Source organism: Oryctolagus cuniculus, chromosome 7 (genome assembly GCF_964237555.1).
Source record: "Oryctolagus cuniculus chromosome 7, mOryCun1.1, whole genome shotgun sequence".
Classification (NCBI taxonomy): Eukaryota; Metazoa; Chordata; class Mammalia; order Lagomorpha; family Leporidae; genus Oryctolagus; species Oryctolagus cuniculus.
Window position 1 is genome coordinate 26,736,911 of NC_091438.1, and position 144,179 is coordinate 26,881,089.

General features: G+C 43.3%; 3 protein-coding genes and 1 pseudogene across 12 annotated transcripts in view; 3 read left to right on the forward strand and 1 right to left on the reverse strand.

Moving 5' to 3' along the window:
* Positions 1 to 7,889: 7,889 nt before the first annotated feature.
* On the reverse strand, positions 7,890 to 55,650 carry METTL13 (methyltransferase 13, eEF1A N-terminus and K55). Of its 7 annotated transcripts, XM_008264068.4 has the most exons (9): positions 25,215 to 25,673; positions 22,951 to 23,250; positions 22,491 to 22,740; positions 21,001 to 21,200; positions 19,465 to 19,660; positions 15,452 to 15,619; positions 13,894 to 14,112; positions 10,233 to 10,364; positions 7,890 to 8,263 (listed from the first exon to the last, which is right to left on the reverse strand). In XM_008264068.4, exons 1-9 carry the CDS (start codon positions 25,365 to 25,367, stop codon positions 7,989 to 7,991), a joined length of 1,893 nt encoding a protein of 630 aa, XP_008262290.1. In that variant the 5' UTR covers positions 25,368 to 25,673; the 3' UTR covers positions 7,890 to 7,988. The 7 variants fall into 7 exon arrangements, with proteins under 7 accessions (XP_008262290.1, XP_051714318.2, XP_051714319.1 ...); XM_051858358.2 differs by lacking the exon at positions 25,215 to 25,673 and adding an exon at positions 55,565 to 55,650 and having other exon boundaries at positions 22,491 to 23,250; XM_051858359.2 differs by lacking the exon at positions 25,215 to 25,673 and adding an exon at positions 55,021 to 55,139 and having other exon boundaries at positions 22,491 to 23,250.
* A 30-nt stretch (positions 55,651 to 55,680) lies between these two features.
* VAMP4 (vesicle associated membrane protein 4) lies at positions 55,681 to 100,605 on the forward strand. 3 transcript variants are annotated; one of them, XM_002715115.5, is made up of 8 exons: positions 55,681 to 55,901; positions 59,678 to 59,784; positions 68,774 to 68,820; positions 78,771 to 78,821; positions 91,384 to 91,484; positions 92,779 to 92,858; positions 96,625 to 96,676; positions 98,628 to 100,605. In XM_002715115.5, the coding sequence occupies exons 2-8, from the start codon at positions 59,719 to 59,721 to the stop codon at positions 98,654 to 98,656; spliced, it is 426 nt and encodes a 141-aa protein (XP_002715161.1). In that variant the 5' UTR covers positions 55,681 to 55,901; positions 59,678 to 59,718; the 3' UTR covers positions 98,657 to 100,605. The 3 variants fall into 3 exon arrangements, with proteins under 3 accessions (XP_002715161.1, XP_008262293.2, XP_017201177.1); XM_008264071.4 differs by having other exon boundaries at positions 98,120 to 99,348; XM_017345688.3 differs by lacking the exon at positions 92,779 to 92,858.
* On the forward strand, positions 81,052 to 81,727 carry LOC138850500 (BBSome-interacting protein 1-like; annotated as a pseudogene).
* Positions 100,606 to 141,315: 40,710 nt separating the features above from the next.
* MYOC (myocilin) overlaps positions 141,316 to 144,179 on the forward strand; it is a 12,141-nt gene continuing 9,277 nt past the window's right edge. The window contains exons 1-2 of one of the 2 annotated variants that reach the window (XM_070076635.1): positions 141,316 to 141,370; positions 142,802 to 144,179. The exon at positions 142,802 to 144,179 is cut by the window's right edge and continues 9 nt beyond it. In XM_070076635.1, coding sequence (XP_069932736.1) covers positions 143,627 to 144,179 — 553 coding nt within the window. In that variant the 5' untranslated portion in view covers positions 141,316 to 141,370; positions 142,802 to 143,626. 2 annotated transcript variants of the gene reach the window in all.

Sequence of the window (144,179 nt, forward strand, 5' to 3'; positions counted from 1 at the left end):
TAGAATACTACACAGTGGAAAAAAATGAAATCTGGGCCTTTGCAACAAAATGGATGATTTTAGAAAATATCACACTTAGTGAAATAAGCCAAAGAGACAAATACCATATCTTCTCCCTGATCCGTGAGAACTAACAGAGCATCTATAAGGAAACCTGAAAAAGTGAAACTGATGCTTTGAACATTTTGAAAAGCAATTACCTGAACAGCCCTTGTCATGACTGTTGAAGAACAGTTCTATTTTTCTTTTCTTTTTTCTTTTTTTCTTTCTGAATGCCATTGGTTCAAGTCTTTACCTAACAATAGAATTAATCGTGTGTGTAAAAAGTCAATTGAAAAATAGATCTTGGGAAGAAATAAGAGTGGGAATAAGAAAGGGAGGAGGAAGTTTGTAACTTTAAAGCTCTATAATTCTGCATATATGCCTATGGACTTACTTCTAAGTATATAGGCTAATCCTCCGCCTAGCGGCGCCAGCACACCGGGTTCTAGTCCCGGTTGGGGCACCAGATTCTGTCCCGGTTGCTCCTCTTCCAGTCCAGCTCTCTGCTGTGGCCCGGGAGTGCAGTGGAGGATGGCCCAAGTCCTTGGGCCCTGCACCCCATGGGAGACCAGGAGAAAGCACCTGGCTCCTGGCTTTGGATCAGTGAGGTGCGCCGGCCACAGCGTGCCAGCTGCAGCGGCCATTGGAGGGTGAACCAACGGCAAAGGAAGACCTTTCTCTCTGTCTCTCTCTCTCTCACTGTCCACTATGCCTGTCAAAAAGCAAACAAACAACAACAAAACCAAAAACTACACATTTTCATAGTACCGCTCATAGAGTAGGTCTTCAATAATGTCAGATTCTTTACAACTATGAACTAATTGGATCTTAATTCCTAATTAGGGGAATTCTTTTTCTCACCTGAAAAGTAGGAGTCATTTTTGGTTTTCAGTTTTTCTAAGGATGGCAGCTCCTTACACCAGCAGATTCTTTACCCTCTTCACCCCTAGTGCCAAAGTCATCATCTTCAGCAGCCTAGCCCCATGTGATGGCTTATCAGAATGCAAGGATCTTTGTATGTTCCCCAGCATTGTGTTTAGTGTATGGTTAGTGCCTGAGATAGGCTCAAAGAAGAAATGAGTACACAAAAAAAAGGAGTGACCTCCAGCTCCCCCACATAGGGATGGTCTCTCCTGAGCCTCAACAAGAGAGTATCTGATAAAGGTTTGTAGCACAAGGCTGGCGGCACTGCTTTGCCGGTGAGCAGAGGGTACATGCACCGTGAGGGCAAAGTTGGTGCAGGGCCGCCTGAAAACACTTCATGTGCTTTCAGCACTTACGAGCCCTGGATCCCAGGCACTGTCTTGGAGGATGATGAACCACAGCTCAGAACAGGAGGCAGAATCCTGCCGAGTTTTGTACAGGATCCAGTGAGGTTCAAAGAGGATGAGAGGTAATGCACCACTTTTCTGGCATTCTGAATGATTTGAAGTTCTGTGAGTAACAGGAGACAAAACCAAGGAAAGAAGAGGAGCAGTGACAACAGACAGGCCCCGAATGACGAGACTGAAGCCATGCCAAATTCTAGGAATAATAGGGATGGGCTGGTATGGGGCTTAGGACTAATTCTGCAAGCAGCAGCAAGAGGTTTAGGAAATGTGAATCAATAGTGTTAATATGACCTCATTGGTACTTGCAAGTGAGTGGAAATGAAGAAATTTGGGGTACCTCCATTGGGAAAAAGATCTCTTCCTGAGGAGTAAGCTGAAATACTAATCTCTAAAAAAAGATAGAAGTTGGAGCTGGCATTTCATGCTTCAGCTTAAGTCACTACTTGGGATGCCCGCATGCTATATCAATCAGAATGCCAGTTTGAGTCCTGGCTGCTCTGCTTCTGATCCAACACTCTACTAATGTGCATGTGATGGGAGGCAGCATGTGATGGCTCAAGTATTTGGGTCCCTGACACCCAAGTGGGAGATCTGGATAGAATGCTGGGTTCCTGGCCTCAGCCTGGCCCAATCCTGGCTGTTGTGGGCATCTGGGGAATGAAACAGTAGATAGATCTGTATCTGCCTCTCTGTCTCTCTCTGCCATTCAAATAACAATGAAAATAAAAATAGTTTTAAAAGAAAGTAAAAATTACCTTGTGAGCTTGTAACCACTCACACTATTGGCTTTTCTCTATTCATTATTTTTAGATATGTTGAAAGACAGATTACTCAAGGGTTCTTAGTATTTCCCTAAACACTTACCTTCAGACTAGCTCCAAAAAGCTCCTGTAGGTAATCAATCAGTTTGTTTCAATGATCTGAATGTGGTCCTTGGGAAAATCCCAAAGGGCTGGCTTTACTTATGAAGGAAGAAATGCTATACCACATTGCCTCGAAGCCTCAGGCCCAGATGGACTGATGTCTGCCGTGACTGGTAACACGGAGAGCCACTACAGCTGTGGGTCTTGTAACAGCACTACTTTCTTTTTTAAAATATTTATTTACTTATTTATTTGAGAGGTAGAGTTACCGACAGTGAGAAGGAAAGACAGAGAGGAAGGCCTTCCATCTGCTGATTCACTCCCCACAACGACCGGAGCTGGGCTGATCCAAATCCAGAACCCAGGAGCTTCAGCCGGGTCTCCCCCGCAGGTGCAGGAGCTCAAGCATTTGGACCAACTTCTGCTTTCCCAGGTCAATAGCAGAGAGCTGAATCAGAAGAAGGGCAGCCAGGACTAGAACCTGTGCCCATATGGGATGCTGGTGCCGCAGGTGGAGGATTAACCTACTGAGCCACAGTGCTGGCCCACACCACTACTTTCACACCAGTGCCTTCCCACAGCTGCTTCACTCCTTGAACTCACTGATCACTCTGCTCAGGCATCGCAACCATCCTCAGTCCCTTAGTCTTGATTTTATAGGAAGACACATAAGATTTTTAAGACCTTTATGTTACCAGGTTTGCCAACTCTTATGCCCAAAGGGAGATGATTGGCATGGTTAAGTGAAAAGAACTGAACTAGAAGCCAAGAGACATGGGTTCTAGGCCTGGCTCTGCCCTTTCTTGTAAGTAAATGACCTGGAGCCAGTCCCTTCTGTACTTACAACTCGTTCACCAGTCTTCCCTACCACGGCTGTGCTGTAGGAGCCCAGGGGAAGCAAAATTTAAGACTCACATTACCAGCCTGAGGTTGAAGGTAAGACTTAGATATGCCATGTGATAACCAGAAGATGGGTTGGGTGGCTAAACCTAAACAGATGATCCTTGGTAGGAAATTTTTCTTTTTTTCTGGTTCAAGTCCCGGCTGCTTGGCTTCCAACCCAATTTCCTGCTAATGCACCTGGGAGGGCAGCAGAAGATGGCCCAAATACTTGAGGCCCTGCACCCATGTGGTAGACCCCGATGGAGTCTTCCTGGCTCTGATCTGGCTCTGACCTGGCCCAGACCTGATTGCTGAGTGAACCAGCAGATGGACGACATCTCTCTTTCAAATAAAAATTTTTAAAAAATCTGATGCACAAGCTTCCTCTCCAAGTAATTAAATCGGAATCCCTGAGGATGGGATGCAGGCCTAGGTGCTTTTCAAAGCTTCCTAAGTATATTAGTTTCTTACAGCTGCTTTAACGAATCACCACAAACATTGGCTTAAAGCAACACAAATCCATTATCTTACAGTTCTGGAGTCCAGAAGCCCAAAATGGATCTCACTAGGGTAAAAATCAGTGTTGGCAGAGCTACACTCCCTATTGGAGGCACCAGGGCAAAATGGGTTTTTGTATCCTTTCCAGCTTCTAGAGGTGCTCCTGTTCTTTGACTCTTGACCTCCTTCTAGCTTCAAAGCCAGCAATGACAGATTGAATCTCTCATACTGCTTCACATTGTCACCGCCTTTTCTGTCTTCCTTCTACACTTAGAGCCTTGTGAGTGCCTTGTACCAATGTGAACAATCCAGGATAATCTCCCCATTTTAAAAATCAATTGATTGGGGTGGGCATTTGGCCTAGTGGCCTGGCCCAGCCTTAGCCACCTAAGGCATTTGGGGAGTAAATCAGTGGATGGGAACTCTGTCTCTCAAATTAATTAATGAATCTTCAAGTCTGCTGAGCAGGGACATCCCGTTCATCTGTTAGCTCTCTTTGCTGTGGAATGCAACACATTCACAAGGTTGTTGCACATCATTGGGGCCCCACTATGTGACTCCAATGTGCAGCCAAGGATTAGAACTACCATTCTCATTACAAGATGATGGTCTAGAGAAGGGACCCAGTTATCATGATGAGCTATGACAAGAGACCGGAGACACACACTAAAAACATGTGCTGAGAGAGGAAGGGCAAGAAGGTAGAGAAAGCAATGGTTGCCTTACCAGTCTTACATTGTTGCAGCATTTGGGGTGGTTGGGGGAGTTGTCTGGTGATTTATTCTCACTCAGCTCTCTGATAGTCCTGGGAAGTCAAACTGTACATTCTCCCAAGGAACAGCGAGACCATCCTCACTCAGCTGTAGCCATTACAGAGAATTGAGGCCATCTACACAATGAAACTTTTCACACTTTTATGATTGGTAACTATCAGCCTGCATCTTGCTTTCTGCTCACTCAGAGCCCAAGTGTGTGCCAGACTCCCAGTCTTTCTGTAGTTCTACAGGTCATTTCCCAGGGTAGAAGATGCACATTTCTGGGCACAGGTTGAATACGGCTTGAAGAGCTGTTCAGACGAGCCAACTTGTTTTTTTTGGTTTTTTTTTTTTTTAGATTTATTCATTCTAAAGGCAGGGTGACAGGAGAGACAGAGATCTTTCTTCCACTGGTCCACTTTCCAACAAATGCCTGGAACTTTCAGAGATGGGCCCCGAAGCCAAGAGCCAAGAACTCTATCTGGGTCTCCCATATGAAGGGAAGGAACCTAAGAACTTGAGCCAACATCTGCTGCCTCCCAGGCACATTAGTAGGAAGCTGGATGGGAAGCGGAGGCAAGACTCAATTCCAGACACTCTGATAGGAGATGCACGTATTTCAAGCAATGGCTTAACCCACTGCCATGATGCCTGCCTTGGCCAATCTTTTAAGGTCAATACACACAAACACATGCCACAGTGGGACAGCATTCCTGTAAGACCACGATTAGCTGAGAACAGCCACTGCCTTTAGATGAAACATTTATTCTCTGGTTTGCTTCAGGTTTCATCCTAATGTTTTTTTGCACCCAACTCACTCCACACATTTTTGTTGCTTGCCTCAATCAGTAGGCATTTAAGTTTGTAACTCTCCTCCATGCTTAAAGTTAGGAAAAATTGTCATAAAGTCCCATCAGCCTGACTTCAGTGACAAAAATAGCTCTGCAGTGGAAAAGATGGGACACAGACCACCGGCTTTGTGCACAGAAATTACTCAAACTGCTACGTGCCTGAAGGTAGCCGAGACTAGAGCTTCGGTAAACAACCAGAGCCACCAAGTGATCCAGTGAACATAAGGTTCTCTATTAGTACAAAGTCCCCCTATATAGAAACCAAGCTCAACTGTAACTTCTGCCCATTGGTCTTTCTTTAGCCCTCACAAGCACACATAACCAACTTCTCTTCTTTCATACCCAGGCTTTCAACAATTTTTAAGACAACTGTCAGGGCCATCATTGTGGCATACCAGGTTAAGTTACCACTGGTTCAAGTTCTGGCTGCTCCAATTTCTTTTTTTTTTTTTTTTTTTAAAGATTGTATTTATTTGAAAGACAGAGTTACATAGCAAGGTAGAGCCAGAGAGAGAGAGGGAGATAGAGAGAGAGGTCTTCCATCTGCTAGTTCACTCCCCAGATGGCCACAATGGCCAGAGCTAAGTTGATCCAAAGCCAGGAGCCAGGAGCTTCTTCCAGCTGTCCGCCATGGGTACAGGTGCCCAAGTACTTGGGCCGTATTCTACTGCTTTTCCAGGCCATAGCAGAGAGTTGGATCAGAAATGGAGCAGCCGGGACTTGAACTGGTACCCATATGGCATGACGGCACTGCAAGCCAGGGCTTTAACCCACTGTGCCATAGTACCAACCCCAGGCTGCTCCAATTTCGATCCATGTCCTTGTTAATGTGCCTGGGAGAGACATGGAAGACAGCCCAAGAACTTGGACTTGCATCCACGTGGGAGACTCAGAAGAAGCTCCTGATTCTTGGCTGTGGCCTGGCCCAGTGGTGTCTATTGTGGCCATTTGGGGAGTTAACCTATGGATAGACTATGTTTGCCTTCCCATCTCTCTAACTCTATCTTTCAAATAAATAAACTTTTTAAAAAACTGTCATTGCTCCTTGAGTGCATCCTTCTAGCTCCAGGGAGTCAACATATGAACATATTGAAATGGTCCTTGGACTGTTCCTCCTAAGACACAGTTGAGACTCTGTCATCATTCTGATTACTCCCTAGGTTGGCTGTGCCACCCAAGTGTGTGGCTTCCAACTATGCACAGCACTCAAGGGTGATATGATCAAGGATGGACAAATGATCCTCTTCGCAGATCTGGTGCCTCTACAACCCATCCTAACACTGCATGAACTGACAAGTTAAGAAACTAAAGGATCAGGGCCAGCACTGTGGCATAGCAGGTAAAGCCACCACCTGCAGTGCCAACATCACATAAGGGCACTGGTTCAAGACCTGGCTGCTCCACTTCCAATCTAGCTCTCTGCTATGGCCTGGGAAAGCAGTAGCAAATGGCCCAACTCCTTGGGCCCCTGCACTCACATGCAAAGACCCAGAGGAAGCTCCTGCCTTCGGGTAGGCACAGCTCCCTGTTGCAGCCAGTTGGGGAGTGAACCAGCAGATGAAGACCTCTCTCTCTCTCTCTGCCTTGTCTTCTCTGTGTAACTCAGACTTTCAAATAAATCTTTTTTTCAAAAAAAAAAAGAAACTAGAGGAGCTTCTAAGCTGAAGTCTAGGATACGGGGTACAGAGACATGACAAGGGAGGTAAGTTTCCCTTTACACAGTTCCAGCAGAAGCCCCTCCCCTGAAGAATAAGCACTGTGAATTTCTAATGGACAAGATCTGAAAATACAACACTTTTCCTCACTGCAATACCACTATTGCATAAGGATGACAACCTTACTTTGAAATATGTTTCACCTCCAGAGGTTAGAATCCATTTTAAGGACCCATGAAAAGATAAGCTGGGGTGAAGAACAGTTAAAATATCTATTTCCCATGGCACTCCTCATTAAGTCAGCCATGGCATAATTAGGATAAAATCCAATCTTGGAACCACTGGTTTAATAGTCATGATAAACGGAATTGATATTTCTGACTTAAGTGAAATTTGGGTTTAGATGTCATTTTGGCTTAACCATCCCTTATCTCAGATGAAGTGAGACAGTGTACGCAAACCACAGAGAAAGGTGCCTAGAACATGCTTTTATTGCTAATCTGTTTTCTGGCCATTCTTGGACATCTGTCCTTCTACCACAGCTCTTTATGCAGAGTCTGGCATGTAGGCAGCTGTCATCAGTCAATGCAGGGAGCAAATGAAGAACAAGACTTCTGGTCTGCAGCTCCCTGACAATGACAGTTGTGGGACCAGCCACCTTCATTCCCTCCACTAAGGACAGAACAAACAAATGGCTTAGGCTACAAAGTCTGGGTAGATAAGGAAACATGTTAAATAGCAGATTCCCCAAAATGGGGATGATAGTAGTGGCAGTGCCACCTGCAGGGAGTCAGCAGATGCTCTCAAATCTGTCTCACATGGATAGGGATCCTGTGTCTACCTTCTCTGGGCGCAGAGTGCCCTGCTGTCTCCCAGTCTCAAGGAGCCCTACTCAGTGTAGAAAGCAAAGCCCATGAACCCAGTGGCACTGAAGACGGAAAGGTACTTTCCCAGACCTCCCCAAGCCGGGGGTCACAAGGAGCCGAGTAAGAAATCAAGAAAAACACAAGGCTTAAAAACCACTGTGTGTTGTATTTCTTCAGTCCCTGGCAGGCCAGGAGTCCAGGGTCAGTCTGGGCAGGAAGCCGAGCAGAGTGCCTGGCCTCAATGATCATACAATCTTTACAGTCTTGAGCATATCTGACAGGATGTAAGTGTCATCCCAACCCCTCCCAGGCTTCCTGAGCACCCGTTCCAAGGCCTGCGCCATCTCCAGGAGCTCTGGCAGGGCAAGTTTCTGCTCAGGGTGCAGCTGACAGAACAGGATCTCATTCACTTCATCCTCAATTCGCCGGACATACAAGAGGGGGAACACAGCCTTGAGCCCAGCCAGCACGGAGTCCTTCAGTCCCATATCTCGGCACACGAGGTTAAGGATAAAGACACCTGTAGGGTGGGAAGGAATCAGAATGACAACAAATCAGAGGACATGTTGGAGACAAGGACTAGCTCTGAGAATGCTGATTCCTGTCCCAGGGAAGCTAAGAAAAGCAACTACAGCTGTGGGGAGCAACTAGGACTAGACTAAGTTACCGGAATTAAGACTTATTCTATGCATCTGCTCTCCCACAATATGGCGCTGGGAGAGGAGTAAACAACTTCTACACAGCTGCCTCCAGTTCGACCAATAACCTGCAGGAGCTGATCCTGCTCCTGATTGGAGGAGAGCAGCGTACTCGGCGTGTGGGTAGCAGAGTTGGGATTGGTGGAAGAGGACTATAAAGGAGGAGAGAGACAACATGCACCAGGAACATCTAAAGGGAACATCCGGATAACATCTGAGCAGCCGCCGAGAGAGCCAGCCGGCGGTGTGCTGCTCCCCCACGGAAGTGGGGAAAGTGGCAGGGGGAGCCGCCCTTCCACGGAGGTGGAAGGATCGGCAGCCAACCCGGGAAGGACCAGCAGCAAACCCGGGAAGGGCCGAGCAGACAAAAGAACAGCGCAGGGTCCTGTGTCGTTCCTCCACGAAGAGGGGGAGCGACATACAGCAGCAATGAATTTGCAAACACACAGCACACACAAGCAGAAAGACAAAAGCTGGGAACTATGTGAACCATAAGAAAATCTGAGCCTGGAGCGAGCATTTGGTTCAGCAGTTAAGTCACTAGTTATCTCTGAATTTGAATAAATGCCAGCTTTACTTTGAACTCCAGTCCAGGCTCCTGCTACTGTGCACTCTGGGAGTTGGCAGGAGATGGCTCAAGTGGTTGAGTCCCTGCCACCCATATGGGAGACCTGGAATGAGTTCCTGGCTATTGGCTTCAGCCTGGCCCAGCTGGCATTTTAGGGGTGAACCAGTAGACTGAAGATCTATCTTTCAAATACAATACAAACTTTAAAAAAAATTTAAATATTTTTTAAACACCTCAATCTTATTTCTTGCTTTTCTGTGCTACTAACACATTATTTTATCATTCTTCATACCTCACACTTCATTTTCCCAAAGAAAAATTTACCAGCTCCACAGGGACAGCATTCTTGACATCATAGAGTATTTATCAACCAAAGATAGGACCAAGGTTACCTCGGCTTGTGACAGTTGAGGTTCTAAATCAGTCCAGTTCACCAAATGAAAACATATACAGGGCTATGAACACAGGATGAAGAGCACCAGCTTTCAGGTGACAAGGACCTAGTTTGGAGCTCCAACTTTAACCTGTACCACCTTGGCAAATCTCTCAACCTCAGTCTCACCTGATGATGGACTGCTATGAAGATTCAGTAACACTGCCTGCTTCAAGGCATGTGGGCACCATTTGGATGACAGCTAGTGTCATCATGCTTGTGGAAGTGTGAACCACTGCAGCCACTTTGTCAAACTATGTGGCAGCATGTGAGAAAGTTGAAGATACCCAGCAACTGTGATCCAGCAGTTACAATCCTGTGCATATACCCAAGAGACCTGCTAACATACTTTACCCAAGGGCATGGTTAATGGTAGCATTACTTCTAATAGCCCCAAACAGGAAGCACCCCAAATACCAACATGGAATGGAGAAATGAGTTGCGGTATAGTCACACAATAACACACAGTAATAAAAATGAACAGCATGGATGAGCCTCACAAAACATGCAAAGAGAAAGCAAAGACACTTAAAGATACATTCTGTATGATTCAATTTATATAAAGAACAAAAACAGGCTAAACCAGGCTATGGTGAGGTTAGGATAGCAGTCCCCTGGGAAGAGGAGTTACTGCAAGAGGATAAGTGGACTTCCAGGGTCTAAAAACATTCTGTGTTTGGTGTTGCTAAATGGGTGAGCTGATTTGAGGAAACTGATGGGCTACACAGTGATGTGCATTTTTCATTAAAAAGAGTGTGTTTCAAGGGCCTTGCCCCCCTCCTCTCCATACCATCAGGAGCCAGGATGCTTTTGACCTTCTGCAGGAAAGGCTGGTCCACAAACGCTGCAGGTGGACAACTCATTCCCAGTGTTGGGTCTTTACTGTCGACATCAAACATGATGACATCGTAGCGGGGCCGAGCTGCAAGAGAGAAGCAAGCAAGTCCTCATCTTTGCAGGATGAAACGCCATCTCCATCCTTACACTCCACCTCCTCCGTGACCTGTGGTTGGCAGGAGGACTACGAGAGTAGGATAATAACATGGAGGAAGTGGGTTACCTGTAGGACACTGACATCACAGTCCAGCAGAACCCTTGTCATGGGTCTTCCTCCACATTTAAAAGCACCTTCCAAAGGCACACACTTAGGGGGGCCACTCTAGCATAAAGACCCCATTGGCTAATCCATCCATACCAGTGGTTTCCAACCCCGGCAGAACATCAGAGCCATGTTGGGAAGCTTCTAAATGCTGAGAATATGGTAGCTACACTCCTGACTAACCAGGAAGGGCCCCGGGTAATTCCATATACAGTCAGAGCAGTTGTCTGGGCTTTTAAGGGGCTGACCCAGCACGTGGTAACTTTAACTTAACTCTGCAAATGGCACAGGTTGCCTCACCAGAGAAAATGTTCTTAAATTCCAGTGACTATATCCTTTCCAGTTACTTGAACAATAGCTGGCTCAAGAAAGTCATGACCTCGTTTGCTAAATGGATGAGAAAGAACTGATGAAGAAGTGGATTTGCTCCTTTATAATATGAAGCAGTTTTTACAACGGACAGGGCTGCATGCAATGCCACTGGTATGTTTTCAGCACATTTGAAGATTATGTGAATGAGGATTTAAAGCTATAAGAATTCACTTAGGATTGCTGCATGGTTGTTTCTATTCATAGCACAGATCTGATTTTGAGACTTTGGCTCATTGACATTCACATTTGCAGCTTTGAGTTGCCAATAATCTCCACAGTTGTTGCACTTAGAGAAGATGGCGAGGCCATCAAAGCTGAGCTATAGAGAGTAAGAGCAGCAACACTGCTGTGGACCAAGTACTGCCATGTGCCTGGCACTGCTGGAAATGCATTACCTACATTAGCCTTAGCCTCAGAGAGAACCTGTACAACTCTTGATGTGTTTGTTAAATTCATTTTGCAACTAAAATTAAGGCAGCATCTGTTCCAACATCAAAATATTCGCCCAAGGGGTCGGCATTGTAGTATAGCAGGTGAAACCACTGCCTACAGTGTCGGCATCCCATATGGTCACCGGTTGGAGTCTCAGCTGCTCCACTTCTGATCCAGCTCTTTGCTATGGCCTGAGAAAGCAGTAGAAGACAGCCCAAGTCCTTGGGCCCCTGCACCCACATGGGAGACCCAGAAGAAACTCCTGGCTCCTGGCTTCGGATCAGCACAGTTCTGGCCATTGTGGCCATCACAGCCATCTGAGGAGTGAACCTACAGATGGAAGCTCTCTCTCTCTCTCTTTGCCTCTGCCTCTCTGTGACTCTGCCTTTCAAATAGATAAATAAATCTTTAAAGAAAAAAAAATTCATCCAAGGCATCCTGGTTTGCCACACCCTTCCTGGAAAGCACGCTAATCCAGTGATTAGCACTCTGAGGGAATGCAGGCTGAGCTCTCCTGCAGAATGGAACCAATCCAACTTCTCCCTGAGGGACGCAGGCTCCAGAAAGCACCAAAGCCACCAAGAGCCCATATATAAAGTTGCAGAGGATTAGGGGAGCAGTTTTTGCTAGTATTTTACAGATACTTAATACGCCTGTTATTCTAAGTCTACAGCACAATTTATTAAAGCAAAATGGAGCCTTAATTCCAGTAACAGAAGAGCTATTCAGAATTCCCACTGAGTAGCACATGTATCAGGATTTCCCAGTCTCAGCACTACTGACGTTTTGCTTCAGGTAATTCTTTGTCATCAGTGGCTGTGCTATGCACTGTACCATATTTAGTTGCTATGCTTGGCCTCTACTCACTAGATGCCAGTAACATGCCCTGGCTCCCTGCAGATTTGAGGCTGAGCACCACTCATCTACATAAACACTGTTTTGCTCCATTTCTGGCTTCACCTGCAGCTGAAGGATTTACAAGGAACACCTCCCAACATATATATCTCATTTTTTCTTCCCTTTTTCTTCATCCAGTCACAGACTCTATAGAGTCTTTGGGAAGGTGAGGAAGCGGCAATGTTGCAGGGTCTGAAAGGAGGTCCAACAGCCTGTCAACCCCTAAGAACAGAAACAGCCTGCTTTTTTTTGGACAGGCAGAGTGGACAGTGAGAGAGAAAGAGAGAAAGGTCTTCCTTCCATTGGTCCACCCCCCCAATGGCCGCTGCAGCTGGCACACTGCGGTTGGCGCACCGCGCTGATCCGAAGCCAGGAGCCAGGTGCTTCTCCTTGTCTCCCATGCAGGTGCAGGGCCCAAGGACTTGGGCTATCCTCCACTGCACTCCCGGGCCACAGCAGAGAGCTGAACTGGAAGAGGGGCAACCAGGATAGAATCTGGCCCCCTGACTGGGACTAGAACCCGGGTGCCGGCACCACAGGCAGAGGATTAGCCTATTGAGCCGCGGCGCCACCCAAAACAGTCTGCTTTATTTGTTGCTATCCCCTAGCACCTGGTGAGCACATAGCTGGCACTCTATACTTACTGAATAATAAATACAGAATGACATTAGGGCTCTAAGCCCTAATGTGACTGTATTTGGAGACAGGACTTTCAGGAGGTAATTACGGTTAAACAAGGTCATAAGCATGGGACCAAATACAATAACAATGTCTTCGTTTTAATGATTTTGTGACTTTTAAAATTCACTTTAAATGAGTGAAGTTGAACATCTCTTCATTTGATTGTTCTTTACAACCCTTACCTATTTTCCTGCTGGACTACGGTCTTTTTACTCTTTATTTGTTGAATTTTTTTAAGAATTTATTTATTTGAAAGGCAGAGTTACAGAAAGGCAGAGACAGAGACAGAGACAGAGAGAGAGAGACAGTTCTTTCATCCACTAGTTCACTCCGCAGTTGGCCTCAACAGCTGGAATTGTGCCTATCCGAAGCCAGGAGCAAGGAGCTTCTTCCAGGTCTCCCATGCAGGTGCAGGGGCCAAGAACTTGGTCCATCTTCTACCACTTGCCCAGGCCATAACAGAGAGCTGGATCAGAAGTGGAGCAGCCAGGACTCAAACTGGCACCCACATGGGATGCCGGCACCACAAGCAGTGGCTTTACCCATTACGCCACAGCGCTGGCCCCTATTTGTTGAATTCTTTATTTAGTAGAACCATTAAGTCTTTGACTATAATGCAAATTAAAATTATGTTATCTCAAAAAAATTGACAAAATAAAAAAAAATAAAGAAGCAACAACAGGGATGTTGGTCATTTCAACAGGAAGAACGGTCATCTGAAGACACAGTGAGAAGACGGCCATCTGCAAGCCAAGGAAAGAGGCCTCAGGAGAAACCAAACCTACTGGTGTTTTAGTTGTGGACTGCCAGCCTCCAGAACTGTGAAAAAGAAATTTACGTCATTTAAGCCACATGGACACAGCACAGACTGGAATGACACAGGTGCCACTTCTTAGAGATGAATTCTAACCTTGGATAGATTCCTCCCCCCTCCCAAGACCCTTCCACCCACCCCAATAACAAACAGTACCTTCACCTCCTCCTGCCAGGCTGCTGATATAGTCCAGGCCATCTGCAATATGGACCTTCATTCGGTCACTCTGGGAGAAGCCAAACCACTGGGTAGCCACTTCCAACATGGAGGGGTCGATCTCCACAGCATCAATGCAGGACTTCGGGAAGTGATCATGAACAAAGAGGGGGAGGCTGCCCCCTCCCAGACCTACGACCAACAATGCCAGCGGGGTCTCTGCAGTAAAAGAAGAGAGCATCACTTGGCCATCTGCTCACGGTAAAGTTTTGTACCAGCCTCATGGAGGGCAAAAAGGAAATCAGACTGTTGGCTCTGCTCAGGGATCCAAGACAGAGATCTGGCCTCCCTGTCTCCACCAGAATTTAGGAGACAACTGACATGGAAAACTCAAGTCTGGCCCCACAAAAACTAGATCCAGAGGATGAACCAACAAGTTATTTTTATGGTCTCTTAAAAATCCCAAAGCACTCACCTGTCTTGGTACCTAGAGTCTCTACTACAAGCATTATCAGACCCTCATCCTTTGAAAATGGAGGAACAATGGCCATGCAGTCTTGTTCACGACCATGAGGCAATCCAAGTGCAATGTCCCTTTCTTCGTTCTCAAAAGGCTATAACTGCATTCCCAGATACCTCAGCCAACAGAGGGCAACCCATCCAAGTTCCACAAACCACAGAAAATCAAGGTCCCAACCCTAGCCCTAAACACAGAGAAACTAGCAACCAGAGAGGGGCTCAATGAAAACAAGAAACGAAAGAATCACCAAAAGGAGACAGACCCCAGGATTAAATCTAAGAACTAAAATTCTAAGACACACATCAACATAGGCCAAAAGTGCAGGGTGTTTCAATAAGACATATGCAGGGACTTCAGGTGAAAACAATTATGAACTTAGACCGAAACATGAACACATCTGCTACTGTAGTCAGATCCAAACCTATTACTAGTGATAAGCTATGACTACACTAACTGTAAGAATTTTTTTTTTTTTTAGAAATTCAAGAAAAAATTCAATCTACTGCCCAAATAATGTATTACCGAAAACTCAGACATTATCTAAAGGCACTGGAGACATACTTAATATAGGTACCACCTACTTAACATGGGTATATACATATGTAAAAATTCATCAGGCTGAACAATCTAAAGTTTGTGTTCTTTACATACTTTGTCAAATATACATCTTAACTTTTAAAAATGAAGAAAACAGAATGTAGACAACAAAACTGCCCTCTGCTGGTTGGGGTCTCAGGGAAGGCAGTAACAGCCTTTTGAACTGAAACCCAGAAAAGGGGCACTGCACTTTGACCGCCTTGTGATCATGAATGAGACTGCTTGGGAACTGTCACTCCATTTTCTAAGGGCAATGGTCATTTCAAGATTACAAGCTAAGTTTGGGACAAAAGTTACTTGGATGCTCATTAACGCAGAACATGGCTGGGATGAAGAAAGATATTAATCTATGTGCATTCTTCAGTTTGTAATCACTGTTCTTTAACTACATCTGTGTTCTTACATGTTCCCGACTATGGAAGGCAGTGGCATCACTCTCACCTAGGAGCAGCTCTGGGTTTCTCAGCAGGGCAAGGCCAGCGATCATGGCTTTGTGGTGTTCACAGCACAGGTAACTCTTATCGATGGACTGTCCTGGGGCTGCAGGCAGATGCTCAGCAGTATCGGCAGGCCGCTGCTTCTTCCGGTCCTTTTTCCGTTTCTTCTGAGCTAAGAGAGAGACAACAGACTGGTAAAGTCCCAGGCTTCATACACCAGCCCTTGGACAGCAAGGACTACCAGCAGCAGTGTGCAGCTGGCCTGAACAGATTCCACAGACAACAGGAATTTCACAAATAGGTTGACATCATGTTAAGTAGCTTTAAATTGGCTGATGGGAATATTCATATAACAGAAACTGGAAAACACAAATCAAGGCTCCTCCATGCCCACCACCATGCACACGTTTTCATACCACGGAATCAGGAAAGGAGCCCTACAACCTCACCTCTGAAACAGGAGAAAAGTGGATTCATAAATTCTTTTTAGAGAATAAAGACACAAAATAACCAATTACTCCACTGTGTCAATTACTGTGCCAGGACATCCATTCTATTAAATCTTCTAACAACCCTATCGCCCCAGTACTTGGTACAAGAAAATAGAGAGAGCACTGGCTGTTAAGTGAGCACAGAATTAACAGGTGATGCAGACAGGATGGGAACCTGGGCCTGCTTGCCTCCAACATCTGTCATCTTTCTATGATGCCATCTAGACAATGCCACATGGCACGCTGAACAGAAAATCACAGCGTCCACAGAAAGGGGAATTCTTATAAAAGGTCCCTCTGCTTTCCCTCTACCCATGCCCTCAGCTGCTCTAGGAGAATAACTAAGCAGATAGCTGTGTCTTCTCCTAGAAACCAGCTGCATCCCATGGCAGCCTCAGGGACTGATATGTAGCAATGGGGTGCTTTTCAAGGACATGAAATAATTTTTTTAAAAATTTTTAATTATTTATTTGAAGGACAGAAACAGAGAGCTCCCATCCACTGATTCACTCCCTAAATGCCTATATACCCGGGGCTGGGCCAGGCCAAAGCCAGAAACCAGAAACCCAATCCAAGCCAGGTCTCCCACATAGGCAGGATCCAAGCACTTGAGCCATCATCTGCTGCCTCCCAGGTGCATTAGCAGGGAGCTGGACTGAAAGCAGAGGCCAGAACTCAAATCAGCACTCTGATATGGGATGCAAGCATTCCAAGCAGCAGCCTAACCTGCTGAGCCACAATGCCAGCTCCCCTAAGTCAACTTTTTTATGTGCTCCCTTTTTCCTCACAATGTTTCCATGATGGAGACCATTCCCGCCATGAAAGGCAAGGAATTTGACAATAACAAAAAAGTCCAAAACCCAAACGGAGGGGGGAAAAATGTTCTTTTAAAGTAATTTTGCCAAGGTTCCAATAAGATGAAACTGAACCAATTTACAGCCAGGGGGCCAAACAACAGGGCAGAGACCCAATAAACACAGGTGCCCTTGGGCAGGGGAAACTCCTAAAGAAAAACCATTCTGCTCAGAGTACTCGATCCTGGGCTCAGTGCAAATCTACAACCTCAAGAATCTGAATTCTCTTTCCACCTCTTTCCAAATGGCCTTGCTGTGAGGACGGCATGGTCATCAGGCAAAGCAAACCATGGGATATAGGACACCCAATTTCAGATTCCATCCCTGAAAAAGGGAAGTTGAAGTGCAAAGGGGAAGGAAAGGAGCACTCACTTTTTACTTGATGCATTTGTTGTTAAATTGATCACAATAAGTACTGCTTTACGACACATACATACCCAGTGGAGAAAACAAGTTAACAAATGACTGATGTTCCATCAGTCAGAGTTTCTGAGTGGCATCCTGGAGACCACCAAAGGAATCCTAGAGCTAGCCACTAGCTACATTGGTCATTTACATGTGAACGTAGGGACCGACACTGTGGCATAGCAGGTAAAGCCGCCGGCATCCCATATGGGCGCTGGTTCAAGTCCTGGCTGCTCCACTTCTGATCCAGCTCTCTGCTATGGCCTGGGAAAGCAGTAGAAGATGGCCCAAGTCCTTGAGCCCTGCACCCACGTGGAAGACCCGAAGGAAGCTCCTGGCTCCGAAGGATCAGCTGAGCTTCAGCCATTGTGGCCAACTGGGGAGTGAACCAGACCTCTCTCTCTCTCTCTCTGCCTCTCCTTCTCTCTGTGTAACTCTGATTTTCAAATAAATAAATAAATCCTTTAAAAATGTGAATGTAAATTAATTATAATTAAATTAAAAATTCAAGTGTTCATGGTGTATGCTGTGGCACAGCAGGTTAAACCGTTTCTTGATTCTATATTAGAGTCCCTGGGTTTGAATCCTGCCTCTGCTTCCAATCTAGCTTCCTGCTAATGCATACTAAGAGGCAGGAAGTGACAGCTCAAACACTTGGATCCCTTTCTGAGGAAGAGTTTTTGCTTTTCAAACTATTTGTTGAATCCTTTACTTAGCGTAGGGTTATTCTTAGATATATATAAAGCTAATTGAAAACAGATCTTTGTAAAAAAGAAAAGAACAGAATAGGAGAGGGAGGAGAAAGAAGGGTGGGAGTGCAGGTGGGAGGGAGGGTAGGGTGCGAAGAATCACTGCGTTCCTAAATTTGTATGTATGAAATGCATGAAGTTTGTATACTTTAAATAAAAGGTTTCTAGGTTAAAAAAAGAAGAAGAAGAGGAAGAAGAAAAAGAAAAAGAACTTGGATCCCTGCAACTGAAATGGAACACTGAGTTCCTGACTCCTGGCTTCAACCTAGTCCAGCCCCAGCTGTTGTGGAAATTTGGGCAGTGAACCAGCAGATGGAAGATTGTGTTCTAGTTCTCGTGCTCATTCTCATTCTCATTTTCTCTCTCTGTTTCAAGTACAAAAATAAAATCAACTTAAAAAAATAAAATCCAACAGCTGTATACGGCTAGTAACTACCCAACTGGAAGCTCGGATATTAAACACGTCCTTTATCACAGACAGCTCTATTGAACAGCACTGAAACTGACGGCCTCCAGCAACCTTAAAATACCCTGAAGGGGCAGGCATTTGGCAAAGCAGCTAAGATGCCACTTGGAATGCCCACATCGCATACCAGAGTTCCTGGGTTAAGTTCTAGCTCCGCTCCTGATTTCGTGTGCACCCTGAGAAGGCAGCAGATGATGGCTCAAGTAGCTGGGTCACTACCACTCATATGGGAGACTCAGATTGAGTTCTGGGCACCTTGCTTTGGTCTGACCCAGCCTCAACTGTTGCAGGCATTTGGGGAGTGAAATAGAGGATGGAAGATCTGTCACTCTGTCTCTCTAAGCTTTCTAATAAATAAACTTTTTTAGATTTTATTTATTTATTTCAGTTTCAGTCATTGAGAGGGTGAGATAGAGAGAAAGGTCTTCCATCCGCTGGTTCACTCCCTAAATGCCTGATCAGAAGCCAGGAGCTTCCTCCAAGTCTCCTACAAGGGTGCAAGGGCCCAGGTGTTTGGGCCATCTTCCACTGCTTTCCCAGGCCACACCAGAGAGCTGGATCTGAAGAGGAGCAGCCGGGACTCGAACTGGAGCCCATATGGGTTGCTGGCATCAGGGGCGGAGAATTAACCTACTGCACCACAGTGGCGGCCCCAATAAATAAACTTTTAAAGAGCCATCTGAAACAGGTGACAGTCACACCACAGAGGAGGGCAGGGCTCACCTGTAATATCCAGGGGCCACATCCTGTCAAACAGATGCCCTTTACACCACAGGCCTGAAAGCTGACTGCCACGTTTACTTGGTTTCACCACTGCTGCTCCTTAACATTTCAGAGCCACACTTTTGCTCAAGAACAGAACATGCACCCCCCTCTGCTCACTGCCACTCAGACTCTACCAGCCCAGATGGCAGGAAAGGGCAGCCCAGGCACATGCACCCAGCCATGTCTTCCTGCATCTTGGCCAAGCTTCCAGGTCTTTTTGACCACCACAAACCCAGAGTCCATACTATGTCAACTGGGGTCCCCGCACCATGCCCTTGATGCCTCACCTCTGTGAGACGCCTCCTTCAGCAATCTGGCTTCTGACTGAACCACGTTCCTGCTGCTGAGGAAGATCAGCCGCCGAAAGTATCGCCTGTCGTCCCCTTGCACGTCTTCAATAACATAGTCGCCACTCAAAGGGCTGCGGTCTTGGTGCTGGACAGTCCGTACCCCGATGTCCCCACCCACAGACAGAAAGGGCACCTGAAGGTACAGCCAGAGATGTGGTCAAACACCAGCTCCATTAAGAAATGCAAGAAAGGTGAATCCCTTCCCTTTGTGCATGTCAACGTAGGGACTCTCACACCAGGATTCTGGACAGCAAGAACTGCAAAGTTTCATCTTTCTATTAAAGGCCTTCTCTGGGAATTTTAATAAATCTCAACAAATGTGATTCACCTTTTGAAAATCAATGAACACACAGAGATCTCCCAAATCACTAACATGATATAGTTAGCTTTCCCAAGACAAATAGAAGCTTCTCGTCGGAAACCCCTAAAAGAACTTCATAGTCTTGGACAAGGAAAGCTGGAGAGAGCCCTCAGGAAAGGGCTGTAACTGTGCAAAGGAATCTGAACACAAGGACAGAGCCAGCAAATTTCGGGGGTGGTGGGGGACAACTACTCCCAATTTGGAGAAATTTCTCCCTACCACCAGCTGTTCTTGTCTCCACCCCCAATTTTTCTAAACCTTATGAGCAAAATACACTATTTCTCTAAATTTTCCACTCCACCATCATCTTTACAATCATTACTCCTTGAAGATCTAGTGGAATATTCAATAATTCCCAGGAACCCCTGACCTCGCAGGCACTGGTGACAAAAAGCCACAAAAGAAGCTCTCCAGAAGGCGTGGGCCTCCCTGAAATGACTCTCTTCTGAGGGACCCCCCACCAACCCAAAGAATGCCAGCAGGAATCAAACACACATTCACCTGTAAACACAAGTCTGCCCAGGGGGCAGAACCACAGGCTGGCGACCTGGGAGCCTAGGTTCTTCTTCTCCCAGATCTGCTATGATTGCCCCAAGCCTCTAGGAACTGGGCTTTCCCACCCATCCTGACTGTCCAGTCCTTGCAGTGACATCACCTGTCAATTACCCATGCAAGGCAGGTGGTGCCAATGGCTAATACTGACAACCTTCCCAGGGAAACACCAGACTAGCCATGCGAATACCCTGACAGTTGTGCTGAGCCGGTAGGGCCTTCTCCCAACACTGGCTTCAACAATGATAGTTCCAAGGAACAGGATGGCCCAGGAAAGTCTGTTCAAAAGGGGATTAGGAGAAAGGCACAGGCAGAGCAGTCTGCACCATGAAGAGCGCTTCCTTCAGGCCTCCAGACACAGCTGCCCTGTGGCTTTCACTCAGGACAACCACTCCCCTTCCTCTCACTGCCAGAGATGCTGAACTCTTAGCTGCTGACACTCCTCCAGGATTTGGCTAGGGTCACACACTCTGGTCCTGGCTCCTCCCAAGGTTCCCTCCACCTCCCTGGCTGCTAAGGACTTCAGAGACCCATGAGGGTTGCTCCCAAAGCTTCGTTACCTGCTGCTGTGCAGGCATCCCAGCTGGGGCCAGCTCCATGACTCTGGCAGACAGCTCAGCCTGGATGCTGTCCATGCCTTCGTACTGCTGACCTCGGTGAAGGGCCACTGTGACCAGTCTCCTGAAGCCTGCGCTGGCTGCCAGCTGCTTCCGGCCCTCCTCCATGCCGAAGAGCCACTCGGTCTCCCGGCCTTGGGGGACTGGAAAGAGGGACTTGATTACAGGGAGTCCTGGGAAGAGAGCTCAAGACCACAACCAATATGGCCCACATGGCAGGGAGCCAGCCTCACCCAGGACCAGCGTCCTTCCCCACCATGACCCACTGAGGGGCTATCAATTCCCTGGTGCATGAGCCAGGGCAACGCAGCCCGCCAGACCTGAGGCAGGCCAATGGATGGGTGAGCAGGCACAAGTCTGTACGGAGGGATGAGGGTGGTGGGCAGGCTTGAAGTGCAAGAACAAGAGCAACAATACCAATGCTTATTGCATGCCAGGCAGAATTCCAAGTAGCTCACAAATATAAACTCATGGATTCTTCACAGGTACTATTATTATCCCCAGTTGTATAAACAAGGAACTGAGGCCAGAAAATACATCCTTTGCCCAGGTTCACAAAGCTCGGAAATGGCAAAGCTGGGACACAAGCCCAGATGCCCTGCTCACATCCCTGCACTGTTTGCTCCCACAGGTGGACAGTCAAGTTTATGGAGTGCTTGGGAAAACGGTTCAGTCACCAGGAAACAAATTACCAACATGACCATAACACCTTGCTCTTGTCTAAAACTTTTTACTTTGGAAAGCATTTCCTCATACTATGACTTTTTGATCCTTATAAAGGCAAATCTATTGTCATTTACTCTTTTCAGTAATAACAGCTAATATTCATAAAGCATTTTTCATGTGCTAGGCACCATTTCTAAGAGTTTTTACACTTTTCACAACTATACAACCATTATGACCCCGTTTGACAGATGAAGAAACTAAGGCACAGGGGAAAAAAAGGAAGCTGTCCAATGTCACACTGCCAGGAAGTGACTGAGCCAAGACTGGGACCCAGACAGCCTGGTTCCAGGGCTCACTTGTCAAGCCACTATCCTGTACTGCCTCTCTGAATTCTGTGGAGAAGGAAGTGACTCCCAAGGCCCTGCAGCTCCTATCTTAGGCCTGCTAGTCCAGCACTGGTTCCATTACTCCATGCTGCAAAGTCACACCTCTGGAACGTATGATCTTGCTAGGTTTCTGTCTGTTCTCTTCTTCTCCCTACCAACCTCACTCATATTTCATCAAGCTTTTGCAATGCAAGATGAGAAGGAATCAGCCTCAAATCTAAGCAAGCAGTTGTTACTCTCCTTTCATCATGCCTTGGCTAGTCTAACTCTCTGGAAATACAAGCCCTTGCAAGATAAAAACAGCAAAGACATGCCCATCCACCAAAGTTCCAGCCCCAGCCCCAGCCCCTCCAGGGAAGAGAGGGAGCAATCCCAACTCACTGATGAAAATGGCAAAATGATTGTCCCTCGATGGTTTCACAGTGGGGCTGTCCACCACGTGGAGGGTGTAGCGTGGCTCCCCCGTGTCCCCATCGCACAAGTCCAGAGACACACTCCCCAGCCCGGCCTTGCGGCGCAGCTGGCTGCACAGCCAGGCATACTGCTGCCGCTCCCGCACCGCCTCCGCCAGCCGCTCGGCACTCTCCAGCCGGGTGGGCTTGCCCTGCTCCTGAGCACACAGCTCAAAGATCTGAAGGGCAGAGCCAGGGGTTGGCCTGAACTTGGTCATGATGAAGGCAAAGACAGGCAGGGGGAACCGAGGCTCTGCTTCCAACACCTGGTCCTGGCTGCTGGCCACTTGGTGCACCCTCACCATCCACCCCTCCCGAGAGAAGTGACCCACTGCTTTCTTCAGGATGTGAGCCTGAGCCAGGGAGATGCAGAGGTAGCGACCGCCCACCTGCAGGACACGGCCAACCTCAGCCAGCATCCTGTCCACCTGCTGCAGGGTCTTCTCCTCCTCATCTGTCAGGATAGCGTCCAGGGTGCCCTTGTCCAACACCACCTGGAATGATGCATTGGGAAACTCCATCTGCGTCATGTCCATCTTCAAGAAGCTCATCTGGGGCCGGCGCGTGGCATTGCGTTCCTTCATTTGCTTAATGACAACCTCACTGATGTCGATGTTCACGATATCCTTATAGCCCACGTCATATAGCTGCTCACTCAGCTCTGAGTTGCCACACCCAATCACCAGCACCTGGGGAGAAAAGCCACAAGTGAGATGGAGGTGATCCAGGCTAAGGAATGTGCTTCAGAGACTGCAAGGAATTCAGCCGGCCCTTGGCTACTGCATGTTTTCAGAAGGTGGAAATGCTATCGTTGGGGTCCGGTGCTATGGTGTAGCAGGTTAAAGCCCCGGTCTGTAGCGCACCGGCATCCCCTATGGACGCTGGTTCGAGTCCTGGCTGCTCCACTTCCAATCCAGCTCTCTGCTATGGCCTGGGATAGCAGTAAACGATGGCCCAAGTCCTTGGGCCCCTGCATCAGCATGGGAGACCTGGAAGAAGCTCCTGGCTCTGGATCAGCTCAGTTCTGGCCATTGCGGCCATTTGGGGAGTGAACCAGTGGGTGGAAGTCCTCTCTCTATGGCTCTAACTCTAATGTAACTCTTTCAAATAAATAAAATAAATTAAAAAAAAAAAAAAAGGGCCGGCACCGTGGCTCACTTGGCTAATCCTCCACCTGTGCTGCTGACACCCTGGGTTCTAGGTCCTGGTTGCTCCTCTTCCAGTCTAGCTCTCTGCTGCGGCCCGGAAGTGCAGAGGAGGATGGCCCAAGTGCTTGGGTCCCTGCACCTGCATGGGAGACCGGGAGGAAGCACCCGGCTCCTGGCTTCGGAATGGCGCGGCACCGGCCATGGTGGCCATTAGGGTAGTGAACCAATGGGAAGAAGACCTTTCTCTCTGTCTCTCTCTCTCTCACTGCCTAACTCTGCCTGTGAAAGACAGAAAGACAGAAAGAAAGGGAAGAAAGGAAGAAAGAAATGCTATCAGGAGGGAGCAAGATCCCAGAATTGACTCCAGACTCCATCCTGAAGCACTACAGGTTAGAGCAACTCTCACCAGTCAAAATCACACCGAGCTACAATCCGGGCAATAAGAGAATGGGCTTTGTGTTACAGAAGCAAACTAACCGTGCTTGTGCTTCCCGATGAGGCAAGCATTTAGGACTGGGAAATTAAGAGGAAGTCACAGAATCCAAACAGCAGTTAGAGCTGAAACCTCAAATTTCACTGTTGAAAACCTAGGGCTGGCAAAACCTTATTTTCTCAATCCACATATGCCTTTGGTTCCCCCAGACAATAAACTACATTTTGTGAGAATTCAAATCTTAATGCCTATCACAGTTCCACCTCGTGATATTTAGTTATTTTCTGAAGCCAAACTTAAACCACAAAGAAGCCTTCCTCTTTGTGCAGTGATCCCCCATTCATCCTCCAAAATTCTGCTCCATAAAGATATATACGCTTTTGAGCCAGACGGGCCTGAATTTAAACTTCCATGTGACCACTTCTACTCTCAGAGCCTCAATTTCCTCATCTGTAAAATGGACCCAGGGCCACTCACCAGGGCTTATGAAGAGAATTCAAACACTGTCGGTGCCTACACACAGCAGCCACCATAAGCTCGCATGGAATGCTTCCTCTATAGCTATTAAGGTGCCTTTGTTACCTTTCTTTTCCTTCTTCTGGTACAACCCCACCTCTACCAAACCTCCTACTATTGTACTTACCACTTTTCACTTGTGAATTGTGAGCAGGTTTGTCTTAACACCTGTGCAGCTAAAGGGCTGAGCACAGCGCCTGGACTCAATGCGCAGCCAACAACTATTTGATTAAATAGATTCATACAGAGAGGCCAAAACGTGCCGGCTATTCCACAGGGAGCCAGTAACAGGAAAGCACACTTTCAGGGGGCGACCTCTAAGTTGGACGACTAAAGAAGTCACTCTTCCAAGTAGGAACACTAACTACTAGGGGGCGGGAGGTCTGTTATCGGAGAGCATTTAAGAGAATACCTTAAAGTCGTCTTTTAGCCGATACCTGGCATGAAGTCCCGACAACGCGGATCCGATGGCTGTCACTGTCTGCCGGTGCGGGATTAGTGTCACCGGTTCCCACGGTCCCGGGCGCACACAGGGCTGCCAGGCCGCGCTCCTTACCTTCTCCCTGGGTTTGATGTATTTGTGCAGCACCCCGCAGAGTTCCAGGTAGGTCCCATACCACTCGAAAGCTTTCTTTCCTCGCTGCTGGAAGAACTTCTCCCAATAGTCAACGGAGCCAAACTCCCTGGAGCTTTTCGGTAAGAGATTCATGTTCCCCCGGGCCCGAGCTGCGTCTGCTAGCCGCTACGCCCAGTGGGACACCATCGAGGGGCTTACCCCGGCCCAGGCTCTGAGACGCCGCAGCGGGACCGCTATCCACGGATAAGGAGCCTCATGGATGTGCTCCCTCACTCGTCACCTTACTGGCAAAGGCACGAGCGGGCCCCTGAATCTGCCACACTGCACCTCTGCCTCCGCGCCAGCGCTCCCCTGCCCCACGTGGAGCCCCTCACTTTTTCCGAGCTAGGTTTTCAGAACGCAGGAACCATATCCGGGTGCGAGGCCTCGTGATTGGTCGGCACGCCAGACCACCCCGGCAACTCATTGGTTACCGCTGTTCGCACCTAGCGTCCCATTGGCTGCGGGGCGCTCGCCTCACGCGGGCGGCTCCGTCGCAGGCGCCGAGCGCTCTATTGACGTGAGGCGCGCCGGGGTCAGGGCGGAAGAGGCCGCGCGGCCGTGAGTCAGGCTCGCATCCGCGTGCCGCAAGGGGGCAGTCTTCGTTGATTTGGGCTGTGCCGCGCGGGCTCCGTGGGGTCTGGGTCCGTTCGGTCTCCAGGCCACACCGGGACTGAACGCGGGGCGTGGGAGCGCACTGAGGAGGGGGCTCGCAGCGGAAACCCTGTTCTTTGAAGCCAGTCGGTCGGTCGTGAAACAGAACCGCACCTGGTGTTATCGTCTATATCTCCCACTCGCCCCCTGCCCCGTCTGATTATGTCACTTGTGTAATTCAGATTTGAGTTGGAGGAAAATGTCACTTGCTGTACATCATCTGCACTAAAACCCAGGGTTCCACTATCAAAAGCTTCAGGAAGAGCGTAACAACTAGGAATTCAGGGGTCACTCCTTTCCCACTTCCGGCCCTCAAAGCTCAGGAGCAAAACTTAGGACTTACTTGGTGGTCAGCATCCTTGCGATACCATTCTGATGTCATCTGTAACTGCTTATTTCGTGTGTTTGATGAACGGACTGTACTGTGAAGGCTCATTTTAGGCTAGAACTCTGCAATTTCCTATAGGGGCTCCATCTTAAAGACTGCGTTTGGCACTGGGCCTTTCACAGACGGAAATCGCAGAAGGAATGTAAGGATTGCGGAGGGCAGAAACATTGAGCGTCGGTACTCAAGGCACAGATAGCCAGGTAGAACCTCTGTCCGTGGTTAAGTACACGGATTTCCAATTTTTCTATACCAAAATACACCTATAATTTAATTCCATTTTCCCCAAACGTTTGTAACTTTGTAGGTTAAAGAGTGAACTTAAGCCGGTTTAAAAGTGATTCTCCAGCGTGGCCTTCCTTAAATCACCTGGAGGCTTATTCAAACAGATTGCAGCGGCCCACCCCTAGTCCTGATTAGTTTCTAGCGATTCCCAGGTTTGGGTGATGGTGTTGGTCTAGGGACCACACTGTGAGAGCTACTGTTTCAACCTACTGTATAATTGAGATAAGTCAAAATGGATGTGACTTCTACTTCACAATTCTAGAAGGCTGATTTAAAAGCCCTCTACAAGTAATACATGCTCCCCTAGCTGAATTCACATTGTTTCCTCTCTAGCCAAGGAGAACCTGCAGGAGTCTCTGAGGCAGCCTCAGCTACTATATTATGCATAGTTCCTAATGGGTGAGACCTGGGTTCTTCAGAAAACGTTTTTGAGAGCTGAGGATGTTGCTTGTACTAGAAGCCCTACACTATAACGGAAGCAAAACACCATGGCTTTCCGCCCCCTGCCCCAATTCAATAAACACCTGAATTATCTAATATGAGCCAATCATGCTAAAAGCTAAGGATGCAGTGGCAAGCAAGGCAATCACATGACAGGCACATTAAACAATGTCAAAAGTAATCTGTAATAAGGGCTGTGATGAGTGCTGCAAAATAGAAACATAAGATTTCATGATATCCAATATGTTTGAGAGTCCTCCTGATGCAATGGGGAGAGAAGGCTACCCTGAGGAAGGGGTAAAAAGATTCTATAAAACTGACTGCTGGCCGGTGCCGCGGCTCAATAGGCTACTCCTCCACCTAGCGGCGCCGGCACACCGGGTTCTAGTCCCGGTCGGGGCGCCAGATTTTTTTTCTCGGTTGCCCCTCTTCCAGGCCAGCTCTCTGCTGTGGCCAGAGAGTGCAGTGGAGGATGGCCCAAGTGCTTGGGCCCTACACCCCATGGGAGACCAGGAGAAGCACCTGGCTCCTGCCTTTGGATCAGCGTGGTGCACTGGCCACAGCGCGCCAGCCGTGGCAGCCATTGGAGGGTGAACCAACGACAAAAAGGAAGACCTTTCTAAACTCTGTCTCTCTCACTATCCACTCTGCCTGTCAAAAAAAAAATTAAAAAAAAATTGACTGCTTTAGTAAATATTGCTTGTTCAGTACTATCAGCATGACACAGATAAAGAACCAAGAATCATAATGCACCCTCCGGAGGCCTCTGCAAGAACTTTTGCCGGCTTCTTTTCTCTCTGTTTCCATTGTCCTTTTTTAAGGGCATGGTGTTGGAAAACACAATAGATGCGATTTCTATCACTGCTCAGCTCCAGCACCTTACTCATGTCCTAGAAATAAAGTCACTACTTGCGGGTACGTTTCAGACTTTCTCCCATCTCTGTCTGTACCTGCCTCCATTCTTTGCACCCAAGACAGCAGTAACAACCAGAACACTTTAAGCTAGGACATGCTAGACGTTTTCCAGAATTGTGCAAATGGCTAACAGAAATATTTTAGATATATTGCAACACTAGACTCTGGTACAAATCTTTTAAAACATTTACTTGTTTGAAACATTTTTCTCTCAGTATTTAATTATGAAATATGATTAAAAGGTATATGTTATCATTAGTACAGTTAATTTTTTTTTTTTTTTGACAGGCAGAGTGGACAGAGAGAGAGAGACAGAGAGAGAGAAAGGTCTTCCTTTGCTGTTGGTTCACCCTCCAATGGCCGCCGCAGCCAGTGCGCTACGGCCGGCACACCGCGCTGATCCGATGGCAGGAGCCAGGTACTTCTCCTGGTCTCCCATGGGGTGCAGGGCCCAAGCACTTGGGCCATTCTCCACTGCCCTCCCTGGCCACAGCAGAGAGCTGGCCTGGAAGAGGGGCAACCGGGACAGAATCCGGTGCCCCGACCGGGACTAGAACCCGGTGTGCCAGTGCCGCAAGGCGGAGGATTAGCCTATTTGAGCCGCGGCGCTGGCCATACAGTTAATTTAAGCCAATTAGATGTTAAGATGATTTATATTTTATTAGGATTCCCAAAGTAGTTACCAATGATAAATGAAAATCTCTTAGGCCAAATAAACTTAGCAGAGCTTATTTGAGCAAAATAAAAGAAAAACAACTTGTGAATCAGGCAGCTCCCAGACCATAGCAGGTTCTGAGCACTCCAGTGAATGATGTCATATGACAGCCTTTATAGAAAAACAGGAGTGCCACATAGAAAACAACTGAACTGACTACAGCTCAAGACCACCAACCAGTCAGCTGGTTACAGCTTCACTAGTTAATTGCAGACAAGTTCCAGGGTTGGGGAATGTCTGGCCCACAAAATCATTTGGTCTGGCTATGCCAAGTCAACTGCAAGCAGGACTCGAAATTCAATAAATCTATAGCAGCTGATTTTTAAGCTAATGATTTTTTAAAGATGTATTTATTTATTTGAAAGAGCTACAGAGAGAAAGGGAGAGAAGGGAGTGGGGCAAGGTGTGTGTGGGGGACTGCTAATTTTTTCTGCAAGTGGCTGAAATGGCCAAGGATGGGCCAGGCCAAAGCTAGGAGCCAAGAACTCCATGTGGGTGGCAGAAGCCCAAGCACTTGAGCCATCTTCCACTGCTTTCCCAGACACGTTAGCAGGGAGCTGGACTGGAAGTGGAGCAGCTAGAACTTGAACCAGCCCCCATATGGAATGCTACCGTCACAGAGGGTAGCTTAGCCAGCTATGCTACAATGCTGGCCTCAAGCTGATAATCCTGTATGGCCTGTGAATTATGTTATAAATATCTAAATAGCCTTTGTCAGAAAAAAAGGTTCCCCACCCCTATCAGTTAACTGGCTGCAGGGCCTTCTGCAACCAAATCAGTTACTGCAATGAAACTCTGTATTGGCTTGGTGTGTTGGGCCCAGTGTAAGTCCCAACCCAAATCCATGGCTTCCCACAAATTGTACTTAACTCCAGTATATTTAATATGCAAAATGAGTTTAGATGAAACCATTCAAAGACTGTGGAATCTTTTTATAAATATCTAAATCCACACCTCTGGATATAGAATTCGCAACTAGTCTTAACTGAAATTATTCATAAGGCCTTTGGTAATACAACGTTCAATTAGTTAATTGTTGCTAAGATTAATTTCACAATAATGAATAGGAAATTAAAAGGATTCCTGAAAATTTAGGGGGAAGAGTATGGGAGAATGCATGTGGTAGGCAGAATAATGCTCCCCCCAAAATGATACTGTCCTTATCCCAAGAACCTGTGAATGTGTGAGGTTACATGGCAAAAGGGAAATAAGGCTATAGAGACAATTACATTTGCTAATTAGCTGATAGTAAAATAGATTAGCTTAGATCATCTAGGTGGGCCCAATGTAATCACAAGGGTTATTTAAAGTGGAAGAGGGTCATGGAAAGGGAAGAACCCGAGACAGGCATGAAAAGGACTTGGTCTGATATTGCTGGTTTTGGTGAAGGCGGAGGGAACCTGTGAGCCAAGGAAAGTGGGCAACCTTTACAAGCTGGAGAAGGAAATGAAACTGCTTCTCCTGAGGAATCTCCAGAAGGAACATAGTCCAGTAGACCCCTTGATTCTAGTGCTGTGAGACCTGTGTCAGGCTCCTGGCTTCTGGATCTGGGAGGCAATGACATTTACTGCTTGCACCACTAAGTTCTTGTTAATTTGTTATGGTCAAGGCTGGCGCTGTGGCACAGTGGGTAAAGCTACCACCTGCAGTGCCAGCATCCCATACAGGTGCTGATTTGGGTCCCGGCTGCTCCACTTCTGATCCAGCTCTCTGCTATGGCCTGGGAAAGCAGTAGAAAATGACCCAAGTCCTTGGGTTCCTGCACCTGAGTGGGAGACCTGGAAGAAGCTCCTGGATCCTGGCTTCAGATCTGTGCAGCTCCAGCTCTTGCAGCCATTTGGGGTGTGAACCAGCAGATGGAGGCTCTCTCTCTCTCTCCCTCTCTTTCTATCTCTCTGTCTCTGCCTCTCTGTAACTCTACCTTTCAAATTAATAAATTAATCTTTTAAAAATTGTTATGGTAGGCCTGCGCCGTGGCTCAATAGGCTAATCCTCCACCTAGCGGCGCCGGCACACCAGGTTCTAGTCCCGGTCGGGGCACCGGATTCTGTCCCGGTTGCCCCTCTTCCAGGCCAGCTCTCTGCTGTGGCCAGGGAGTGCAGTGGAGGATGGCCCAAGTGCTTGGGCCCTGCACCCGCATGGGAGACCAGGAAAAGCTCCTGGCTTCGGATCGGCGCACTGCAGCTGGCTGTGGCAGCCATTGGAGGGTGACCAACGGCAAAGGAAGACCTTTCTCTCTGTCTCTCTCTCTCTCACTGTCCATTCTGCCTGTCAAAAAAAAAATTGTTATGGTAACAACCGGAAACTGATACAGAACATAACAATGAGGAGTAGAGTAGGTGTAGTCTGTAGGAGGAGAGGTTATAGTGGGAGGAGAGTAGCAGTACATTGAATCCAAAACTGAGGTGGAGTGTAGTTTTGTTTTTTTGTTTGTTTGTTTTTTTGTTTTTTGTTTTTTGTTTTTTTTGACAGGCAGAGTTAGTGAGGGGTGAGAGAGAGACAGAGAGAAAGGTCTTCCTTTTTTCCATCAGTTCACCCCCAAAATGGCTGCTACGGCCAGGGCATGCGCCGATCCGAAGCCAGGAGCCAGGTGCTTCCTCCTGGTCTCCCATGCGGGTGCAGGGCCCAAGCACTTGGGCCATCCTCCACTGCCTTCCTGGGCCACAGCAGAGAGCTGGACTGGAAGAGGAGCAGCTTGGGACAGAACTGGCACCCCAACCAGGACTAGAACCTGGTGTGCCGGTGACGCAGGCGGAGGATTAGCCTAGTGAGCCGCGGTGCCGGCCAAAGGGCAGGTTTTGACAGGTGTTCTATTCCAAGCACTGAGCCGAAGCTTGTGGGGCCATAAGAAGCCAACAGAGACCCACGGTCATGACCACTGGGAAGAACTGATCTGGGGGTACTGTTGGGAAGGACTGAGCACTTGATGACTAAGAGACTGAGGGACTCAAGATGGTTCCCACATTGGCTTATGGGAGACTGAGGAAATAGTCTATAGAAAGAAATCAGGGAAGGAGAAAAAGATGCGATTTGTCCATCTGTGACTTGAAAGGAATTTAGAGACCATCACACTAGTAAAACCCAGAGCCAGAACTAAGCAGTCTCCCCACCCTGCGTGCCTGTCCCAAGACTCACACTCAACTCATCTGCTGCCAGTGGTATCCAGTTGGTGTTAGTGGTCCAAGACATGAAAATGCTTCATCACTGGGATATAAAACTGGGTAAAGGGAATCTCTCCTTGGTGTCCAGGGAGTGGCTCGTGAACTACTGGAAACTATTTCATACTGGAAATCTTCTTAGCACATGGGTTTGTTTTCTACATTTGAGAAGTTAAGAAATGAATGTTCTCCTGTGTCTTGGAATAATGGGAGGCAGGCAAAACCTCCTAGGGTAACATCATGCCATTTTACTGGCTGGGCATCAACATCTCCCTCAAGCTATTGTTAACCTAAGAAGAAATTCTCAAGCTGATATTGGATTCCTAAAATTGAGATAATCATAATACTATATTTTTAAGTTTATATAGTAGCATTTGTAATTTGCCAAGAGTTTTTCTCAGGTTTCATTAAAACCACAGGAAGGAAGTTCAAAGCTGGACAGCTAATTTTTACATTGGCAGATTGGAGCCCTTTGAGAAAAACATGTCAGCCTTGTATAAGATCAGCAAGTTTGTATGACCCTAGGAGATGCTTACACACTGGTCTCTCATACACACACACACACACACACACATATAATTGAGGCAAAACTCCAACTGATTGAAAATCAATGAAAAAGCCACATGACTAACTGAAAGAATTCAGCCACCTGGATGTCATATTTGAGCCCCAGGATTTTCTTTCTTCCTTTCTTTTTTTAAATATTTATTTTTTCATTTGAAAGGCAGACTTAGAGAGAGAAAGAGAGAGAGAGAGAGAGATCTTCCATCCGCTGGTTCATTCCCCAATTGACCACAATGGCTGGAGCTGCGCTGATCCAAAGGCAGGAGCCAGGAGCATCTTCCAGGTCTCCCAGTCAGGTGCAGGGACCCAAGGATTTGGGCCATCTTCCACTGCTTTCCCAGGCCATAGCAGAGAGCTGGATCGGAAGTGGAGCAGCCAGGGCTTGAAAACTGATGCCCAAATAGGATGCCAGCACTGCAGGCAGTGGCTTTACCCATACACCACAGCACTGGCCCCCAGGATTTTTTCTGCAGTTGTTTGTTACATTGTCACTGAGGACACTGGTAATTGCCTTGGTTTCTTGATACATACAGGTTGCAAGGCACTTACATCCACTTTTATGGGTGAGAGGGAAGCAAAGGGCACATACATGGTAGAGTGTTTTTGGGAGCAGTGGGCAATAACATCTTGAAAGCTGGGATGCCAGGATGTTGGGGGAATGGCGCCAAGGTCAAGGTCACAGGACCTTGCTGCCCTAGACCCACACATGAGGGGGCTCACAAGGCCTCCTTTTGGATCTCATCTTTGTTTTTTACAACCTGGATATGCGGAAAGATTACAACAGTAAATTGTAACAATGTTTTTCCTTAAGTCTATCCTAAACTTCAGTTCCTCTTTAAGAAAAAAAAAAGAAAAAAGAGCTTGTTTTTCTCTTAAACTCTAGCACTCAGCATTCTCACCCATAAGCCTCTCAGATGTCCTGTATTTTGAATACTGTCTCTTCTCAGTCCATAACAAAATATTTTTTCACCACCAAGAGAATGGATTTGAAAACAGCATTTGATAAATAAAATTCACTTAAGAGCCGCACCCAAGGCTTTTTTTTTTAACATTCAGATCCAGAGCCCTCAAAGTAACCAGCAAAACAGAATTCCCTTTAGTCCAACAAAGATATTATATGTTAATCCTCATCTAAAACTAAAATTGTTTTCTTTCCATGAGCTGTAAGAAAAGTCTTTTCTTACACAGAATCTGAAATTGTACCAAAATTTTTCACCATCCTTAATCTCTTCTTTGAATACTCTATCTTTGTCATCACTGCTCTGACACACACAGTAGAAAAAGTTTTTCCCAGTATGTGGGATTCTCATCCATGAAGCAGCTCTGGCATGAAGATTCAACAGAGAAATGTCCTCAGAGAATATGGTGTGGGTATTTCTGAAGATAACTGCCAGTACGGGGGATCTGTGGATAAAAACTATGCAGCACAGAGGTTGAGAAAAATGAGATCTGGAATCAAAGATCTACTGCTCTCTCAGTGGTGAATTTGGTCAAATTTGTTGATGTCAATCAAATATTTAGCCTCCTCTGCTTTCTCTCTTGAGCATCACAATTCACTTACATTTGGCATCCAAAGTAATTTTTAAAATTGAGGTATAATATAATTATTATGTTACAAAAAAAAAACACAACATAAATTTCATCATTTAAAAGCCTAGCTGGTTAAGATGCCCTCATCCCATATCAGAGTACCTAGGTTCAATTACTGGCTCTGGCCCTTCTTCCAGCTTCCTATTAGTGAAAATCCTGCGAAGAATTGGTGATGGCTCAGGTAACTGGGTTCCTTCTACCCACATAGAAGATCTGCTTTCCCAGCTCCTAGCTCTGGCCCCAACCATTGTAGGTATTTGGGGAGTAAATCAGTAGATGGGAAAGTGCTCTCTCGCTCTCTCTCTCTCTCTCTCATCCACCCTTTGGCACTGAAGAAACTAGAGATACCATGTGCAAAAAGAATGAGGTTGGATCCTTCCCTTATTTTTTTTTTCTTCCCTTATACCATATAAGAAAAGTAACTCAAATAGGATTAAGGATATAAAACTATAAAACTCCTAGAAGAACCATAGAGAGGGGACCAGTGCTATGGCACAACAGGTTAAAGCCCTGGCCTGGATGCCAGTTCAAGTCCCGGCTGCTCTACTTCCAATCCAGCTTCCGGCTAGTGTGCCTGGGAAAGCAGCAGAGGATGGCCCAAGTTCTTGGGTCCCCTGCATCCTCATGGGAGACACGGAGAGAGCTCTTGGCTCCTGGCTTCAGATCAGCTCAGCTCTGGCCGTTGTGGCCATTTTGGGAGTGCACCAGCAGATGGAAGACCTCTCTCCCTGTGTCTCTGTCTCTACCTCTCTCTGTAACTGTCTTTCAAATAGATAAAGTAAATCTTAAAAAAAAAAAAACTATAGAAACACTCATGACATTAAATTTGGTCATGAATTCTTAGATATGACACTAAAAGTATAGGCAACAAAAACAAAATTAGGCAAATCAGACTACATCAAACTGAAAAACTCGGGCACATCAAAGGAAACAGAGTGCAAATGCAAATTACAGAATGGGAGAAAACATCTGCAGATCATGCATCTAATAAGTGGTTAATATCCATTGTAAGGTCGTCACAAAACACACCAAACACCGGAGTAAGGGAAAGGGTTTATTGGGGAAAACCCAGCAGGCCAGAGGGAAGGGGCGAGGAAGGAAAAAGAGAGCAGGTGTCCGGGAAGGAAAAAGAGAGCAGGTGTCCGGGAAGCGGGTCTAATATCCCTTTTCCAGGGGGCGGGCAGGGAAGTAGGAATAGCAAATCCCATTAGGTTGGGGGTGGAGCTTGACACCAGTGGTTGGGCCATGTGGCTACCTGGCTTTCAGCAATGGCGGTGGGGCTAGGGCCTAGGATGTAGATCAGGGTGTAGATCGCGCCATAGATAAGACTTCGCCATTTTCCTAACATCCATAATATATAAATAAGTCAACAACCAAATCCATTTTAACAATGAATATGATGGCAAGGGGCAGGGTGTGTTGGACCCAGCAGTTAAGATGTCCCTTGGGACACCCATATCCATATTGTATCTGAGTTCTAGTCCTAGCTCTTTCTCAATTGCTGCTTCCCACTAAGATGCACTCCAGGAGGCAACAGAAGATGGCTGAAGAGACTGGATCCCTGCCACACATGGGAGAGGCCTAGATTGAGTTCCAGGCTCCTGGCTTTGACTGGCCTAGCCCCAGCTGATGCAGGCATCTGGAGGGAGTAAACTAGTGAGTGGGAGATCTCTCTCTCTCTTTCTCTCTGGGTGTGAGTGGATGGCTGCCTTTCAAATAAAACTGCTAAAATAAAAAATGAACAAAGGACTTGAAAAGGCATGTCTTCAATGAAGATTTACAAATGAACAATAGCATATGAAAACAGGCTCAACATCATTAATCATTAAAGAAATGTAAATGGAAACTACAATGAGATATCACCCCATTCCATTAGGATGGCCACTATCAACAGACAACAAAGGAAATAAGAAGTGTGTTGAAGTTGTGGAGAAAGTAGAATCCTTGTGTACTGTTGGGTGCCATGACACACTAGGTTAATCCTCCATCTGTGGCGCTGGCATCCCATATGGGTGCTGGTTCTAGTCCCGGTTGCTCCTCTTCTAGTCCAGCTCTCTGCTGTGGCCTGGGATAGCAGTAAAAGATGGCCCAAGTCCTTGGGCCCCTGTACCCGCATGGGAGACCAGGAAAAAGCCCCTGGCTCCTGGCTTCAGATCGGTGCAACTCCAGCTGTTGCGGCCATTTGGGGAGTGAACCAACGGAAGGAAGACCTTTCTCTCTGTCTCTCTCATTGTCTGTAACTCTACCTGTCAAATACATAAATAAAAAATCTTAAAAAAAAAAAGGAATATAAAATGGTACAGTTACTATGGAAAACAATATGAAAGTCCCTCAGAAAATTAAAAATAGAGCTACCACATGATCCAGCCCTTACTTCTGGGTGTGTAACAAAAAGAAATGGAAACAGAATTTTGAAGAGATATTTAGATTATAGAAGGAAATCCTGTTACATGCTACAACATGGGTGAACCTTGAGGATGTAATGACAAGTGAAATAAGCCAGTCACAAAAAGACAAGATTGGCAGGATTCTAAAGTAGTTAACCTCAGAGACAAAAAAGTGAAACTACAGTTGCCAGGAGTTAGGGGGAGTGGGAAATGAGGAACTGTTTTCCAGTAGGTATTGAGTTTCAGTTTTGCAAGACAAGAAAGTTCTAGAGAGCTATTGCACAACAATGTGAATATAGTTAACACCACAACACTACCAAACACTTTAAAGGGGTGAAGAGGGTAAGTTATGTGATTTTTAAACCACAATTTTAGAAACTAATTTTTTTTTTTTTTACATGTCAAACTCATTCCTGACTAGTGGCCTTTGCTCTTGGTATCCTTTCTGCCTGGAACATTCTTTCCCTTGTTTTTTGCATGATTGGTTCCTTTTCATACTTCTAGTTCCAGCCTAAATATTCCATCCTCAGAGTGATCTCCCTTGACAACTCTGTTTTGTTTTTTTTTTAAATAGGTCCCCCTTAAGCTCCAGTCACTTGTTTGTTCTTTTCAAAACACTCACAATTTCTAATTATATAATTTCTTTTTGTCTGTATTTCCATCTAGAATATAAAGTTTACAAGGACAATAACTGTGCCTGTATTTTAAATCATACACCTAGCTTAGTAATGGGTACATAATAGCTATCCAACCTATTATTCTCCCATGTAAACCAGGAAGAATAATTTCTGCTTCCTGGGCTTGCCATGAGAATTAGTGTATGCACAGGGCTGGCTACACCATAGGAGCACAATGATTAGTCTAGGGGAGGGTATTTTGGTTGTCTCAGGTGACCACGAGGTACCAATCCTCTCCAGAGACTCTCGGAACCATGCAGGGACACTAGGCAGGACAAAATTATCTACACATAAGCAAGCCGAATGCCTGCCTTCTAGTCAGCAAGTGCAACCTTGCCAACAACTAGGATCTTTCATGCCTACCACGTGGTTGGTAGGTCTTTGCTCAGAACCGCCCAGGACCCTGTGTGCTTTCCACATCTCATAATAAAGAACGAAATACTAAAAGCAGGAGTCTCAAATCTGGGGAAATTTGAGGGGCCATGGATAGAATTCTGAGGGTCTAAAAACTTGGATGAGAAAAAGATGGTATCATTGTTGTCACTAACCACTAATAGAAATATAGCATTTCTTTGTATTATAAATGCAGCCCCCTCAAAAACAAAATGAAAAGCCTAGTAGTACCTGTGGCTTTGTTATCAGTGGGAATCACTAAGATTTTTATATACAATTGTAGATATCTTAAAATATTTTATGCTTATTACTAGTTCAAAAATATGGTAAATGTTAGACTTGCCACTAGATTTTGTTTAGTAAGTTAGCATATATCTTAACATATTAACAAATTTTTCTTCAAATTATTTGGTAATAGTATTTCAATATAACTGGGTTACTTTGTAATTCTGTGCATTTTTTACACTTGATCTTAGCCAAAGGCCGAGAAGCGATTTTTTCTGTGCATTTTTGACGCATTGTGAAATGTTCTTAAGTCTACAGACTCACCAGATTGCCAAAGGGGTTCTTGGTATATGTATTAACTATACACAGTGACTATCATATAACAGGAGTTCCATAAATGATTCTTCATGGTCATAATTTATTGTCCTATGTTTGGTTCCTATCTTGAATTTGTGTTCATGTAAAGAACAAACCAGAAAGGTCAGTTTGGAGCTTAGGGAAAACTTGACTACCACACTTTATTTATTTATTTATTTATTTATTTATTTATTTATTTATTTTGACAGGTAGAGTTAGACAGTGAGAGAAAGAGAGACAGAGAGAAAGGTCTTCCTTTCCGTTGGTTCACCCCCCAAATAGCCGCTACGGCCGCGCACTGCGCTGATCTGAAGCCAGGAGCCAGGTGCTTCCTCCTGGTCTCCCTACGCAGGTGCAGGGCCCAAGTACCTGGCCGATCCTCCACTGCCCTCCCGGGCCACAGCAGAGAGATGGTCTGGAAGAGGGGCTACCGGGACAGAATCCGGTGCCCCAACCGGGACTAGAACCCGGTGTGCCGGCGCTTCAGGCAGAGGATTAGCTAAGTGAGCCATGGTGCTGACCACATACTTTATTTTTTTTAATGGGACTGGTGCCATGTGGGTGAAGGAATGTATGAGCAGGAATCTCCCTAACACTAGGGTCCAGTAACAGAGACACCAAGTGTCCCTAATATTTCACACCTTCCCTCTGACATCAGACTTTATTTATTTATTTTTTTGAAAGGTAGAGTTACAGAGATGCAGAGGAGGGGGAGGGGGAGAGAGAGAGAGAGTGAGTTATCCATCTACTGGTTCGCTCCTCAAATGGCTACAATGGCCGGAGCTGGGCCAAGCTGAAACCAGGAGCCAGGAGTTTCTTCTGGGTCTCCCATGTGGGTGCAGGGGCCCAAGCACCTGGGTCATCTTCCACTGCTTTCCCAGGCCATAGCAGAGAGCTGGATAGGAAGAGGAGCAGCTAGAACTCGAACTGGCACCCACTGGCACCCATAGGAATGCCACCACTACAGTTTTACCTGCTAGGCCAAAACGCCAGTCCCTGACTACTATACTTTTTTTTTTTTTACAGGCAGAGTGGACAGTGAGAGAGAGAGAGAAACAGAGAGAAAGGTCTTCCTTTCCGTTGGTTCACCCTCCAATGGCCGCTGCGGCGGGCACGCTGCAGCCGGCTCACCTCGCTGATCCGATGGCAGGAGCCAGGTACTTCTCCTGGTCTCCCATGGGGTGCAGGGCCCAAGCACTTGGGCCATCCTCCACTGCACTCCCTGGCCACAGCAGAGAGCTGGCCTGGAAGAGGGGTAACCGGGACAGAATCCGGCGCCCGGACCAAGACTAGAACCCGGTGTGCCGGCGCCGCAAGGCGGAGGATTAGCCTAGTGACCCGCGGCGCCGGCGACTACTATACTTTAAAAAAAAAAATCTTGTTAGGGAAAGACTTAATTGTGTCACTTCTATCTTTCATCCTCTGGAGAGTCTGGAAAGTCCTTTTTAAAGTATTTTGCTGACATCATTGTTTCTTCCAGATAACCACTTATATATCACTTGTGACCACAGGACCTAAAGCAGGAGATGGTAATGGAGCCTCTGTGATTTATAATGTCATTTTAACTCAGAGAAGTGTGACTATTATTCTGAAACAGACTTTTCATGGGATTTAGTTTAGATTTTGAAATGAAAGCCAGGGGCCAGCGCTGTGGCATAGAGGGTAAAGCTGCTGCCTGCAGCGCCAGCATCCCATATGGGCACCAGTTCAAGTCCTGGCTGCTCCACTTCCAATCCAGCTCTCTGCTATGGCCTCAGAAAGCAGTAGAAGATGGCCCAAGTCCTTAGACCCCTGCACCTGCTTGGGAGACCCAGAAGAAGCTCCTGGCTCCTCGCTTCGGATCAGCTCAACTCCAGCCGTTGAGGCCAATTGGGGAGTGAACCAGCGGATGGAAGACCTTTCTCTCTCTCTCTGCCTCTCCTTCTCTTTGTAACTCTGCCTTTCAAATAAATAAATAAATATTTAAAAAAAAGAAAAAAGAAATGATCCTCAGAAGAGGATATGGAATTTCCATTGTTTAAAACAAAGGGACGGCTGGCGCTGCGGCTCACTAGGCTAATCCCGCCAGCACACCGGGTTCTAGTCCCGGTCCGGGCGCCGGATTCTGTCCCAGTTGCCCCTCTTCCAGGTCAGCTCTCTGCTGTGGCCAGGGAGTGCAGTGGAGGATGGCCCAAGTGCTTGGGCCCTGCACCCCATGGGAGACCAGGAGAAGCACCTGGCTCCTGCCATCGGATCAGCGCAGTGCGCCGGCTGCAGCACGCCGGCTGCGGCGGCCATTGGAGGGTGAACCAACGGAAAGGAAGACCTTTGTCTCTGTCTCTCTCTCTCACTGTCCACTCTGCCTGTCAAAAAAATAAAAATAAAAAAAATAAAACAAAGGGAAGGCCGGCGCTGCGGCTCAATAGGCTAATCCTCCGCCTGCAGCGCCAGCACACCGGGTTCTAGCCCCCGTTGGGGCACCGGATTCTGTCCCGGTAGCCCCTCTTCCAGACCATCTCTCTGCTGTGGCCCGGGAGTGCAGTGGAGGATGGCCCAAGTACTTGGGCCCTGCACCTGCATGGGAGACCAGGAGAAGCACCTGGCTCCTGGCTTCGGATCAGCACGGTGTGCCAGCCGCAGCGCGCGGGCCGTGGGGACCATTGGAGGGTGAAACAATGGCAAAAAGGAAGACCTTTCTCTCTCTCTCTCTCTCTCTCTCTCTCGCTCACTATCCACTCTGCCTGACAAAAAATAAATAAAAATAAAAATAAAAATAAAAAAAAAGGGAAAACACGAGGGCATTGTCAATGCTAATAAAGGGAGACCGCAATGACAAATGTGTATGTATCGTGAATGAAAATCATTATGATTAAAAAGCCTATCCATGTATATGTAGAAATATCATATACAGAGAGACCCTGCTTGTCTCCTCACCAGCGCAGAATCTTATGGCAAAAGGTGAGCTGGGCCAGTACTTCTGATTAGATGGTGCTGATCGCATGCGCTTCTGTTGTCTGAAGAAGCTGGGATATTCTCCCTCTCATCAGAACCCATTTTAAGTAATGTTGAGCCATGACCATCCACAAGTATTTGGGAACAGGTAAGCAACTCTCCTTTTCTTTTTTTAGTTATTTATTTATTTGAAAGGCAGAGTTACAGAGAGGCAGAGGCACAGAGAAAGAGAGCGAGGGCGAGAGTGAGAGAATCTTCCATCTGCTGGTTCACTCCCCAAATGGACGCGACAGCTGGAACTGGGCCAGACTGAAGCCAGGAGCCAGGAGCTTCTTCTGGGTCTCTCACGTGGATGCAGGAGCCCAAGCGCTTGGGCTATCCTCCATTGCTTCCCCAGTTGTGTTGGCAGGAAGCTGGATCTGAAGTGGAGCAGCTGGGGAACCGGTGCCTAAATAGGATGCTGGCATTGCAGGCAGCAGCTTTACCTGCTACGTCACAGTTGACGGCCCCAGCAATTCTCCATTTCAAAACCTCTCTCTCCCATTGATCTGTGTAGTCATTGGCAAATAAGCTTTTCTCTTCATACTACTTTGAGAGATTTGAATTTATTTCCATGTTCATGTACGTTGGAACAGACTGATGCGGATTACTTTTCCAAGGACAAACAGATGGGCCATTGCAGCCATTTGGGAAAAGAACCAATGGACAGAAGACCTCTCCCTTTGCCTCTGCCTCTCTCTGTGTGTAACTCTTTCAAATAAAATTAAAAAACAAAACAAAACAGAAAAGCCAGGTGAGTACTAAAAACATCTCTATGAACCAAGGAGAAAGCTACTGAAGTGATAAGACTGGAAAGGCCAAGACTCCAGGGGAGGAACTGAACACAGGTAAGCTGACCATCTCTAGTGGGTTTGGTGCTGGGGACACTTGGAGATCTGTGCACAAGGCAAGATGCTGGGCTTTGCCTGGGCCAACGACCATTGTTAGAGGCAAAAAAAAAAAAAAAAAAAAAAAAAAAAAGGAGTAGATCTGAGTTTTTATAGGGTTGGAGACAGGAGGAGGAACGGAAGAACTAAGCCTGACTCAAATGGCTTTTTCCTCAAAACATTTGCCAAGTTCTGAAGCTATTTAGTGTAGAAGACAAAGATCTTTACATTCACCTCTTTTTTAGAGGTGTTTTGCTTCACAGAGGAGAAAGAGAATCTTCTTGGGAAAACAATAGTATTGCATGGATGCTCTTACACTCAGTATTTTATACTCAATTTTAAAACAAGATTTATGTATTTATTTGAAAGGCAGAGAGAGACAGAGAGGTCTTCCATCCGCTGGTTTACTACCCAGATGTCCACAACGGCTGGAGGGAGCTGTGGCGATCTGAAGCCAGGAGCCAGGAGCTTCTTCCAGGTTTCCCATATGGGTGCAGGGGCCCAAGGACTTGGGCCATCTTCTATTGCTTTCCCAGGTCATAGCAGAGAGCTGGATCAGAAGTGGAGCAGCCAGGACTCAAACTAGCACCCATATGGGATGCTGGCACTGTAGGAGGTGGCTTTACCTACTATGCCACAGTACTGTCCTCTTGTACTCAATTTTTAATACTCAATTATTTTATACTTAATATTCATTATTGAAGGATTATAAAAATTATTAGGCATCCCAAGAAACAGAGCCACATGGACGAAAACCATGGAAGAAATAGAACAGAAACTAGCCCACAGGTAATTCAGATATTAGATGAAGAGACAAGGACATTTAAAAATTTTTTAATTTTAATTTTTAGGTTTTTTAAAGATTTTATTTATTTATTTATTTGAGAGGTAGAGTTTCAGACAGTGAGAGGGAGAGACAGAGACAAAAGTCTTCCTTCCCTTGGTTCACTCCCCAGATGACCGCAATGGCCAGAGATGTGCCAAACCAAAGCCAGGAGCCAGGTGCTTCTTCCTGGTCTCCCATGCAGGTGCAGGGGCCCAAGCACTTGGGTCATCTTCTTCTGCTTTCCCAGGCCATAGCAGAGAGCTGGATCGGAAGAGGGGCAACCAGGACTAGAACCGGCACCCATAGGGGATGCCAGCACTGCAGGCAGGTGATTAACCTATTGCACCACAGCACTGGCCCCCAATTTTTAGTTTTTAACAAACTTAATGTGCTTTGTAAATACAATTCTAAGGATATAATGAGATTCCCTTCCTCCTTCCCACCCTCCTCTCCTTTTTCTTTTTTAGTTTTTGAGATAACATTTTAAATTTGCATTACAGTAAAAAGGCTAATACTTCCACTGAATCATAAGTTTAACAAGTAAAAAGCAAAAAGACCCTAGCTTAGTGGGAATATAGACAACAGCTATAAACAATAATTGGATGGGAAAATGACCATTTCACCTATATATATAGTAAATTTTGAAGTACACAGATCATTAAAATTATAGCTATCCTACTATAGTTAAGACTATAAATTAACCATTGGTTTGACAAAGGTATATAACAAAGTTTTACTGTTAGAGTTAAATTGCTCTTGCCACCCCAAAAACGCTCCAAGAGACCTTCTCTCATGCAATTAACAAAGGGTAAGGTTTACTGATGATCCGACATGTCGGGGCCCCCGTCCCAGTACAGGCGAGCGGCCTTGAATAGTCTTGGGTTGGGGTTTTTATACACATTTAAACAAAGAAAATCAATCATTGCATAGATCAGACAGAGGTATAGAGTAAACAATTGATACAAGTTAAGTGATTTTACAACCAGTTGATTTATGAATACAGGGAGTACAGGATATCGAGTAAGGGCCTGATTAGACCTCAGAGAACCATATGGCCTATACAGGGAGTATCAAAAAGCCTCCTATTGCCAAAAGGGAGGGCCACACAACAAACATAACAAGGTTGCAGGAACTGCCTTGATGATACCTAGGAATGCAGCTGAATGGCGATAAGGGACACATGGTGGGGTCAGGGGTCCAGGAGGCAAAGAGATATATGGTGACTTCTTCTATCTCACTTAGGTGAAACTAAGGTTACGCTCACATTGGGGTAATTTACTGACTAATTAACTTTATAGAGAATGGCTATGCAGAGCAAGTCTAACGAGGTCAGGAAAGTTCACCAGAGGAGGTTGGGGGGGGAGTGGCTTTTAACTTTTTAACCCTTCATTACAAAACTATATTTGTACCAATTCTGATACATACATACATTTTTGTTTGTTTGTTTTTTAAGTTTTAGCTCCCACATATAAGGGAAAACATGCAGTACTTGTCTTTCTGTGTCTAGCTTATTTCATTCAACATGATGTCCTCCAGTTGCATCCATTTTGCTGCAAGTGGTAGAATTCCTTTTTTTTTTTTTTTAGCTGAATCATATTCCATTGTGTATACAGACCACATTTTCATTGTCCATTCATCTGATGATGGACACCTTGGTTGAATCCAAATTTTGGCTATTGTGAACAGGGCCGATATAAACATGGTGGTACAGGTATCTCCTTGATACATGTTATTCAAGTCTTTTGGGTCTACACCCAGTAGTGGGATTGCTGGATCAGATGGCAAATCTATTTCTAGTTTTTTTTTTTTTTTTTTTTTTTTAAGAAATCTCCACTGTTTTCCACAGTGGCTGCACTAATTCACATTCCCACCAACAGTGTATGAGTGTTTGCCTTCTTCCACATCCTAACCAGCATTTGCTACTCTGTGTTTTGGATTTTTGCTATTCTGACAAAATGAGGTGATATCTCACTGTGGTTTTGATTTGCATTTCCTTAGACAAGGACCTTTATTAAAATATTCCAGAAAAACAGATGAAAAGATGAAGAATTTCACCAGAGAATTAGAATCTACTTTAAAACAAAGTGGAAACTCTGCAACCTAAAAAATATAGTAACTGAAAGAGTAGCCTGGGAATTTAGAGGCAACAGCAGCCGCCTAACAGATGGGGAAATGTCGCTGTCCATGTGGATGCTGACCGTGACTCAGCACATGCCTCAGTTGCATCTGCTTGGAGCCTTGGGTCAGTGCCAGAGCCCTGAGATCTAAAGCAGGACATATGTACACATTAAAAAATAGAAGGAACTTCTAAAACATAAAGTTAGTCCAATAGCCGGAGGGCTGGTGCTGTGCCTTAGTGGGCTAAGCCTCCACCTGCGGTGCTGGCATCCCATATGTACACCGGTTTGTGTCCTGGCTTCTCCCTTTCCTCTCTGCTTATGGCCTGGGAAAGCAGTAGAAGATGGCTCAAGTGGTTGGGCCCCTGCACCCATGTGGGAGACCCGGAAGAAACTCCTGGCTCCTGGCTTCAAATCGGCCCAACTCCGGCCATTGCAGCCATCTTGGGAGTGAACCAGCAGCTGGAAGACTGTTCTTGTCTCTCCCACTCTGTCTGTAATTCTGCCTCTCAAGTAGATAAATAAATCTTTTGAAAAAAGAAAAAACAGCTGGAAATTTGCTATTGTTTTATTTACAAAAGATGGGTGGGGTCGGGGTGGGTAGCAAAACAATTTTTAAAAGGCTTTCTTTGAAATTCTTCCAGTGGAGTGGCTGTCACTGAGCTTGAGCTCAGGCAGATTTCCTGTGGTTAATCTCAGGTTCCCTGGACTTCAATAACAGTAAAGCACGGTTTATAAGCTAATGTCACGAATTCAGAGTCACAGAAGATACTAGGAAGTTTTCTGGCTGAATAATTCCCTTTTTTTTAAAAAAAAGGAGGTTATTTACATAAAACAACAAAAAACAGCTAAAAGGAAAATTAGTTTATTATTAATAATCAAAAATAGACAAGCAATCTAAATATAGGAGAAAATTGGAATATGACATGGCAAGCCATGGATGATTTGAAAAGTTGTTTTCCAGTTAACACTTAAAAATAATATTTAACTTATGTATATCTTATGGATACAACACAAAGAGAAAACTACCCCAAAGGAAAGAGAATATGAAATTAAAATGCAACTTCAGACAAGCTGATAAGCCAGAATCACTATATGGAATCCCAACACAAATATCTATTTAAAGACAATGGTATTGACTGAGGTTTAAAGTAATCAAACTACCTCTGTTTCCTTTCATTTCTTTGATTTATTTTTGCAAGTCACAGATTTTCATTGTGCATATTCTTACTCCCCCTTCTTTTGTCTTGAAATGCCAAAAGAAAATCAATGTAAACAGGCCAAACTTTAGCTAAGCAATCCATAACAATAATAATAAAACAGTGCAGAGAGGAGAAATATATCTATAAAAATGGGAAAGTTCTATATTGCCCTATCAGGTGACCAAAGAAGCATGCAAATATTTGACTAAGAGCTTGTGATATTCTTAGAAGACAATAAAGAGGCAGGGATTGTTTTCCTCCTTTTGCTGCCTGAGAAATGAAGCCAGTGTTGAAAAAGTGACTTTGTAAAGGTCAGTAACAAAGTACTTCTAGAATTCTGATGCCCCAAGAATGCTAACACTCCTTCTCTTGATTTCATTGTCATTATTTCCTTATTTCTCTTATCTTTTCTGTTCATTTTAAAGCAAACTTTTTAAAAATTAGTGTCAAGTTAACAAACATTTACCATACAGGATATAAAGGAGGCTAAGACAGTGGTGTCTTTGATTCAAAGGAGCAGTTAAAAATCATGATCCTGGCTTGGATCCTCACAGCTGCTGAACCATCCTTTTGTTCACCAAGTTGCTAAGCTTATTTGCTAAGGCAACTGTTCCAAGCCTCCTTTTTTCAAGGCTTCCAGATCCAACACTGTTCCAAGTCTTCAAAAAGACCTTGCTTGCCTTTTCTACTGAGCATTTTGAAGCTATCTTTTGAGTTCCTTCTCTTCTCTCTTTTCCATTTCAAAGTCTTTTATCATCAGTAGCTTCTTTCTCTTAGAAGAATCATCTCTCCAAACCCTAATCCTGCCCCCTCGCCATTGTTTCTGTTTTGGTTTGCATTTTCAGTCTCCCTCACATGCTGGTCTCTTCTCTTCACCAGTAAATAAAATTTGGTTATTTCTGCTGGTATCTTTAATCTGCTACTTTCTCAAGCTATGAAATGTTGTGCCTTTTCCCTCACAATCTTTTATTTAAAGGTTGTTTTATTTATTTATTTGAAAGACAGAGTTAGCAGAGAGGCAGAGAGAGAGAGAGATCTTCTATCCACTGGTTCATTCCCTAAATGGGCACAATGGCCGGAGCTGGGCAGATCAGAAGCTAGGGACCAGAAGCTTCTTCCTGGTCTTCCATGTGGGTAGCAGGGCCCCAAGGACTTGGATCATACTCTGCTGATTTCCCAGGTGCACTAGCAGGGAGATGGATTGGAAGTAGAGCAGCCTGGACTTGAACTGGCATCCATATGGGATGTTGGCATTGCAGGCAGCAGCTTTACCCACTACGCTACAAGGCTGGCCCCACAATTAAATTTCTTGAAGGAGGAATCTGCAATTCCACTAAAAGTTAAACTCTTACTGTAAGTCTTCCATTTCCATAATGTTATTACATCACTTCTTTAAGATTAATAATATTTTGAGTCAATAAATCTAATGGCTCTCTCTAGTCTTTGTTCCTACTCTCTCCAAATAATCTGAAGTTGATGCTAATGAACACTCATTTCTTATTTTCTTCTGCATGACCCTTCCATTCACTATTTATATATATATATATATATTTTTTTTTTTTCTTTTGACAGGCAGAGTTAGACAGTGAGAGAGAGAGACAGAGACAGAGAGAAAGGTCTTCCTTTTTCTGTTGGTTCACCCGCCAAGTGGCGGCTAGCGCGTTGCAGCTGGCGTGCTGCGCTGATCCGAAGCCAGGAACCAGGTGCTTCCTCCTGGTCTCCCATGGGGTGCAGGGCCCAAGCACTTGGGCCATCCTCCACTGCACTCCCAGGCCACAGCAGAGAGCTGGACTGGAAGAGGAGCAATCGGGACTAGAATCCCGGGTGCCGGCTCCCAGGTGCCGTTGCCGCAGGTGGAAGATTAGCCTTGTGAGCCCCGAGGCGCCGGCCTTCCATTCACTATTCTCTACCACTCTGACCATTGTCTTTCTCAGTAACTGCTTTTCTTCCTCTGGCTCCAAATGCAGATATTCTGATTTCTGCCCTTTTCCCTGCACACACTCTTTCTTGGATTTCTCTTTATAGATATGATAGCTGAAGATTCCTATGCTCTAAGAATGCTAAGCACTTTCTCAAAAAAAAAAAAAAAAGTGCATATGTAAAGAAAATGTCAGACTTCATCATCTTGTTTTCTCTCTCCCAGAGGGATCACTTAGTTTCAAGAGGCAGGAGGACAAATAAGTCAGGGCTGTTTTAGCAATGGCTGCATTCCTCTGTCAGACTGCAGACTGCCTGACTCCCGCAACTGCAGATTCTGTCTTATTCCTTGCCTGTTCGTGTCTAGGAATAGTAATGGCTTCCTCCTATTGCTGGATCCAAGGCATAGCAGCAGCCCTACATGATTCCATTTGGTTTTCATTTATTATTAGAGGTAAACAAATAATTCAGTTTTGATATTACAGATTGCCCCAGGCAATTCTATTTATATTCATACAGTCATTCCTCAGGATCCATGGGGGACTGATCTCAGAACTCCTGAGGATACCAAAATCTGTGGACACTCAAGTCCCTTGTAAAAGATTACCTGAATACAGCTTACACACATCCTGTCATCTATTTTAAACCATCTCCAGATCATTTATGCTACTAATACAATGTAAATGCTATGGAAGTAGTTGGCACATTGTATTGTTTAGGTAGTAATAACAAGGGAAAAAGATCATACATGTTCTGTATAGATGCAATTATTTCAAATATTTTCCCTCTGCATTTGGTTTAAACCATGCAGATACAGAGGGCTTGTATATGGAAAAATACACACACGAGCATTGTTCAGTTGATTGAATAATTGATCTCACTCAATTTCAAAAGTTGCTGAGTTTTGAGTTTCTGTGTAAGATTGTAAGTTCCTGTATACTATTTAGTATCTTTGTATCCCTAGACTTCCACAGGATACATGTCACTCCTATCTGACAAATGAATTGGCATACCTACATCTACATACATGCAACTAACTCTCAAGATTAATATTACCATCTTCAGCAAGAAATTCAAATTTATTATCTTCAGCCAACTAAAGTCCCCTGATGCAAACAATATCATCACAAGACAGTAAACATGACAGGCATCTCACCTGTATAACGCATTAAGAATAAACTTCCTAATTTCTATTTTCAGAGCAAAGCATGTGGCCCATTTATATGAGATATCTATCTCACCTTAATTTAAGCTTAGAGTTCTGCAATATTTGGTTCTGTACCCAGCTTTACCATCCTCTAACCCTGGACAAATTATAATGTCATCTCACAACCTTGGTTTCCAAATGGATAAAATGAGGAAAATGATACTTAATATCAGAGGGTAGTCGTGCAGAAATAACATAAGCTAATCATTAAGTACAATGCTTTAAAAAGTAAGCATTTAAGGCCGGCGCCGCGACTCACTAGGTTAATCCTCCGCCTGCGGCGCTGGCACATGGGGTTCTTTCCCAGTTAGGGCACCAGATTCTGTCCCGGTTGCCCCTCTTCCAGGCCAGCTCTCTGCTGTGGCCAGGGAGTGCAGTGGAGGATGGCCCAAGTCTTTGGGCCCTGCACCCCATGGGAGACCAGGAGAAGCACCTGGCTCCTGCCTTTGGATCAGCGTGGTGTGCTGGCCGCAGCACACCGGCCGCGGCGGCCACCAGAGGGTGAACCAATGGCAAAGGAAGACCTTTCTCTCTGTTTCTCTCTCTCTCTCACTGTCCACTCTGCCTTTCAAAAAAAAAAAAAGTAAGCATTTAATACATGATAGTCATTTTTAACTTTCAGAAAAGCAGTAAAAGAAATTAATAACACAATTAGAGCATATTACTCCAGAGTTTTCTCCAAAGTAGGAAGAAATTTCTCCAAGATACAATTCTTATAACATGTTATCATATTAATAAATAGACAGGAGAGAAATAAAGTACTTCTATGAATTCACCTCATAATATTACAGCTAAAGTTTCATGAGGAAGGCATTGGGACATTTCCATTTTATTACACAGATTTGTAAAAAAAATTAAACTATGCTTAAACTTGTCTTTAAATACCAGACTATAGGAGCAGGTGTTAAGCCTAGTGGTTAAGATACCTATGTCCCATACTGGAGTACCTGGGTTCAATTCCTGGCTATGGCTCTTGATTCCAGCTTTCTGTCAATGCAATCCCAGAGAGACAGTGGTCATAGCTCAAGAAATGGGGTTCCTGATACCCATGTGGGAGACCTGGATTGGATTCCTGGCTCCTGGCTTCAGCCCCGACCGTAACTGTTGTGGCATTTGGGGAAGTGAACCAGTGGGTTCTCTCTCTCTCTCCCTCTTTCTCCCTCTTTACTCCTTGACTCTCAAATAAGTAAAAAAGTTTTAAAAACTAGATTCCATTTAATCCACTTGCTCTGTTATTCATTACTTTTAAAGTGTATTCACTGATACCACAAAGGACATAACTGATACCACTGGCAAACCTTTGAAAATGGATGCTTTGTTAGAAAACAGTATTATATTTATGTATCAGTGTTAAATTTTCTGAGACTGACTATTGAATTTTAGTATGAAGAGAAAGTTTTTGTTCTCAGGAAATACCAACTGAAGTCTTTATGGATAAAGAGGCATGATACATGCAACTAACTCTCACATAATTGGGGGTGGAGTATGATATATTTAGATAGAAAATACAGCCAACAAAGTGCAATGTTAATAAGCCATGTAAACCCTCCAGACCTCTGCTGTGGGGAAAAAAGGAGGGCTGCTTTATTCACACGGTGAGTCATGAAATCCACTTTTAAGGATTGAGGTCAGCATTTAAAAAATTAACAATCAGTGACACTGAATAAAGTATTTACAAGAGTTCTTTGTACTTATTCTTTGGTGACTTTGTTTCAAAATCAAAACTAAAATTAAAAATCACAAAACAAAAACATAAACTGATACCATCTTCACATAATACCCAGGCCCTCTGAGTAGGAGAGGCTAACGGTTGGCTCTAAGATACCTGTGCATTTCTCCTCTACGTTAGTTGAGCATGTCAATTTAGATTTGCCCCTACAGTATTAATGCCTATTACACTTAGAGAATCTAGTTAAACATTTAAAGTAATGAAATACAAATTGAAAGTTTGGGGGCCGGCGCTGTGGCGTAGCTGGTAAAGCCGCCGCCTGAAGCGCCGGCATCCCATATGGGCGCCGGTTCGAGTCCTGGCTGCTCCACTTCTGATCCAGCTCTCTATGGCCTGGGAAAGCAGAAGAAGATGGCCCAAGTGCTTGGCCCCTGCTCCCTTGTAGGAGACCCGGCAGAAGCTCCTGGCTTTGGATCAGCTCAGCTCTAGAGTGAACCAGCAGAATGGAAGACCTCTCTGTCTCTTTCAAGTAAATAAATATAAAACATTAAAAAAAAAAAGAAAGAAAGTGATTGTTTCTATCTAGGAAAACTAAACTAATAAAGGTAAGCAACAAAAATAACTGTGTAACTAGGCATGGGTATGACAGATCTCTAAAATCTGGGGCAAAGACTGCATAAACTCTAGACAGACTTAGCACTTTATTTTTTTTTTTTTTCAATTTTTTTATTTATTTGAAAGAGTTACAGAGAGAGGTAAAGACAGAGAGAGAGGTCTTCCATCCAATGGTTCACTCCCCAGATGGCTGCAACGGCTGGAGCTGTGCCAATCCAAAGGCAGGAGGCAGGAGCCTCTTCCAGGTCTCCCATGTGGGTGCAGGGGCCCAAGGACTTAGGCCATCTTCTACGGCTATTCCAGGCCATAGCAAGGAGCTGAACTGGAAGAGGAGCAGCCGGGACTTGAACTGGTGCCCACGTGGGATGCTGACGCTTCAGGCCAGGGCTTTAACCTGCTGCACCACAGCACCGGCCCCAGACTTGGGAAAGAGAGTGAGCCTGTATCATGGTATTGTTTTGTGTTAATGGAAAAAGTGATACAGGTGGTACAAAGCACCACACGTGAGGGAAAGGTTTTCCTCTGGATTAGTCTGCTAGGGATAACATACCAAATGACAACAGGCTGGGTGAGAATGCAACTTATTTTCTCAGTTCTGAGGCTCAAAGTCCCCTCTCCCTAGACTGTAAACATCACTGTGCTTTCGTGTGCCCATGCACTCAGGCACTCAGGCACCAGGCCTATTGGATTAGGGTTTTACTCTCACAACATGAGCCTTAGTCACCACTGTTCTAAAGGCCCTGCCACACTTAGTCACATTGTGGGTTAGGGATTCAACATACGAACTTTAAGGGGACACAATTCAGTTCGTCACACTTTCCATGCCAGGCTCCTAGTTCTCTTAGTGTGTAAGATACTTAAGTGTTTCTGTACACTGCATTTCTCACCTTAAATAGCACATCACAGAAATACCCCCATGTTGGCGGGTGTAGATTTATGTAGTTCATTATAGGGGCTTATGACTATCCCCATGAATGGATATACCATGAGTTATTTCAGCAATTTTCTATTGTTGGACAGTTAAAGGCTTTTATTTTTTTTAAATTTTTTTTCTGAGTCTTGCTATTATAAAAATCATGTAAAGAATATAGAACACTGCCGGCGCTGTGGCATAGCAGGTAAAGTAGCTGCCTGCAATGCTGGCGCTGGTTCGAGTCCCAGCTGCTCCACTTCTGATCCAACTCTTTGCTATGGCCTGGGAAGGCAGTAGAAGATGGCTCAAGTCCTTGGGCCCCTGCACCCACATGGAAGACCTAGAAGAAGCTGCTGGCTCCTGGTTTCAGATCGGTGCAGCTCCGGCTGTTGTAGCCCACTGGGGAGTGAACCAACAGATGGAAGACCTCTCTCTGTGTGTGATTCTTTCAAATAAATAAATCTTTTTTAAAAAAGAATATAGAACATTTATATACAGCTTGACTGTTGATGGGATAAATTTTAGAAGTGGAGCTATTAGAACCAAGCAACTTCATATAAAATGTAGACACACACTATTACTCTGAACTTGAAAAAACTTTGCATGAATTTGTACTGTCATTATCAGTACAAATTCATCATTAACAGCGTTAGGAATACCGTTTCTCCCACTTGACCCCATACCACCATGCACATGCAACACTATATTATCCAACTTTTCAAGCTTTGTCATTGAGCTAACACAAAGGATCAAATCGTCAAACCAAACTCAAACAGATCCTACCTCTTACCCAGTATCAAACTATACCAATAACTTCAAGAATACGAACAATCAAAAGGTAGAAAGGGCAGATCCAGGACTCAGTGCTACTTCCTAGGAGCTTTCTTCCTGTTTCAGATATGTCTTGGCAAAGGGTAAGATGTGCTAAGTAAGGTGTGCAGTCACCCTACTCCTACTTACACAGGAGACAACTCAGTTACAAAACATCTCCATTTTATGCCAAGTTACAAAACTTACATGGTATTTTCCCAGGAGTCAATCCCCTGAAATCTACAGATCCCTGATGTGTTTACCATTAGCAATCCTAGCCCAGAGAAATTCCACTGGTATGGACTTTCCTGCTAATAAATATCAAGTTTATTTGCCAGAAGGTTTGTCATTATCGTATATATATGAATTTCACATTTGTTTGCTTGGTAGCAGTATTTCCCTATGGTGAGAATGGACTGCAGATCTGTTTAACTCCTCCTTTCCTAGTCACTGATACATGAAGAGTGGTATTTTATCTGTTTATTTTGATTCACATTTTTGAGTGACGGTTGAAATTTGCTCACATGCTTGTATTTGATTTGCACTTCTGCCTCATGACAGACAAGAGCAACAAAACGTTGAAAGCTGTTAAGTAGCTGAATCAAGTTGCACACCTGAGAAATAGATTCTAATCAGGTCATGGAACAACCTGATTTACACAGCTAAAGTTCACGTAAGGTTCAGGAACTGGAAGTGCCAGGTAATCCTGGAAAAGAGCATGAAGTGGGCTAACAGGAGGAATTACAGAAAATATGTTTAAGAATTGATCAGATGCTCATATTCCCATCCCTATCCCAGCCAAAGCCCAGAGATTTAGTCTTGGCAGAGGGCAACACATAGGTTCTCTAGTTACAATGACACTGGGGCCCTTTAGGGGTGAAGGTCTTACGTTGAAAAAGAGTTGGAGACTAGCTTTTGGGCCAGCAGTTAAGACACCACATCCCATATCTGAGTGCCTGGGTTCGAGGTCCCCATCACATTTCTGACCCTAGCTTCCTACTAATGCATGTCACTGGAGACAGCAGGTGATGGCTTAACCACGTAGGTGCCTACCACCCACATGGGAGTTCTGGATTGAATTTTCAGCTCCTGACTTTGACCTGGTCCAGCCCTGGCTAGTGTAGGAATTTGCAGATGGAACCAGCAGATGGAAGATCTCTCTCTGCCTTTCAAATAAATAAAAGGAATTTTTTTAAATGTGAAGAAAAAGTGAAGAATTACCGTCTCCATAACTGGAGTTCATGAGAAAGAAAACAGGGGAGGAAATAATATAATTCAGGTTGGCTGGAGTCCTGACTCTAAATTCAGTGTTATTTATCATCTTTCAGGTTTACTGGCATATTGGATTCATGGTAACTGTAAAACGACATTTTCTAAGTTTTCACACATGTTAGGGAAATCAAAGGGACTTTGTTCAAGTGATTAAAGGTGAAGTTTGTATTTTCCCTCCCGTAAGCAATCATACCAAAAAGACTGGCAGATCCTTTTGGTTAAAAGACTAAGAGGCCAACGCAGTGGCGCAGTAGCTTGAGCCACCACTTAGGATGCTGACCACCTGTATCAGAGCACTGGTTGGAGCTTCCTAGCTGACTCCCAGCTAACTTACATAGGAAAGCAGCAGAAAATGGCCCAAGTACTTGGGCCCTGCCACCCACGTGAGAGACCAGGAAAGAGAACCCAGCCCCTGACTTCGGGCTAGACCAGACCTGGCTGTTAGAGCCATTTGGGGAGTGAACCTGTACAAGGAAGCTCTCTTTCTCTGTGTCTCTTCCTCTGTCTCTGACATTCTTACTTACAAGTCAAAGCATTTTTTAAAAATCTAAAAAAAAAAAAAAAAAAAAACTAAGAAAAAGAATAGATTACTCACAAATAGTACAGACACAAAATCACTTCAGAGAAGAACTAATTTCTGGGTTATCCGTGGAGGCTGGGACAGAAACTACAAGAGGCTTCCATTCCAGATGGACCACTTTTGTCCTCATCAGTAGCGAACTCCAGCTCTTGAGGGAGCCCAACCCCACTGCTCGCAGTCTGTGAACATAGCAAACTAAATCAGAATCTGAGTAGTGCCCGGGCACCAGTAGTTTCACAAGCCTTCCGGATACGGCAACTCCAGGGGCAAGCCTTAGCGGCGCCTTTTCAATTAGTGCATTAAGTCAACCACACAGAAACAGCAGCAGCATGTAAGAGCGTGTCTACTTCCTCCTCTCCCTGCGTGTCCCTTGGTCCTCTAAGCCACCTTCCTCTTCCCATTCGACTTCCTCAGCCTGGGGACGGATCTCGCACAAGCACCACCTAAAGGTCTTACCGACCCCAGTCACGAAGCTCCGAGCCCCACCCTAAGCTACTTCTCAGCGGCTCCGACACCGCTCCCCTCGCGCCCACCACGCACGCCTGATGCGCGCCAGCACCTCGAGAACCACTGTTCCTCCTCAAAACACAGCATAGCTTGGGTATCCAGATCTCAGACGGCTGGAAGGCCAGAGGTTCTTCGGGGTTAGACGCAGCGGGCGGAATCGACTCCCTCGGCGATCGCCGCGCCCTGGGCTGCCCCCTCCGCCTGCAGCCAGGCCGCGGAGCGCCGATCGGCTCGATGAGCGGGGGCGCAGCTGCGGCGCAGCGGCCGACGCCGGGTCCGCGCCCACTGTCTCCCCCTCCCAGCCTTTTCCCTCGGCTTCCCGCTCCTTCCCCCGCCCGCCCAGCGCCGCCCGCTCGGGAGAGCTGCCGGGAGCTCCCCGGGAGCCTCAGGTACTGGCGCCGGCCTCTTCCCGGCGGGAGGGGCTGGTGTGAGGAGGCAGGAAAGGAAGACGACGCCCCTGCCCCACGGCCCCCCAACGTCCGGGTCGGGCTAGGCGGGCAGGGGTCTAGGGGCCGGGGGCCGAGGAGCCCTGAGAGGGAAGGGGTTGGGGCCGGGGTCGGTGACGGGGTGTGCGGATGGGGGGCGGTTGTGGAGACTGGAGGTGAGGGGTGCGCTGGGGAGATGGGAAGAGAAGGGTGCGTGGATGAGGAAGATTTGTTCAGAGCGGGAGGTAGCTGGGGTGAGTGGGTGTCAGGGGCAGGATGGGCCCGAGTTAGCAGACGTGGGGGTCCGTGGCCTGGTGCGATCGCTGGAGTAAGGGGAGCTGCCTGTTGGAGGCTATGGAAATGGTGCTTTAAGGAAGGGCTGGGGCGAAAACACCAGCCCGTGTACGTTTCTAACCCCGGAAGGCGGGGGTCGGGCAGTACACTTGACAGGTTGTATGAATAACATCTCCAGTGTGTCCAGCCAAGTCTCTATTTCTGAGAGAGGGCAACCAAAGCTGCTGAGAGATGGGAAAGAGAAGTCAGAAAGGGATTGGAGGCTGGGAAAAGGAAGGCTGCTCAAATTCCAGCTTTTGTGAACTGAAAAACATAAATGGTGTGTGTGTGTGTTTGGTTTTCTTTGGAAAGCAAAAAGTCAGCATTTATTAAGCAGCAGATTAGAAGGTTATTACATATAAAGCCACGGAATAGAGAACACACTACAAAAATGCGTACATGAGGTTTTTTACCTGTGATGATGATGTAAGAAGTATAAAGTGTTGTGACATTTTTAAAGTGAATTGTGGAGTGGTGCCTGTCCTCAGTGTGGCAATACATAATGGTGGCTGCCTCATTTACATACAAACACCTAAATTCACAGGTATTTTTGTAGGAGAAATCTTAGGCAGAATATGTACGAATCCAATAGCTGAGCGTGGTTTATTTCTACTAGTTTGATACAAATATCTGTTGCCTTGTGACTCCTCAAGCATAGCTAATTAATCTTCCTTCTGGCTTTTCTGTTTGTCAGACATGATTTCTTGACTTTGTGAGGTTGATTCTTGGAGAATGGGACCTCGAAGGGGGTTTGCTCATCATTAAGATCTTATCTTTAGGTCTCATAAAGGCATTTTACAAGTCTTGCTTTGGGGCTGCTGAGGCAGCCTCTTTGTAGGGTTTAAAATATAAACAAACACATGAGAAAAGCTCAAGTTTCTCAGTTATTTGCTTTGTCATCTGTTTTTCCATGCATTCTGCAACATTCCTGCATGGATGAATTATTTGGAAATTGAAATATGGGGAATAAATGGACAGGACGTATGTGACAAAAACTGTGAATTGAAGAACTCTGGAACTGTTACTTAGGTGGCAACACTGGTTTATGTGACAAGTGGTTGAGTTTCTAACTTGGAAACATTTCTTTTCAGTATTTTTTTTATAGGAAGCTGGCTCAAAATATTTATTACCTTTATTAGGTCTTTGAACCTATACCCTGGTCCTTTTTCTTTCTTCAGTGCCCAACATTAGCTAACAAACTAATGCCTAACAATACCTAATTTAAAGATCTTAAATTCTTATGAAGAGGGAACAGGGCTCCTGGATTATCATGGGAAAATGTGTTTTCCAGGACAGAAATGTGTAACCTAATTGAGTAAATATTGGAGCTAATTATGGGGGCAGGCATTTAGCATAGTGGTTAAGACACTGGTTAAGATGCTTGCATCCCACATTTGAGTGCCTGAGTTCCATTCCTGGCTCCAGCTCCTGGTGTCAACTTCTTGCTAATGCACACTCTGGGAGGCAGCAGAGATGGCTGAAATGATTGGGTTCCTGCCACACATGTGGGAGACGTGGATTGAGTTTCAGGCTCCTGGCATCAGCTGGTAGGGGACCATCGTGGACATTTTGTGAGCAAGTAGCTGGGAACATGTTCTCTCTCTCTCTGTCTCCCTTCCTCCCTCCCTCTCAAATAAGCAAAGAAAGCTGATAATGCACAGCTGTCGAGCAATTTAGGTTTATGTCTCTGCTATTTCAATGACTGAAATGACAAACACTGTTATTTGTATTTACTAAGCCTTATTTTTTCTCTCAGTTTCTTAGTGCCTACTTCAAAAGAGTATCAAAGATTAAAAGAGAAAAATGCATGTGTATGGCTGAGTGCAAGGTGCAGCCCATAGTAAATAACATTCAGTACATCTTAGCTATTCTGAATTGCTGTATATTCACCCATCAAGTTCAAAATGCTGAAAATTCATATTTGCATAGGACAGCTTTTTCTGCCAGAAAATTTTAATTATATTGCATACTCAAGCATATTCCTAGAAAGTTACTATGCATGTTAACATGTAAGGGGCTGAGATGGTTCTGTAGCAAAGACTGGAGCTACTTACCTCAGTTCTGATATAAGGAAAACAAACACAGCTTTTTTTTTTTTTTTTTTTTTTTTTTTTTTTTTTTTTTTTTACTGTCTCATGACACAGAACACTTTTGTGACCCTAGAATTGGGGGGGGGGGGGGCAAACAATTCTTTCATAGATTATCTGGTGGACACCAGCTGGGTGTCCTTGAATTCAGTTTAGTTCTGGCACTGTCTACCTGGAGATAGCATCAGACCCCACAGATTGAGAGCCCAGCCCACAAGGCTGCCCCCACTTCAGAGGCCGATCTCAAGTCCCATGTTGTTTTACATGTGCTTCTGATCTACCAACTGTAAATCAAGGTGGCCATAATCCTCCCCTTGGGTTCAGTGAATTTGGTCGAGTGGCTCATAGAATTTAGGGAAACACATTTCCAGCTTATAAAAGATATTACAAAGGATACCAAAGAACAACAGATGGAATGGAAGACACGCTCAGGGCAAGATATAGGAGGAAGTGTGTGGAGCTTGCATGCCTGCTCCAGGCCTGCCACCCTCCAGGAATCGCTGTATGTTTCACTGTCCTGAAGCTCTCACAGACATGGGCCTGTTGAGATTTTGTGGAGGCCTCATTAGTAGGCTTGATTGATTACATCATCACTGACCACTGGAGATCATCCCAACCTTCAGCTGTCTCCCTAGATAGTATAGGTTGGAGCTGAGAAGTCCTAATCATGGCTTTGTCTTTCCTAAACCTGCCACATCCTAAGGTACCCATGATTTGCTAGGCACCAGTCATTTTGTAGCATACAAAAGGCACTGTTAACACTCTGGCAGATGCCAAGTGCTTTAGGAACTGTATGTCAGGGAACAGGGTTGAGACCAAATATAAAATATATGTTTATGTGTATGCACACATAAGTCCTAACATCACACCAGCACTTACAAGCATCACTTTTCGTGGAGCACCAATGGTACACCATAATTTGCAGAATATTTCTGTATGTATTATCTTATTTGACCTTCCCAACTCCATGCCAGAAATCACTATATTACAGATGAGGAAACTGCACCATTGCTTAAACAACCAAATAAAAGTGAGAGAACTAGAAGTGTACTATCATCTTCTGACCCTAAAGCATTTAATGACTCATTTTCAGAGGGCTGCCTCATAGTTTTCCCCTCTGTTTGTTCTTTCATTTTATACAAGCCTTAATTCATTTATTCCCTACACGTGTTCTCTTAGGGCAGTTACATTTATTTGCTCATAGAGGCCTGAGACACTGGAGTGGAGCAAGTGAGAGGGGTGTGGTTGAAGTTAGAAAAATGAAGGAGGCCCCCTTATTCCAGGTGTCTCAACTCTGATGACATTTATTTTCTCTTTAAGGTGGTGAATACTTGCTCTGGTGGGAAGTAGAAGAGTAAAATATGCCTCCCAAGTTCAAGCGCCACCTAAATGATGATGATGTCACTGGTTCTGTGAAAAGTGAAAGGGTAAGTTCACAGTCTTAAGTTCAGAAAGGAATGATTCCAAATACATTCATTCCCTTTGTAAATAATAGAAAAAAACTAATGTTTATGGTCACTATAGGGACAGAGAAGAGGTGATCCTTTTCCTGTCCATCGTAAAGGGTCGTGGCTGACACCCCTATTACAGAAGACAGGTTAACAGGAGGAAAGCATAACAAATTTATCTGATCTTAGTTCAGTATGACTTGAGAGTCTTCATATTGGGGATCTAAAGATCCCAGGTGAACTACCCATTTGACGCTTAGGTTCTGTGAAGCATGTACGGCTATGTAGAAATATGATTGGGTACAAAAGGTGTGATCTAATAGAAATAGACTGGGGAGCAGGGAGACCCAGCTGGGCATATGTATTCAGATTCTCCTTTCCTTGCCTCCAGGTGTGAAGCAGGACCCTTTCTGGAAAGGGGGTCAGGTGACCTGCATTCAAACAAGATAGAGAACTTGTTCGTGGCTAACTTATACAGAAAAGTGGAGGGAAATTTAGAGTAATACTGTTTTATGATGACTTTGGGGTATGGAGATTCTGGTTTCTATGACTCACTTTGTGGAAGAAGAAGTCTAGTTTCTGTGGCTTGCCTGAGGGAGAGGGGTGAGAGATGGTGGGGTGGGAATGGAAGGTGATAGTGAGGGAGGGTTCATGAGATCAGAAGCTTTGCTCCTGAGGCCTTCACTTTGGGGTTTTCTGAGCCAATACTGCATTCTAATCTTGCTTGTTTTCTTCATAGTAAACATGTTAAAAAGTTGGTATGATTTATATTTGCAACTCAGTTATGCTCAAATCCTTATGCTCACAGCTTCTTTCTAGTTTTTCAAAGGAAATACGCAGTATCTTATTCAGACCTCTGGAGCCAAATGTATTTGGCATTCAGAACTTTTCAGATCTTAAGTGCATATTATGTAGTATCTTTTTATAGTCAGGACCAGTACTTCCAAACGTATTACTATTAATGATTACCTAACTAAATATATACATAAAGTATATCAACAAATCAGCTAATGTCATTTCAGATCAAGCTTTCTTTCAAATGAGTTCTGATACCATACTTAACAACCTTTTGGTTTTCAGAACTTTTTCAGATTTTGCAATTGCAGATAAAGGATTCTGTACCTACAATCATCTCAGGTCCAGAGTACCTTTAATATAATGCTTCAAATCCCAGTTCATTCCAAAATCCTCTATACAAATAAGTACAGGTTTATAATTATGCAGCATTTTTGAAGACAACATTTGATGTGAATACTATAGATATGTTGCTTTTAGGAAAAGTACTCCATAGATAGTGAGGGAAAGAACTACTATTCTTATTTTTATCCAGCAACCTGAAATCCTTCCTCACTTCTTTTCTCCTTACGATTCTTTCATTTACTGATTCATTCAACAGATGTTTGTTTATTTACTTTGGAAGTTTGCTCTTGTTGCCTATTTTCAACAAATGTTTATTAACTACTTACTGTGTGCTAGGAATTGTGTTATAAACTGCAGAACATGGTCTGTGCCCTTAAAGAGGTTTTAGTTTATTTGACTCTATTTTACATGCTCTTTTTTTTTTTACACAATCTCACGACCTCATATCTGTTCTGTCCAATATATGATGATTTAGAAGTATTTTAGTACAAGAAACATTTGTCGTTCCCTTATTCTCTTTCTGAATTTTTAAAAATTTGATGAGTAGAATCCATCAAAAGACTAATTGTTCATTAGCTTTTTGGTGAAATAAGAGTTATGGATAAAGTTCAAAATATAAAGTATACAGACTCAAGCAGTTCCACTGCTGAGACTGTGACTTTTATTCTCTTTATATCATGAGTTGATTACAATTTATGGTAAAAATTGGATGTTGGATATCAGAAGTGAACAAAACTGCAAGGTTGGTTCTAATAATCTGTAAATTATTTTTAAAAACTTTTAAAAAGTTTTATTCCTATTTCCTATTATATTTTTTGTAACAGCCTTATTGTGATGTAATTCTCATACCATACAATTCATCTGTTTAAAGTATATGATTTAGTGGGCTTTAGTATATTCACAATGATGTGCGACCATCACTGCAATCAATTGTAGGACCTTTTCATTGTCCCTGAGAGAAATTCTGTACCTGTTAGCAGTCATCTACCATTCCCCTCGTCCCCTCCACCCTAGGCAACCACAACTCTATAGATTTATATATTTTGGGCATTATATATAAATGGAGTCATATGCTATGTCGCCCTTTTATGACCAGCTTCTTTAACTTAGCATGATGTTTTTAGTATTCATCAGTGTTGTATGTATCAATAATTTATTTCTTTTTACCACAGAATAGTATTTAATTGTATGAGTATAGCAGGTTTTATTGAGCCATTCATCAGTTGATGGATTTGTGGATTTTTTCCATGTTTTGACTATTATGAATACTGCTCCTATGAATATTAGCATAAGTTTTTTTGTTTGAATGCATATTTAATTTCTCTTGGGTATAAACCTAGAAGTGGAATTACTAGGTATTAATAGTAAGTCTGGGCCGGCGCTGTGGCTCAGTAGGCTAATCCTCCACCTAGCAGCGCTGGCACACCGGGTTCTAGACCCGGTCGGGGCGCCGGATTCTGTCCCGGTTGCCCCTCTTCCAGGCCAGCTCTCTGCTGTGGCCCCGGAAGGCAGTGGAGGATGGCCCAGGTTCTTGGGCCCTGCACCCCATGGGAGACCAGGAGAAGCACCTGGCTCCTGCCATCGGATCAGTGAGGTACGCCTGCCGCAGCGGCCATTGGAGGATGAACCAACGGCAAAAAGGAAGACTTTTCTCTCTGTCTCTCTCTCTCACTGTCCACTCTGCCTGTCAAAAATAAAAAAAAAATTTAAAGCTTTATTTATTTATTTAAAAAGCAGAATTAGAGGGGCTGGCACTGAGGCGCAGCAGGTTAATGCCCTGGCCTGAAAGCACCGGCATCCCATATGGCCGCCGGTTCAAGACCTGGCTGCTCCACTTCCGATCCAGCTCTCTGCTATGGCCTGGGAAAGCGGTAGAAGATGGCCCAAGTCCTTGGGCCCCTGCATCCTCGTGGGAGACCCGGAAGAAGCTCCTGGCTCCTGGCTTGGGATCGGCGCAGCTCCAGCCATTGCAGCCAATTGGGGAGTGAACCAGCAGATGGAAGACCTCTCTCTCTGCCTCTCCTTCTCTCTCTGTTTAACTCTGACTCTAAAATAAATAAATAAATCTTAAAAAAAAAAAAAAAAGAAAATCAGAATTAGAGAGAGAGAGATCTTCCATCTGCTGGACCAGGCCTAAGCCAGGAGCCTGGAACTTCATCAGGATCTCCGACGTGGATGCAGGGACCCATGTACTTAGGCTATCCTCTGCTGCTTTCCCAGACACATTACCAGGGAGCTGGATTGGAAGTGGAGCAGCTAGGACTCCAGTATGAGCTCATATGGAATGCTGGCCTTGCAGTTGGAGGTTTAACCCTCTTTGCACAGTGGTGCCCCCTGGAACTTTTTATGTAGGACTTTTGAGGTTGTGTATTGTTTAAGAATAACCTAGCCATTGTAAGGATTTAATACTTAGATATCTTCAGCTTCTTATTTAATAAATAAATGTACCTAAAGCCATATTTTCCTTTAACAACAGCTATGGGCATACCCTACAGATTTTGATCTGTAATGATCCCAGTGTCTTGTTTCTGAATCACCTGTTCAACTGCCATGTACATTTTAGCCTAAGAGTTACTTAAGAGATTGTCTTAACATTTCCTTTTGTTATTTGTTTTTTTTTTAACTTTTATTTAATGAATATAAATTTCCAAAGTACAGCTTATGGATTACAATGGCTTCCCCCCTATAACGTCCTTCCCACCCGCAACCCTCCCGTTTCCCACTCCCTCTCCCCTTCCATTCACATGAGGATTCATTTTTGATTCTCTTTATATACAGATCAGTTTAGCATACATTAAGTAAAGATTTCAACAGTTTGCTCCCACACAAACATAAAGTGAAAAATAATAGATGATTTTTTAAATGATGATGAAATCAGATCAGACCTATTGTCATGTTTAATCCCAGTGAGAGTCAAGTTGGGAATTGATAATTTCTTCTTCTTCTTTTTTTTTTTTTTTTTACAGAAGATCAGTTTAGTATACATTAAGTAAAGATTTCAACAGTTTGCACCCCCATAGAAACACAAAGTGAAATATACTGTTTGAGTACTCGTTATAGCATTAAGTCTCAATGTACAGCACATTAAGGACAGAGATCCTACATGAGGAGTAAGTGCACAGTGACTCCTGTTGTTGACTTTACAAATTGATACTCCTGTTTATGGCATCAGTAATCTCCCTATGCACCAGTCATGAGTTTCCAAGGCTATGGAAGCCCCTTGAGTTCTCCGACTCTTATCTTGTTTAGACAAGGTCATAGTCAAAGTGGAGGTTCTCTCCTCCCTTCAGAGAAAGGTAGCTCCTTCTTTGAAGACCTGTTCTTTCCACTGGGATCTCACTCACAGAGATCTTTCAGTTAGGTGTTTGTTTGTTTGTTTGTTGCCAGAGTGTCTTGGCTTTCCATGCCTGAAATACTCTCATGGGCTTTTCAGCCAGATTGGAATGCCTTTAGGGCTGATTCTGAGGCCAGAGTGCTGTTTAGGACATCCGCCATTCTATGAGTCTGCTGAGTATCTCGCTTCCCATGTTGGATCACTCTCCCCTTTATTTATTCTATCTGTTAGTATTAGCAGGTACTACACTTGTTTATGTGCTCCCTTTGACTCTTAGTCCTTTCATTAAGAGTGGGAATAAGAGAGAGAAGAGATGTACAATTTGGGACATGCTCAAGCTGACTTGCCCCAAATGGTAGAGTTAGAAACATACCAGGGGACTCCAATTTAATCACATCAAGGTGGCATGTACCAATGCCATCTCACTAGTCCAAGTGATCAATTTCAGTTCACAATTGATCATAATGAAAGGACTAAGAGTCAAAGGGAGCACATAAACAAGTCTAGTACCTGTTATTTGTTTTAACTTAGCGTTATGGTCAGAGAATGTAACCTAAGTGATTCTGGTTTTTTTTTTTTTTTTGCAACTTAATTGAATTTCCTTTGTGACTGATTATTTGTGTTTTGTATACTTGAAAATAAAATTTGCTATTCGAATTCAAAGTTCTAGAAATTTTTGTCTGTGGTTTCTATATCTTTGTAGAATATATTAAATCTTCCCTATGATTTTGAATGTACCCCTTTTTTTCATTTAAGCAACTTTTGTTTATATGCTTTGAAGCAATAATATTAGGTATGTAAACATTCATTACTGTTAAATTTTGTGGATTACATTTTTTATCGTTGTGAGAACTTCTAATTTGAGAACTTTGATTATTTAATGCTTTTTCCTAAAATTCCCCTTTATATTGTTGCCTCTAACATTCTTTTTGTTAAAATTTGCTCATGAGGCCAGCACCGCGGCTCACTAGGCTAATCCTCCACCTGTGGTGCTGGCACACTGGGTTCTAGTCCTGGTTGGGGTGCCGGTTCTGTCCCAGTTGCTCCTCTTCCAGTCCAGCTCTCTGCTGTGGCCCGGGAGGGCAGTGGAGGATGGGCCAGGTGTTTGGGCCCTGTACCCACATGGGAGACCAGGAGGAAGCACCTGGCTCCTGGCTTTGGATCAGCGCAGCGCTGGCCATAGTAGCCATTTGGGGGTGAACCAACGGAAGGAAGACGACCTTTCTCTCTCTCTCTGTCTCTCTCTCTCACTAACTCTGCCTGTCCAAAAAAAATTTGCTGATGTATTGTTTCCACATCATTTCCTGCCCCTCCCCCAATGATTTGACATCTGTGTTAGGAGAATTTCTTGCAAGCAGATATTGGCTGGAATTTTTTGAACCATAGCGTTATATAGTTTTTGTTTTTAGGAAAGGATACTCAGACCATTTGCATTTGTTATTACTAATGTTAGTTATTAGTGATCACCAGTGTATTTGCACTTTTCTATGCTAGTTGATCCCTCTGCTGACAATGAATGTTCTCCATGATCTCTGACTGAGTCTTGGTTATCGTTTGGATCTCAGCTCACATTTCACTTCTTCAGAGTGATTTTCCATGGCATCTAATCTTTGTGGTCACCCTGAGTCTTACTGTCCCACCCCTGTTTTACTTCTCTGCATAGCATATGTCACAATCATATTGTTCTGTGAGAGCTCAGACTTTGTTTTATTCAAAGTCGATGCTTGGTACTTAGAACAGTGTTCAGCCTACAGATGCTCAAAAATATTTGTTAAATGACTACGAAAACATCTTTCTTTCACTCTTTTACTCTTCATGTTATATATTAAATACTACAAATAAATATAATGAGCTTCAGGGCCGGCGCCGCGGCTCTCTAGGCTAATCCTCTGCCTGCAGCACTGGCACCCCGGGTTCTAGTCCCAGTCGGGGAACTGGATTCTTTCCCGGTTGCTCCTCTTCCAGGCCAGCTCTCTGCCGTGGCCCAGGAAGGCAGTGGAGCATGGCCCAGGTGCTTGGGCCCTGCACCTGCATGGGATACCAGGAGAAGCACCTGGCTCCTGGCTTCGGATCAGCGCAGTGCGCCGGCCGCAACGCGCCAGCCGTAGCAGCCACTTGGGGGGTGAACCAACGGAAAAAGGAAGACCTTTCTCTCTGTCTCTCTTTCTCTCACTAACTCTGCCTGTCAAAAAATAAAAAATATAATGAGCTTCATTCTATTCTATGTTCCCTTATACCCATACTAGGTTGATTATTTTTCCTCATCTCCCTCCTAGCCCCTGAAACCACCAGTCAATTTAGAAATTTTATTCTCTTTCTCCCTCCTGCTTTTGTTATTAACTTTGTATCTTAACAGTAATGTTTAAATCTATGCTCATTCCATATACCAAAAACTGTGCCCCTCCGTTGTTTTACTTTTTAATTCTAGCCGTCTTCCCCCTTCCTCCATTCCACCCCTCACCAAGATGAACATGTTAACATCCTTTCACTTCCTCACTTCTCTCTTCCTTCACCCAATTTCTAGGCTTTATTAAAAAAAAGCTTTATGCTCTTTTTAAGCTTTTCCTTTTATTATGGCTTTTCTTTTTCAGTAGCTTTAACTTTCATTCACAAGCACATGGTCATTAAACATTTAGGCTTGACCACACGTATTAGACTTACTGGTTTTGTCAGTCTCCCTCTTAAGGTATTTAGTATGATTGAGTAACTTACTGAGAAATGGTATGAGAGTAGCACATTGGTTTCCTATTGCTACTTTAACCAATGGCCACAAATTTAAGACAATGCACAGAGGCTAACGCTGTGGTACAGTGGGTTAAGGCCCTGGCCTGAAGCGCCAGCATCCCATATGGGTGCTGGTTCTAGTCCTGACAGTTCCTCTTCCAATCCAGCTCTCTGCTATGGCCTGGAAAGCAGTAGAAGATGGCCCAAGTCCTTGGACCCCTGCACCCATTTGGGAGACCCGGAAGAAGCCCCTGGCTCCTGGCTTTAGATCAGCGCAGCTCCAGTCATTGCGGCCATCTGGGGAGTGAACCTACAGATGGAAGACCTCTCTCTCTCTCTGTCTCTACCTCTCTCTGTAACTCTTTCAAATAAATAAAATAAATCTTAAAAAAAAAAAAGAAGCACACACACAACAACACACATCTATTACCCTATGGTTCAGGTGAAAATTAGTCCAAAATGAGCTTTTAAGGCTTAAATGAAGAAATCCTCAGGGCTGTATTCCTTGTGAAGGCCCTTGAGAGAAAGCTGCTTCCTTCTGTTTTCTTATTCCTAGAGGCTGCCTGCCTTTCTTTCTTTCTTTCAAGATTTTATTTATTTACTTGAAAGAGTTACATAGAGGAGAGGCAGAGAGAGGGGGGGGGGGTCTTCCATCCAATGGTTTAGTCCCCAATTTGCTGCAACAGCCAGAGCTGTGCCCATCTGAAGCCAGGAGCCAGGAGCGTCTTCCAGGTCTCCCACGTGGGTGCAGGGGCCCAAGGACTTGGGCATCTTCTACTGCTTTCCCAGGCCATAGCAGAGAGCTGGATGGGAAGTGGAGCAGCCGGGTCTCGAACTGGCACCATATGAGATGCAGGTGCTTCAGGCCAGGGCGTTAACCTGCTGTGCCACAGCGCCGGCCCCAACTTGCCTTTCTCCAGCCCCGACCTGCCTTTCTTTCCTAGTCTCTTTCCTCTGTCTTCAAAGCCAACAGTGCAACATCCAGTCTCTCCTCCCTGCCTCCTACCTCCCTCCAGAAAGAACACTGTGGTTATGTTAAACCTGTGTGAATAACCCATAATCATCTTCCCCTCTCAAGATTCTGAGTCACGTGTGAAGTGCTTTTTTACCATGCAAGGTAACACATCCATGAGTCAGTGATTAGACCTGGACGTTTGTAGGGGGTCATTATTCCACCTGTGATACACTGTCTGTGTCTGAATAGGTATGTGTCTGATATTATTTAGTATCCTTTGGGAAAATTATTTCTTTTCCTCTTGGAGAGAGGTTGAGATGAAACTGTTGGTTTTCGGGAAGGGAAGATTGTTACATCTTATAAGGTAAAAATACAAAGTTGCTTTTGTTTGGAACTTCTAATTTGTATAGAAGGCTCTTTATGGATGACCTGTAAATTATTAAGCCTTTGTCTTTCAGCTCTAAACCTACCCTTCTGTACTCTCCTTTCTGATGTTGCAGTTGGACTCCATAAAATATTTTTGCCATATGGCTGCCTATTAAGTTTTGCCAGTAGATGGAGATTGAGACACAGAGGGAAGAAGAGACTTGCTCCTTCCTGATTGACGACAATCCCTTACACCCAGCCCAGCTTCCATGACCTTGGCTCAGTTACAGGACACAAATGTTCTAGATCTTTTTGCTCCCACTGAAGCATATCTGGAAGTTTGGGAGTTGAGAAAGTTCATCACTGTAGAACTTGTTTCATTGCTTCTTTTTGGCATTTTGTAAGTCCTCTAAATTTGAAAACTCAAGTCTTTTTCTTTTTTATAACAGAGAAATCTTTTGGAAGATGATTCAGATGAAGAAGAGGACTTTTTTCTGTAAGTTTTTAAAAACAACTCTATTGAGGTGTAATTGACATGTAATAAAATGTGTATTTTAAAGTATACAATATGAATTTTGACATACATATTTACTATATTCTTGTGGAGATCACCAGAATCAAATAATGAATCAGATCTCACACCAAAATTTTCCACATACCTCTCAATAATCTGTCACTCTCTGAGTCCATAGGCAGCCACTGATCTGCTTTCTTTCACTGTGGTTTGTATGTCTAGAATTGTATGTAAATGAAATAATTCAGTATACTTATTATGCTGCCTTCATTCATTCAGCATGATTATTTTGAGAGTCATTCATGTATAAATAGTTGGTTTTTGTTGTTGTTGTTTTAACAATTTATTTATTTATTTGAAAGGCAGAGTTACCTTGAGAGAGGGAGGCAGAGAGATCTTCCATCTACTGGTTCACTCCCCAAACGGACGCAAAGGCCAGGGCTGGGCAAAGCCAAAGCCAGGAGCCTGGAACTGCATTTGGGTTCCCCACATGGGTGGCAGGGGCCCAAAGACTCAGACCATCTTCTGCTGCTTTCCTAGGTCCTTTAGCAGGAAGATGGAAAAATGGAGCAGTTGAGTCTTGAACCAGCACTCATATGGCATGCCAGCATCAATGCGGGTAGCTTAACCTGATGAATCACAACACTGGCCCTCAGTAGTTGGTTTTTTAAAATATCTGAGTATTCCATCCTATAAATCTAGTAAAACTGATTTACTCATTCACTTTTATGTGGAAATTTTAGCTTTTTCTAGTTTTAGGCTGTTACAGAGAAAGCTTCTATAAACATTGTATGCGGGTTTTTTTATGGTCAGATACTTTTATTTCTCTTGAATAAATATCTAGGAGTGGAATGACTGGTATAAATTGACAACTGTTTTCCAAAGTGGCTGTATGATTTTGTATTCTCCCCAGTATTCTGAGAGTTCCAGCGTTCCAAATCTTTACCAAGACTATATATGGTCAGTCTCATTTTGGCCCTTCTACTGGGTGTATCTAGTGGTGTTGTTGTGGTTTTAGTTTGCATTCCCCTCATGACACATGATGTTGAGTGTGTTTTTAGTGTGATTATTTTCCACCCTCATACCTTTTTTTGGTGTTAGTATGTGTTTGGATCTTTTGCACATTTTAAAATTTGCTTTCTTATTGAGTTGTAAAAGTTTTTTAGTATGTTTAAAAATATGTTACTTGTCAGATAATGTGATTTGAAAATAGCTACATAGCCTTTAACCAAATCTGTAACAACCTTTTCTTTTTTTTTAAATATTTATTTATTTGAAAGTCAGAGTTACGCAGACAGAGACAGAGAGAGAGAGGTCCATTATCCACTGGTTCACCCCCCAGTTGGCCACAACAGACGGAGCTGTGCTGATCCGAAGCCAGGAACCAGAAATTTCTTCCAGGTCTCCCATACAGGTGCAGGGGCCCAAGGACTTGGGCCATCTTCTACTGCTTTCCCAAGCCATAGCAGAGAACGGGATCAGAAGTGGAGTAGCTGGGACCAGAACCGGCACCCATATGGGATGCTGGCACTGCAGGCCTTGGCTTTACCTGCTATGCCACAGTGCCGGCCCCTGTAACAACCTTTTCATTTTATAATTGCATCTTTTGAAAATTAAAGTTTTTATTTTGATGAAATCAATTTATTGATTTCTTTTTGCTTTTTGTATAATATTTAAAAACCTCTTACAAACTAGTAAGAGTTTCACCTATGAGGGTACTTCAGAAACTTTGTGGAAAATGGATGTTATTATTGGATTTCAAAATATTTTAGGCCTATTTATTACTTATGCCATTTTTTAAGTAAGGTTCTTGTATATGGGTAAGATAAAGTTGAAGTATTTTTGTTCTTGTTGGTTGCATTGGGTCAGCCAATTCTTTCTTTACCATTTGATGAAAAGATTCTCCTTTTTCTATTAAATCACTTTGTCACCTTGTCAAAAATTAATTCACTTGATCAATTCTTTGCAGTTATGGCTTGCAATTAGGTCTCTCATAAAGGTCTAGATTTATAATTGTAAAGCTGGGAAAGACAATATTGTTGAAGGAATTTTCTCTGGGGATTGGTTGTCTGAAAGGATATACTTGTTTTCTTAAATGTTCCATATTTGGGAGAGGTTGATTTTTGTTTTTAAACTTATTTTTTCCTACTTAAAAGGCAGGGAGAGAAAGAGAAAGAAAGATACCTTCATCTGTTCATTCATTTCCCACATGTCCATGACAGCCAGGGCTGAACCATGCCAAAGCCTAGGGCCCAGCACTCCATCCATATCTTCTGTGTGGAAGGCAGCGCCCTAAGCACTTGAGCCATCATCTGCTGCCTCCCAGGATGCATTAGCAGGAAGCTGGATGAGAAGCAGAGATGTAGGGACTCACTAGCACCTTGATATGGGAAGCCAGCATCACAAATGACAGCTTAACCCACTGTGCCACAACACCTGCCCCATGTTTTGTTTTTGTTTTGATTTTCCTAGAGGTTTCTTTTTTAAAATTTAAAAAATTTAATTTTTAATTAGTTTTTAACAGATTCAATGTGATTTGTAGATACACTTTTTTTAAGGAAAGCATTCTTTTTTAATATTTTATTATTATATTTTTAATATTTTATTATTTATTTATTTGAGAGGCAGAGTTACAGAGAGAAAGAACTTCTATCTGCTGGTTCACTCCCCAGATGGCTACAATGGCTGGAGCTGGGCCATTCTGAAGCCAGGAGCTTCTTTGGGGTCTCCCACGTGGGTTCAGGGGCCCAAACACTTGGGCCATTTTCCACTGCTATCCCAGGCCATAGCAGAGAGCTGGATTGGAAGAGGAACAGCCAGGACACGAACTGGTGCCATATGGGATGCCGGAGCCTGCTGTGCTAAGCCTTGGCCCCAGAGGTGCACTTCTTAGAATATAATGATTAAGAATGGGAAAGGAAGAGGGTGGAGAAAGAAGGGCAGGATTATGGGTGGGAGGGAAGTAGGGGGGAAGAATACTCATGTTCCGAAATCTATATATATATTAAATGCATGAAGTTGTATTCCTTATACAAAATAAAATAATTTAAAAAAATAATGATATTCCCTTCCTCCCCTTCCCTCCCCCACCCAGTCTCCCTCCTACCTTCCTTCCTGCTCCTTTTTTTTTTTTTAGTTTTGAGATAATATTTTAAATTTACATTACCCATTACCATAGAAAGGCTTAATACTTCTTTGAATCAGAAGTTTAACAAGTAAAAAGCAAAAAGACCCTAGTTTATTGTGAATATAGACAGTGGCTATAAATAATAGTTGAATGGAAAAATGACCATTTAAAAGAGTTGTAGAGAGAGGGGGAGAGAGAGAGAGAGAGAGAGAGAGAGAGAGAGAGAGAATCCGCTGTTTCCAAATGGCTGCAATGCCAGGCTGATCCAGGCCAAAGCCTGGAGCCAGGACTTTTATCCAGGTCTCCCACATGGGTAACAGGGGCCCAAGTACCTGGGCCATCTTCTGCTGCTTTTTTTCAGGTCAGTACCAGGGAACTGGATTGGAAGTGGAGAGGCCAGGACTTGACCCAGTGCCCATATGAAGTACTGGCGTCTTAAGTAGCAACTTTACCTACTGCACTACAATGCCACCCTGCCCCACTTGTTTTTTTTTTTAATTGAAAAGCATTTTATAAAAATTAATTGAAGGGCAGGCATTTAACCTAGTAATTAAAATGCTGGTTAAGACTACTTTTCTCGTATCAGAGTGCATGGGTTCTTTACATGGCTCCAGCTTCTGCCTCTAGCTTCCTGCTAATGCAAACCCTGCAGATAGCAGTGATGAAAAAAATTGGGTTTCTGCCACCTTGTGGGAGACCTGAATTGAGCTCCTGGCACTGGCCTGAGCCCCGCCCCACATATTACAAGCATCTGGGGACTGAACCAGTGAATGAGAGCGTGCTCTCTCTCTGTTTCTCTGCCTCTCAAATCATTAAAAAATTAAAAATTAAAGAATTAATTGAAACCCATGAAACAGCAAGAAGAGCTTATAGGTTAGGAAGCAAATCCAAGAGGTGGGCATTGTGGCACAGACTGTTAAACTGCTTCTTGGGATGTCTGCATCCCATATTGGAGTGCCTGGAATTGAATACTGCCTCTGCTTCCAATTCAGCTTCCTGGTAATGTGCTTGGGAGGCAGCAGATGATGGCTTGAGTACTTGAGTCCCTGCCAGCCACGTGGGAGACCTGAATAGGCTGGCTTTGGCATGGTCCAGCCTGACTGTGGCAGGCATTTAAGGAATGAACTAGGGGATAAAATATCTCTTGCTGTCTGTTTCCTTCTCTATCTCTGTTTCACTCTGCCCTCCAAACAAGTAAAAATGAACAAATAAACATTTTTTAAGAAAAAAAAAACAATATTCCAATAATAGGAAATAGTATCATTTAGGGAGATAATTTTTTTTTTTTTTATTTTTGATAGGCAGAGTGGACAGTGAGAGAGAGAGACAGAGAGAGAAAGGTCTTCCTTTGCCGTTGGTTCACCCTCCAATGGCCGCCGCTGCAGCCGGCGCACCGCGCTGATCCGATGGCAGGAGCCAGGATCCAGGTGCTTTTCCTGGTCTCCCATGGTGCAGGGCCCAAGCACCTGGGCCATCCTCCACTGCACTCCCTGGCAATAGCAGAGAGCTGGCCTGGAAGAGGGGCAACCGGGACAGAATCCGGCGCCCCGACCAGGACTAGAACCCGGTATGCCGGCGCCGCAAGGTGGAGGATTAGCCTATTGAGCCACGGTGCCGGCTTAGGGAGATAATTTTCTATAAGTGACAAGATTTCAGTAGAGTCAGAAAGCTAACTGCCTACATTGCCACTTATAGTGAGAGGACTTAGACTAGGGCAGTCATTACCTGTCACAGGAGGTTAGGAGCAACCATTTGGCATAGCAGTTAAGATGCTGCTTGCAACACCCCCATCCCATAATAGAGTGCCAGGGTTCTCACTTCCTGCTAATATGCACCCTGGCAGGCAGGAGGTGATGGCTCAAGTGGTTTGGTTCCTGCCTCCCATGTAGGGGACCTGGATTGAGTTCTTGGCTCCTGGCTTTGGCCTGACCCAAGCCCAGTTGTTGCAGGCACTTAAGGAGTGAACCAGGAATGTCACATATATAAAAATAAATAAAATTTTAAAAGAAGAGAAACTAATTTTAAAAGAAGGCTAGATGTTTTGGGTTAATATATATGATTACCTGAATATGAGCTATATTTTTGAGAAACATTAACTGTTCAGACCAACAATGTGCCACTGAAGTCAGTTCACTCCCAAATAATGCTATTCATCTTACACAGAGTATGAAAACCAAACAGGCACACCTGTTTAAACTGCAACTTCCACACACAGTGGTTCTATTTGTGTGGTTAAAAAAGGGACAAACCAAATGAATTTTTTGAAATAAAATTTTTAAAAATTGACAGTCACGTTCATAGTAAGAATGTTCATAATCAGCAAAAGGTAGAAACAACCCCAAGTGTCCATCAGCAGATGAATAGATAAAACAGAATGTGTAACATACATTAATGGAATGTTGTTCAGCCTTTAAAAAGAAGGAAATCTGACACATCCTGCAGCATGGATAGATCTTGAAAGCAAAGAAGCCAAACACAAAAGGGAAAGCATTGCCTGGTTCCACTTATACGAGATACCTGGAGAGTCAAATTTACGTGAAATGGTGGTTTCTGGGGACTATACGATAGCTTAATAAGGAGTTAACATTTAATACCTACAGAGTTTGGGAAGATGAAAATTTTCTGGAGGAGGGTGGTGGTGATGGTTGCAGAATGATGTGAATGTATATAATGCCCCAGATCTCTACCTACACTTACCAGTGGTTAAAATCCTAAGTTTTCTGCCTTGCAGCGCCTGCACACCAGGTTCTAGTCCTGGTCGGGGCACCGGATTCTGTCCCGGTTGCCCCTCTTCCAGGCCAGCTCTCTGCTGTGACCAGGGAGTGCAGTGGAGGATGGCCCAAGTACTTGGGCCCTGCACCCCATGGGAGACCAGGATAAGTATCTGGCTCCTGCCATCGGATCAGCGCGGTGGGCCGGCCGCAGCGTGCCAGCCGCAGTGGCCATTGGAGGGTGGACCAATGGCAAAAAGGAAGACCTTTGTCTCTGTCTCTCTCTCTCACTGTCCACTCTGCCTGTCAAAAAAAAAAAAAATCGTAAGTTTTCTGTTACATGTATTTACCACAGTAAAAAAAAAGCAAACATAGTAATAACGATGACCATCTATGTATCACTCTGTTTCTGGGTTCTGTTCACTTCCATTGATCTCTATGGATCTTTTATATCACTACTACTCCGTCTTGATTACTATGAGCTTACAATAAGTCACAAGGTAGCATAGTGTATGTCTTTTTTTTTTTTTTCCAAAGATTTATTTATTTATTTGAAAGTCAGAGTTACCCAGAGAAAGAAGGCGAGGCAGAGAGAGAGAGAAAGAGAGATCTTCCAACCACTGGTTCACTCCCGAATTGGCCACAACAGCTGTAGCTGTACCAATCCGAAGCCAGGAGCCAGGAGTTTCTTACAGGTCTCCCACACTGGTGCAGGGGCCCAAGGACTTGGACCATCTTGTACTGCTTCCCTAGGCCATAGCAGAGAGCTGGATTGGAAGTAGAGCAGCTGGGACTCGAGCTGGCACCCATATGAGATGTTGCACTGCAGGCAGTAGCTTTACCCGCTACGACACAGTGCCAACCCCATGTATGTCCTTCAACTTTGCACTTGCTTTTCAAAATTGTTGGCTATTGGAGGTTCTAAGAATTTTCATATAAATTTTGAAATCATCTTGTCAGTTTCTACAAAAAAAAGTTTTCTGGAGTTTTGGTTGAGATTGCATTGAATCTATAGATAAATTTGTAGAGAATTAACATCTTAACTCTGTTAGGTTTTCTGAGCAGTGAACATGAGATACCTTTTTACTTATTTAGGTGTTTAATTTTTTTAGCAGTGTATAATAGTTTTCAGTGTCCAGATCTTACATACTTTTTGTCAAATTTATTCTTAAGCTTAAGCATTTCATACTTTCTTATGCTACTAAAAGTAGCATTTAAAAAATTTTTAATTTCTTATTGGTTGATGGTATAAAGAGATACAACTGATTTTTATAAATTAACCTTGTATCTTGCAAGCTTTCTAAACTTTACTCGTTTTAGTAGTAGTTTTTTAGATACCATTGAATTTTCCACATAAACAGTTATATCATCTGCATATAAAGACACTTTTATATTTTTCCTTATGTATTATTCTTATTTTTTTCTCTTACTTTAATGCTCTGACTGGAACCTCCAGTACAATAGTGAACAGAAGTGGTGAGAGAAATTATTCTTGCTTTGTTTCTAATCTTCCCTAGGGGAAAACATTTATTCTTTCATCATTAAGTTTGATTTTCATGGTAAGTTTTTTGTACATGCCTTTTCTCAGGCAAAGAAAGTAAACTTCTCCTATTTGCTTGGAGTTTTTATCATTAATTGACTTCGGGTTTTGTCAAATGTTTATTCTGCATCTCTTGAAAAGATCAGTTTTTTTGGGGGGGTCATGTAGTGAATTATATTGATTTATTTTGAAATTTTAGAGCAATTTTGTATTCTTGAGATAAATGCTGCTTAGTCATTAATCTTTCAAAACCTTGTTGGAATCAATTTGCTGAGATTTTAGTAAGAATTTTTGCATCTTTGTTCATGAGAGGTGTTGGTTGTTTTATAGTTACATTTCTTCTTCTTATGTCTTTGATTTTCATTACAGATTAGTACTGGGCCCATAATATAAGTTGGGAAATATGGTTCTTCATTTTCTTAGAAGGGTTTTTATAGAATTGGTATTATTTCTTCATTAAAATGTTTGGTGGAATGTGCTATTTAATTGTAGATTTTCATTGTAGGATTTAAATCTTTAAAAATAATTTTAGACTTATGAAAGGGTGGCATACATAATGTCGAGTTCCTTTTAACCCTTCACTTAGCTCCCCTTAATAAGTCTTCCATAACTATGGTACCTTCGTCTATGGAGATGTGCCCCCTTCTTTCTCTTCCACCATTAATAATTTGTGTCTTTCCTTTTTTCCTGATCTGGCTAGAAGGTTATCAGTTGTTAAATTTCAAAGAATCAGCTATTTTCCTATAACTATTTTAAAGTCTTTAGTTATTTAATAGGTGGAACAAATGTGTCTTTTAAAAAAATTATAGGTGAGAAAGTTTTAATCTAATAATTTCCAGATATTTATTTATCTTGGTAGTTTCATTTAATCAGTGCTTCTCATTGCTTTTCTATTAACTAGTTATTTTAAATTATTACCTTGTTTTTAGGAATGGCCTCTGGTTCATAATGTTAATTTTTTAATGAAATTCAGTGTTCAGCCAGCGCCGGGGCTCACTAGGCTAATCCTCCGCCTGTGGCGCCGGCACACCAGGTTCTAGTCCCGGTCGGGGCGCTGGATTCTGTCCCGGTTGCCCCTCTTCCAGGCCAGGTCTCTGCTGTGGCCTGGAAGTGCAGTGGAGGATGGCCCAGGTTCTTGGGCCCTGCACCTGCGTGGGAGACCAGGAGAAGCACCTGGCTCCTGCCTTCGGATAGGCGTGGTGCGCCGGCCGCGGCAGCCATTGGAGGGTGAACCAATGGCAAAAGGAAGAACTTTCTCTCTGTCTCTCTCTCTCTCTCACTGTCCACTCTGCCTGTCAAAAAAATTTTTTTAAAAATTTAAAAAAAAAGAAATTCAGTGTTCAACTATTTTATAATGGAATACTGGGTACAATACTCCAAGGCTTGTTTGGAACCTTAAAGACTTTAAGGGAAAAGCTTAGAAGAGTTAAGGCAAGATGATATATTTATAAGTTATGTTTGATAAGTTTCAGTAGGCAGTTTATTTCTTTCTCCAAAAATGTTTTTCTTATCAATAATTCCTTTGGAAATTGCCATATGTCTAAGAAATTTTAATGACTTAATTTCTTTTGAGTTTTGTGGTTTATACCTTATTTTGTATCTTCAGAAGAAAGATAATTACTTAAATTATCAAAATTTGGGGCTGGTGTTATGGTTCAGCGGGTTAAGCCATCGTCTGAGACATGTCCCGTAGTGCCAGTTCAAGTTCCAGCTGCTCTGCTTCTAATGCAGCTCCCTGCTAATCACTTGAGGAAGCAGCATAGAATGACCCAAGTACTTGGCCTTCACCACCCATCTTGGACACCAGGATAGAGTTCCTGGCTTCTGGCTTCAGCCTGACCCAGCCCCACCCATTGCAGCTCTTTGGAGAATGAACAGTGGATGGAAAAACCCCTTTTTCTCTCTGTTTCTCCTCTCTGTAACTCTGCCTTTCAAATAAGTAAATAAATCTTTTTTAAAATACAAAAGTTTATGTTTTGAGAATGTTAAAATGGATTGGTTAAGGTGATGTAAGGAGATAATAATTTGAGAAATGTTATTTCCTTAGACTCTTGTTGCATTTCCTCTTTGCTATGCTGGAAAATTTAAGATAAGTAACCAAAATAAGCATACTTAAAATTGTTTAGTATTTTGAACGAATTTTCTATTCATCTATTTCAATTAGTCAGCATTTCATCATAACCTAAATTCAAGGTGAATGGAACTTTTAGTTCTACAGTCAATCATAAAGGTATTAATATTAATTTGCAATTTAGTTGTTACAGTGTTTCAGAGTTTAATGATTAGAACAAACTGTATAACTGTAGATTACGTAAATTCTGTTTCTCTGAAAGTTTTAACATCCTGAGGAACAGAGTTAGTTGTAGCCAATAAGCACTAGTGAAGTAAAGACATGCTTACACATTCAGTTCCACCAATACCAGTGAAATGTGGTTGCTTTTGATAAATAACTGATCCATGTTTAGAAGTCACACACATGTGGATAGGTGTTTTCTGTTATTTGTTTGTTTTTAATGCTATCGTTACTAATATGTACTTGCTATTTTGTTTTCAGAAGGGGACCATCTGGACCAAGATTTGGACCTAGAAATGATAAAATTAAGCAGTAAGTTCCTAGGACATTCATTTGTTTAAATGATTATCATATTTCTCTGTGGACCAGAGGTTGGCAAACCATAGCCTGTGGGCCAAATCTGGCTACAGCCTCTTCTTGTAAAGAAATTCTATTAGAACATAGCCATGTATATTTGTTTTCATGTATCTATTGCTACTTTCAACCTATAAAGACAGAGTGTAGAAGTTGCGATGGACATCTGTGACAGAGTTGTGATAGAGATTTTATGACTCACAATGTCTAAAATATCTTCTGTCTAGTCCTATACTGAAAAAAATGTTGATACCAAAGGTAGACTAACTATACTGGATATAGAAACCTACTTCTTTTTGTTTTTTTCAAAGCTACCTCTGAAGCTACCTAAGGAAATGTAGGATTGCTGTTTTTTTCTTAATTTGATGACCTTATTTCAAACCTATTTAGCATAAGGTCTATTTTGGTTTTAATCTATAGCTTGATTCCCATTTTAAGAATGAAAAGAAAAGATAATACATTTTAATATTTTGATGTAAGGCATATTTTTGATTTCCAGAATTTTTTGTATTTACTACTGATATTTTCATGTTTATTACTGATCCTAATTCATGCATGGATCTAAGTTTTATGGCTAATTAATCTTCAGTTTAAAACCTTTTTCCTGTATGTTATTTGATGATGATGATGGGTAATATGCTGTACTGAATGTGTCTAATGTTGGAAAGATAGAGGTTCTGACAGGAAAAGACAGGAATTGACTGAGCAGTGAATCACTGAGGAAAGGCCCTGGAACTGACCGAGGTGTAAAGACTATGGAAGGTGAACAGGACAGGCTCACAGCCCTAGGAAGGGTCATAGTCACTACCCTATTCCTGGGTGGGAAGGGTACGGTGGTAGTTGTCTAGTTACAGCTGAGATACTTGGGCTTTAGTCAGGCAGCTGTTGCTATAAAACAGTGTGTCCATACTTAGGCTAATCTCAATTAACAGACGATTTGGTTGGAGTTCAAGGTGAGGTGTTTTAGTGTTCTGTTGCTATATAACATGTTACTATGAACTAATGAGCTCAAACAACACATATTTATCATCTCACAGTTACTGTGGATCGGGAGTTCAGGCACTTGTTAGGTGTGTTTTCTGCTCAAGACTCATGAGCCTTCAATGAAGGTGATAAGAAAGTCTCCAAAGGAAATAGGAAGGTGAGCCACTCATTCTCTCATCTTCCTGGTGGATTACAAGGCATACTGCTAAGACAGATGAGCTGTGGTGCAAGCCTAATGGAATACGTGGATACTTAGATGAGCACCAAATGCTAATGGTTAAGCCAATTAGAATGACTTTTTTTGTTGTTTTTTTAAGATTTACTTATTTGAAAAGCAGTGTGACAGGGAGGGAGAGACAGCAACAGAGACAGAGAGATGGAGAAAAAGAGAGATCTTCCAACTGTTGTTTCAATCCCCAAATGGCCACAACAGCCAGGTCTGGACCAGGCTAAAGCCAGAAGCCAGAAACTCCATCCTGGTCTCCCACATAGCTAGCAGGGGCCCAAATACTTGGGCTACCACCTACTGCCTCCCAGAGTGCATATTAGCAGGAAACTGGAATTGGGTCTGAATCCAGAACTCAACCCCAGGCACTCTGAATTCAGATGTCCTAAGAAACAGCTTAATTGATACACCAAACATCAGCCCCAAAATGATAGTTCTTAGTCTAGAATTGAAGGCAGGCCAGATTTAGTTAGAAGATGGTCACTCAGGGGCCAGCACTTTGGCATAGCCGGTAAAGCCGCCGCCTACAGTGCTGACATCCCATATGGGTGCCAGTTCGAGTCCCTGCTGCTCCACTTTGTATCCAGCTTTCTGCTTTGGCCTGGGAAAGCAGTAGAAGATGCTCAAGTGCTTCACCCACTTGAGAAACCCAAAAGAAGCTCCTGGCTCCTAGCATCAGATCAGCACAGTTCCAGCCATTATGGCTATCTGGGGAGTGAACCAGCAGATGGAAGACCTCTCTCTCTCTCTCTCTCTCCATTTCTCTCTCTCTCTCTCTCTCTCTCCTTCTGCCTCTCTGCAACTCTGCCTTACAAATGAATAAATAAATCTTTTAAAAAATAAAATAAATGAAAAATAAAAATAAACCAAGATGATCAGTTGCTGGGCAACAGCTGAGCTGTCTGGGAAGGGATGCATCTGTATGTAGGCCCTAAGAGGCACCACAAGTGACCAGCGATTCTGTGTTGGGCACATTAATTTATACTTGGGACTGCAAATCCAGTTTCCTGGCCCTTTGTTTGTTGAGACGTCTGGCCACTTACCTAAGTGGGTAAGTTTAGGGTTCCAAAAATGCCTCTTTGCCTGGAAGTTGCATTTGGCACTTCCAAATAGGGTCATGGCAGAAGGGTGGGAAGGCTGCCTGCACCCCAGGAGATGCCTGTTCTGGACCCAAGTTGCCAAGTCAGATCCTTCTGAAGGCTTGAGGCGAGAATGCTCAGTCATCTTGGTAATACCCGATCAGATGCCAGAAGCTGAAGGACAAAGACTGGAACTTTGAGGAAAAACCTGTATCCAACCATTCAAGTATGGAAGAAGTGAAGTTAATGTTCTGGAAAGTTCTTCCCAAACAAGGGCAGTTGTCTGTGGAACATGTAATCACAGTGGTGCTATGTAAACCCAAACTTTTGCCCTTAAAATCTTGACTCTGGAAAAACTCGAGAAAATGCAGCAAGCAGCACAGGATACAGTTCGCCAACAAGAAATGGCAGAGAAACAACGGCAAATAACACACTAATAACCTACCACTTTAGGGAATACCCACCCTAGCTTACCTACTATTTAATAGTAACTAGAAAATAAAATGGATCTGTATGCTGAAAGAAATATTTGTTAGTAAAACTGGTATTCATAGAAATACAAAAATACCCAAGATTGAGAAGACCTGTACTGGTGAATTTAAACACTGATTTGTATTGAACACTTAATGCTGAAGCAAATTTATGTGTTTTTTTTACTTAAACTATGTTTTTAACATTGCAAATCATAATTCACCATTCCTGTTGGCTATCAGTTTTATAAGGTACCATTCTTAGCATAAGTGATTAAATGCAACTTTTTATACAGAGGATAATCTCAGGCTTTTACATTACCCACATTGCAGTAAAATTTACTTGAGAATAATTTGAGTTTTTTTTAACCAATTTTGTGTGCTGCATCATGTTTATACCATGTTGCCTGACCAGTAGTGAACAGTAATAATGACTAATAATGACAAAACTATTTCTTCAATAAATTTGACTTTCAAGAAACCCTTACCTATTCTGTAATCAACTAAAGCTCTTAATTGTACTAATTTTAAGGACTTAAAAATTACATGACTACTTTTATTACTCAGGTATCAAACATAATTAAAATCTGAAAATGGTTATTGTAATTATCTATATAAGCCTAAAATAATATGGTTTTGAAAGAGCCCATGTTAGAAACATGAACATTAAATTTGGAGTTTTAATTCTAGTAGACTGTAACCTCAACCTCTAATAGGTATATTACTAATAATATCTTTGTAAATTATTAATGTAACTCTTGTTTGGTTTGTTGTGGTCAATAGTCAGTTTAAATTAGCACAGACCTTTAGATCTTGCCAAATAATTAAGCTCTACTGAAGTCAGAATTGCATTAATTCTTTAGAAAACTGTTATTGATGGTAGGTAGTATTTTCTCAGACACTGAGTGAATGTAAAGCTTTGAGTCTGTGGAGAATAATTTTTTTATTTGACAGACAGAGCTATAGACAGTGAGAGAGACAGAGAGAAAGGTCTTCCTTCCGTTGGTTTAGTCCCCAAATGGCTGCTATGGCTGGCACTATGCCGATCCGAAGCCAGGAGCCAGTTGCTTCTTCTTGGTCTCCCACGTGGGTGCAGGGACCCAAGCACTTGGGCCATCCTCTACTCTGGCCACAGCAGAGAGCTGGACTGGAAGAGGAGCAACCGAGACAAAAACCTGGCGCCCATATGGGATGCTGGTGCCGCAGGCAGAAGATTAACCAAGTGAGCCATGGCGTTGGCCCCCAAGAATAATGTTTTTTATAACACTAATCATTTTGATAATATAATTTAAGAATGATCAAAACTATTATGTATCTTATAGAAACTTTTCATTAAGTTTTAGATCAGATCAGTAAACAAGATAGTCAAGCATGTATGCATTTTCCTCAGTATAATCTTTTTTTTTAAAAAAAGATTTATTTTATTTATTTGAAAGAGTTACAGAGAGAGGTAGAGACAGAGAGAGAGGTCTTCCACCTGCTGGTTCACTCCCCAGATAGCTGCAATGGCCAGAACTGTGCAGATCCGAAGCCAGGAGCTTCTTTCAGTTCTCCCATGTGGGTGCAGGGGCCCAAGGACTTGGGCCATCTTCTAGTGCTTTCCCAGGCCATAGCAGAGAGCTGGATTGGAAGAGGAGCAGCTGGGACTAGAACTGGAGCCCATATGGGATGCCGGCGCTTAAGGCCAGGGCTTTAACCCGCTGTGCCACAGCACCAGCCACACCTCAGTGTAATCTTAAAAGATTTACAGTTGTACTTTCAATTTAAAAGTTTACAAAGATTATTTTTTTAAATAAAAGTTTTCTAGGAGCACAGCTTAAATTCACCAAATTAAAATGTGCTTCCTTACATGATTTAAAATGTGTTGTGTGAAATTAAAAAGTTGTTTAAAAGACCTAAAATAAATGTACTCTCAAAAAGAAAAGATCAGTCAACAAACATACAAATTAAACCTTGATGGTCCAGCCTCATAAATGTTTATTTAACCAAGGCACGACTCAATAGTGTGCCTAAGATAGTAGAGCACAACTTTTCTTTTTTTTTTTTTTTTTAAAGATTTATTTATTTATTTGAAAGTCAGAGTTACACAGAGAGAGGAGAGGCAGAGAGAGAGAGAGGTCTTCCATCCGATGTTTCACTCTCCAATTGGCCGCAACGGCCGGAGCTACGCCGATCTGAAGCCAGGAGCTTCTTCTGGATTTCCCATGTGGGTGCAGGGACTGAAGGACTTGAGCCATCTTCTACTGCTTTACCAGGCCGCATCAGAGTGTAACAGCTGGGACTTGATCCTGCACCCTTATGGGATGCTGGCACTTCAGGCCAGGGCATTAACCTACTGCGCCACAGCGCTGGCCCCATGGAGAGCACAATTTGATGTACAGCTCACCCAAGGACAAATCTTAGCATCACTTCAGTACCCAAAATTGTCAATTTCATTAACTAATGTGTGTTATCAATGCATAATTTATAATACAGGGTATTTCTTGACTGCATAGATGAGTAACAATTGTGCTTTTTAAGATTTGATTGACCACTAATTACTAATGATGATAACAGGTTAATTCCGCAAAGAAATCCAACATCACCTTTTAGGAGATTTTTGGGGGGAGAGATTTTAAATATTCACATGCCTGTATAAAATTTATGATTCTCTTTGTCATGTTTACTTTTAAATTAAATAATAGCATTTTAAATGCCACTTTGGTGACTTGTAGACATTGTTTATCAGGTTAGGGAATCTCCTGACTGTAGCCTTGGTCTAACCAGCTTAACTCTTGTAAGGCCAACAGGAAATGTTTCCTGAGGTAACTGCAGTCTATATGTGTAGTTGCAGAAGTGGAACCTAACTTTAAATTGCTGCTTTTATCAGCAGTACCTTGAAAGGCCACAAGATGGGGATGTTAACTATGAAAATATTTTTTTGCATAAAATAAGGAATAAATGTGTGTGGTAGAGAATTTTCTTTCCTTAATGGACAATTACTAGTATTTATCAAGTACCTGCTAAGCGTTAGGCACTATGCTAAGTGTTTGAAAAACATTATCACATTTAATTCTCACATATGAGATAAGAGATTATCATCTCTGCTATTTTCTTTTAAAAATATTTATTTTATTTATTTGAAAGGCAGAGTTACAGAGAGAGAAGGAGAGACAGAAAGAGAGGTGTTCCATCTGCTGGTTCACTCCCCATATGGCCTTCCTTTGCTGCTTTCCCAGGTGCATCAGCAAGGAGCTGGATCAGAAGTAGAGCATCTGGGAATCTAACCAGCACCCATATGGGATGCTGGCATAGTTGGTGGCGGCTTTACCGCTACACCACAATGCCAGAACCTATCCTCTCTGTTTTAAAGATGAGAAAATACGAGGTTAGAGGAGGCTTGCAAAATGACTTCTAAAGTCATATACGTACTGATGAAGCTGGATCTCTCCCTTCCAGATGTCCTCCCTTACTTTAAGCTGTTATCATCAATTGTATGTGATGAAAAATAGCAACCTATCTGGAAATCTCAAGATTGGACCTTGATAAATAAAAGCTCTGCTTACGTTTTATGGTTAAATGGAGAACTTGACACTCACCGCTTTGTATCTCTTTCTCAAATATCCAGGCATGCTCCGTGGGATTGATACCAAATTGTTCAGTTGTCCATAAATTATTTATTGAATGTTCCAAGCACTGTTGTAGGTACTGGGCTTACAAAAGAGAACAAAATACTCAAGAAGCTTGCATTGGTCAAGCTTATGTTCTAGAGGGGAGAGGCAGAAAATAGAATGATGGTATAAAGCAGGCTGTTTTCATAGCTGTAAGTTTAATGCTCATTCCTTGAGCATTTGAATGTAAATTCCATGAGGACGAGAATTATTGTCTCTTTTTTTAAAAAAAATTATTTATTTATTTAAAAGGCAGAGAGAGAGAGAGAGAGAGAAGAGAACGTGAGCACTCTTCCACTCATTGGTTCACTCCCCATTGGCAGCAACTGCCAAGGCTAGGCAAGACAGAAGGCATGAGCCAGGAATTCTGTCCTGATCTTGCATGTGGTTGGCAGGAGCCCAATACTTGGGCCATCAACTGCTGTCTTTCCCCAGGTATATTAGCAGGAAGCTGAATCAGAAGCAGTGTAACCAGGACTGGAACAGGCACTCTGGTATGGGATGCCAGCATCACAAGTGGTGGCTTGGTTAACCCACTGTGCACAGTGTCAGCCCCTGTTGTCTGTTTTGTTCCTTGTTTGCTTAGTGCCTGAAATAGTGCTCATTATTTGTTGAGAAAATTGATGAACTGCATAAATATTTGTGCCATTGTTCTTAAAGAGACTAAGCATTGCTAGCTGTATTCTGAGTTAATAAGAGTTACAACAAAATGTCTTAGGAATTCAGGGACACTTTCAGATCTGTTTGGGTAGAAGAGAATTCTGCATGTCCCTGTTGGTTGAACTTTATTTTATGTGTTTTGGTGGAATAATGTGTAGGAAGCACAGAACTCTGGGAAGCTATGCTGAATACTGAAGTCTATGTGTGAGTAATCAGTAGGTGTACACAATACTTTTAATATGGAAAGGAGTTGACTATCATGAAGCATAGTAATTGCTTCTTGAATCTGAAGGTATTTCTTCTGAACCCACCAACATCTAAGTTGGTCTTTATTTTGTTTTTTTGTTTTTTAAGGATTTATTTATGTATTTGAAAGTCAGAGTTACAGAGGGGGGAGGAAGGGAGGGAGGGAGGGAGAGAAGGGGGGAGAGAAAGAGAAGTCCTCCATCTGTTGATTCATTCCCCAAATGGCCTCAACAGCTGGGGATGGGCCAGGCCCAAGTCAGGACCAGGAGCTTCATCCGAGGCCCCAGCGTGGGTTCAGGGGCCCATGTAGTTGGTCCATCTTCTGCTCTCCCAGGCACATTAGCAGAGGGCTGGATCAGAAATGGAGCAGCCAGGACTCAAACTGGTGCCCGTATGGGATGCCAGTGGTGCATGCCATGGCTTTAACCAGCTGTGCCACAGCACCGGACCCCAAATGTTGCAGGCATCTGAGGAGTGAACCAGTGGATGAAAGATCTCTAGCTCTCTGTGTCTGTGTCATTCTGCCTTTCAAATAAATAAAGAAACTTTGAAGCACACTTTTTGAAGAAAAAGTGGTAGGGAAAGATTAGAACTTTTTCAAAATTACAGGTGACTGGGGCTGGCATTGTAGTGCAGCAGGTTAAGCCACTGCTTGTGATGCTGGCATCCTATATTGGAGTGCCAGTGTGAGTCCTGGCTGCTCTACTTCCAATCTAGCTCCCTGCTAAAGTACCTGGGAAAGCAATGGAAGTTGGCCTAAGTGCTTGGGCCCCACCACCTCATGGCAGATCCAGATAGAATTTATTGTTCCTGTCTTTAGCCTGGGCAGATCTGGCTATTGCTGCTTTTTGTGGAGTGTTGGGGAGTGAATGAACAGATGGAAGATCTCAATCTCTCTCAATCTCAATCTCTCTCTTTCTCTGCATTTTAAATATGTCTTTTTTTTATAAAAAAAAAAAAAGCTCCCTAGTAATAACTGATGTACTTTTCCCTTTGCCAGCTAGAAGCACAATTGCATATCCTCATTTATTTGAAAACTTCTATATGTTTAATAATGAGTTGCTAGTAATCTAATGTGCTTTGAACACTGAATTTCCACTAAGAGACTACTGGAACTCATAGAAGAGTTTGGTAAAGTAGCAGGATATAAAATCAATGCATAAAAATCAACAGCCTTTGTATACACAGGCAATGCCACAGCTGAGGAAGAACTTCTAAGATCAATTCCATTCACAATAGCTACAAAAACAATCAAATACCTTGGAATAAACTTAACCAAGGACGTTAAAGATCTCTACGATGAAAATTACAAAACCTTAAAGAAAGAAATAGAAGAGGATACCAAAAAATGGAAAAATCTTCCATGCTCATGGATTGGAAGTATCAATATCATCAAAATGTCCATTCTCCCAAAAGCAATTTATACATTCAACGCAATACCAATCAAGATACCGAAGACCTTCTTCTCAGATCTGGAAAAAATGGTGCTGAAATTCATATGGAGACACAGGAGACCTTGAATAGCTAAAGCAATCTTGTACAACAAAAACAAAGCCGGAGGCATCACAATATCAGATTTCAGGACATACTACAGGGCAGTTGTAATCAAAACAGCATGGTACTGGTACAGAAACAGATGGATAGACCAATGCAACAGAATTCAAACACCAGAAATCAATCCAAACATCTACAGCCTACTTATATTTGATCAAGGATCCAAAATCAATCCCTGGAGCAAGGACAGTCTATTCAATAAATGGTGCTGGGAAAATTGGATTTCCACGAGCAGAATCATGAAACAAGACCCCTACCTTTCACCTTACACAAAAATTCACTCAACATGGATTAAAGACTTAAATCTACGACCTGACACCATCAGATTATTAGAGAGCATTGGAAAAACCCTGCAAGATATAGGTACTGGCAAAGACTTCTTGGAAAAGACCCTGGAGGCACAGGCAGTCAAAGCCAAAATTAACATTTGGGATTGCATCAAATTGAGAAGTTTCTGTACTGCAAAAGAAACAGTCAGGAGAGTGAAGAGGCAACCGACAGAATGGGAAAAAATATTTGCAAACTATGCAACAGATAAAGGGTTGATAACCAGAATCTACAAAGAAATCAAGAAACTGCACAACATCAAAACAAACAACCCACTTAAGAGATGGGCCAAGGACCTCAATAGACATTTTTCAAAAGAGGAAATCCAAAGGGCCAACAGACACATGAAAAAATGTTCAAGATCACTAGCAATCAGGGAAATGCAAATCAAAACCACAATGAGGTTTCACCTCACCCCGGTTAGAATGGCTCACATGCAGAAATCTACCAACAACAGATGCTGGCGAGGATGCGGGGAAGAAGGGACACTAACCCACTGTTGGTGGGAATGCAGACTGGTAAAGCCACTATGGAAGTCAGTCTGGAGATTCCTCAGAAACCTGAATACAACCCTACCATACAACCCAGCCATCCCACTCCTTGGAATTTACCCAAAGGAAATTAAATTGGTAAACAAAAAAGCCATCTGCACATTAATGCTTATTGCAGCTCAATTCACAATAGCTAAGACCTGGAACCAACCCAAATGCCCATCAACAGTAGACTGGATAAAGAAATTATGGGACATGTACTCTATAGAATACTATACAGCAGTCAAAAACAATGAAACCCGGTCATTTGCAACAAGATGGAGGAATCTGGAAAACAGCATGATGAGTGACCTAAGCCAGTCCCAAAGGGACAAATATCATATGTTCTCCCTGATCGGCTACAAATAACTGAGCACCAAAGGGGAAACCTGTTGAAGTGAAATGGACACTATGAGAAACTGACTTGATCAGCTCTTGTCCTGACTGTTGATGTACAATGTAATACTTTATCCATTTCAGTATTATTTTTTTGTTCTAGTACTATTGGTTGAACTCTGTAGTTAACACACAATTATTCTTAGGTGTTTAAATTTTAACTGAAAAGTGATCCCTGTTAGGAATTTGGAAAACATTATGCTGAGTGAAACAAGCCAGTCCCAAAGGGACAAATATCATATGTTCTCCCTGATCGGTGACAACTAACCGAGCACCAAAAAGGAAACCTGTTAAAGTGAAATGAACACTATGAGAAACGGTGACTTTATCAGCCCTTGCCCTGACTGTTGATGAACAACTTAATACGTTATCCCTCTTAGTATTTTTTTTTGTTTGTTCTACTTAATACTTTTGGTTGAATACTGTAATCAATACCCAGTTATTCTTAAGTGTTGAAACTTAACTGAAAAGTGATCGCTGTTAAATATAAGAGTAGGAATAAGAGAGGGAAGAGATGTGCAATTTGGGACATGCTCAAGCTGACTTGCCCCAAACGGTAGAGTTAGAAACATACCAGGGGATTCCTGTTCAATCCCATCAAGGTGGCATGTACCAATGCCATCTCACTAGTCCAAGTGATCAATTTCTGTTCACAGTTGATCATAATGATAGGACTAAGAGCCAAAGGGATCACATAAACAAGACTAGTGTCTGCAAATACTAACTGCTAGAATTAAAAAGGGAGAGAACCATACAACATGGGAAGTGGGATACATAGCAGACTCATAGAATGGCAGATGTCCTAAACAGCACTCTGGCCTCAGAATTAGCCCTTAAGGCATGCGGATCCGGCTGAAAAGCCTATGAGAGTATTTCAGGCATGGAAAGCCAAGACACTCTTGCAAAAAAAAAAAAAAAAAAAAAAAAAAAGGACCTAAATGAAAGATCTCTGCGAGTGAGATCCCAGTGGAAAGAACGGGTCATCAAAGAAGGAGGTACCTTTCTCTGAAGGGAGGAGAGAACTTCCACTCTGACTATGACCTTCTTTCTCTAAATATGATCAGAGTCAGTGAACTCAAAAGGCTTTCATAGCCTTGGCAGCTCATGACAAGAGCCTAGGGTGATTACTGATGCCATAAACAAGAGTGTCAATTTGTTAAGTCAACAACAGGAGTCACTGTGCACTTACTCCTCATGTAGGATCTCTGTCCTTAATGTGCTGTACATTATGATTTAATGCTATAACTAGTACTCAAACAGTATTTTATACTCTGTGTTTCTGTGTGGGTGCAAACTGTTGAAATCTTTACTTAATATATACTAAACTGATCTTCTGTATATAAAGAGAATTGAAAATGAATCTTGATGTGAATGGAAGGGGAGAGGGAGTGGGAAATGGGAGGGTTGCGGGTGAGAGGGAAGTTATTGGGGGGGAAGCCATTGTAATCCATAAGCTGTACTTTGGAAATTTATATTCATTAAATAAAAGTTAAAAAAAGAGCAAATAAAATATTAATTAAGACAAAAAAAAGAACTGTGATGCACTTTATTTCTTATTTTAAATATTTCATTGTCATGTTTACTCATAAAGAAATTTAAAACATTTTTTTGTCTTGTGGCTGGAGCAACAGAGGAAAACTAGACACTTAAAATATTTAAACATTTCTGTTTTGGCGTGCTCTGAATGAAAGTTGCTAGCTAAGTATCAGTTTTTAATTTTTAAGTTTTGGCTAAACCTTCATTGCCCACACCATAACCTAATTTAACAGAGGAAAACATTTTTATTTGGAAGGACAACAAAAACATTTTCCTCTTTGCTTCCTGGTTGGTACTTCAGTATATTCCTGGGTGTTCCTCGTTGTCTTGAGCCCTGTTTGTTTTAGAGAAAAGTGACAAGTCGTGAAGAGTTATTCTCATTGAGCATCAGTGTCTCCTGGATTATGCCTTCCATTTCCATTTTGGAAACTAGATTTTTTCCATAAGCTTCTAACACACCTAGACAAACTACTTTGTTAGCCTTTGTGTGTGAAGTCTACAGCAAAAGTCAGTATGGCTTTACATGCTCCCTGGAGAGCCCACTGATGAGCAAATGAAACTGATAATTTAGGTTTAAGCTGTTGGACTGAATTCTGCAGTTGTTGAACATTCTGACGGTACATTTAATTTGATTATGAGTTACATTACTGGTCAGAAGCAGAACAATAAATAAACTGTCTCTGAGTTATATCACAGTGTCTGTAAGTATCTGAGTATCAAGCCCACAAATGGAAGAAAATTGCTACAAAGCTTTAAACTGAAGTTTTATAGTTTAATAGTTTGTTATTCTCTATCCTGTCTAATGAAAACTTAAAAATTATAAACATTCTCAAAGAATAATTTTTATCTTTTTTTAAACTAGTGTTCAGAATCAGGTGGATGAAGTTATTGATGTCATGCAAGAAAATATTACAAAGGTAATTGAAAGAGGGGAGAGACTAGATGAACTACAAGACAAATCAGGTACACAAACTTCATATATTTCTTGATATTATTAATCTATGTTTCTGCTAGTTTATATCTTCTCCCACTTGTGTAGCCAATGTTTAGGGATCTTGGCTTGAGATTGGCATTTGACTCCATTTATTTTGAATCAGTTAACTGTGTTCTTTAATTGGTCAGTTGAGAATGGAATATTTTATAAATACCTGTTGAGTGAAGAGTAAAGCTATTTTTCCTTTGCTCTGTTATTTTGATATGCTTTGAGTTTCTCATGGCATAAAAATCTTAAGGCATAAAAATCTAATAACTTTTTCCCAACCCTTATTTTAAACTTCAGTGATTTTTTTAAAGATTTATTTTTTACTTGAGAGTCAGAGTTACACAGAGAGAGGAGAGGCAGAGAGAGAGAGAGAGAGAGAGGTGTCTTCCATCTGATGGTTCACTCCCCAGTTTGCTGCAACAGCCGGAACTGCGCCTATCCGAAGCCAGGAGCCAGGAGCTTCTTCCAGGTTTCCCACTCAAGTGCAGGGGCCCAAGGGCTTGGGCCATCTTCTGCAGCTATCCCAGGCCATAGCAGAGAGCTGGGTTGGAAGTGGAACAGCCAGGATTAGAACTGGCGCCCATATAGGATGTGGCGCTTTAGGCCAGGGCATTAACCCACTGTGCCACAGCGCCAGCCCCGATATTTTTAATTTATGTTTTTTTCTTGCAACTCAGTAACTTCCCTTTATTAACAGATGTTAACCTGTATAGATGTAACAGTTCCTCACACAAATTAGTCACTTGAATGGTAAATGGTTGAATACTTGATCAATCCTTGACAGGTTGAATACCTGATCAATCCTTGACAGGCTTGCTTAAACAAAAACCTTGCTTAAGCATTTTTCAAATTCATATTATTTTCCCCCAGAACTATTCACTTTCAGTATCTTCTAAGAGTTAATCCTTTCCATATGGAATTTATTTTTTCTAGAGATGTGCCAAGTATTTGTATTTTTAAAGAGTATTTTCTTACCCAAATTTATTAGTTTATTTATAAGCATGGAAGTCCTTGGAAGATTTTTCTTAATTTTACAGTAAAAATGGATTGGACAAAGTAACTTGCAACTGTTTTTTACCTTTTGTTTCTATTTTTAAACAATGTAGTATGCTAGAGTGTGTGGGTGGAAGAAAGGGAGAAAGTTGTTTTCATGCTTTTTTAAAAGGGAACACATTTGCATATGTAGAAATTTAATATTTTCTTATCTTTGTGTGACTAGATAAAAGAATCCTGTTATATCGTTTAATACTTCTCTCCATCCTCTATGTGATATAGAAAGCTTATCGGATAATGCAACTGCTTTTAGCAACAGATCCAAACAACTTCGAAGGCAAATGTGGTGGCGTGGATGCAAAGTAAGTGAATCAAGATAGTGGATAGATTGGCCAACATCTCAAGTGTGTTCAAAGATGTGAAGAAACTGGGACCTTAGAGCATAAGTTTCATGAAGACAGGACTACTGCTGTCTTACTTATTGTGTCTCCTGAACTTGAGACATGTTGGGAACTCAATAAATATTTGTTGAATTAATAAATTACTTTTGAGACAGATATAAGTAGAATAATCAAGCAATACCTACAAAGATGTTTATGTCAATTTCTTCATAAAATAATCCCCATTTTATTAATAACTACTTCTAAACTTACTATCTTAACAAATATACATTTTTCTTATAATTTATTTTTAGTTCTTATTGGTGCAACCTATAGTATATAAGAGATGTTAAAAAATAAAAGTATAACTAGAGAAATATATGATTTTCCATTGAAAAAGGGAAGGTAAAAGCAATTTGTCAGAATCAGTAATGACAAATGGGTTAAGAGAAAGTCCCCAAATCCCTCATTATGCAGAGAAAAAAGAAATAAATGAATTTTTTAACACAGAGAAGATGAGAATTACAATATGCTGCAAAACATTTCATAGAAATTAGTTCATCTCTTAAATCAAATATGGTTACTAATTATTAAACACCAAATGTTTCTTTTAAAATTTTGTAGCAAGTTTCATATCATGAGAGCAAATCCTTTTTTCTCCTGATTCTAGGTATGATTTTGGTTTTGTTGAAAGTCTTAGACATAAGCTCATTGCTTTTATTCTCTCATTTTCAAGTTTAGCAATAACTTTGTAAACTCACCTTTCCATATGCTAAGGAGATCTTCCGAAAGTTGTCTTGGGTTGATTTACTCATTTTTGTCAGCTGTCTGCCTGTTAGAACCTCTTACTTTCAGAAATAAAACTGGCCGGTGCCACGGCTCAATAGGCTAATCCTCCACCTTGCAGCGCCGGCACACCGGGTTCTAGTCCTGGTTGGGGTGCCAGATTCTTTCCTGGTTGCCCCTCTTCCAGGCCAGCTCTCTGCTGTGGCCCGGGAAGGCAGTGGAGGATAGCCCAGGTGCTTGGGCCCTGCACCCCATGGGAGACCAGGAGAAGCACCTGGCTCCTGCCATCGGATCAGCGCAGTGTGCCGGCTGCAGCACGCCAGCCGTGGCGGCCATTGGAGGGTGAACCAACGGCAAAGGAAGACCTTTCTCTCTCTCTCTCTCTCACTATCCACTCTGCCTGTCAAAATAAATAAGTAAATAAATAAAACTGAGGAAAGAAACACGTTTCTTTGTTCCCCTTGTCTGAAATTTAAGTTTTCTATTTTAATTCTTTATTCTTTCAAGGGTAAATTTTTTATTCTAGAGAAATTTCTATTCCATAGACAAGTTTGGTAAGCCAAAATGTCCATGACCGTTCATCTCTTCTCTCCCAATGCTGCATTCATGTAGCCAGAAAAAGATGGTCATCCTACACATTTTCTCAAGCTATTTTTTAAGCTATATCTAAAGATTTTTGTTTTGTACTTCATGTGTTCAGAGGCATAGTGTGCTTTCAAGGGAAAAATACACATGGAATTGTGTTTTGCAAACAATATATCACATTGGGTACCACCATTAGCAGCAAGCATGTAATGAAAAAGATTGTTCTGTAACTTTAAAAAGTTCATTTAGAGTAGAAAGTGTTTTCCAGTTGTTATTATTTCTAATGCTTCACTCTCTTCAATCTCACTATGGTCCATTAATGCCTCTTTGGGCTGCTATTTGTATGAGGCTGTCTTCCTCTTCATGCCATTTTATAGATTGACTTTTATAGTGTGAGGGGACTTCAGAAAGTTTGTGGAAAAACTGAATTAAAAATAATTTATTTTCCTACAAAAAGTTGAAATCCATGCATAGTTTCTTATAATATATATTTTCTTGAACTTTTTTTATATCCTCTCATGATGATTTAGGAAGGGTTTTATGAAAAAAGACAAAAGGAAAGAAGGCAATCAGGTTACCAGTGGCTAAAACCAGGGGGATTGGAGGTTGACCACAACAAGACATGAAGGAACTTTTTGGGTCAGTGGTTGATTGTGATGATAGTGATTTAAAAGTAAATAAGTGAATCTGTGAATTGGTTATTGAATATCTTCTTTCTCATTAGAAATGGTGGTTCACATTGAGTATCATGGTCTTAAATGTGCTGAAATAAAATCTTACGTAGCTTTCTCATTTTAGAATCTGTCCTGCCCTAAGAAATAGATTAGGAAGCTGGAAGCATAAACTGGTGTCACAGCTGTTTCTTGATTGGGCATCAGTTTGCTCATCTTTTTGTAACTATGGGAGGTAGAGCTGATGGTCTCCAGTGTTTCTCCCATTTGCCAACTCATGATTCTCTTCCTTTTTGTAAACAAGAATCACTGTTGGACGTTACTGTTTTGGTTTCACATTCTCAAGATGGTCAGAATCACGTGTAAAGACCATCAGAACTCTAATCAAAGATGATTTTATCATCTGAATCTGAGGTGTCTTTGGTACTCTATTGACCTTGATGGAATTTGAAGTTTCTCATCGGCTATTAAGAGTGTTTTAATTGCTTCAGTTCTTTACTATTGTATTTTTAAAATTTCTATCTGCTTCTTTAACTAAAAACCAAAGATTGTTTTCTTCATAAGCTGATTATAGAACCTTGTTTTTATTAAAGGCTTAAGTTTGAGTAGAAGTTCAAACTAACCACCAGAATGACTGTTTCAAACTAGTGAACCATCTGGGAAATAAAATACTTCAAAAATAAACAATTAAATAAGTGAATTCAATTATCCAGTGTGTGGGGAGGGAGAATTTCTGACACCCTTCTTCTGTATCTAGGAAGTTCTTAAGCTGTTGTATGTTAAACATAGATTTTTGTCTATTCATTTGGAAGAAGAGAGAAAAAGAAACAGCATTCTCATTTACTTTGTGAATGAGTGCTATAACTGTTCAGCCAGATAAACAGCAAGTCTTCCTTATCCACAGTTTTGCTTTCCACAGTTCAGTTATCCACAGCCAACTGCCATCTGAAAATATTGATTCTTTCAAGAGAAAGATTCTGAATTCAAATAACTTTTATTATAGTATACTATTATACTGTTCTATTTTATTATCATCATTTATTTCTTCCTGTGCCTAATTTAGAAATTAAACCTTGTCATAGGTATATATGTGTATGTGGAGGAGAAAACATAGTATATGTTGGTTTGACACTGCCTATGTTTTCAGGCCTCCTCTGTAGATAAGGGAACGCTACTAGTTATGGAAGCTTTGGGATTGGCTGCCTATGTTATTAATCGCATCCTGACATTTGAACGGAGCTGTGAAAATGTTGATTACTTTTCTTGATCTGAAATTAGAATAAGCACCTGGAAACCTAGACAAAAAGTCCAGACCCATGAAGGCTTTGCTTGTTACTACTTGCCATACAGTACAGCCTTGACCTGTGAAATCCAGCCTTTCAAAAACCCTCAAATTTGGAGAACTCTGATTATTTACAAGAGGATGCAAAACAGCTATCAAGTATATTATAGAAAAAATGGGAAAATCTTTCAAGGAATGTAACTGTTTAATGATGAGTTAAAATGAGAGTATTTTTAAAAAGTTCCTAGGAAAATAGAATGAAAAGATGTTTATTTTGATGCAAAAAACTTATTAATCCATTTGTAATTTATTTTATAATACACATTTTCCATGAAATTTTTGAAGATCTTATGTGTGTCAAATAGCACCACAGTGTCAACTTTATTAATATTAATATTTTTGTATATCTTTTTGTGTGTTGTAGATAAAAGCCATCATGGCTTTGGTTGCTGTTATCCTTTTGGTAGTGATTATCAGTGAGTATTTGCTGTATTATTACTTCTTGGGGGCATCATATGTTTTGGAGTTCACTTCATTCGTTTTTATTTTCAGTTGACCTGGTATGTCCAATGTCAGGAGTGAGTAATGACTTCTGACCTTCAGGAGCCCTTAACCTAGAGCCTATGAGTCTCTGGCAATACTCTTGTTGTATGTAAGTCTTATATGAACAAGCATAAGTATATTTTTGTGAAGATAGAGTTTATATCTTCTGTCAGATTCTCAAAGAGAACCCTCATCCTGTCCCCTACCCACACTTTCAAACACAGAGCTAAGTGAATTATTCAAGGCCAAATATAGCTCCTGTTGCACTCAGGACAAAACATTCATTTTCTATGTATTGTTGACATTCAGTTATGGCAACTTGCATCTCATAAGATTTTCCAGTTAAGTTCTCCAGATGATGGGATTTTTTTTTTTTGGTTTTTATTTTTTTAGTTTTTAGATTTGACCTTGGTTTTAGTCATTAAAGCTAATTCCTTCCTGTCCTTTTTCCTTTACTGTTCTTTTTAAGATCCCTGATTCTTAATATCTCCTTTTCTTCAAAGTCTCTTATGTTTACAGAGATTTTGTGAAGATGTGGGAAGTATCTCAGAAAAACTGTTTGGAAAGTTTTATGATGCTATTACCTTGTTAAACAGAAAATAGTTTTGTAACAGAAATATAATCAGTTTTCATTATTCATAGATTCTGTGTTTGTTAATTCACTTACTAGCTAAAATGTATTTGTAACCCCCAGATCAGTACTCAAGATGATTTTTGTGGCCTTTCATAGATACATTGAAAGAAGAAAAAAAAAAAAAAAAGTCTCCTAACCCAAGCATTTCCAGCAGAGGTCAGACAAGGCTATCTCTACCTTCTTGTTTTAGCTCTTGTAACATAAACAAGTGTCCTTTGCAGAGTCTAAGCATTTAATGCTGACTTTTCCACATACTTGTGCTTTTTGTTGGGGATGTCACTGTTTTAAAATTTCCTTCAGCACAGTGCTGAAGTGTGCTCTAGTGTTGCTGAGTGCAAGAAGTCTATATGATGTGCCTTCACAGAGAAAGTATATGCCTTACATCAGCAGTGTGCAGGCATGAGTTTCAGTGCTGTTGGCCTTGAGTTCAGTGTTAGTGAATAAACAGTATATGTGAGGGTACTTCAAAAACATCATGGAAAATAGAAATAAAAGTTAAGTTTATTTTGATACAAAGAAATTTGAAATCCAGTTTTTTCAGAATGCACATTTTCCATGAATTTATTGAAGATGCTACATATTAAGTGAGAAATCTTTAAACAGAAATACACAGAAATCAAAGTTATGTATTGATTGATTGACAAAAATGTACCAGCCAGAGGCTCATAGACTCTTAACCCTGTGTTTTCCCTGCAGCAGTGGTTCAGTATTTGCTAATTCAGTGTTTGTGTTGACTTTATAGAACATAACTACCTCAAATAACAAGAATCAACCATAAATATATGGTGGACAACTTGGAAAATGTGGAGTAGCATAAAGAAGAAAATAAAGTTCAACTGTAATCTTACCACACAGAGATAGCTACTGTTAATACAACTGTTGTATATATATCTAGTCTTTTTTTATCACTATATAAACATGTTTTGCAAAATTAAGATCATATTATATATACTTTCTAATAAATATGTTGTGAATATTTTTCCATGTTATTAAGTTTTTTACAACATTTTAACAGCTGCATGCTGCTGTTGGTATGGCATAAATTATTGATCCAGATGCCAATGTTAGACATTTAGGTAGTTTTATGATATTTTTTCTTTCTCATTTCTTATCTGTTATTTCAGCTAAAAGTTCAGCCCTCATTACCCATTTCTAAAAGTGGACATAACTACATTTAGGAACGTCGCTTCTAACATAGCATATGAGTCTGATTTTGATATATTGATATATTTCATTTTTTTCTCTTACAGTTCTTATAGTTGTGAAATACCGTTCTTGATTTGATGACAGAAATCTTCATTAAACAAGATCTGGGACAATAATAATAATAAAAGATTGCTGCATAATTTAAATGAAACCTATGTATATAACTTTCAAAACTTCTTTTTCAAGAAACTAAGAGGCAAGTATCACTTCAAATTGGAGCATTGAGAATGTCCAGTTACCTTCTTCCCTTCTAACAAAATGTGCTTTTAATAATTATGTTTAAGGCAAAGATAACCAGCCTCTATTTTGCTGTATTCCAAGGATCTAATTTGAAACTAGATACTTGCCAGTTCATTATATTTATGTATATAAACACTGATGACAATATTTCATACTAGTATTTTAGTGGCATAGAGACTTGTGTTAACTGCATCAAGGTGGGGTTAGGAAGCCTATATGGAACTCCAAATCGTTATGCTAAAAGAGTTGTATAACCATTCCATCAATATTTGCAAGAATATCATTCTTTTTCTGTGCAGTTGCTTTGCAAGGAATTCCCACGTGTTTATGGGTGTAACAAAAGCTAAATGTTGTAAATGTTGCTGCCTTCAGCTATTAACTAAAAACATTCCAGTAAAACTATTTTTGACTGTATAAGGGAATGTGTAGTAATTTGGGGTATTTTGATTATGAAAATGGGAAATTTAATGAAAACCATGCTATGGCACCATGAAATCAAGATAATAAAAGTACTGGAGAACATCATTGGAGTGTTTGAAAATGATCAGTACATGGGTATAGCTACCAGTTATTGTCCAATCTGTTCTCTGTTAAACTCCAATAAGGACCAGCTGTAATGGGAGTCAATGAAATCCACAGGTGACTTTAACTTCTTCATCTTATTTTTGTTAATAGGTTTTCTCTTTAACTTCTTCTAGCCCTTTTACCAGAAGTGCTAAAATTTGCAAAATCGTCAGCTCTGAATTTTGTGTCTGCGTTCTGCAGTCATCCTTGGGGAGATATGCGTTGTATAGTGAAGTGTCAAATCAGGCAGTGGTGATGAGCAATAAAATCACGAGCCTAGGTAATCTCTATACAAGCTAGTCAGTCAGTGACCAAATGCTAGGGGTCACCATTAATCCCAGCCTATTTTTAATAATATACTTTATAAAACATGTTAACATTAAAGTGTGCCAGCCTCCTTGTATTGTTTAAATAAAACAAAGTATAGTCCCCTAATGTGTATGAGGAAGAAGCTCTGAGGTTCTGCAGAAACTTATGCCTGTGAACATCTTGAGATGTCTCTAAATTAGAAGTAAAGCTTCTGATAAATGCTAGGGGGAATCCTGTGTACATTTTACTTCTTTGGTATTTTAACTCAAAATGTATGAAACATGGAATCTTATGGGGGGTTGTTTTTTAATTCTACAGGATTAGTACTAAGAGGCAAAAATGTTTTGTTGAGAAATCCAAATGAAAAAGCAGATTAAGAGACATTCACTCAAGACACCTGCAAGTTATGGAGGTCTCTATATTTGTTGAACTTTATAGTTAGCTTAAATCATTAAAAAGGAGATAAAAGTCTTACATACTATGAAGTGTTGTCTCTGGTCTCTTCACTCTTTGTAGGTGTCAGTTAATATAAACAGCATCTGAACTTTATAAATTCTTTGACAAAATAGGATACCCAGGAAAGTGAGCATGTTTAGAATTTCGATAGGTAATAGTCCAAAAATGGAAGGTTTTAACTGATGGACAGAATCAGTCCTAACACATACATATAGAGAGAGACATGTTGACCTGTATTTGTATTGAAACTAAACTCATTATGGTTAGTTTTCCATTAGTTGATATACAAATCTGTTTTCTCTGTAATATCTATGAAAATGAAGATTACTTCTCAAAAAGAAGCCACATTTCCAGTGGTTTTAAATAAAGAAAATATGCCACTTTTAAAGAAATAATTATAGGATTATTTTTAAAGTTTTAATCATGAAAAATAAAGGAACTATTTCTACAATATTGAATGTATGTAGTTCTCTTTGTATTTAAAGACACCATTGCTGAGAATACTGGTGGCAGACACATCACACTGTTGGAACTTTGCAGTAGTGATGGTTTGATTCACAGTTTATCATTTTGTCTTTCTTGGTCTTGACTAATCCTGAAACCTTTAAAATAGCTGGCACGTTTATGATATGGTAACCTTGGAGACACGAGCCTTCTTAAGATCAAAGAAGAAAAATTTGCTCAAATTGATGCCAGCCTAACTTCCTTCCCTCCCTAAATCATTCTTTTTCTCACTCAGCTCAGATCATCCTGCATTTGAAAATTGAAGTTTTAACCACCATCAGAACTATTATTATTTAACAACAATGAAGATCAACAGAAAAATTCAAGTAGCTCTGCAAACAGTAATTGATCCCTGGTGAAGTCAGGTCACTGTTTTTGCACCTGAAATATAAACCCTGGTGATTTATGTTTAATTACAGAAGCCTGTTGCCTCACAGCAATTTTGTGATTACAACACCGATTAATTGGTTCCTTCTGCTGATTACAGCTCAGCAATCAATACCTGTGGTCTTTTGGCTCCTCTTCTATAAAACTCACTGGAAATTACCCTTAGATTTTACCAACTGTGAGATTTCTTGATTAAAGAGTGTTCAGTATTGAAGGTGGAATGTTAAAATGAAGGAAGGAAACTTACACATCAGCTATAGAAATGCCTTGTGTTAGCTTTCCCATAGATTGCCTATTATTATAGTATTGTGTATTTCCATATTCTGCATTAGAAAATCATAATGTCAGCATTTTATAACAAAAAGTGGCATCTTTCAATTCTGTGTGACATGTAAAATAGACTGAGGAAGCAAGAATAAAGAGAAACTGAAATTTCTCATTGCCAGTCCACCCTTATACATACTTGGTGTCCTGTTGGCAGTCTTGGCCTCACTGACTCTGTGTATACATCTGTATATACACTGTGACTAGAAAATGTGTGAGAGATGGTTTTTTCATGTTGGAGGGAGTGCCATTGGGAGATGTCCCTAATTGTATTGAGTCAGGCTATTCCTAAGTCGAGGATAACTGACTGTTCTATTAACCTAACTTTGTTTTCCCATAGAGGTATGTTTGGAGTCAGTGTTATTTTTCTGTGAACAGGGAATAAGAGCATGAATAGATCTAAGAGCATTAACACATTTGTTTTAGAGTGCAATGTAGTGCTTATCTTTGTGCAGGAGATTGCCACAAAGCAATGTAGAGATACTGTGGCTCATAAGGAGCTGAAAAGTGCTCTAGTTCTTGATCCATCTGCATTCTTTTTCCATTTTATAGACAAACAGCACCATCCCTTAGACTGCATAAGGTTTGTGTCTTCTCTGAAGATTTAATGTTAGTCTTAATCTGATTCTGGAACTCAAATAGAATGAGGTATGGAGACACAAACTCTTTTTACTGTGGTTCCTGTTTTTTCCTAAGAAGCTGCTTGGAATAAAAATAGGAATTTAAATGAATTTAAAGGAAAGTGTGACTGACCCAGTTATAAGGGTTAAATGTAAGCTTGGGAAAGCAAGGACATGTTTCTGTGTCTCCCCAGCACTCAGCACAGTGTTAGGTACCTTGCAGATGTCAGATAAATGTGTGTTGACAGAAAGTCTCAAAGGTGCAGTAGTGCTAGGATATAAGTGAGAGTTGTCTTCTGTAGAGCTAACTGGAGAGGTAGCATGATTGACATAATACCTTGACATACTAGTACTCTTTTATAATAATTGCATATAGAAAGTTTCTGGATTCATAGTATTCCATTAGATCATTTTCATTTGATGAGTTCTTGAAATCAAGTCATCTACAAGTATTCAGTATTTTAAGTCTACAAAGTAAATTGCATAAATCAGCAGAGATTTTAGTAAAATGTTAGACATCAAGCTATAAGAGAATCAGAGAACTGCACTTTATGCCTTGGATATGTCATTATTCTAAACTCCACTCTCCTTTATTTAACCATTTTAGTAAGTGTTTTTGATGTTTAAGCAAGTGTAGATATCATGTGCCTTGTGCTCCAGCTCCTTAGTTCTTCACAAACCTCCTTTACCGGTGTTGCAAAGTTCAGTCCTTTGTATTTATATCTGATGTGTATTTGTAGCCTCTCCATAGTAAACAGTAAAATAAACTGTTTCATTGAAAACAAAAATTAAGCATTTTGGCTTATTCAGTATGTTGCCTTAACTTCAAGTTACAGCTTATTAGTAACAGCTGGAAAATCACCCCCTTAACCATTCCGAGTCCATGAATGAAAAATTTTCTGCCCTCAAAAACTGTGTCTGATAACTAAGCCACTGATGAAGTTTACAGGTGGTTTCTCTGTAAAATCACTCAAGTCTCAGTTGCAGAGGGAAAAATGGTGGAATACTCATGGTTTCCTCAGTGCAATGTCTCCTCAAAACAGAATGAGGCAGACACATTTCTCTTAAACGTCTGTGTCTCATTCAGAAAATGTAGCATCTGTCTCTCAGCAGTGTAGTGCTGCATTTAAAACACAGTATTCATTCTCTCCAACTTCCCTTTATCCACATGCTGAACTTTCTTTTTAATGCCCTGGAAAGGTGTGGGAGGAAGGTGATGTTGGGAGCACATTGTATCCTGAGATACTCAGTCTCCACAAATAAAGTGTTATCATCAGGAATGGGGATGGGGGCCCGATGCTGGAGCATAGCAGGTAAAGCCACCGCCTGCAGTGCCAGCTTCCCATATGGACAGCAGTTCGAGTTCCGGCTGCTGCACTTCTGATCCAGCTCTCTGCTATGGCCTGGGAAAGCAGTAGAAGATGGCCCAAGTCCTGGGGCCCATGCACCCACGTGGGAGACCTGGAAGAAGCTCCAGGCTCTTGGCTTCAGTCTAGCACAGGTCATTACAGCCATTTGGGGAGTGAACCAGAGATGGGAGACTTCTCTCTCTCTGTGCCTCTGCTTCTCTGTAACTTTACCTTTAAAATAAATAAATAAATCTTTTAAAAGAGAGAGAGAGAGGAATGGTGATGGGAAGTACCTGGTAAGTGCATTCTGGGGATGAGAGTGTTCATACAACCTAACCATTCCATGTTAGTATTGTCAGGCAGGAAGGTCAGATCCTACTCAAATCCAACAGTCTTACTCAGCATATGCCCAGGAGAGCTAAAAACTGCCGTGGAGCAGTGAATATATCAGTCTGCTTTTCAGCTGTAGGTATAAGAAGAGATTTGACTTGTAGTCACGTGTACAACTGAGCAGCACCAAGGGCAGTGCACCTACCCTGTTTGTTAAATAATAAGGCTAGATCTCAGCTGTGGAGTTCTAAAAAGAGGCACATGGGACCGGTGAATAACACAAGAGGAGGAACTTCCTGGCTCATTCTCAGCAATGTACAAACTTGCTTTACTTGTCCTGTCAACCTCCTCTCTCTTAACTTTTTTTCTCTCTAGCCATAGCCCTTGAAAGGTCTGGCTGTACTTGCTACCAGCAGTTCATTTTTGCCCATTTTCTTAAAAATGTCAAGTTTTACCTGCACACTCCACCAGTCTTACTCCTATGAGGATCCCCTGTGACCTTCGCTGGCTAAATCCAGTGGTGCATTCTTAGCCCTGATCTTTGCACATCAGCAGCATTTGACACAGATGGTTACTCTCGGTACACACTTGGAGATTTTGTCTTTTTCCCTTGTGGTCATCGCTCTTCTCTCCAGCTCTCAGTGCACTCTACATACATTCCCTTAGTAAACCTTACCTAAGCTCGCAACTTGAAACGCCATATTTGTGCTACCAAATCCCAAGTTTATGTATCCTGCTTGACTTCCCTTGAATGCAGACTCATTGCCAACACTCTTTGGCATCTTCATCATTCTTCAGGTTTGTCATGTCCAAAACAAAACTCCAGTCTGTTCCTATAGACATGCTCCTTGTGCATTCTGTCCCATCTCAGCAGATGACAACTGGATCTTTCTGATTGCTTAGGCCAAAACCTCTGAGTCCTACTGACTCCTTAAAATTCTCTCACAATGCAGATGTAATTCACCGGAAAATCCTCTAGTTCTACCTAAAATATACAGAGTTCCTGAACAATTCTCATTGCCTCCACTGACTGCCTAGGCCTTTGTTGTCATCATCTCTCACCTGGACTACTAACTACAGTAGTTTTCTAACTGATCTCAGGTTTCACCATTCCCCCTCTCCCCAGGGTCTGGTCTCAATACAATGGTGAAAGTATTTCAGAATGTGGTCGGGTCCCTGCATTGCTTCACTCAACAACAGTTAAATGGCTTCCCATCTTCCTCAGCATAAAAGCCAAAATCCCTTTGGTGGCCTGCCAGGTCTTCCATGAGGTACTCCCAAGGTGCTGTTCTGACCTCTTCCTGTCTTTTGCTTAGTCATTGTGCTGCCCCCACATTGGCCTTGATATTCCTCAAACCTTCCCGTTATGTTTTTACCTTAAGGATTTGCACTTACTGTGCCCCTGTTTGAAAAGCCCTTCCGTGGACATCAGTATTCTAATTCTTTTGAATCTTTTATCACATTTTACTTTCTCAGTAAAGTCTCTCCTGAGTACACTATCTAATCCTCTTACCCTGTTTTTCCAGAACACCAAACCCTCCTAATGTTCTATAAAATCTAGTTTTTTGTTTATTGTCTTGCCCACTCCAAATAAACTTCAAAAGAAGATTTTTTTGTTTTGTTCTGTTGTCTGTCCCAACAGTAAGTGTCATAGTGAGCACTCAAATAATTACTGAATAAATACATCAACTTTCCTGAAGACACCAAGAAAGACCATAATTTTTAAAATGATGTACTATAAGAACTAAACTGAGTTTTAGTGTGTCAGCATTTGCAATAGGATGGAAGATCTGGCTGCCATAATTCAGCAAGTCATAAAGAGAAAAGGTGAAGTAAAGTACAGTTAACGATAAAGACAATTAAGTCAGCAAGGGGTGAAGGAACTGCAGCACAGATGTTAAGCCGGTCACTGAAGCAGAAAGGAGAACTGACAAAATCAGTGATGTGGAAGGGAGGCTGATAAGCTGTTACCGAACAGAGAGAGAAGATAACATAATGTACATGGAGAAGGAGGTGATAGATCTAGGAGTCAAAAAAATGACAAAGAATCACAGTGTTGCTGGAAAAATCCAAAGAAAGTGAAATATAAATACTCTCAAAAATGTTTTTCTTTGGTTAAACTTTAAAACTTAAAGTCCTATAGGAGAAAAATGTATTTGTCAGATATAAGAAAAGATTCTATGATAGATTGTGGCAAAATATACGAATCAGAAGATTAAAGGGGAAAATCCAATAAATATCAAGACCAGAAAAATTGGTTACCTGCAAGGAAGCACAAATTAGGTTTTCCACTGAGTTACAGAACCAGCACCTATAGAGTTTTGAGAGGCTACAACTTTGACTCAAAAATTTTATACCCTGTCAGTTATCATTTACACATAAGAACTAAACACAACATTCTTTAAAATGTGAGTTTCTTTTCTTGGAAAAAAAAAAAAAACATATTACTCAGAAGCCTCCATAGTTTAGGCCACTGAGAGAGAAACTAAAATTGAGATTTTGAAACAGATGATTTCATTCTTCTGCTTAAAATGCTCTGATGGGGTCTAGTTATACTTACAGGGTGAACTAAACTTACCTCCTTGGTCCCATCAGGTGCTGCCTGGGTGGCAAACTGTATTGTCACAGCACACTCAAAGTAATATTAATGTAGGTGTGGGTAGAGCTTAAGGAAACTACAAGGGGTGGTCCAGCCACCTAGGCTTGAAGGGCTGAGGGAAGGGGGGGGGGCAGTTACTAAAATCTGGAAGAAGAAAGTCATAGAAGGAGAGGGTTATTTTGGCTTTTGGTCAAAGGATGCAGGGAGGAAGAAAGCCATAAGGATCAATGTCCAGAGCTGTTGTGTGTGTGGATTTTCCCCCATGTGATACAATGCTAGGAGTTTCCCCTTTTGAGATCAACCAGAAACCAGAGGGGAAGCAAACCCATGCAGGTCACCATCCTAAAAGCAGGGTGGGAGGTGCACTGGGTCAGATGCCCACATTCCATTCCTCAGCTGCTGTAGAAATTGAGAATGTTGACTACTAATGGCTTCCAGGTGCCCCCTTCTCCGGAGAACTGCTGTCAGCTGATGAAATCCACTTCCACTGGGAATTATGCACCTTGCCAAGGGGTGCCCTAGAAGTCATGTTCAACTAATGCTGGAATCCAAATGCTGACTTTTTTTTTTTACTTTTTTATCTCAACGTGAGACAACTCCATGTTGTGATGTTCACCTCAGAGGTCATGCACAAATGTACACACACACACACACACGGATCTACTCAAAGCTGGACTTGGAGACCATATCCTTAGCATTGACATTTCCCCTTCCTTATCCTGAATCTTAGTCCCTTCCGGGTTTTGATCAGTCTCTCAACAAATCACGTGCGCCTGAATCCATCTACCAGACTGAAGGAACTCAATCTGAGATGGTTGGTACTAGAAATGGCTCTAGAGAACATTCTAAGACTGGGATTCTGGAGCTGGATCATCCCCTGGTGGAGGACTATAACCTCATTGCTGGTGGTAGATGGAGTACAGGTGTCAGTAGCCTCTAATAATTGCTAAAATGTTTGGCCCTGGTGAAGTGGAAGGATATGCACAAATCCATGCAGCCTCTCTGGCACTGGAGAAAAACAGGTGATGTAGTAACCACAAGGGGTTGGGAATGGCACGGCTGCTGCTAAGCACAACGTACAGCTTTGAAGCAGGGTGATAGATGCAGGTCTATCAATCATGAATTTAAAGCAAAATGTGAGAGACTCTCCTCAAGTATCTAAACATAACCTTCATTTCCTGAAGCTGAAGAGCTGAGACAGCCAAAGTTCAGACCCAGACAATATTCAGGTGGCCAAAGGATTTCTCAGCTTGGTCTGGTCTTCTATGCCAAAGACGTCAGGAGGGAAGCAGTAGGACCCAGAGACTTGGGGTGGGGAGCTCCAGGTACATTCACTTGAGAGTCTTGAGTCCTCAGATTCCCAAGAATTCTCTGGGCCTGCAGGAGTATTCCCAGGCCTCCTTTTTAAAGAAAAAGCCCAATTTTCCCCTTCACTCCTGCTTGCTTTAAAGTAACTCCAAGATCATGCTGGCCCATCTTGGGATCTGCCCTCACCTGTTTTCCTGGCCACCAGACCCATAACCTGTCTGGAATCAAGGCTCAGGGGAGTGGTTTAACAATTTTTCCAGCACTTGCACAGGTGACAGAGGCAAAGCTGGAATCCAATGTGAAAGAAATCCCAGGCCCATCAAGCTGCATCACCATGCACTAAAGGCAGTTTCCCTTTACAAACGAAACTCAAATTTTCACTGTGTCTGTTTTCTGCTTCCATGGTCAATAGGGATGGGAAGCAAGTGATAAATACAAAGTGCAGAGTTCAGTGGCAATAAGTACATTCACAAAAATATCTTGCAGAGGTACTTGTCTTTCATTTATGTGTTCAATTCTTTATTCAGTTACAAATATTTCTTGAGCATATACTGTATGCCAGTCATTGCTTTCTCTGTCAGGCCACCTCCCTCTCCTCTTTCCCTTGGGATCAAGGATGAAGAATGGTGATGAGTAGAATCCTTGTCAAGGTGCAGAGAAATTCCTAGCATATTTCTACCACACACTTGTTAAACCACTTTCCATTTTTATTAGCTATTTACTCCATATGTTTGGCAAATTTGCCCTCTTAACATTCCACCCACCTTGGTGTGACCCGCAAGCTCAATGAAATGTTTTTCTTTGTAGAACTCAGTCCTTAGCTGAAAGTATTAAAAACACTAGCCCTCAGAGGCCAGCATTTTGGTGCAGAGGGTTGATATACCTGTGACGCCTGCATCGCATATCAGTCCAGACTCTTCCGCTTCTGATCTAGCTCCCTGCTAATGTGCAAAATGGTCCAATTACTTCGGCCACCTGCTGTCCACTTGTGAGACCCAGATGGAGTTCCAAGCTTTTGACTTCTGGCCCTGGTTGTTGCAGCCATTTGGAGAGAAAACCTGGGGTTGGCACTATTGGCACAGCGGGTTAAAGCTGCCGCCTATGGTGCTGGCATCCCATATGGGTACCGGTTCCAGTCCCGGCTGCTCCACTTCTGATTCAGCTTTCTGCTATGGCCTGAGAAAGCAGTCCTTGGGCCCTTGCACCTGCATGGGAGACTCAGAAGAGGTTCCTGGCTCCTGGCTTCAGATCAGCTCAGCTCTGGCTGTTGCAGTCGTTTGGGAAATAAACCTCTCTCTCTGGCTGGAAGACCTCTCTCTCTCTCTCTCTCTCTCTCTCTCTCTCTCAGCTCTACCTTTCTCTGTAACTCTGTTTCAAATACATAAAATAAATCTTTTTTAAAAATTGTGCTGTATGTACCATAATTTAAAACAAACAAAGAAACAAACAAAAAACAGCAGTTGCAAGTTCTCTCTCCTCCCCCTGCTCCCTGTTGGCCCCCTGCCCTGCAACTGTACCTTTCAAATAAATAAATCTTTAAAAAAAAAAAAAAAAAAAGGAAAGAATGAGAGAAAACTAGTCTGAGACAGGGTGATATTAAAAAATCTTTTGCCACTGGTACAACAAGGAGTTGGGTGGATTGGGCCCAGGGCACAAGTAGGGACACTTGAGGGCTCAGGGTAGCAACTGTTTACCTGTGGGAAGGCACTTAACACTGGTATAGCTCTATTCATGGATACCCACTGGCTGTTACCAGTCTGGCCCAGGGAAGTGTCCTTGCTGCTCTCTGTTGATAGGTAACCTGTTGTACTCAGTGTAACAGCTGGATCCCAAGTGCATCCACCCACAACCGCCGCTTTAACTCTGGCTCCCCTTAGTGGGCCAAGTAAACAACAGAGTTACAGGCCTGAAGAAGGAACTGGAGAGGACATGGAAGATAAAGACAAAATGGGTGTGAAGAGAAAATATGCCATCTTCCATCTCTCAGGAACTGTGTAGTTTGCCTGTGTTCAGTTTTGAGGTTTTTGTCTTTGTTTTTTCTTTTTGTGTTTTCCTTTTTTTTTTTTTTTTTTGGTTCCAAGTTTTGTTCAAGAACTCATACAAAATATTCCAGATAAGAGCTTTCATCCTCTTCTTCTTCCTCTTCATCATCCCAGTTAGTGTGGAAGTAACACAGTTTGTAACTGTCTTTTGCTGTTAGCAACTACACACAATCAATCCCGTAGATTATTCTTCAGATATTTTTTGGTGAGGTCCTACAGATACCTTTTGGAGAAAGGCACTTCAAGTCAGAGTGATCTTTCCTTTTCTTGTTTTGATGGTCACGACCCCTCCACCAAGGTTCCCAGTTTTTCCATTCACTTTGATTCTCTCTGGGAGACACTGCTCATTGCAGCATTGATGATTATTTATTTATTTATTATTTATTAATTTTTCCCCTCTTGCCACAGACTTTTCCACTGGCGCCGTGGCTGCAGCAAGAGGCAGAAAACTGAGTTCCATTTTAAGCATACAAGTTTATGAGCAGCAGCTGTGGGGTGGCAGAAAGCACCATGGACCATGGGAAGAAAGGCCTGTGCTCAGCTGTCTGAAGAATTTGAGCAGGGCGGGCGGCATGTGCAGTGGATTAAGCTGCTGCTTGGAAGCCTGCATCCCATATTGGAGTGCCTGCTTTGAGTCCCAGCTACTTTGCTTCTGATCCAGCTTCCTGTTAATGTGCACCTGGGAGACAGGAGGTGATGGCTCAAATACTTGGGTCCCTGCCACCTATATAGGAGTTCTGGATGGAGAGCCTAGCCTGGATTCTGCCTGGCTCAGCCCTGGTTGTTATGGCCATTTGGGGAGTGAACCAGTGGATGGAATATATTTCTCTCTCTCCCTCTGCCTTCCAAACAAATAAATAAATCTTTTTTAGATTCATTTTATTTATTGAAAGACAGGGTTTTAGAGAGAGACGTAGAGCCAGAGAGAGGTTTTCTATCTGCTGGTTCACTCCCCAAATGACCACAACGGCCAGAGCTGAGCTGATCCAAAGCCAGGAGCCAGGAGCTTCTTCAGGATCTCCCATGTGGGTGCAAGGGTCCAAGCACTTGGGCCATCTTTCATTCCTTTTCCAGGCCATAGCAGAGAGCTGGATATGAAGTGGAGCAGCCAGGACTCAAACAGGTGCCCATATGGGATGCCAGCACTGCAGGCGGCAGCTTTACCTGCAACACCACAGTGCCAGCCCCTAGTCTCATATAAACTTTTGAAAATGATCAATAGTATACAATTGAAAAAAATTCAAAAGGGGAAAGAAAGTATTATATAGGATCAGGTGTTTGGTCTAGCAGTTAAGACACTGTTTGAGACCACACATCCCAAATCAGTGTTTCTGGGTTCAATTCCCAGCTCTGCTCTGATTCCAGAAGTGCAAGGGTCATGAGTGCAGGGGCCCAAGAACTTGGGTCATCTTCTACTGCTTTCCAGGCCATAGAAGAGAGCTGGATGGGAAGTAGAGCAGCTGGGGCTCAAACTGTAGCCCATAAGGGATGTCAGCACCACAGGCCGAGGCTTTAATCCACTGTGCCACAGCACCGGCCCCAATAAATCTTTAAGAAGAACTTGAGCTATCCTGGACAAATCACTTAACTTTTCTGAGTCTTATGCCCTCCCTTTAAATGCATAGGATAACAACTTACATAAGATTCGTGTTAGTGTTCACTGTAGTAAAGTTAATAAGTGTATGCAATTAGCAGTGAGCGCCTTATATCCATTGAATATTTGTTGACTCAATATGCAAAATGAATGTGAAATTCAGTGACTCTAAAGGTAATGTGAGGGAGTTTAAGGCTTTCCTGAGGAGCTGGGTAAAGCCTCCCCCTGCAGTGTTGGAATCCCATATGGATGCCAGTTAAAGTCCCGGCTGCTCCACTTCCGATCCAGCTCTCTGCTATGGCCTGGGAAAGCAGTAGAAGATGCCCAAGTCCTTGGGCCCCTGCACCCACGTGGGAGACCTGGAAGAAGCTCCTGGCTCCTGGCTTCAGATCGGCTTAGCTCTGGCCGTTGCGGCCAATTGGAGAGTGAACCAGTGGATGAAGGACCTCTCTCTCTCTCTCTCTCTCTGCCTCTCTTTCTCTCTGTGTGTAACTCTGATTTTCAAATAAATAAATAAATCTTTAAAACAAACAAGCAAAAAAACAGTATATATGAAATACATGAAATCTGTTCCCTTTATATAAATAAATTCTCAAAAATTTTTTTAAAACACAAAGATGATTCAACTGGAAAAAATAAGTATCTGGCTTCAAATATCAAAAGTGCTAATAAACTCCAAAGTAAACTAATCTTTTATAAGATTGGGAAATAATACTCCACTAAGAAAAATTCAGGTTACCACTAATTTTTTTTACATCAAATTACACAATTTTTAAAAACACCTTTAACTTCCACATCTCACTGTCACCACCAAAACTGTTTCAAACCGTTTGAAACAACAACAAATCAAAGTATTTCTTATCCTCAAAAAATGACGAGAAAAAAACATTGATATTTCAGCATTATTTTTAAAAATAACCATTTTCCTAATGAAAGGAAAATGTTACGAGCTCAGTGAACAATGGTTCTTTTCTAAGGAAACTGGAAAATATCAATATTTTGCAACTTATTCCCTTTACCCTTCAATCTTGCTGGCAAGCACTCAACTGAACCTCTTTATTATTCTTCAATGTAAGACTTTATTTCTCCTTTTATTCTCCTTGGGGCAAAGGGCTTCTTTTTCAGTGTTTTATAATCATCTATTTCAAACAAAATCCACCACCACCAGCAATGAAAACACCAAGCCAACTGTTTAGTAATTTTCTTCTACCTGAGTCACTGGGGCATCTTCCTCATTCTACATCTTTCTTTCATGTATTGTCATTTTCATTGCTTTCCTAAAAAGCCTACACTTTCCCTCAAAGTTTGCATTGTCCTGATGTCCCAAAAAGCTTATGTTGTTTTCCAAGACCAAATTCTGTAAACAAAGCCGGATCCCCCGTTCGTGATGGCTTTCACACTTGATCTTTTCTCCAGGCTGCAGCCAACTCTGGGCTTAGCCAAGTTGGCTTAGTGGTATTTGTGCCTGAAATTGCCTGGAGAAGTGCTAGCGCCAGGTATAAAACCCAGGCATTTTGAGCCTGCTTGTTTATTTTTAAAGTCCATATTCTTTTTATTTAAGGACTCCTCTTCCTCTGCCTTTACCAATATTTCCAAACTAAATCAGCTTTCAAGACAGGGCTCATTCTAGAGCCACAAAGTCTTGTTTATCCCAGAAGCTTGGCCAGCAGATTTTGAATTCTGAACAGTGTGCCCTACTTAAGGGGGGAGGTTAGGGAGAGAGAAAATAGCTTTCCCAGAAGTATGCAGCTAAAATTCCAACCAATCTACTTTGAAAATTTGGAATGATTTCTTCCATCCTTACTAGTAGAAGGCCATTACGGCATGATGACTTCCAAAAGCTGTCCACGCCTGTTTTGTAAACAGGTTGTTTCTTGCTAGAGGTCCTCTCCTGTAACCTCCATATCTGCTGACCTTGTCCATTCACCAGTAGTGCACACTGTTTTTGAAAGGCGATTTTGATGAGATACTTGCAGTACTGTATTAGCTGGGAGAACGGGTCAGCCCTGCTGATGCTATCCTTGGTGTTTTGTTTGTGCCTGCCGCTGATATCACCAAGTAAACATTGGATCCCTTCATTTGGCAACAGGTCTGCAGTTATAAACATCCTCCAGATGTGACTGAAGTAGTCAGAGGTAGGATTTAACAAGGAAAAGTTTCAACGTGCATGTAACGTTCCCACTTTCCCTGTAACTATTTCGCTTAATATAAATAAATATCTTAGCCGGCGCCGCGGCTCACTAGGCTAATCCTCCGCCTAGCGGCGCCGGCACACCGGGTTCTAGTCCCGGTCGGGGCGCCGGATTCTGTCCCGGTTGCCCCTCTTCCAGGCCAGCCCTCTGCTGTGGCCAGGGAGTGCAGTGGAGGATGGCCCAGGTGCTTGGGCCCTGCACCCCATGGGAGACCAGGAAAAGCACCTGGCTCCTGGCTCCTGCCATCGGATCAGCGCGGTGCGCCGGCTGCAGCGCGCCGGCCGCGGCAGCCATTGGAGGGTGAACCAACGGCAAAGGAAGACCTTTCTCTCTGTCTCTCTCTCTCACTGTCCACTCTGCCTGTCAAAAAAAAAAAAAAATATATATATAAATAAATATCTTGAGTAAGTCTTAAATATATTTACAAAGTACATGCTAAGCTCTCTTCTTCCATTTTTTTTTTTTAAGATTTATTTATTTGTTTGAGAGTCAAAGTTACACAGAGAGAGAAGGAGACAGAGAGAGAGAGAGAAAGGTCCTCCATCCACTGGTTCACTCCCCAATTGGCCGCAACGGCCAGAGCTAAGCTGATCTGAAGCCAGGAGCCTGGAGCTTCTTCCGGGTCTCCCATGTGGGTGTAGGGGCCCAAGGACTTGAGCTATCTTCTACTGCTTTCCCAGGCCATAGCAGAGAGCTGGGTCGGAAGTGGAGCAGCCAGGACTCGAACCAGCACCCATATGGGATGGTGGCATTGCAGGCCGCAGATTTACCTGCTACACCACAGTGCCAGCCCCTGTTTATTTTTAAAAGGTTTATTTACTTATTTATTTATTTGAAAGGCAGAGTTAGAGAGAGAGAGAGGGGGAGAGAGAGAGAGAGAGGTCTTGAATCTGCTGGTTCACTCCCCAAATGGCTGCAACAGCCGGAGCTATGCTGATCTGAAGCCAGGAGCCAGGAGCTTCTTCCAGGTCTCCCACATGGGTGCAGGGGCCCAAGGACTTGGGTCATCTTCTACTGCTCTCCTAGGCCATAGCAGAGAGCTGGATTGGGAGAGGAGCAGCCGGGACTAGAACCAGCACCCATATGTGATGCTGGCACTGCAGGCGGTGGCTTTACCCCCTAAGCCAAAGCACAGGCTCCTCTCCCATTGTTTTCTTCTCTCTCTCTCCCTCTCTCTCTCTCTCAATTCTTATTTATTTATTTGAAAGGCAGAGTAACAGAGAGAGACAGAGATTTTTTCCATCTGTCGGTTGACTCCCCAGATGACTCCAGAGGCTGGGGTGGGGCTGGGCCAGCCTATAACTCCATCTGGATCTCCCACAGGGGTGGCAGTGACCAAGCACTTACCTGCCGCTGCTTTCCCAGGTGCAATAGCAGACAGTGGATCAGAAGTGGAACAGCCCAACCACTTGGGCTACTTTCTGCTGCTTTCCCAGAGAGACTAGCAAGGACCTGGATGGGAAGTGGAGTAGCTAGAACTCAAGCTGGTGCCCATATGGGATGCCGGCAGTGCAGATGGTGGCTTAACCCACTGCACCACAGCACTGGCCCCAAGAATCAGTTTTTAAATTATTATTTCTTACCTTAGGACTTTTGGATCACTGAGGTGGTATCAATTCAACTGTCAAATCTATGCAAGGTATAGGGCAGTTTCAATTTCTCAGGGGATAAAATCAAGCTTCTTTTTCATTTCTTTGAGATGGTGAATGGTTTTCCTGTCCCTCTTGCCATTCTTTCACTGAAAGTGTACCCCTTCAGGGATTCATATTTTAGGTAGAGTCTTAGCTACAAAAGGCTACCTTGGGGCCAGTGCTGTGGCACAGCAGATTAAGTTGCCACCTGAAATGCCACCATCCCATATGAACGATTGTTCAACTCCCAGCTGCTCCACTTACAATCCAGCTTCTTGCTAATGCACCTGAGAAGGTAGCAGAAGATGGTCCAAGTACTAGGGCCCTGGCACCTGTGTGGGAGACCTAGATGAACCTCCTGGCTCCTGGCTTCCAGCAGATGGAAGATTCTCTCTCTCTCTCTCTCTCTCTCTCTCTCTCTCTGCCTCTCGCTCTCTGTAACTGTGCCTCTCAAATAAATAAATCTTTTTTTTTAAATCTGAGAGAAAATACTTCATACCACATACAAAATTTAACTCAAAATGGACTGTAGGTCTAAATATAAAACCCAAGATTGTAAAACATCTAGCAGAAGATGAAAGAAAATCTCTATCACTCTGAGTTAGATAAAGATTTCTTAGCTAACACAAAGTGTGCAAAAATTTTAAAAGAAGGTAAATTGGACTTTATCAAAATTTAAATCTTTGGTTTTTTAAAAAAGATTTATTTATTCATTTGAAAGGTAGAGTTACAGAGAGGCAGAGGCAGAGAGAGAAAGAAAGAGAGAGAGAGAGAGAGAGAGAGAGAGAGAGATCTTCCATCTGCTGATTCACTCCCCAGATGCTCCTGGAAGGCAACAGATGATAACTGGGGTACTTGGGTCCCTGCCATGCATGTGAGAGACCTGAATAAGTTGCAGGTTCCTGGCTTTGGCCTGATCCAGCCCTGGCTGTTGTGGGCATTGAAGGAGTGAAGCAGTTGGTTGAAATCTCTCTCTTTCTCCCTATACGTAAAACTTTTTTTTAAAAATCACTATTAGATACCATCAAATAACTGTTAGAATGACTGCAGTTTTAAAAAACTGCATTTTTTAAAAAACTGTTAGAATGACAGCACCAAATGTCGTCAGGGATGTGAAACAGCCACGCCGCGTCCAGCAGCGCAGGGCCAGGACGCCCGCTCCCTGCCACCCAGCCCCGGCCACACCAAGTGCCTAAAGGAGTGTTGGACACGGTCTCGCTCTCGGGCCAACGTTCACGTTAACACTCGGGTGCTGTATATGTTTTATAACAGACAGATGTTAGCATTTATGCTTTGATGGTTGGACGTTTAATTAAAAATATTTTTCATAAAAAAAAGAAACAAGGAACAACAGGAATCTCACACACTGCTGGTAGGAAGGTAAAAATAGTACAGTCATTCTGGGAAACAGTTTGGCAGTTTCTTATAACACTGAATACACTATCACCATATAACCTGGCAATCCTAGATATTTACCCGAGAGAAATGAAAATATGTGAGTACACAGAAATGTGCGTCCAAAGGATTATAACAGCTTCACTCTTTGTTATGGCCCTCTGCCCTCCCGACACACACAAATAGTATGTTGAAATCCTAACCCTCAGTCTTATCACGTGACGGTATTTGGAACTAGGTTGGTTGCAGATGGAATCAGTTAGGGTGAAATCATACTGAATTAGGGAAAGCCCTTAATCCACTGTGACAGATGTCTTGTAAAAGGAAAAATTTGGACACAGGCACATAACAAGGGAGGACGTGAATGTGAAGGCACCCATGTGTAAGCAAGGAGAGAGAACAGGAAGAGATCCCTCCTCACAACCCCTAGAAGGAGCGAAACTGCTGTCACCTTGATTTTGAACTTCAGAACTGTTAAGTAGTACATTTCCATTAAGTTACCCAGTTTGCAGTACTTTTTTCTAACATCTCTAGCAAACACTTTTTTTTTTTTTTTTTTTTGGACAGGCAGAGTGGACAGTGAGAGAGAGAGACAGAGAGAAAGGTCTTCCTTTTGCCGTTGGTTCACCCTCCAATGGCCACTGCGGCCGGCACACTGCGGCCCGCGCACCACGCTGATCTGATGGCAGGAGCCAGGTACTTATCCTGGTCTCCCATGAGGTGCAGGGCCCAAGCACTTGGGCCATCCTTCACTGCACTCCCTGGCCACAGCAGAGAGCTGGCCTGGAAGAGAGCAACCAGGACAGAATCCGGCACCCCGACCGGGACTAGAACCCGGTGTGCCGGCGCCGCAGTGCGGAGGATTAGCCTAGTGAGCTGCGGCGCCGGCTCTAGCAAACATTAAAATTGAAAACAATGCCAAGGTCTGCCAACTGCTAAGAAGATAAATATATTACACTAACCCATACTATGGAGACCACTCATTACTAAAAAGGAATGAACTCCTCAAAAATGCAACTGCATGGATGAATCTCCAAAGCATTTATGCTATTTGATAGGAACCAGAAGTAAAGGGATGAATACCTTATATTTTCGTTTATAAGACATTCCTGAAAAAGCAAAACTGTTGGGACAGAAATCAGATCAGTGACTGCCAAGGGCTACTGAATAAGAGATGCTCTACAGAAGGGCCCAAGGACACTTTTTGGAAGAAAGAAAATGTTCTTTACACATGCTCCATGACAAAAAACAGGGTTTTGGCCTCCCAAACTCTTTGTAAGATGAAGATATCATTAAGTCAAAAATGCATTGACTACAGCTAATCTACTGAGCATTGAACATCATGGCTTAGCAACACAGTACACTATTGGACTGTAGGGACCCTCTAGTTGTCCGGGAGCTGCCACTCACTCTTGCTGCCCGCGTCTCCAGAGAGTAGTGAACTGCACATTCCTGGTCTGGAAAGGGTCAGCTTCAAAAGTCAAAGCAGGGTTTCTCCCAAATGCATGTAGCTTTCACAGCACCATAGAGTCAAAAAATATATAAAATAGGAACCATTCATGATTGTGATCACGAATATACTTATATAATTGTATATATTTATCAAAACACATACCTTAAAAGGGTGACTTTTGTTGTATGGGACTTATCTCTTAATAAACTTGACTGTTTAAACTTTTATTTAGTACGCATAAATTTAGAAAGTACAACTTTTGGATTATAGCGGCTTTTTCCCCCCATAACCACCCTCCCACCCACAACCATCCCATCTCCCACTCCCTCTCCCATCCCATTCTTCATTAATATTCATTTTTAATTATCTTTATATACAGAAGATCAATTTAGTATATACTAAGTAAAGATTTCAGCAGTTTGCACCCACACAGAAACACAAAGTATAAAGTACTGTTTGAGTACTAGTTATACTGTTAATTCACATAGTATAATTCATTAAGGACAGAAGTCCTACACAGGGAATAAGTGCACAGTGACTTCTGTTGTTGATTTAACAATTGACACTCTTATTTATGACATCAGTAATCACCTGAGGCTCTTGTCATGAACTGCCAAGGCTATGGAAGTCTCTTGAGTTCATCAACTCCGATCTTATTTAGACAAGGCCATAGCTGACTGTAAAACTTATCTTGGGGCTGATGCTGTGGCCTAGCAGGTAAAGCTGCTACCTGCTGTGCTGGAATCCCATATGTGCACTGGTTCAAGTCCCAGCTGCTCCACTTCAGATCCAGCTCTCTGCTATGGCCTGGGAAAGCAGTGAAAGATGGCCCAAGTGCTTGGGCCCCTGCACCTCTGTGGGAGACCTGGAAGAAGCTTCTGGCTTCAGATCAGTGTAGCTCCAGCCATTTCGACCAGTTGGGGAGTGAACCAGTGAATGGAAGACCTCTCTCTCTCTCTGCCTCTCTTTCTCTCTCTCTCCCTCTGTGTAACTCTTTAAAATAAATAAATAAATCTAAAAAAATTATCTTACAAAGATGGAAACCGAAGTATGTATTCTCATCAATTAAATATAATCACTGTGAACATTTTGCTATATTTATAACCAGCTGTTATTAATCAAATAAGTATCTAAAAACTTAGCTTGACATTATATATACAGCTTTATAATTTAATCCATTTTGTAAAATATAACTATCAATATCCTCCTAAAACTATTTCTGACTAATCTATTTTATGGTGTATGTTATATTTTCTTCAACCAGTCTCCAGTTGTTGAAAACTAGGAGTTTCTCCATGGATTTTCAGTTATAAACAATGCTTCAATCAATCAAGTTTTTATTCATGGGGCTAGCATTGTGGTGTGGCAGGTAAAGCTGCTGCCTGCAATGCCGACATACCGTATGGGTGATGGTTCATGTCCCAGCTGCTACACTTCCCACTCAGCTCCCTGCTAATGCTCCTGGGAAAGCACCAGAAGATGGCTCAAGTCCTTGGCCCCTGCACCCATGTGGATGACCCCGAAGAAGCGCCTATCTCTTGACTCCTGGCTTTGGTCTAACCCAGTCTTGGCCATTGTGGCCCTTTGGAGAGTGAACCAATGGATGGAAGAACCCTCTCTTTCTCTCTCTGTAACCCTGTCTTTAAAATAAATAAAATAATTATTTTAAAGTTGTTATCCACATTTATAATATAAAATAGAACAATACTACCTTTTATTAAGCAATGATAAATATATGCTATGATATATTGATATAAAATTGCTGGTTAAGAAAGAATTCATTTAGAAAATATCCCCTCTTCCTGGCATATACATCCTTGTGGTAAAATTTAGAGAGGCTGGTGAAAATAGCCTGAGGGCTGGCATCAGGGCATCTGGGTTTGGGCTCCCATCTGTCCCTTTGTGATAACTTACACTGGCTTTCTGATTTGTAAATTGGTGAATCTCCTTGCTCACCTCCTCTATAGATGGGCTAGAAATGCTAATAATTGCTTTCTCACCCTCCTTTGCAGTTAAGATATCCACCTGATATATTTCTGGGCAACAAAATGTACATTGGGAAAGCTTTTGCTTCCTAATAAAGGCAAAGGTGTCCCTGGGGCCTGCTCCTTCCTTTCCTCCTTTTCTAGACTTAAAGAGGGATGTGATGCTGCAGCAGTTGTCTTCCAACCGTGAGGTGGCTTTCATGAGAGTGAGAGGCCAGCATGTTAATGACAGGGAGGAGCCCTGATCCCTGATGACACTGTTGGGCCACCACACCAGTCCCAGAATGACATATCCAGGCCATTCGTCAAATGGTAGCAACAATCTCCATCTGTTTTAGCCAGGTTTTTTGTTATTTATAGGTGCAAGCATTCCTCACATTCCTGTTGTTGAGCAAGGCAAATGAGATATATATGAGATAGTGCTTTATAGGGCACACAGCAGACTCACAGAATGACAAATGCCCTAAACAGCACTCTGGCCTCAGAATCAGCCCTTAAGGCACTCTGATCTGGCTAAAAAGACCGTGAGAGCATTTCAGGCATGGAAAACAAAGACACTATGGGATAAAATGACCTAAAGGAAAGATCTCTGTGAGTGGAAAGAAGGGGCCATCAAAGAAGGCGGTACCTTTCTCTAAAGGGAGGAGAGAACTTCCACTTTGATTATGGCCTTGCCTAAATACGGTCAGAGTTTGTGAACTCAGGAGGCTTCCATAGCCTTGGCAGTTCATGACAAGAGCCTCCGGTGATTACTGATGTCATAAATAAGAGTGTTAATTGTTAACAACAGGAGTCACTGTGCACTTGCTCCCCATGTAGGACTTCTGTCCTTAATGAATTGTACTATGAGAATTAACAGTAAAACTAGTCTTCAAACAGTACTTTATATGTTGTGTTTCTGTGTGGGTGCAAACTGTTGAACTCTTCACTTAGTATAGAGTTGATCTTCTGTAAATAAAGACAATTAAAAATGAATATTAATGAAGAATGGGATGGGAGAGAGAGTAGGAGGTGGTATGGTTAGGGGGTGGGAGGGTGGATATGGGGGGAAGAACTGCTATAATCCAAAAGTTGTACCTATGAAATTTATATTTATTAAATAAAAACTTTCTATAAAATAAAGAAGAGAAATAGTGCTTTATAACATGTGAACCAATATATACATTTCAGATCTATTAAATATAAAATCAGGGGGCTGGTGCTGTGGCATAGTAACTTAAGCTGCAACCTGAAGTGTCAGCATCCCATATGGGTGCCGGTTCAAGTCCAGGCTGCTCCACTTTTGATCCAAGACTGCTGATAGCCTGGGAAAGCAGTAGAGGATGGTCCAAGTGCTTTGGCCCCTGCATCCATGTGGGAGACCCAGAAAAAGTTCTTGGCTCCTGGTTTTGGATCAGCCAGCAACCATTTGTGGAATAAACCAGTGGTTAGAAGACCTCTCTCACTGTCTCTTCCTCTCTAGGTCTATAACTCTGCCTCTCAAATAAATAAATCTTTAAAATATATATGTACATAATTAATAATATGGTATCGGTCCACTTTTTCTCTCCAAGCTTCAGATTCATTAAGAGTTTACATTACTTTATTTTATTTATTTATTTATTTGACAGATAGAGTTAGTGAGAGAGAGAGAGAGAGAGAAAGGTCTTCCTCCCATTGGTTCACCCCCCAAATGGCTGCTATGGCCGGTGCTGCACTGATCTGAAGCTAGGAACCAGGTGCTTCCTCCTGGTCTCCCATGCGGGTGTAGGGGCCCAAGCACTTGGGCCATCCTCCACTGCCCTCCTGGGCCACAACACAGAGCTGGACTGGAAGAGGAGCAACCGGGACTAGCACCTGGCGCCCATATGGGATGCCGGCGCCGCAGGCAGAGGATTAACCAAGTGAGCCCCGGCCCGGCCCCAACATTACTTTAAAATTATTGATTGATTTGAAACTTTTGAAAATTATTGAGAGAGGCAGAGAAGAGAAAGAGCAAGATCTTCTATTCAGTGGTTCACTCCCCAAATGCTCACAATGGTCCGGGCTGGCCCAAGCTGAATCCAGGTCTCTCATGTGGGTTGCAGGAATCCAAACACTGGAGCCATCACCTGCTGACTCTTTTTTCATTGGTAGGAAACTGGAATCAGAGCAGAGCTGGGAATTGAACCCAGACACTCTGATTTGGGATGCAGGTTTCTTAACTGCTAGACCAAACACCAGACCCTATATTAACACTCTCTTTCCCCTTTTAACATTTTTTTTTTCAATTGTATGCTACTGATTATTTTCAAAAGTTTATATGATTAAGCCAGAATATTCTGTACTTCGCCGCCATTTTAAAAAAAGAAATATAAAAATTCTATTTCAGTGAAATGATGTTGTAAACAGCTCATGACTGTGTCATTAAAAGTGAGACTAGGAGCCGGCACTGTGGCGTAGCGGGTAAAGCCGCCGCCTGTAGTGCTGACATCCCATATGGGCACCAGTTTGAGTCCTGGCTGCTCCACTTCCGATCCAGCTCTCTGCTATGGCCTGGGAAAGCAGGAGAAGATGGTCCAAGTGCTTGGGCCATTGCATCGGCATGGGAGACCCAGAAGAAGAAGTTCCTGGCTCCTGGCTTCAGATCAGCCCAGCTCTGGCCACTTTGGCCATTTGAGAAGTGAACCAGTGGATGGAAGATTTCTCTCTCTCTCTCTGTTTCAAATTTATGAAAATGGAGAGATATATGAGGATACTTCAAAAAGTTCAGGAAAAATGGAATTAGAAGAGGTTTATCTTGCTGCAAAAAATGTTGACATCCAAGCACTCTTTTTGAAGAAAAAGTTCATGGAAAATGTTTATTATTAAAAAACTCGGGGCTGGCAGTGTGGCATAGCTGGTAAATTGCCACCTGCCATGCCGGAATCCCATGTGGGTGCCAGTTCAAGTCCCAGCTGCTCCACTTCCGATCGTACCCTCTGCTATGGCCCGGGAAAGCAGTGGAGGATGGCCCAGATCCTTGGGCCCCTGCACCCACGTGGGAGACCCAGAAGAAGCTTCTGGCTCCTGGCTTCAGATCAGTGTAGCTCTGGCCGTTGCAGCCAATTGGGGAGTGAACCAGCGGATGGAAGACCTCTCTCTCTCTCTCTCTCTCTCTGCCTCTCGTTCTCTGTGTAACTGACTTTCAAATAAATAAAATCTTAAAAAAAAAACCACGGTTTTCAAAAATTTTTTTGCACCAAAATAAAATTGTCTTTAGATTCATTTTTCCCATGAACTTTTTGAAGTCTGCTCAAGCATATGTACCCTGAAAGATTCCGCAGGCATTATCACTTCTGTCAATAAAGCTCTTGATATTTACTAGGTGCTTGCTAAACAGAAGTTGGGCTTCCACGCCAGGAAAGGAGTCCACCTCTGCATGCCTTAGCACAGCAGCGCCAACTCCCTGGTCTCAAATCACCACTCATTGTGTGATCTTGGACAAAGCATCACTTTCCTCATCTGTAAAATATTATGATAATAGTACCTACTTTATAAGTGTGTTATGAAAGATTAATGAGGTAGTCCTGCTAAAGTGCTTAGCAGGGCTCCTGGCACAGGGATGTGTTTCATGAATGCCATCTATTATTAGTGTTATAACTTGCACCTCTTCGGCTCTGTTGGCTCTTTCCCTTTAGCATATAAACACATTACATTTTTTTCCATCTCAAAAAAATATTCTGCAAATATTACCTTTTATTCCTTTTTCCTCCCCCTTCAATTTATTTTTCTCTCTTCACATCCTCCACTTTGCCTTTGGCTGCACACACATGGCTTATGTCCATGCCAAAGGGGTCAATAACACCCATCTGACACATAGTCCAGGGTCAAGTGCCATGGGTGAGACAAATATGTAGCACTGAACAAGATCATGAGGTTTTAAGTCAGAGGGTTGTCTGTCCAAGTTGGCTCCACAACTTTCTAGTTGTGCAACCTTGGGCAAATTTCTTTTCATCTTGGAATCTTAACTTCCTCATTAATAAGCTGGAGTTCAAAACATCTGCCTTACAGGCCTGCCATGAGGTTAAAACAGATAATGCATGTAAAGTACACAGCACACTGTCTGCCATGTGGTAGGCAAGGCACAGTAAGAATCAATTATCACTGGAAATATGAAGTGCATTGTAACTTGCAATCTAGTTGAGGTGACAAGACAGGTGCAGAGAGCATGATCCAAGAATCATTTGATAGCTGTTTTCCAGAATGTGTGTGATGTGTGTGTGTGTGTGTGTGTGTGTGTCGGATCCTTGGAGCAGGGGTGCACTGAGAAAAGTCTGAGCTGAGCTCTGAAAAGTGAAGTAGCCTCGAGAGAGGTCAGTGAGAGACTGGCGTGCAGCCTGAGGAGGATGGACCTGTCATACGTCAAGGTTGTGTGCAGGGCATCTTATCCTTGCAAATGTCTGAGTACATGGTGGTGGTTGTGGCAGTGATGGCCATAAGTAGGCCCAGACACTTGCACTGGAGTAATGATTTTGTGTTCATTCTCTTATCTGGGTCCAATCACAACCCTAGACAGCAGATAGGGAGGTAATTATGAACCATTTCTCAGAAAGAGAAAATGAGATTCAGAGAAGTTAGGCAAAGTCCTCAGTTTACCAAAGTGGCAGAGTCCAGATGGCTTTTAATGAACCAGGATTAGGGTTCCATGTTCTACAAGGGGTGCAGAATCTTTTTCCTGCCAAGGGCCACCCGGATATTTATAGCATCATTCATATGCCATACAAAATTATCAACTGAAAAATCAGCCTGCTATAGACTCACTGAATTTTGAGTCCCACTTGCAGATACAGTCCATGGGCCAGATGTTCCCCACCCCTGCAACAATTGGGATCCACTATGGGTTTTTTGAGCCAGCAATTGATAGGAGGAAAGTTGGGAGTAGGGATGGTTAACCTGGTAGTAGTGTATAGGAATGGAAAGAGAGCAAGTCCAGAACCAAGAAGAGCTCCTGAACAGCTAGGGGAGAGGCACTCAATTGAGGTGGAGAATGCCTGGAGACATTCTAAAGGCAGAAATGTCAAAACGTGATTCCACACAAGAGCAAAGGAGAGGAAAGTCAAAAAGTGCAGATGCTGGCTCAGTGGCCAGGAGGAAAACAGGGCCTTTAAGGAATGATGGGCACTGAGGATGTAGAGCAGGTTTGGAAAGAAACTGAGTCAATGGGGCTGAGAGGTGATCTGGGAAGAAGATAATGGCTTTGTTTAGGCAGGACATTCAGGTCGTTGTGAATCTGGGATTCTGGAGTACAAGCAAGGAATACAAGCTGGAAAATTAAATTTGGAGGTTACAGAGGCTGGCAGTGTGGCACAGTAGGTTAAACCTCTGCCTGTGGCACCAGCATCCCATACAGGCACCGATTCTAGTCCCAGCTGCCCCCCTCTGATCCAACTTTCTGCAGTGGCCTGGGAAAGCAGTAGAAGATGGCCCAAGTTCTTGGGCCCCTGTACCCACACGGGAGACCTGGAAGAAGTTCCTAGCTCCTGGCCTCTGGTTGATCCAGCTCTAGCTGTTGTTGGGGAGCGAACCAGTGGATGGAAGGTCTCTCTGACTCTCCCACTCTCCCTCTGTAACTTTGCCTTTAAAATAAATAAATAAAATCTAAAAACAAAACAAAAACAAACAAAAAACCCTGGAGGTTACAGTTGAAAGCATGAGAAAAGATGAGGCGTTTTATCTGTATAAAAAATCACCCCCATACTCAGCAAAATGGAAAAGGAACTAAGCCTTGACTCTCGTGATGTCTGTGGGTTAAGGATGCTGGAGCTGCTTAACTAGGTGGTTCTGACTTTGGGTGCCTTACAACGTCCAAGCAAGGTAGCTGGGCCGCAGGATCCACTTTCCAAGCTTGCTCATTGTTGCTGTTGGCAGGGGGCCTCGGTTCCTCACCAGGTAGGCCTCTCCTCCAGCTTTGCACCACATGGCTCCCTCCTAAGTGCACAATCCAAGACACAGAGGAAGGCCTGAGTGCTCCAGGAAGCAGGCCACAGAGTTTCATAACCTAATCTCAGCAGTGATAGGCCGTCACTTCTGCTAGAGCCACCTGGGACAACACAGAGGGATGTGGATACCAGCAGGTGGGGTCTTTCCAGGGCATCGTGGAGACTGGTTATCACAGGCGCATAGGTGGTGGGGAAAGGTGGGCTTTGTGGAGAGAACACTGGGGCTCTTGCAGATCAGAAGGAAGAAAAGGACACAGCTAAGACAGGAGGCACAATCAGGAGGGTTGCAGGCTTGCTGCAACAAGAGTGAGGCAAGATTCCAGAAAGGGTGTAGAAACAGTGTGAAATGTTGTCGTGACAGAGAAACATAACTGGGGGCTGGGGGAGGGGGTGGTTGCATTGTGGCATAGAGAGTAAAATTGCTGCTTGTGACACCAGAAACCACTATAGGCACCATTTTGAGTCCCTGCTGCTCCACTTCCAATCCAGCTCTCTGCTATGGCCTGAGAAAGCAGTAGAAGATGGCCCAAGTCCTTGGGCCCCTGCACCCACATGGGAGACCTGGAAGAAGCTCCTGGCTCCTGGGGAGTGAACTAGCAGATGGAAGATCTCTGTCTTTCCCTCTTTAAACAATTTCTTTTTGATTTAATTTAATTTTTAAACAGATTTGTTTGTTTGAAAGGCAGAGTGACAATGAGGAAGAGAGGGAGAGAGAGAGAGAGAGAGAGAGTCTTCCATCCATCCACTGGTTCACTCCCCAAATGGCTGCAATGGCTGGGGCTGAGCCAGGCCAAAGCCGGGAGCCAGGAACTCCATGTGGGTCTCCCACATGGGCAAAGAGGCCCAAGCACTTGAAACACCTGATGATGCTTTCCCAGTGCATTAGCAGGGATCTGGATGGGAAGTGGAGCAGTGAGGACTTGAACCAACTCTCATATGGGAAGCTGGTAACACAGGCAGTGGCTTAATCCCCTACATCACAATGCCTGACTCCTCTTTATAATTTTAAATGCAAAGTTTTATCAACTTGGGTTACATTATGTTCTTTGGTTTTGCTTATTTGAATGGCTTTGTAGAAGATTTACCTTTTTAAATGCAGTCTTGCAGGCACTCATAGCAAAATCATTCTGAGTTTCCTGTCTGTGCACTGGCCAGGCTGTGTGGTGAGGTACCCTGGGAGATTGGGAGCTTATTAGGAGCAAGCAGAACCTGAACTAAATCCACAGATAGCCCACAATGCTCTGTGCATCCGAGGAGGATGTGCGCAGATCATTGACTTAAACATGTCTCCTGATTTTCCACATCTGATGCTTTTCCACTTTGCCAAAGGCCAAAAGGCCGCAAGGAAGATCATTTTTTCTGTTGACACAACTTACCCCCTGAGAATTGGACATAACCTACCAGAAGTAGACTTGCAAAGGACAAACTGTTCTCATGTAAAACCAGATCGTTTTTGATCTCGAGTGTGTGTGTTTGCCTCCTTAGTACTCTCTCGTCACTTAATTTTGTGGGTGAGTGATCACAGTTCCGTCCTCAAAAATAGAATACATCATAATGTTTTCTTAATTGAAAACCCTTTGAGTCATGCTTGCTGAAATCTGTTACATGGGTTTAACTGATCTACAGGGAAGAGTTTTTTTGTTGTTGTTGTTTTTCTTTGCGGAACCTAAGAATTCAGAAAGGAAATGAATAGATGACAATTTTCCAGTAATAAAATCCTTCCGCTTTGTGATCACATTGAAGTGTTTGTTGTTTAGTGATCAGTTTACTTAACTTCAGTCAAACAAGGAAGAGCTAACAAGCCACTGAGAGAGCTCAGGCCCAGGGAAACGTTTGAGGCTCATCACCCATCCTTACCAGTGGTCTACCTCTGAGAACTGGAAGTGCACGTCCCCAGCAAAGCACGGAGGAAATATTAGCAGTCCAGTGGGGTGGTTGAGAGCATGAGAGACACTGTGGGTGAAGCACCTTGCGTATCACCAGGGCACCACAGGGTGGCTGTTCTATCAGGAAGTGACTTCCCACCCTTCTCCCACAGTGTTTCGTAAAAGGAACACGGGAACTAGTCTCATCCTCCTGGGTCCCTTTGCTCCACACGAGGTGCGATGAGTGGTCATGAGCAGAAAAGAGGCGGCTGCACAGAGCTCCACGGGCTCCACACTCCCTCTGTCCTCCACTCTCCACGAGGACATCCTGCAGCATCTCAGATCTGGAGAAGCAGGGCACGGTGGCTGCCCCATGCTCCAGTGACACAGGAGAGACTGTGCAGAACCCTCTGGGCATCATAACCTTGCTACTCAACACGCTCACTCCTCATAGAGCAGAAATATATGGGAAAAGAGAGTAAAAGTCTGGATAAGTTATCTAATAACCACTGGAAACAATTTCAGGTTAGTAGAATACTTAGATTAGCACTCATCTTCCACCGTTAGGCCCAAAATAATGAAATGGGAATATTTTACCAACCCTGTATCTCTGTCTGTGGAAAACATCCTACTTTCCCATAAATTCTTCATGGATGTTATTCTGAAAGTTTATAATAATTTGATTCCAGGAAAAATAAGTATAAACTTAACAAAGATCAGGGCTAATATTTAAACATTTTAATATATTTTTAAAGATTTATTTGAAAGGCAGAGTTACAGAAAGAAAGAAAGAAAGAAAGAAAGAAAGAAGGAAGGAAGGAAGGAAGGAAGGAAGGAAGGAAGGAAGGAAGGAAGGAAGGAAGAGAAAGAAAGAAAGAAAGAAAGAAAGAAAGAAAGAAAGAAAGAAAGAAAGAAAGAAAGAAAGAAAGAGAGAATCTCCCATTTGCTGGTTCACTCCCCAGATGACCACAATGACGGCGCTGGCCCAGTCTGCAGCCAGGAGCCAGGATCTTCTTCCAGGTCTCCCATGTGGGTACAGGGGCCCAAGCTCTTGGACCATCTTCAACTGCTTTCCCAGATGCATTAGCAGTGAGCTGGGTCAGAAATGGAGCAGCGGGGACCCGAACTGGCACCCACATGGAATGCCAGCATTGCAGGAGGTGGCTTTACCCACTATGCCACAGCACCAGCCCTTGAACGTTTTAATATTATTTTGCTGAGATGAAAGAGAGGATGATAATGGCCTGGAGAGGAGTGGGGGTGCCTTGGGAGGGAGGATTTGTGCCAGACTCTGTTTAACCCATTCGTAGATTAACAAGTCACTTGGTTTCCAGTTTCCTCCTGTGTAAAGTGGGGTCAGTGCATCTCTCAGGGCAGCCATATAGTTCACATTTAAACAGTGTTAAAATTGTAAAAAAAAAAAATGTGTATGGGTAGAAGGGGCTATAGGAAGAGATAAAGTGACATTTTATCTATATGCAGACTTTCCCCAAAGCCAACAGTTCTTGCTGTGTGCTTTCACACCCCAAACTCTGCCACAGCTCCAGCCCAGATATATCTTCCAGTAGCATTGCTACTGTGGGAGGGGTCATCTTTAGATTCTTACCACCCCTATACCAAGTACTCATCAAGTATCAAGAATAGTCCCCAGGTGGGCGTGGAGCCTAGCAATTAAGACACAAGTTGGGATACCTGCTTCACATATCTGAGTACCTGGGTTCCTGCTTCTGGCTCCGGGAGACAGTGGTGATGGCTCAAATGATTAGATTTCTTTAAAAAAAAAAAAGATTCATTTATTTATTATTCATTTATTTATTAGAAAGCCATAGCAGAGAACTGTATTGGAAGTGGAGCAACCGGTTCTTGAACTGGCGCCCATATGGGATGCCAGTGCTTTAGGCCAGGGTTAACCCGCTGTGCCACAGAGCCAGCCCCATCAAGGAATTCAATTTCTACCACTTACGTGGGAGACCTAGGATGAGTTACTGGCTCTTGTCTTTGGATCATTGCAAGCATTTGAGGAGTGAATTGGCAGATGGTAACTGTCTCTCTCTGTCCCTCTGCCTCTCAAATAAATAAACCAAAAAATAAAATAAAATTAAAGAATCATCTTGGGGCTGTCACTATAGCATAGTAGGTTAAGCATCTGCCTGCAGTGCTGGCGTCCCATATGGGCACTGGTTTGAATTTTGGCTGCTTCTCTTCTGATCCAGCTCTCTGCCATGGCCTGGGAAAGCAGTAGAAGATGGCCCAAGTGCTTGGGCCCCTGCACTCATGGGGGAGACCCAGAAGAAACTCCTGGCTCCTGGCTTCGGATCAGCCCAGCTCCAGCTGTTTTGACCATTTGGGGAGTGAACCAGGAGATGGAAGATCTTTCTCTCTGTCTCTGTCTCTCTCTCTCTGTCTCCTTCAGTAACTCTACCTCCCAAAGAAATAAATTTTAAAAATCTTAAAAAAAAAAAAAGAATAATCAGTTGTTGTGGTGCAATGGGTAAGCTGCTAGTTGGGATGCCTACATCCTACATTGGAGTGCATAGGGTCATGTCATATCTCTGTTTCCTATCTAACTTCCTATTAAGGAATACCCTGGCAGACAGCAGGTATTAACTCAAGTTCTTGGGTCTCTGCCAAGTATGCAGGAGACCCAGATGGAGTTCTTGGCTCCTAGCTTCAGCATGCCCAGTCTCAGCTGTTTTGGACACTTGGGGAGTGAACCAACAGATGGAAGATCGATCAATCATTCTCCCTGATTTTTGTAAATAAAAATAAATAAAGTTCTTCCTCTAAAAAATTCGTTCCAAGTCCATACCAAAAATAACAAGTAGACTGTGCTTTATCAGTAACTTATAAACATTTAATGTATGAGAGACGATTGTATATATCAGTATACTTTATAGGTCTTTAAAATAGTTGTTGAACTTTTAATATATATTGAGTACCACATATGATGTGTTTAATATGTATTGATTAACACATGCACTCATAGTCAACAAAGACCCCAGACTTTAACACCTACTCAGCTAGAATGAATGCTTATCTTTTTTTCCCATTGTCTCCCATGGAGATAGTTTTTATCTCTTGTAGATGAAAGAGATGCAAGCTACGAGAAGCATTTTCCCAGACAAAAATGTAAGCAGTAAACATCATCCCAGCCTAGATGCCTAGATGCTTTGTAGGTGGCCGCCCTGTGTGCCATTTTTCTCTTTTCCTATGCATGGCTAAGAAGGGAAGCCCAAATCGTGAGGAAGTAGTCACATCTGCCCCTTAGCCTCTCCCAGCCCCCAGTTCTCTGCCAACACTCTTATTTTTATTATATAAGTGCTTTATATTTATTTGTTAAAGATGAAAAGCAAAGACATATTTTTTAGCATTTGAATTGAATTTTTAAAATTGTTCCCCCCAAAGAAAACTTTTATTTAAGGAATACAGATATCATGTATTTCATAAGTACAACTTTAGGAATATAGTGATTCTTTCCACCATACCCATCCTCCCACCTACTCTCCCACCCCTCTTCCTCCTCCCCCTCCCATTCCCAGTCCCATTCTCCACTAAGATCCATTTTTGATTAGCTTTATACACAGAAGACCAACTCTATACTAAGTAAAGAGTTCAACAATTTGCATGGGAAAAAAAAACAAAAAACGAAAAACAAAACAAAACAAAACTGTTCTTCAGTCAAGAACTGTTCAAAGTCATTGCATCTTGAAGTTAATGTCACTTCTTTTTTTTTAAGAAACTTAATTAACTTTAAAGAAGTACCCAAGAATGATACATCTTTTGTGAGTACTTAGACATAATTTTAATACAAGTCTTTGAGGATAGAGGTCTTGCATAGGAAGTTAGCGCACAGTGGCTCTTATTGTTAATTTAACAACTAACACTTTTATTTATGACATCAGTGATCACCAAGGCTCTTGACATGAGCTGCCTAGGCTATGAAAGCATTTTGAATCCACAAACTCTTTCAGTATTAGGACAAGGCAATAAGCAAAGTGAAAGTTGTTTTCTCCCTTCAGAGAAAAGTATATCCTTCTTTGATGACCCCTTCTTTCCACTGGGGTCTCACTCACCGAGGTCATTCATGTATAACATTTGCCACAGTATCTTGTCTTTCCATGCCTGAAATGCTCTCATGGACTTTTCAGCTAGACCAGAATGCCTTAAAGGCTGATTCTGAGGTCAGAATGCTACTCACAGTGATTGTCATTCTATGAGTCTGCTGTACCAACAACCTTTGAGGGGTCTTCCCCACGCCCAGCACAGTGCCAAGCACACAGAAGACTTGAGCCAGAGTCCCACAGTATCTCCTCTATGGTAAGAAATTATCACCTATATGGAAGGAAGAAATGACTTTTAGGCACAGAATTGGAGCTGCTGGTTACTTCTTGCCAACCCACATTTCCTTGTCAGGAACTCTTGTTTCCCATAGGCCTTTCATTTCTAAATAGTCCCTCCTCTTCCTGCACAAGACATAATTTAATAGATCAAGATTGAGTTTCTGTCTCAAGGCAGCCCTTCAGTTACCTACTGGACAACTGCAAGTGGTAGGGTCACTTGAAAGAAAGAGCTCAGCCAGTCAGATATCTCTTGAGAGGCAACACCAAGAGTGAGCCAGAAAGCAGAATAAATGAGCTGAAAGGCCAGATGCCCAGAGCTGAGCCATAAGGGACCATGCTAAAGGTACAGTCCACAGGTAGTTGCTGGTAAAGAGGAGAACAAAGCTGACACCTGGAGAAGCAAAGCTGCTTTCATGAGATTCCACAGCTCCTGAGAAGCAGGGATAACAGTGGATCTGGCCTATTTTAAAAGGCCAGGCTCAGTTTAGAAGAATACTTCCTGAATTACCCTTATTACTACCTCTACCATGCACACCTTCCTTCTCCCCTTTCCTTGAGAAAACATGAGTGAGAACCTCTGCCTTGAAACCAAGGCAGGGGAATTTCTGTGCTCGACCTCAGGGACGTTGTCACCAGCAGCCCTCACATAGACTCAGGGTGAGTGTTCAATTGCCCTGTTGATCCAGACTGCACCAGCACTATCACAAGTCACTCTGCAGGTGCCCCTTGTGTCTGGTCTGGTTTGGATACAAAATGCCACTCCATGGAGTGAATTCAAAACAGGCATCCCACACACATTTGGGCAATCTAGTCCTCAAGTTTCTAAATGACACATTGAGTAGAAGAGGAATATCTGAAGACCTTCATGAGGTTTATTCTTGAGGGATTTCCGTGTGTGTGTGTGTGTGTGTGTGTGTGTATGTGTGTGTGTATGTGTGTGTGAAAGAGAGAGAGGGAAACAGAGAGACAGAGAAACAGAGAGACAGAGACAGAGAGATGGAGTTAAAAAACACAACAGCAAAAAAGCAGATAACCTGGTTTTTAAAATGTTCAAATGGGGCAGGTGTTTGGCTCAGTGGTTAAGACACCATTTGGGGCACTTACATCCCTGGGTTCAAGTCCTGCCTCCTCTGCTTCCAATACACTTTCCGGCTAAGGCTCACCTTGGGAGGTACTAGATGATGGCTCAAGTACTTGTATCCCTGCCACCCATGTGAGAAGCCTGGCTCCTGGGTTCGGCCTGCACTGGCTGCTGTGGACATTTGGTGAATGAATCAAATGATGGAAGATCTCTCTGTCTATCTGTTCCTCTACATTTTAAATAAGATTAAAATAAATGTTTTAAAACACAATAGGCAAATTATCTGTATAGACATTTATCAAAAGGAGATATACAAATGACCAACAAGTATATGACAAAATGCTTAATATTGCTAATCATCAGGGAAATGCAAACCAAAATCATAGTAAGCTATCATCTCCCTTCAGTTAGAATGACTTATCAAAAATGCATGACAGGGGCTGGCACTGTGGGATAGTGGGTAAAGCTGTCCCCTGCAGTGCCAACATCCCATATGGGCACTGATTCAAGTCCTGGCTGCTCCACTTCTGATCCAACTTTATGTTATGGCCTGGGAAGGCTGTGGAAGATGGCCCAAGCACTTGGGAACCTGCAACCATGTGGGAGACCCGGAAGAAGCTCCTGGCTCGCTCCTGGCTCGCTCCTGGCTTCTGATCAGCACAGCTTGTCATTGTAGCCAATTGGAGAGTGAACCAGTGGATGGAAAACCTCTCTCTCTCTCTCTCTCTTTCTCTCTCTCTCTCTCTCTCTGTGCCTTGCCTTCTCTCTGTGTGCAATTCTTTCAAATAAATAAATAAATATTTTTTAAAAAGACATAACAGAGGCTGGCGCTGTGGTGTAGCGGGTAAAGCTGCCGCCTGCAGTGCTGGCATCCCATATTGGGGCTGGTTCGAGTCTCAGTTGCTCTACTTCCAATCCAGCTCTCTGCTATGGCCTGGGAAAGCAATGGAAAATGGCCCAAGTGCTTGGGCCCCTGCACCAGCATGGGAGACCCAAAAGAAGCTTTTGGCTCCTGGCTTTGGATCAGCCCATCTCTGGCTATTGTGGCCATTTGAGGAGTGGACCAGTGGAGGAAGACTCTTTCTTTTTCTTTCTCATTCTCTCTCTCTCTCTCTCTCTCTGCCTCTGCCTCTCTGTAACTCTGACTTTCAAATAAATAAATAAATCTTTTAAAAAAGACATAACAAATGTTGGTGAGGACGTAGAGAAAAAGTAGCTGTTTGGTTTTTAATGGTTTACTTATTTAAAGGCAGAGCATCAGAGATAATAGAGAGATATTCCATCTTCTGGTTCACTCCCCAAATGGCCACAATAGCTGGAGCTATGCCAAGCCAAAGCCAAGGGCCCAGAACTTCATCCAGGTCTCCCACACGGGGCATGGGCCCAAGTGCCTAGGCAATCATTTACTGCCTTCCCAGGTGCATTAACAGGAAGCTACGTTGGAAGTAGAGCAGCCAGGAGAAAAATCTGGCTTATGTTGCTGTGCCACAGTCCCAGCCCTAAGACGAACTTTTATACACTATTGATGGGAATGTAAATTAGTACAACTGTGATGGAAAACAACACAGCAGTTCTCAAAATCTGAAAATAGAACAACCAAATGATCTGGTTAACTCACTGCTAAGGATATAGCCAAAGAAATACCTGCACTCCCAATTCATTGCAGCATTGTTCAAAATAATCCAAAACATGGGCTCGGCTGAGGTATCCATCAACAGAGAAATAAAGAAATTATGGTGAGGACAGTCCACGTACCACAATGGATTAAGCCATCCATCCCTTGGCATGCTTGCATCCCATAATCAGAGTGCCAGTTTGTGTTCTGGCTCTTCAGCCTTTGATCCAATTTCCTACTAATGCATTCTGGGAACCAGCAAATGATGACTCAAGCGCTTGGTCCCCTGTCACCCATGTGGGAGACCCAGATGAAGCTGTTGGCTCCTGGCTTTGGCCTTGCCCAGTGCAGGCTGCAGCAGGCATCGGGGGGGGGGGGGTGAACCAGCAGATAGAAGATCTCTGTCTCTCTGTGTCTCCCTCTCTCTCTGTAACTCTTACTTTCTAAACAAATAAAGATTTTTCTAAAAAGAGACTATATTCAGCAGTGTAGATGTAACTATGGTTATAAATACGTTATAGCCATATTTGCCAGCTACGTAACCTTTATTCACACAGTTAATCACACTGATTGACAGCTTTTTCATTAGTAAAGGAGGAAAGATGATCTTCTCTTTCATTCCCTGAGAACTATTGTGACAATTAAATGAGATAGGAGATGTGATGTGTCCCGCACTTGGGCATCTCTCTTTGGCTGGACAACAACAGCTCCAGAAGGACATCAGTGCTAGGAACTTTCAGGCTGTGTCGGCTCTCATTTTCATGACAGAAACCGTTCTTGGGAGATCTGGGATCCCACACGACAAACCCATCAGGGAGGAGCTAAGAAACAGAAACAAGTTGGACACTTGTCCAAGGGAAAATGCCTGGGGAGCAACTAATGGTGAAAAGTAAGCTTTTCCTGTGCTTATGATTTCAGGAAAATATGATGCATAAGGAAAACAGCTCGGGAAAGGATGTTCTACCTTGATAATTATTTGCTCCCTAAAAAAATACTTTGTATGTGAACCTGAAGGAAAAATGAGAAAAACATTAAAAACATCACTTGATTAAATCCCAACACGATGATTATTTTAAAAGCCAGACAACATCATGATTGTAGGAGCAAGCTTATGAAGGTCAGGCTAGCAAAGGAAAGGACATACAAATAATAGCAAAACCAAAATTGTCAAATGCAGGAAGCCAGTGGGGACTGGAAAAGTTAGTAACAGCAGGTGAGGGCGTTTTCACAAAAACCCCTGTCAGGCTCAGGAGATCTGAACATGGAGCTGGATTAAGTCTGGCTTTCAAGGGAAAGGTGAAAGAGCAGAGAGTGGAACAAAAAAACACAGCGAAAAGGCAACCAAAGTGTTGCATGTACCCAAATCAACAAGGCTTGTAAGCAGGACTCTGAGGCGCTGGCTTTTGATGAGCCCAGTTTTCCTAAATAATTTCAAGAAACTCTCCCAAGAAAATTGATTTGAACCATTGGAATATGCCAAGTACAGATGTGTGTTACTTAATCATTAGTCATGGTTAGTAATTTAGAAAGTTGGGCATACAAATGCCGTCTGTCCCAGCTCAGCTCCTGCTAGTTAGAAACTGCGGCCCGGCATTGTGGCGTAGCAGGTGGAACCACTGCCAGTGATACTGGCCTCTCATTTGGGTGCTGATTCGTATCCCGGCTGCTCCACTTCCCATCCGGCTCCCTGCTGATGCCCTGGGAAAAGCAGTAGAAGGTGGCTCAAGCCCTGGGACCCCTGCCACCGACGTGGGAGACCCAGCTGAAGCTCCTGGCTCCTGGCTTTGGCTTGGCTCTGCCCTGGCCATTGCAGCCACTTGGGGAGTGAATCAGTGGATGGAAGATTCTTTCTTTCTGTCTCTCCCTCTCTCTGTAACTCTGACTTTCAAAAAAATAAAATACATAAATCTTGGGAAAAACAACAACAGCAAAAAATACAAGATACTGTGCTCTCCACCCCAGCTTTTCCAGACTGCTACTGCACAGCCTCATACTCTGGCCTGATGCTCTTCTTCACACCGGGCTGGGTTTTTTGTCCTTTGAATGAGTGGGTCTCATTTTGTATGTATATGCCTTTTATTGTCCATACTTCCCAAGGTTGAAGTGGAAATCCCATCAGTAAACAGAAGAACATTAGTTTGATGTCCTGTTTAATAAAACTTTGTTTAGATGGTTAGGAGACAAATGATGTCATCTATAGGCCTAAAGTTGCAAGCAAAGTTACTCTGATGTTATCAGTGTGGATTGACTTTTAATTAGACTCTAAGATGACCTTTGAAACTTTCAGGGGCTGGCACTGTGGCGTAGTGGGTAAAGTCTGCCTGAAGCACTGGCATCCATATGGGATGCCAGTTTGTTTCCCAGCTGCACCTCTTCCAATCCAGCTCCCTGCTAACATGCCTGGGAAAGCAGTAGAAGATGACCCAAGTGCTTGGGCCTTTCATCCACATGGAAGATCTGGAGGAAGCTCCTGGCTCCTGACTTTGGATCAGCCCAGCTCCAGCCGTTGTGGCCATTTGGGGAGTTAATCAGTTGATGGAAGACCTTTTTGTCAGTCTGTCTCTCTCTGTAACCCTGACTCTCAAATAAATAAATAAATCTTAAAAAAAAAAAAAAGAAAGAAAGAAACTCCCAAGATTCTGCTATTGCTCTATTGATTTGACCACATAAAACCCTTTCTCTGGGGCAAAGATGTGCTTCTGGCTAATATGGTGGGGCTGCAGCTGCTGGTACCTCCCCTTGGACACCTCCCTCTCCCAACAGGAAGAGGATATCTGGTGCCCTGGACCAGAATCTCTCTTACTCCTGGATGGCACTGGCTGTAAGACTGTGCTGTGCTCTCTGGTTTGACACTACCCCCACTTCTTCCTGCTTTGGGCCAAAGGATGGCAGGAGAGAGCCACAAAGGACACATATGTGTCTAATCTGACAGTGATTCTGTATTCCTTAACATCAGGATTAACCTAAATATTCAGCACCCAGGGCAGATTTGTTACAAAGTCTACAATCCGAGTGTCTCAGCCAAGATTATCGTAGTCTCAGGAAGTTCTATCATGAGGGGTCTTCAAAAAGCTCAGGAAAAGTGTTTGTTATGAAAAAACTTAAAAACCGTTTGGACCAAAAGAAGCATGTTTTAATTCATAAATTTAATTCATAAATTCATAAAGTAACCTCGCACAAATATCACCTCCTCTGTGAAACCTGTCCTGCTCCCCAGTGGCATCTCCCTTGTCTGGACTTCTCTGGCACTGAAGTTACATGAAGGGCCTTACCCAGTCACTGTTAGAGCTTACAAGCTCCTGTGGGGGTGGGGGGTGGGAGGGGAGGGTCCATGACTCCCCCACCGGGGCATGTTCCATAGCTCTTGTACAGAGTCAGTGCTCAATAATAATCATTTTCATGAGCGATTAAACCAGCAGGGAAACAGAAAAGCTGATGGAATCCCAGGGAACTCTGCGAGGTGGGAATGGTGCTGTGAGCGCCCCAGGCTCAGACTGCCTGTTCTTGTTAGTCCCTCCTCTGCCCCTCAGCTTCATGCCATTAAGTTACCATTCTATGGTATTTTTAAAAAGATTTTATTTATGTATTTACTTATTTGAAAGGCAGAGCATTGGAGAGAGAGGGAGAAGAAGGAAGAGAGAGAGAGAGAGAGAGATCTACAGTCCATCTGCTGGTTCACTTTTTTTTTTTTTTTTTGATAGGCAGAGTGGAAAGTGAGAGAGAGAGAGAGAGACAGAGAGAAAGGTCTTCCTTTTTTCCATTTGAGCCACGGCGCCGGCCCGGTTCACTCTTCAACAGCCAGGTCTAGGGAGACAGAAACCAGGAACTTCATCCAGGTCACCCACGTGAGTGGCAGGAACCCAAGCACTTGAACCATATTCCTCTACCCTCTCTGTCAAAAGTGGTGGCCTAAACCGTGGCACCACAAATAATGGACCCAACCTCCTTATTCTTAATGAAAGACAAATAAAGCCCATTTGAGGCTACCTCTGTGTCTCTGGGGGAAAGGCTGACCCCCCCCCCCCAAGCCAAGACAACCCCTGGAAGCCTCCAGCAGAACTTTCCTCTCCAGCCGTCCTGGCCCATAGTTAGGCCTCAGGGAGGTGTCCAGGACACCCTTCTTTAGGGCCCTTTGCTTTCCATTTTGTGTGATTCTTCCATCATCCACGCCAGATACTGGGGATAAAAGGATGAGAAAAGCCCCAGAGCCTCTACCTTCCTGGGGGTTCTTCTTATGGAAGTCTGCAGAAGAAAACCAACCAGCTTAAACCCAGGGCAAAAAAAGGAAATAAGCACAACCTTGAAGAGTACAGCGCCATGCCCCTCAATAATGCACCTGATGCCCCTGCTGCCTGGAGGCCCATCCTGCCCTGGAGGCTGCAGACCAGAGTCTTCCAAGCCAGCTCCAACAGCATCACTGCAGTCGGCAGGACCTGGGATCCATGAGCTGGAGACTCCCTGGCTCCAGGCTCCAGGCTCCGTAGGAAATGGAGATGGAACGCAGTCTAGCTGAGATTCTGGAGTGGATGGTGTTTCCTCTGAGGGAAAGAGGTCTGCAAGCCCAGGAGGATTCCAGGAGGTGGGGCCTGCAGGGAGTGGGGCCTGGTGCTGAAAGGCAGGAAGGTGAAGAGGGCAGGCCGAAGTCGACCAGATGTTTGCTGGGGCTGGGCGTGCACGGTACTGGGAGTCTCCTGTTTCCTCCAGGGAGTCTTTTTCTCCGCACTGGCTCATGAAAGGATGCAGTTCCATAAAATCAGCAGTTAAAAATTCCAGGGTGTGCCCCAGCTTTCCCTCACTGAAGGCTTTCGTTTATTGGGAATGTGGGAAGCGAGCTCATTTCCGCGAGTGCTGACCCATGGAAGAGGTGACTGGAGTCTCCCGGACAACCAGTGGGCACTCCGGTGAATGTGCCTGCGGGAGCAGGTGGAGAACCTCAGAATGAGGAGGCTCCGTTTTCATCAGCTTTGTGGCCACGGGCGAGTTCCTCTCCTTCTCCAGGCTGTGGTTTTCTCATCATGGGGAGCCCTGTGGCCCTGGTGACTCTCCTGGGATTCCATTTGAGAGGGAGGTACTGAGATTGGCAGGGGGCAGAGCTGGAGCAGGATGTGGGAGCTCCCTCAGCCCTTCCTTATCCCGTCAGCCTCCAGAGGGTGGGAATGACCACTGAGGCACAGGAAAGAGCTAAAAAGCCACGTTTTCTTGCCCTAACCTAAGTACAGTTGGCAATGGCGGGAGCCATAAAGAACCCTGAGAGGGACTGGTGGTAGCTTTTGTCTAGTGTTCAAAAACTGAAGCAAGGACAAACACCAGGGTGGTTACACACTCCACCCCCAGCAGCACCCACACAACACAACTCCATGGTGACTGCTGACACTGGGCAGGACAGGCTGTGTGATCTGGATGGCAGGAGGCAGGGCTGTATTGTGCAAAGGAAGTTAGTTCAATGGGATCAGGAACCCTGATTCCTACTGCCGTGTTCTTCCTGCACAAGCAGAGTAATTCCGAGCAGGTCACAGGGGTCCACTGGCAGCAGTAGGATTGCTTCTATTTCTCTCTGGGTTTTCTTAGAGATTTATTTATTTATTTGAAGACAGAGTTGCAAAGAGGCAGAAGCAGAGAGAGAGAGAGGTCTTCCATCTGCTGGTTCACTCCCCAGATGGCTGCAATGGCCAGAGCTGTGCCAATCTGAAGCCAGGAGGCAGGAGTTTCCTCCAGGCCTCCCATGCTGGTGCAGGGGCCCAAGGACTTGGGTCATTTTCCACTGCTTTCCCAGGCCATTAGTAGGGAGCTAGATTGGAAGTGGAGCATCTAGGACTCGAACCAGTACCCACATGGGATGTCAGCACTGCAGGTTGGGGCTTTACTCACAATGCCACAGCACCGGCCCCACTTCTATTTTTCTGTATCAGACAATCCCAGGAATGACCTAAGACCTTTGAACTCAAAGAAAGGATTCCTAAGAATAAAGCCAAACAGAGCTAAACCTGGTACACGCTGACTATATGGAAGTTTTTTGAAAAAATCATTTAAGTGGGGCCGGTGACGAGGCTCAATAGGCTAATCCTCTGCCTGCGGCGCCGGCACACTGGGTTCTAGTCCCAGTCGGGGCGCCGGATTCTGTCCCGGTTGCCCCTCTTCCAGGCCAGCTCTCTGCTGTGGCCCGGGAGTACAGTAGAGGATGGCCAAGTCCTTGGGCCCTGCACCCCATGGGAGACCAGGAGAAGCACCTGGCTCCTGCCATTGGATCAGCGCGGTGTGCCGGCCGCAGCGTGCTGGCCGCAGTGGCCATTGGAGGGTGAACCAATGGCAAAAGGAAGACCTTTCTCTCTGTCTCTCTCTCTCACTGTCCACTCTGCCTGTCAAAAAAAATCATTTAAGTGATATTTACCATCTGAATTCAGGAACTGAGAAGGGTGTCCTTTGGTCAGCTAGAAACAGGCACCCATTCGTAGACGTCTCAAGTTCACACTCAACTTTAGAACCAATGGAATTATAAACAGAATCTTTAGAGCAAGCTGTATTTTTCCAGCCTTGAAATGAGTTTTCCAGGATACATGTGAAATAGTTACCTTGCAAATATTGACAATGTTGGTATTTTCATTATTTTCAGATGTGCATGAGGCTACCATGAGCACAGGTATTTGCATGAACCTTCTACATTTTGGGTATGTATGGTATTTTTTCCCATTTGTTATATCTTTGAGGCTTTTTTTTCCTCTGGATTTATTAATGTAAAGATTATTGACCAATAGTCCAGAGAGCCCATGCATTTGCATGGGAAAAAATTATACCTTTATTTCTTTTTTAAAAAAAATATTTACTTAATTATTTGAAAATTAGAGTTACACAGAGAGAGGAGAGGCAGGGAGAGGGGAGAGAGAGGGAGAGAGAGAGAGAGATCTTCCACCCACTGGTTCACTCCCCAATTGGCTGCAATGGCCAGAGCTGCGCTGATCCAAAGCCAGGAGCCAGGAGCTTCTTCCGGGTCTCCCACGTGGGTGCAGGGGCCCAAGCACCTAGGCCATCTTCTACAGCTTTCCCGGAGCAGAGAGCTGGGTTGGAAGTGAAGCAGCCAGGACCCAAACTGGTGCCCATATGGGCAGGTGGCGGCTTTACCTGCTATGCCACAGTGCTGGCCCCCACCTTTATTTCATTGTGGATATGGCCATAAATCCACAGCTGTATTAAATATACTTCTGATTTTATCCCCACTAACAGAAATTTTGAATATTTTATATTACAATACAGTTGTCGCAAATATAATTTGCATGCAAAATAACTTTGAGATAAAACAATTACTAGATCTTACCGTTAGTGTGTTAATAAAGAAACACATGTATACTTTAAAATTTTAAAAATATTTTGATAGGCCGGCGCCACGGCTCACTAGGCTAATCCTCCACCTTGCGGCGCCAGCACACCGGGTTCTAGTCCTGGTCGGGGCGCCGGATTCTGTCCCGGTTGCCCCTCTTCCAGTCCAGCTCTCTGCTGTGGACAGGGAGTGCAGGGGAGGATGGCCCAAGTGCTTGGGCCCTGCACCCCATGGGAGACCAGGATAAGTACCTGGCTCCTGCCATCGGATCAGCGCGGTGCGCCAGCCACAGTGCGCTGACCACGGCGGCCATTGGAGGGTGAACCAATGGCAAAGGAAGACCTTTCTCTCTGTCTCTCTCTCTCACTGTCCACTCTGCCTGTCAAAAAAAAGAAAAAAAATATAAAAAATATTTTGATAATTGTATTTCAGTATCATGTGTTTCCTTTGTCATCCTATACATTTTAAACGTTAAAGTCTCCCTGGGGCCATCACTGTGGCATAATGGGTTAAGCAGCTGCCTGCAATGCAAGCATGCCATATGAGCCCCAGTTCAAGCCCTGGCTGTTCCACTTCTGAACCAGCTCCCTGCTCATGTGCCCCAGGAAAGCAGCAGAAGATGGCTCAAGTCCTTGGAACTCTGCATCCATGTGGGAGACCTGGGATGAAGTTCCAAGGCTCCTGGCTTCCACCTGGCCCAGTGCTGACTCTTGTGGTCATTTGGGGAGTAAATCAGCAGCTAGACCTCTCCCACTATCTCTCTCTCTCTCTCTCTCCAACTCAGCCTTTCAAATAAATAAATCTTTTTAAAAGCATCTTTCTGAGAAGAGTTCCACAGGTTTCACTGCTGAGGTTCATGGTGTGTGTGCACATCTGGATGCACACACATGCACATGTAAGAACTGATCTAGAAGTGGACATTAATATTGGGGTCCGAGACTCAAGACTGGGATTAGGAAATTCTCTCAAAGATCCACCCACACTTGTGGCTCTGGGAGCCAGGGCAGACTCCTGCTTTCGGCCGCCGCTACAACACTGCCGCTCCCTGAAGCCTGCTGGCTCAGTGCTCGGACCCTGCCTACTGTGTTCGTCTGTGTTCTTGCTCCAGGGACAGGGCTGCATCTTACCCCCAGTGCCTAGCACAATGCTGGGTTCAGAGCAGCTTCTCAATGATGCTAACAGAGTGGACACCACAAATAGAACCTTGTTTAACTCAGCACATGAGTATTTCTGGATGTGTGTGTGTGTGTGTGTGTGCGCACAAAACAGGGTTGGGATATAGGGATCATTACTGGGGTCTTGGGTGCATACAGTAAGACTTTTTTTAAAGGAAATTCAAAACAGAGCTCTGGAAGTTTCTGCAAGAAGCCTGCTGGCAGTGTGAAGACAGCCCCCCTGTGCACCGCCCCACCCGGCCCCACGTGACCACCTCTTTCTCCCCCCACGGAGGGCTGGCTCCCCAGTCTATATAAGCCTCTCTGGGGCTCGGGCACGAGCCAGCAGGCCCACCCATCCAGACACCTTGCGGCACAGAGCTTTCCAGAGGAAGTCTCACCCAGCCTCTGCACCAAGGTTTTTCCCTGCACATTGCTGCAGCTGCAGACCCACAATGCCAGCTGTCCAGCTGCTGCTTCTGGCCGGCCTGGTGTGGGGCGCTGGGGCCAGGACAGCCCAACTCCGAAAGGCAAATGACCGGAGTGGCCGGTGCCAGTACACCTTCAGCGTAGCCAGCCCCAGTGAATCCAGCTGCCCCGAGCAGGGCCAGACCATGTCAGCCATCCAGGACCTCCAGAGAGACAGCAGTACCCAGCGTGCAGACCTGGAGTCCACCAAAGCCCGGCTCAGTTCCCTGGAGAGCCTCCTCCACCGGTTGACCTTGGCACAGACCAGCGGACCCCAGGAGATCCAGGAGGAATTGCAGAAGGAGCTGGGCACCCTGAGGAGAGAGCGGGACCAGCTGGAAAGCCAAACCAGGGAGCTGGAGGCAGCCTATTCCAACCTCCTCCGAGACAAGTCAGCTCTGGAGGAAGAGAAGAGGCGCTTGATGCAGGAGAATGAGGACCTGGCCAGGAGGTTGGAGAGCAGCAGCCAGGAGGTGGCGAGGCTGGCAAGGGGCCAGTGTCCCCAGGCCCGGGACACCTCTCAGGATGTGCCTGCAGGCT

What these genes read in the sequence shown, in the direction of transcription:
- METTL13 (XM_008264069.4), bottom strand. Translation starts at nt 25,367, where the DNA reads ATGAATCTCTTACCGAAAAGCTCCAGGGAGTTTGGCTCCGTTGACTAT. An exon ending in TCATTTTGCCATTTTCATCA is followed by an intron (nt 21,201 to 22,490) that starts GTGAGTTGGGAT and finishes CCCTCTTTCCAG; the next exon opens with TCCCCCAAGGCCGGGAGACC. An exon ending in AAGCATCCTGGCTCCTGATG is followed by an intron (nt 8,264 to 10,232) that starts GTATGGAGAGGA and finishes CCCACCCTACAG; the next exon opens with GTGTCTTTATCCTTAACCTC.
- VAMP4 (XM_002715115.5), top strand. Translation starts at nt 59,719, where the DNA reads ATGCCTCCCAAGTTCAAGCGCCACCTAAATGATGATGATGTCACTGGT. An exon ending in GAAGAAGAGGACTTTTTTCT is followed by an intron (nt 68,821 to 78,770) that starts GTAAGTTTTTAA and finishes TTTTGTTTTCAG; the next exon opens with AAGGGGACCATCTGGACCAA. An exon ending in TGTGGTGGCGTGGATGCAAA is followed by an intron (nt 92,859 to 96,624) that starts GTAAGTGAATCA and finishes TGTGTGTTGTAG; the next exon opens with ATAAAAGCCATCATGGCTTT.